The sequence below is a fragment of the Vipera berus genome, assembly GCF_964194415.1.
Source record: "Vipera berus genome assembly, chromosome: 9".
NCBI lineage: Eukaryota > Metazoa > Chordata > Lepidosauria > Squamata > Viperidae > Vipera > Vipera berus.
In genome coordinates this window covers 1,520,632-1,659,680 of record NC_138212.1, presented here as the reverse complement: position 1 = coordinate 1,659,680, position 139,049 = coordinate 1,520,632, and the positions used below count along the sequence as shown (strand labels likewise).

At 50.7% G+C, this 139,049-nt stretch overlaps 7 protein-coding genes and 1 long non-coding RNA gene across 12 annotated transcripts; 2 read left to right on the top strand and 6 right to left on the bottom strand.

Annotated features, from left to right (window-relative positions):
* Positions 1–1,278: 1,278 nt before the first annotated feature.
* PTGIR (prostaglandin I2 receptor) lies at positions 1,279–13,422 on the bottom strand. 2 transcript variants are annotated; one of them, XM_081334936.1, is made up of 2 exons: positions 12,146–13,422; positions 1,279–1,980 (listed from the first exon to the last, which is right to left on the bottom strand). In XM_081334936.1, the coding sequence occupies exons 1-2, from the start codon at positions 12,989–12,991 to the stop codon at positions 1,729–1,731; spliced, it is 1,098 nt and encodes a 365-aa protein (XP_081191062.1). In that variant the 5' UTR covers positions 12,992–13,422; the 3' UTR covers positions 1,279–1,728. The 2 variants fall into 2 exon arrangements, with proteins under 2 accessions (XP_081191062.1, XP_081191063.1); XM_081334937.1 differs by lacking the exon at positions 1,279–1,980 and adding an exon at positions 8,507–8,588.
* Positions 13,423–18,877: 5,455 nt separating this feature from the next.
* On the bottom strand, positions 18,878–19,363 carry GNG8 (G protein subunit gamma 8; the record flags this gene model as incomplete). Its single annotated transcript, XM_081334550.1, has 2 exons — positions 18,878–19,039; positions 19,280–19,363. The coding sequence occupies 2 exons, from the start codon at positions 19,361–19,363 to the stop codon at positions 18,911–18,913; spliced, it is 213 nt and encodes a 70-aa protein (XP_081190676.1). The 3' UTR covers positions 18,878–18,910.
* A 12,079-nt stretch (positions 19,364–31,442) lies between these two features.
* On the bottom strand, positions 31,443–49,754 carry DACT3 (dishevelled binding antagonist of beta catenin 3; the record flags this gene model as incomplete). The annotated part of the gene is made up of 4 exons (XM_081334416.1): positions 31,443–34,072; positions 34,445–34,603; positions 34,775–34,889; positions 49,536–49,754. 4 exons carry the CDS (start codon positions 49,752–49,754, stop codon positions 32,427–32,429), a joined length of 2,139 nt encoding a protein of 712 aa, XP_081190542.1. The 3' UTR covers positions 31,443–32,426.
* Positions 49,755–53,783: 4,029 nt separating this feature from the next.
* PRKD2 (protein kinase D2) lies at positions 53,784–76,649 on the bottom strand. Its single transcript, XM_081334831.1, has 18 exons — positions 76,027–76,649; positions 68,751–68,889; positions 67,603–67,734; positions 66,706–66,860; positions 65,557–65,758; positions 65,255–65,335; positions 64,701–64,851; positions 63,599–63,716; positions 63,090–63,167; positions 62,215–62,473; positions 62,073–62,125; positions 61,897–61,969; positions 60,710–60,816; positions 59,839–60,000; positions 58,932–59,030; positions 57,268–57,535; positions 56,538–56,623; positions 53,784–55,957 (listed from the first exon to the last, which is right to left on the bottom strand). The coding sequence occupies exons 1-18, from the start codon at positions 76,201–76,203 to the stop codon at positions 55,718–55,720; spliced, it is 2,580 nt and encodes an 859-aa protein (XP_081190957.1). The 5' UTR covers positions 76,204–76,649; the 3' UTR covers positions 53,784–55,717.
* A 4,343-nt stretch (positions 76,650–80,992) lies between these two features.
* Positions 80,993–101,232, bottom strand: STRN4 (striatin 4; the record flags this gene model as incomplete). 2 transcript variants are annotated; one of them, XR_014027388.1, is made up of 19 exons in its annotated part: positions 80,993–82,468; positions 83,330–83,910; positions 84,329–84,517; positions 85,450–85,536; positions 86,091–86,189; positions 86,344–86,484; positions 87,652–87,816; positions 88,551–88,672; positions 89,353–89,400; positions 90,393–90,568; positions 90,763–90,878; positions 91,129–91,242; positions 92,255–92,405; positions 93,168–93,324; positions 93,947–94,147; positions 94,940–95,018; positions 95,115–95,191; positions 95,836–95,939; positions 100,960–101,232. XR_014027388.1 is itself a non-coding variant. In XM_081335107.1 (18 exons), 17 exons carry the CDS (start codon positions 101,230–101,232, stop codon positions 84,348–84,350), a joined length of 2,280 nt encoding a protein of 759 aa, XP_081191233.1. In that variant the 3' UTR covers positions 80,993–83,910; positions 84,329–84,347. The 2 variants fall into 2 exon arrangements, 1 of the variants encoding a protein (XP_081191233.1); XM_081335107.1 differs by having other exon boundaries at positions 80,993–83,910.
* A 192-nt stretch (positions 101,233–101,424) lies between these two features.
* Positions 101,425–105,724, top strand: FKRP (fukutin related protein). Of its 2 annotated transcripts, none has more exons than XM_081334428.1 (2): positions 101,425–101,635; positions 102,673–105,724. In XM_081334428.1, the coding sequence occupies exon 2, from the start codon at positions 102,765–102,767 to the stop codon at positions 104,274–104,276; it is 1,512 nt and encodes a 503-aa protein (XP_081190554.1). In that variant the 5' UTR covers positions 101,425–101,635; positions 102,673–102,764; the 3' UTR covers positions 104,277–105,724. The 2 variants fall into 2 exon arrangements, with proteins under 2 accessions (XP_081190554.1, XP_081190555.1); XM_081334429.1 differs by lacking the exon at positions 101,425–101,635 and adding an exon at positions 101,734–102,239.
* Positions 105,725–108,709: 2,985 nt separating this feature from the next.
* LOC308672301 lies at positions 108,710–111,197 on the top strand. The gene is made up of 2 exons (XR_014027389.1): positions 108,710–109,430; positions 109,936–111,197. It is a non-coding gene; the product is annotated as an uncharacterized lncRNA (long non-coding RNA).
* Positions 110,590–133,657, bottom strand: SLC1A5 (solute carrier family 1 member 5). 2 transcript variants are annotated; one of them, XM_081335108.1, is made up of 8 exons: positions 133,086–133,657; positions 127,533–127,575; positions 126,400–126,492; positions 125,442–125,608; positions 123,434–123,667; positions 122,165–122,359; positions 120,392–120,526; positions 110,590–113,313 (listed from the first exon to the last, which is right to left on the bottom strand). In XM_081335108.1, exons 1-8 carry the CDS (start codon positions 133,601–133,603, stop codon positions 113,076–113,078), a joined length of 1,623 nt encoding a protein of 540 aa, XP_081191234.1. In that variant the 5' UTR covers positions 133,604–133,657; the 3' UTR covers positions 110,590–113,075. The 2 variants fall into 2 exon arrangements, with proteins under 2 accessions (XP_081191234.1, XP_081191235.1); XM_081335109.1 differs by lacking the exon at positions 133,086–133,657 and adding an exon at positions 129,649–129,859.
* Between the last annotated feature and the right edge of the window lie 5,392 nt (positions 133,658–139,049).

The following is a 139,049-nucleotide window of genomic DNA, read 5'->3' as shown; positions in this document are numbered from 1 at the left end:
GTCTGCAAGAGAATGACCAACCTTAGAGAGTACCAAGGGCCCCACAGTCCTCCTCCTCCTCCATTCACCCCACACCCTTCTAGCAAGGATGATGTTACCTAATTGGATCATGAAATGTCTGCAAGAAAACAAGCAAGCTCAGAGAGCAACCACAGTCCTCCTTTTCCCTCCTCCTCCTCCTCCTCCTCTCCACATACCCCCCTCCCTTCTAGCACTGATGATCTTACCTGGTTGGGTCATGAAACATCTGCAAGAAAACCACCCAGCTCAGAAAGCATCAAGGACCCCAGAACACAGGTTCTTACGCAGGGAAGACATTTCGGTTGCTGGTTTTGGGAAGGAGAAAAATTCCATGTGAAGTTTTTGAAGGAGGAACTGGCCGAAGAATAGGAAGGCAGGGCAGGCCCTCTTGCTGACCATTTTTACCGTGACACCTTCAGATGGAGCTTTTCACCCCCTTAAGGATTAACAAGGGAACCTCTAAGAAGTCAAAGAAAAGCCGAAAACACGAAAAAGGGAACAACCGGTCATTGTGATCCCGGGCATGATAGGAGGAGAATCCTGTTTGTCTGGTTCTTCTCCAAGAACCAGAAGGAATCTAAGAGCACTTTTCCAACTAACAAAGTTTATTAAAAGGCAGAAGCTTAATAAACTTTTGTTAGGTGGAAAAAAAATGCTACTAAACTTCAGATTTCTGACCGTGGAACGCTTGTCGTAAAGCATAATTAATTCATCTGCTTTTTTCTTCCATTCTAGATTTCCTGGTGATGGGAAATAATTTTAAACAGGGTTAGGGAGAACCATGAGTGAAAGGATATGTGTTAAGACTCCACATGTTTGCCCTAACTAACCCTTGTAAAAAATTAAAACTAAACCATTGTCTGCTTCCAGTAAAACTTTAGGTGTTTTTTTTTTAAGCCAGCCATTTTTGTTTTCGCATTCCCAAAAAACTCACAGTCCTGCTTGAATTGGAAAAAAAGAGGTTGGGCCAAAAACTAAACTAAAAGTAAATGGAAGCAACAAAGATCTGGCCTTTCAGAGAGGTTATGCTCCTTTAGAAGCCAGAATAGAAGCCCTGCGGCCTAGTTAATCATTTCTTCTTTGCAGTTCCCTAGTTGAGTTTATGTTGTGGCGTGGCGGCGTTTCTCGGGGTTTACAAGCCACTGAGCGTCCGAAGATCGCAGGATATTTTTTAAAAATAAAACCTAAGAAATAAAGTTAGATGGAGAGATGGAGGGTTTATTTTCAGTGCTTCCTTTATTTATTCAAGACCTGTCCAGCTTCTCCCGAGCTTTCAGTGCGACCTGCAGCATCCTGCATTAAGTGGTACCCAAATGTGAGTCAGCCTTTGACCAGCATCACTAACTATAAGCAGTCTGAGAAAGGTGCTGAGGCCGAAGAGGTATAAAGTGACCCCCAGGTTGTTCACTTGTGTTTCTTCCAGCCCCTCCCTCCAATTTAGCCCCCTTTGGAGGCAGAGTGGACCTTCCCTTCTCCTGCACCCGAAGCCCTTATCGGATGCCCTTAACGTTTCTCAACCTGGGTTGGACTAGAAGACCTCCACGGTCCCTTCCAACTCCGTTATTCTTCCTCATCAGCTCTTCCAAGGAAATTATTCTTGGGCCCTGGGAGATGGCGGAGTTCCCACACAGCTCCCCAGGCCCTGCCCACTTGCTCCCTTCCCCCTGCCCAGGACCCCCAAATTCCGAGGTTTGAGCGGGGGCCTTCTCAGCAGACAGACTGGGCTTGGCAGGGGAGGCTGTCCTGAGTCCCAAGTGTGGTCGTCCCTTTGGGTGGCCTAAACCAGCAGGGCCAGCTGAGCTGGTAGCAGAAGAAACGCCGGAGGCTGTGGAAGACGGCATGGCGGAAGACAATGAAGAGCCAGGGGTCCACGATGGGGTTGAGGGCGCTCAGGCGGAAGGCAACCATGTCAGCCGCCTCACTGTGGTCTGGATCGATGCCACCGATGTAGGCTCTCATCTAGAAGGCAACGGGAAACAAAGTGTTGGCAGCTAAGCTCAGAGGGCACCAAGGACCCCACGGTTGTCATCGTCCTCCTCCTCCTCCTCACCACAAACCCCACTGCTTCTACCACTGATGATGTTCCCTAGTTGGGTCATGAAACGTCTGCAAGGAAACCAGCAAGCTCACAGAGCACAGTCCTCCTCCTCCTCCTCCTCCTTGCAAACTCCACTCCCTTCATATACTGATGATGTTGCCTAGTTGGGTCATGAAACGTCTGCAAGAAAGCAACCAAGCTCAGAGAGCACCCCCTCATTTCAATTCTGAGCTACAAATATTGAAGCCCACAAGTCTTAAAACGGCCACGACCCCTTCTGACTTGCTAAGGTTTGAAAAGCGTCCCACTCAATCACAGGACCACAACCTCACAACTCGGGGCTTCTCGTTTCCACGGATGTTAGTCTTGAAAGATAAGTGGGGTGAATTCTGTCCTCTATGCAACAGAAACTCTGGAATTTGGAGCTTCTGAAAATCACCTTTGTTTATCTGATTTTTCGCTTGTCGTTTTTCCATTTCATCTTCACCACCATCCTGCTCAATGGATCAGACTGACCCAAGGCCACCCCATTTCAGCTCTGTGGCCAAAGAAGGGTTTCTGAAGGGACTCCTCAGCCTGAGATTAATGTGAAGATACTAATGATGGAGTCCTGGTCTGATGATGGCTTTCCAGCTTGGTTCCTATTTTTGTCCTAATTGCTGTGTTCTCCTCCCAAATGAATAGCAGAATTATTTTTTTCCTTAAGAAATTGGATAGGGATTTTGACCTCTTAACTCTGCTGCTTGCAAGATTCCTGAGAGAAGAGGGTGGGAATCGAGGCAAGCTGGACCCTTCTTTTCTCAAGAGCCAAATTAGGACTAGAGGAAAGAGAAAGTGGAGAGGAGCAGGAATGTGGGGGCCCTGGTGCTCTCCAAGCTTGGTGGTTTTCTTGCAGACATTTCATGATCCAACTAGGTAATATGATAGAAGGGAATGGAGTCTGCAAGGAGGAGGAGGAGGACTGTAGGGTCCTTGGTGCTCCCTAAACTTGGTTATTTTCTTGTAGATGTAAGTAACATCATCAGTGCTAGAAGAGAGTGAAGTTTGTGGAGAGGAGGAGGAGGAGGAGGAGGAGGACTGTGAGGTAACTTGGTACTCTCTGAGCTTGGTGGTTTTCTTGCAGACGTTTCATGACCAAACTAGGTAACAGTGCTAGTTTGAAGTTCCAACAAGACTGGAAAAAGTGATTTACAACCTTTTGACCATCGCAGAATCCCTTTAGTCACCTAATCAAAATTTGGGCTCTTGGCAGCCAGCACATATATTTAGGATGGTTGCAGCATCCCGGGGTGTGCGCACGCGCTCGTGTTTGTGTCACGTGATCCCATTTGCCACCTTCCCCGGTGGCTTCCAACAAGCAAAGTCAATGCGGGGGGGGGGGAGCTGGATTTGCTAAATGATTGCTTGATTTGCTTAACGCCTGCAGTGATTCACTTAATAACCGTGGCGAAAAGGCTGTAAAATTGGTTGCAACTTACTTAACCATTCCTTTGCTGAGCAACGGAAATTTTGGGGCCCACTGTGGTCATAATTTGAGGACTGCACAGGACATCGCAAACGGACAGTAAAGCTACTGACCGACCTCATCTTTAAGACAAAGCATAGAAAAAACTGGATCCCCACGCACGATGTGAAAAAAGTAAGCAAGGCTTTGTAACAGAGGTGGAAATTTACAAGAAGGATGTATTTATAAATGTTGATCTATATTTTTAGCTTGTGTCTGTCAGAATAATAAAAAAATCCTTCCTTTTAAAAAAGACGAACAGTTGTCCTAAAAAAAAACGAGGAATATTTATTTTTGGCAGATGTTTAACTACACAAGAAATTTCTGCAAATGTTGCTCGGCCTCTCAGGTGGGGAACTTTTGATCAGGTAAGAGGAACCCAGAACTAACCAAACAAAGGAAAGAATTAAAGGATTTACACAAAGGTTGGAAAGTTTTGCAATAGTTTTACTGCTTCCCAACTGACTCTAATTCATTAGGAGATTCTCATGCTTGCTTATAATAATAAGGAATTGCATATATCTATACGATTCTATCGCTCTATGCAGATATTCCTTGACTTACAACCACTGAGCCCAAAATATCTGTTGTTAAATGAGACATTTGTTAAGTGAGTTTTGACCCATTTTACGACCTTGCTTGCCGCAGCTGTTAAGCGAATCAGTGCAGTTGTTAAATTAGTCACATGGCTGTTAAGTGAATCTGGCTTCCCCCATTGACTTTGCTTGTCACAAGGTCATAAAAGGGGATTACACGACCCCTGGGACACTGCAACCGTCATAAATGTGAGTCAGTTGCCAAGCCTCCTGATTTTGATCACATGACTCTCGGGATGCTGCAACAGTCTTAAGTGTGAAAAATGGTCCCAAATCACTTTTTTTCAGTGCCGTTGTAACTTTGAATGGTCACAAAATAAACTGTTGTAGGTCAAGGAAAACATTATATATGATATACTATATATTCTCTATATACAGTATACTATCTCTATACTCTCTATCATTCTGCAATCTGGTGATTTTGAACTGAGCCCAGATTAAATTAAATCTGACTTCAGATTAAAATCTTTGTTGGATTAAACGCAATTCCTTAGGAATGCTAGTTTACAAAGCACTTTTAATAGCATTTGCAGTGCCTCAGAAACAAAGAAAAAAAAGTCTTGGTTGTTTTTCAAATACTGCAGCTGTGTTTTTATAAGTGGCTTTTTGTAAGCGCTGGGTTTTTTTTTTGTAAATGTGGTTTTCTTTTTTAAAAAAATACTCATCCAAATTCTCCCTTCCATTAAATATCAATCTGATTCTGGACGGGATAACTTCTGTTAGTCAGTGGTGTTAAGATCCCCCTATTTCAAAAGGGAAGGTGGAGCCTGTTTGTCACTTTGTAAGTAGAACTGCATCTTTGGAAATAGTTCTCCTCACAAGTAACGCCATGCTGCAGCTGCCAAAAAAGCCAACACCGTCCAAGGCTGCATTAACAGAGGGATAGAATCAAGATCACGTGAAGTGTTAATACCACTTTACAATGCCTTAGTAAGGCCACACTTGGAATACTGCATCCAGTTTTGGTCACCACGATGTAAAAAAGATGTCGAGACTCTAGAAAGAGTACAGAGAAGAGCAACAAAGATGATTAGGGGACTGGAGGCTAAAACATACAAGGAACGGTTGGAGGAATTGGGGATGTCTAGTTTAATGAAGAGAAGGACGATGGGGGACATGATAGCAGTGTTCCAGTATCTCAGGGGCTGCCCCAAAGAAGAGGGAGTCAAGCTGTTCTCCAAAGCACCAGAAGGCAGGAGAAGAAGCAACAGATGGAAACTCATCAAGAAGAGAAGCAACCTAGAACTAAGGAGAAACTTCCTGACAGTTAGAACAATTAATCAGTGGAAGTTGTGGGTGTTTCATCAAGAAGAAATTGGACAGCCATTTGACCAGGATGATGTAGGGTTTCCTGCCTGAGCAAGGGGTTGGACCAGAAGGCCTCTTAAGATCCCTTCCAGCTCTGTTATTCTTTGAGAAGTAGCTTAGCAGAGAGAAAGTCTCTCAGGATGCCGGTTAAAAAATGATTGACTTTTGCTCTCCCGGATAGATTTGCAGAAAAGCCTCCAGCCAACAGTAGGATGGGAACTATAGTGCATCAGTTCAGATCAGCCCCTTGGCTTGCAAAACGCTTCTCCCCCATTTCATGAGGTTCCCCCCAAAGGAATAAAAAGAAATATTCTGGGAAGAGAGACCTGACAAGATGGGGATGAGCTGAATCAGAAGCTGGAAGCAGGGGTGGAATCCCATTACAGAAATGCTCAGGAAACGCCCTTTTTTTGATAAGGTTCTCGGTCTGGGACAGTGTTTCTCAACCGTGGCCACTTTAAGATGGGTGGACTTCAACTCCCAGAATTCCCCAGCCGGCTGGGTAAGCATGCTGGCTGGGAAATTCTGGAAGTTGTAGTCCACACAGCTTCGAGTTCAATCGTGTGCTGGCTAGGGAATTCTGGGAGTTGAAGTCCACCCCTGTTAAAGTCACTGAAGTTGAGAAACTCTTCTCCAAAAAAAGAAAGGTGCTAGTAGTAATTGGCCCCCGGGACATGCTGGCTGGGAATTTTGGGAGCTGGAGTCCCAGCACTTCTGGAAGGCGCCAGATTCAAGAGTGCCACTCTAAAAACCTTTGGCCGCTGGCCAACCAGGCTGGGCAGGCCGACCTTGTTTTAAGTCAACGGCTGCATTTTGTCTGGGAGGACAACCTTGGCCAGTGGCCAGCGCAGGACCCAATTAAATCCGATCCCAGCAGGGCGTCCAATAACCTCCCCCTTTTCCAACAAAAGGGACAATTTGCCAGCCGCTCCGCAGTGGCCGGCACAGTTTCCCGAGGGAGATGGGCTCAAGGGGAGAGGATTGGAAAATTGTCCTCCCCTGGTGCTGGCAAGATTCCCTGGCCCATATTCCACAGCTGGGAGCAAGAGACGGTCAGCGGATAGAAGTATTTTCCCACCTCCCCTGAAACCACAAGGCAATGCTCTCCAGAGACCGGTCTGGGGTTTTTCCTGATGGGCAGAGCAATAATTACGGCCTGAATTGCTTTACAGTTTCTGGCTTCCTTTTTCAAATCTCTCTCTGCACAGTATTTGGGATATCTTTTTCCCCAGGGATCGCGAATCCCCCTCCCTTTTTAAGTGCATGGTCGAAAACGCCCCCCCCCATTCTTTTGGCCCTCCCCTTTCAAAACACTACACTGACGCTGAGAGGGCCCAATCTGCCTTCAAAGACTAGTTTACAAAAAGTCCTCAACTTACAACCTTCATCATTTCCGTTGCTAGGAAAAGGGGTTGCTAAGTGATTTTATGACCTTTTTTTTTGGCCAAGGTTTAACGAATCGCTGCAGTCGTTAAGTGAATCATACCATTGTTAAGTGCATCCGGCTTCCCACATTAACTTTGCTCATTGGACACCTTGTAACACACACACACTGAGGGATCCTGCAACCGTCTTAAGTACATGCCAGCTGCCAATTGTGATCACGTAATTGTGAGGACACTGCAACCATCGTAAGTGTGAGGCCTGGGTGTAAGTCACTTTCTTCAGTGGCGTCGTAACTCTGAATGCTCTTTAAATGAATGATTGTAAGCCGAGAACTACCTGTATTTCTTTCTAAGACTTTTTACCCCGCATTCTAAACAGGCCTGCTCTGCTTTTCTGAGCTGAAAACCTGGTGTTAGAAAACCCAAAGGTGCTTTTTCAGAAGGGAACTGGACTTTGTCTTTCTTTGAAGACGTTTCGCTTCTCATCCAAGAAGCTTCATCAGCTCTGATTGGATGGTGGAGAAATGAAAGGATTTATACTCCTTGCAGACTGCTGGTCGTTTGCCTTCTTTTAGAGAGTCGTTGAGGCCACTTGGAGGTTTGTTCTGTGTCCTCAGGGTCACCTGAGTGCTGCAAATGGGTGTGGAGCCTTCTTGGAACTGCTGGAAGGACTGTGTTGCAGACTGGAGATAGACCATGTCCTCAGCAGTTCCAAGAAGGCTCCGCACCCATTTGCACCACTCAGGTGACATCGAGGGCCCAGGCAAACCTCCAAGTGGCCTCAACGACTCCCTAAAAGAATGCAAAGGACCAGCTGTCTCCAAGGAGTACAAACCCTTCCGTTCCCCACCATCCAGTCAGAGCTGAAGAAGCTTCTGGGATGAGAAGCGAAAATTCTTCAAAGGAAAACAAGAAAGTCCAGTTGCCTCCTGAAAAAGCATCTTTGGGACAACCAGGACCTGCGTGACGGAGACTCTCCACAGACATTTGGGGTTAGAAAACCTTTGCCTCCCTCAAGGCAGCCTTTGAATCATGCAGCGACTGCCTGTTGCTCTTTCCCTTTGCAAGGAACCCCCCCCCCAAAAAATCAGATTGCATGGCGAAAAGCCATGCAGCGGAAGAAGGGGGTGGCAAGCTGGCCTCGCGCCCTAGAAGCTCTGCCACTTCCTAGCCCCCAGATGAGGTGATAAGGCTGGGCATGATTGAAGGAGGGCAGAGAAGCTGGGCGCTGGGCACGCACGGAGCCTCAGATGGTACCTCGTAGGCTGGCATCGAGTTACCGAGCGGAACGGAACCAGAAATTCAGTTTGGTTTGGGAGAGATTCTTCTCCCGTCTCCTGGTTTGGGGAACTGGATTGCCGGGACTTCCAGCCCATAACTTGGAGCAAACTTTTCGGGGGGTTTCCCCAAGGAACCCCAGCGAATGAAGCCCTGGGCTCCAGCCTCAGAATCGGGCAGCTTTGACCCCTGGAAAGTCGGTCTCTTGCCCCCTTATCGGTTGTTCTTATTAGGCCTCTCGACGCCCCAGCAATTATTGACAGAGCCTGACCCAAACACCCTTTCGTGCTAAGTTATCGCACCTGCTGGCTTTCTGTTGCCCGAGTAATGTAACAACAGCCTTCAGCCATCCTGTTTGGACCGGATCCTAAGGAGTGGCAGGTTGGAACTGCCTGGCATTGGATGGCGAGGGGGCAGATTCAAGCATTTGAATATGACAGACTTGAACACGGGGCCCTCTATAACAAAATTAAAATTCAACGGTGAAAAAAGTAAGGTTCTACATTTAGGCAAGAAAAATCAAATGCACAGGTATAGTATAGGACAGGTGGTACCTTGCTCACTAGTAGTAGCTGTGAGAGGGATCTCGGAGTCCTAGTGGACAATCACTTCAATATGAGCCAGCAGTGTGCGGCAGCAGCCAAAAAAGCCAACATAGTGCTAGGCTGCATTAACGGAGGGATAGAATCAAGATCACATGAAGTGTTAATACCACTTTATAAGGACTTGGTAAGGCCATACTTCGAATACGGCATCCAGTTTTGGTCGTCACAAGGTAGAAAAGATGTTGAGACTCTGGAAAGAGTGCAGAGAAGAGCAACAAAGATGATTGGGGGACTGGAGGCTAAAACATATAAGGAACAGTTGCTGGAATTGGGTATGTCCAGTTTAATGAACAGAAGGACGAGGGGGGACATGATAGCAGTCTTCCAATATCTCAGGGGCTGCCCCAAAGAAGAGGCAGTCAAGCTATTCTCCAAAGCGCCTGAAGGCAGGACGAGAAGCAATGGATGGAAACTAGTCAAGGAGAGAAGCAACCTAGAACTAAGGAGAAACTTCCTGACAGTGAGGACAATTAACCAGTGGAACAACCTGCCTCCAGAAGCGGTGAATGCTCCAACACTGGAAGTTTTTAAGAAGAGACTGGACAGCCATTTGTCTGAAATGGTCTAGGGTTTCCTGCCTGAGCAGGGGGTTGGACTAGATGACCTCCAAAGTCCCTTCCAGCTCTGTTATTTGAGATCTAAAGCAGCATTGACAACTTGTGGACTTTAAACTCCCAGAATTCCCCAGCCAGGAGAAACCAAAGATTCAGGATTAAAGTCAAAACTTGCCTCACTTCACACCAATAAACCTTCCCCAGTTATCAGGCATTCTATCCCACAGTATATACGGTTTCCTGTTTTGAACTGCCCGTCATCCACAACTCGGAGGATTCTTCTTTAAAAAGGTGTGGGACTCCAATTGCACAATTAGGGCCGCCATTTTGACTTTCTGGCCTCCCTCACATCGTTTCCAACCAGGAGGCCATAATTGCAAATTAAAATCCGCTTTTTGGCTTCATTACTGCGCCTCCTTCATTTCCAGGGAAATGAAAGAAAATAAAAGAGGAAAAAAAGAGATTAAACAAAAGCGGCTACCCCCGCCTTGTTTACAGACTGAGGTGAACATGGCAAGCTGCAGATTGCACAGGATTCCTCCTTAGTTCCAGGTTGCTTCTCTCCTTGATGAGTTTCCATCCGTTGCTTCTTCTCCTGCCTTCTGGGGCTTTGGGGAAGAGCTTGACTCCCCCTTCTTTGGGGCAGCCCCTGAGATATTGGAAGACTGCTATCCTGTCCCCCCTCGTCCTTCTCTTCATTAAACAGGACATACCCAGTTCCAGCAACCGTTCCTTATATGTTTTAGCCTCCAGTCCCCCGATCATCTTTGTTGCTCTTCTCTGCTTACAGGAATTGGGTTTGACCAGTCTGGAGAAAAGAAGGACCAGGGGTGACATGATAACATCTTCCAATATTTGAGGGGCTGTCACAAAGAAGAGGGTGGGGGGGATCAAGCTATTGTCCTCCAGCCTGACTGTTTGATCCCCTCTACAAACACCCCTATTAAGCGCCGTGGTTGGGATTCCTGGCACGTAATGTTCCTCTTGTGCCTCCGTTTGACAACCGTGCCACGTTGCGCAAAGATGCCCGTTTTTGGGTAAGACGTTCGCCTTCCTGCTTGTAGAGCTTCCTCACTGACAGGAGATGAAACAATTTGTGTTCCTTGCACTTCCCCCTTTAATTGCGGCTTTCTGTTCTGTTTTTTTTCTACCCTGTTAATGGAATGGCAAAAGCCATCCTGAACGTTAATTTTAATGGAACAAATGGCAGGAAAGTGGCTTTCAACAAGGGAGAACAAGTCATCAACATTATTGTCACTTCATAAGGCAGCATCTGGGTTTTTCTGTCTCAAAACTGGGGGAAAGATTTTTTTTTAACCAAGGCAATGCCAAACGAGGAGGTACAGGCCTCGACTTACAACTGTTCATTTAGTGACAATTCTGCACATTCCCACTTCCTGGATTTAAAATGTCTCTGCTCTTTATTGCTGGATTTCTGTTTTAATGAACTGGCTCCGCTTTAAGCCTTTAACTGCAAATGATCCTTAGTGAAGGAAACAGGTGGACTGCTTCCCATTTCATCTCGCCCTAAAAGAGGGGGCAGACGGACTTCTTCGTTTATTTACACTGCTTATTCTCCGCCAGAAAGACTGCTCTCCTAAGCAATTGAAGAAGGAAGAATGCAGATTGTCCTGTTCTCCCCTCCCCACCCTGATTCTCGGGGGGGGGGGATTATATACTTCAAAAAAGGAGAGAGAGAGAGAGATAGCATCAAAGGAAAGAAGCAAGGACAGCTTTAAATATTTTTACTCTTGTGATAATGGCTCTTGTGATGGAAGTCAGAGAAGCTCAAATACTATCATGTCATGCGAAAGGAGATGGATCTGCTCCTTGCTGGTAACCATTTTCTGGACTCGCCCCTCCACAGTGCCAGCAGGATGTGATGAGCCCCAATGAGGGATGCGGGTGGAGGGCTGGGCGTTGGGCTTCTGAAGGAGTTCAGGAAGAATTGGAAGGAAGGATGTTGTCACCCCTCCTTAGACTAGACCAGGGGTAGGCCACCTTGGCTCTTTTATGACTCGTGGACTTCAACTCCCAGAATTCCTCAGCCAGCATGGCTCAGCTTGGAAACCTCTCCCTTTCTCCTCAGCATGGCTGGCTCAGGAATTCTGGGAGTTGTTTTTTTTAAAAATCCCATTTATATCCCGCCCTTCTCCGAAGACTCAGGGCGGCTTACAATTTAAAGCACAAATCAATGTGCTTGGCAATAGCCTTCATTCTATGTATATGCCTGCTTATTAGGGCTTTCGCCCCCCCCCCAGCGGCATTTTTACAAAGTCAGCTTATTGCCCCCAACAATCTGGGTCCTCATTTTACCGACCTCGGAAGGATGGAAGGCTGAGTCAACTTTGAGCCTGGTGGGACTCGAACCTGCACTAATTGCAGGCAGCTGGTGTTACTTAAGGAGGCATTAGCCCACTGCGCCACCAAGGCTCTTGAAGTCCACGAGTCATAAAAGAGCCAAGGTTGCCCACCCCTGGACTAGACCAGTGTTTCTCAACCTTGGCCACTGGAAGATAGGTGGACTTCAACTCCCAGAATTCCCCAGCCAGCACGGACAAGTCCCTGCAGTTTTCTTGGCAAGGTTTGTCATAAGTGTGTTGCCTCTGCCACATTCCAAGGGCTGAGAGAAAGTGACTGGCTCAGAGTCACCCAGCTGACTTCACACCTCAAGCAGAACTAGAACTCACAGTCTCCCGTTTTCTATTCACCAGGACACCAATCTGGCTCTTTCCCAGGAATTTTCCAGTGCTTCCAATACAAGCCATGGCGCCAGGGCAGGCCCCTGCCCGCCCTCTCTGTGGCCCCTACCCAAGACCGCCGATTGTGCCCGGAGGGGGGGGTTGTGGCACCTACCGTGAGGGGCAATGAGCAGATGACAAAGATGATGGTCATGAGAGCGAGCAAGATCAGGTAGTCTAGCTCCTCCTCCCCTCGGCTGAACCAGCTCTTCTTCCGGCGCTGGCTGGTGCTGAGGGACCCCCGACGGCGGTGTCTCTGCTTTTGGTACATCTGGCAGAGGCTGAGGATGACCAGCCCATTGCAGAGGAAGACGGCCACAATCAGGAGCGCCATGACAGTGGCGTAGCACAAGGAGAAAGCCACGTCCTTGTAGCCCAGGACCATGTCCTTGTCCATCTGGACGAAGCACCAGGTGCCCGGGCAGTATTGCTTGAACTTGCCCACTTTCAGAAAGGGCAGAGCGCAGAAGAGACCGCTGAAGAGGTAGGTGAGGGGCAGGCAGAGTTTGACCCACCGCCGGATGTGGTGCTGCGAGTAGACGTAGGGGTAGCTGATGGCCAGGCAGCGCTCCACGGCCATAGCGCAGAGGAGGAACATGGCCGCCAGGCTGAAGAACATCATGGAAAAGGCAAAGAAGTCACACAGCCACTCCCGGCCCCCCACCATCCCCACCAGCGTGGAGTTGCAGGAGTAGGCTATGAAGACCACCGGAGAGACCACGCAGGTGCCCGCCAGGTCAGTGATCACCAGGCCAGTCACCAGGATGCAGAAAGAGGAGGTCTTGGCCCGCTGGTCTTTCCGGTGGACCCCGAGGATGGCCAGGGCTGCCAGGTTGCCCACCACCCCCGCCGCAAACATCAAGGAGCTCAGGGTGGGGTTGCTGTCCGTCTGCAGGGTGGTGAGGTTGCTGCACTGGCGGGGCAGGCTGTCTGCGAAGCCAGGGGTCCGAGTCAGGCCCATTGGCACTGGGGAGACCCCGCCAGAAGCCTGGAGGGGAGAGGGGGCTGGCTTCCTTCTCGTCACCCCTGGTGTCCAGAGGACAGCGTTGGGCGATTAAAAGAAGAAGAAGAAAAAGGCAGTGAAAAAGTGGCAAAGAAATTGATAGGTTGCTTGCCTGCCAGAAACACCCCGTCTGAATCCTAGTGGGTGAGAGCCTCACTGAGGTCTAGCAGCTTAGAGCATCCACTGGGAAGGAGAAGGATGGCGCCGGGCGGAATACCTGCACCTCTTCTAGTCAAGGAAGCAGAAGTCGGATCTGGTTGGGTTTCTGGGGCTTTCCTCCGGGGTACTCCTTGAGGGGTGGGGTGGGGTCGTCTCCTCTGTCCCGGACTCTTCCGGGCTGCCGCGAGGGTCGCTGTGCCGGACGGAGGGACGCGCGAGCATCCGAGCCGTCCGGCGCTGCCTGGAGAAGCGACGGGGCTGGGCTGCAGCAACGGGCGGGGACTGGGGCGAGCCCGGCCGCCCCCATCGCGGGGGGGGGCAAGCCAATGGGCGGGCGAGCTTCAGCCTGTCCTCCCCCCCCCCCGCCGGCTCTTTCTGGCTCTGGCTCTTCCTGACCCTCCGGGACCCGCGTGGGGGCCGTTGCGCAACGCCGGGCCGGGGGGGCCGCTCTCGCCGCCTTCGCCAGAAGCCCCCCCCGCCCAAGACAGGACGGGAGCTGCGACGGAGGGGGGTGGGGTGGGGGGCTTGGACAGGCAGCCTCCCCAAGCCTGGAGGGGCGCGAGGGCTGGGCGCGTTCAGGGTGGGCTGCTGGGCTCCCGGAGCAGACCCTCCCCACGCCCAAAGCGGGGGGTCTGGCCGCTCCCGAGGGATCCCTGAGAAGATCGAGCAGGATTTCCCAAGACGGAGGCGGTGGAGGGCGACCCCCGCGCCCCAGCTCGCGGGGCCCCCGTTCCCACGGTTTCTGACATCCGGACGACCCCACCCCAATTAGAGACTGCTAATTATTCCCTCCTGGGGAAGACGAGAGCCAGCCTTTAGGGGACTCAACCCTATCCAAAGACGAGTAATCCCCCTCCAGACGCCCCGAATAGCTGAATCGCTCTTGAGCCCCGCCCGCCCCCCCCCCCCCAGAGGCTGGTGTGGGGTCGCCGCGTAAGGCTGGCCAGGACCCCACCAAAATGGCTCGGCCGGGCGCCGGGCAGGCTCCGGGGAGGAGTGGACGGCCGTCGGGTGAGGCGGGGGTAGGGAGGGCGCCGTCTGGAGAAAGCCCCCAGCTCAGCAGAGAGATGAAACGGTAGACGGAGGGAGCGGGGAGCATAGAAGGAAGAGAAAGGAAGGAGCTGCACCGGTTGAACGTCTGTCTGTCCCCGGGAGTGGAAAGCGCAACGCCGGGATGGCTCGAGGGATCTTGCGCAACTCAAGCGGGAGCCTTGCAAAGCCGGGGAGGAACTTGGCGCCCCCTGCTGGCCCACATGGGGAATGAGGCGGTTGCGTCAAGAATAGAATAGAATAGAATAGAATAGAATAGAATAGAATAGAATAGAATAGAATAGAATAGAATAGACAGATTGGAGAAGAGAAGAGGAGAGGAGAGGAGAGGAGAGGAGAGGAGAGGAGAGGAGAGGAGAGGAGAGGAGAGGAGAGGCTGGAAGGGACCTTGGAAGAGTACAGCCCCCAGCTAGAGCAGGAGAAACTATACCAGGGGTAGGCAACCTCGGCTCTTTTATGACTCATGGACTTCAACTCTAAGAATTCCTCAGCTGACTCAGGAATTCTGGGAGTTGAAGTCCATGAGTCATAAAAGAGCCGAGGTTGCCTACTCCTGACCTATACCATCTTAGACAAGTGACTGTCCAGTATCTTCTTAAAAGTCTCCCGTGTTTGGGAGCACCCACAATTTCTGAAGTGCGCTCTGCATACATTGGTTTGGACCCACAATCCCACCCCCCCAAAAAGAAACTCCTCCCGGGAAGGCTGCTGGTAGGAGAGCAGGCCAGTTGCCAAGCCCCCCAATTTTGATCATGTGACCATGGGGACACAGGCTGCAATGGTTGTTGTGAGAACCAGCCTTAAAGCCACTTTTTTCAGTGCTGTCGAAACTTTAGTCACTAAATGAATCGTCGTAAGTCGAGGACTACCTGTTGTGTGTCTGGGGTGAGGATGACCACGCTGGGAAATAATTTGAAGCCCCTGACTCGGGGTTGTCATAGCTGGCCTGCAAAATTTGAGGTGAAGTTGTGGGGAGGGGTTTTGTGATGCGGACATGTCAGCCGCGCCCTATTTGGCTATAAGAAACGGATTCTCTGCTGCAATCCATCTCTCGTGGTGCAGCTTGCGACGGCTTTATGATTAATTAGCCCTCTTCTGACGGAGGCATCTTCGCACAGCCGGCCAACTCTTAAGTGGCGTTATTTGTTCGCTCCGAGTGTCCATCCGGGCTGGCATGGCGGTTTCCACTGACATATTTAGAAACCTGAGAGCTGGTTTGCGTGGGAAAGCAGACCGGCCATTGTGTAAGAATCAAAGGGGTCCACATCCCGTCATCCTTGTGGGAGAACTTCACACCCAAAACCATCACAAAGAGATAGTTGGGATAGTGGTTAAGGTGTTGGTCTACAAACCAGGAGACAGCAAGTTTTAATCCTGCCTTAGGGATGAAAGCTGGTTGGATTTGTTCCAATCACCAGGAGGCGGTGAGTTCTAGTCCCACCTTAGGGATGAAAGCCGTCTGGGTGACCTTGGGCCAATCACCAGGAGACGGGGAATTCTAGTCCTGTCTTGGTCACAAGAGCCAACTGGGTGCCTTTTGGCCAGCCCCTCCCTCTCAATCCAACCCACCTCACAGGATTGTTGTGGGGAAAATAGAAGTCCCTTTTTTCAGTACTGTCGTAACTTTGAACAGACGCTAAACGAACGATCGTAAGTCAAGGATTACCTATAGTACTTTCCTCTAACCTAAACTGACCTGCGCTGAGCTGAAACGCTCCGGGTCTCTTTGAGGTGAGTTTCGTCACTCGAACTCTTAAGGATTAGGACCCCCAAGATCCTTTTCTTGATAACACACCTCCCCCCCACCCCCGAAAAGTCATCTCATTCCAAGATGGCCATTTCCAACATGCCTTGCCAAAAGGACACACACACACCCTCGGCAGCTGCCAAACAGGTCCTGTGCTGCTGCTCAGTGGACAAAAATAACATTTCCTCCCCCCCCCCCGAATTTTGGCCCATAGGGAGATTTCCGGATGATTTTCTGTGGGGAGGTTCTTCTGCCAAGAAATTACGCCGGGCCGGGCGAGGTGAATCAGAGGGAAGAGCGTGAGAGAGACGGGGGGAGGGGGGGGGCTGTTCCTCTCCTTGCAAGGATGGAGGGGCAGTTGGGGTGGGAGGGGGGACATGAGGAGGAGGCTTGGGACCGAATCCTGAGATAAGGACGATGCCGGGGGCTGCTGCTGCTGAACATCTCCGTGGTGGCCCCAGGAGGGAAGACTTGGAAAGGGGGTTGTGTGTGTTGTCTGGTGCTGAACTAGGGACCCCCCAACTTCCCATTAGCATTTGCACAACACGCGATTCTGTAAGCCTGGCTGTAAGCGTGGCCTGTTGTGGCTCCCTCGTTGTGTCCGAGCACCAGAGCCTGGCCTGGGAGGGAACAGGAGGGGCTGGGGGGGAGCAAGATGCTCCACTCCTCTGGGGCGGGGGGGGGAGGGAAGGAGGGCGTCCCGGTCCAGGGTTGGGACGGCCGAGTATAAGCGGGCAGCCTGACCAGTGGGAAATCTCTGCCCTCCCCCAAGCCTTGTGAGTCACAATCCTTCCCTTTGCCAGAGGGTGCTGAGTCTTCGGATGTGAGGTCAGCCTGGCCAGGAAGAGGTGCCTGGTAGTGTCCCACCTTCAATTTTATATTTTATTTTATTTTATTATTTTATTTTATTTTATTTTATTTTATTTTATTTTATTTTATTATTTTATTTTATTTTATTTTATATTTTATTTTATTTTATTTTATTTTATTTTATTTTATTTTATTTTATTTTATTTATTTTATTTATTTTATTTATTTTATTTTATTTTATTTTATTTTATTATTTTATTTATTTTATTTTATTATTTTATTTTATTTTTTATTATTTTATTTTCTTTTCTTTATTTTCTTTATTTTATTTTATTCTATTTTATTTATTTTGTTTTGTTTTGTTTTATTTTATTTTATTTTATTCTATTCTATTCTATTTTATTATTTTTTATTTTATTTTATTTTATATTTTATTTCATTTCATTTATTTCATTTTATTATGTTATGTGATTTTATTATTTATTTTATTTTGCTTTTGTTTTATTTTACTTTATTTTGTTTATTTTATATTTTATTTTTATTACTTCATTTTCCATTTCTTCAAGTTCTACGGGCGCCCATCTCACCTCAGGGCTCTGCTTTCCACACGGGTACAGGAATCGTGTGATTGTCATTTGTGACCTTCCCAGCTGGGCGATTTGTTTAAGAACAGTGATTTGCATGACGACCGGGGGGGGGGGGGGGCAAAAAAAGGCTCATCAAATTGGGTGCAGCTCCCGTAAAAACCCCCACCTCATTTAGCAACAGAAGTTCCCCCTAATTGTGGTCCTAATTCAAGGACGAGTGATAAGGGACTTTTTTCAGGTCTGTCGTAACTTGGAGTGTTTGCTAACTGAATGGCCATAAGTCAAGAACCTGCAATTACAATATTTTTTTAATGTTTTTAATGCTAAAAAGATGCTTTGCAGAGGCACTAAGTGGAATTCTGCCCCAGATGGCGGCTGCGTTGCCGTCTCCTTCCTCTGTGGTGGTTTATAAATTGGATTTGACTCCGGAAAATTCGTTATATGTTTCTGGCAATTTTCATTTCCAAATCTCTTTGAGTTGAGGCAACGATTTTGTGACGGCAGAAGGTGATTCAGTCATTCCGACACAGCAGAAAGCAGAGCGAAGGCTGAATCAGTAACTCGGAGGCCGGCTATTTCTTGCAGATGCTTCTTAATGAGTTACGGACGAAGATCCGTCGAGGTTTGGGCAAAAAACAAGAGCGAAGAGGTGGAAAGAAGCAACTAAGCTTTTATTAGAGTAAACCAGGACAAAGAAAATTCGTGTGATTGGACAATTGGAGGTTTTCATCTTCCAGACAACTGGATCTCGGTGACGATGAGGACTAGGAGCTTGCTTGCTTTCAGTTAAAGCCAGGCCTGTTCCACTTGTTAAGAGGACGCTGCTTATTCACCTTGGAAGAGACAGTCCAGATATATAAACTGGAGGGAAATAAAAATAAAACCCCCACAAACGTTAGAGAAAGCAGATGAGAAAGGAATGAAACAAAACTCAGAAACTCAGCCTTCCAGGGTTTACATATGAGTATGGGTCGTCCTCAACTTACGACAGTTCATTTAATGACCATTCAAAGTTACGACGTCACTGAAAAAAGGGACTTAGGATCATTTTTCAGATTTACGACCGTTGCAACACCCCCTATAGTCACCAGACTTGCCGTCGCTAAGCAAGACGGTTGTTTAGTGAGTTGCGCCCGCTCTAGGACCTTTTTTTGCCACTGTTGTTAAGCAAAGCACTGCAATTGTTAAGTGAACACTCAGTCATTAAGTGAAACCAGCTTCCCCCATTGACTTTGCTGGTCAGAAGTTCTCAAAAAGGGATTGCATGACCCCGGGACCCTGTGGCCGTTGTAAATCTCGTGACCATGGGGAATGCTGCAACGGTCATAAGTGTGAGGACTGGTCCTCAGTCCCCTTTTTTCCATGATGTCGAATAGTTGCTAAATGAATGAATGGTTAAAAAATTTAGGACTGCCTGGGTGCTCATGCCATCCCCTCCCCATGAAATTCCATTTTTTTCCCTCTGGGGAGGGGCTTCTTACCGAAGGCGGAGGTGAGAGAAATTGGGGAGGGGTGCGTCTTGGCTCACAGCACGATGCAGAAGAGCCGTTTCTCTCGGAAGGGATTCTCGGCCGCTGAGACGGGGGTGACCAGGGGGTCCTCTTTAGCGTGGGCTTCGCAGTATGCCAGGAGATCGGCTGCTGCCTTGGACACCTGCACAGAGAAGGGAGGGGGAAGTGCGACAGGCAGACTTTAGCTGGACTACTGCACCACCTTGCTCCAGGAGCAGCCCTGGGCCTCTGTTCAGTGAGCATGCGATGTTTGGGCCCACTCCTTTGCCTCCCAAAGCCTTTAGCTAGACTACTGCACCACCTTGCTTCAGGAGCTTCAGGTTCACTGAACATCCGATGTTTGGGCCCACTTCCTGGCTCCCAGGGACTAGCACCCCTTTACCTTCATGCGATCGATGTTGACCTCCAGTTTCAGCTGCTCCACCGTCTTGCGAGCCTCTGCAATCTTGGCCATGTTGTTGGACATGTTCTACGCAGGGAGGCACACCTTCGGCCAGCCGGTTGGCACACAGAGACAAGCCGGTTGTGCGTTCGCAGCTACAGCTGGTGGGGAAGCAGTGTCCCACCCCAGATGAGAAGATACTCATGCAAAATACAAATTTTGCATTTACCATCAATGTAGCCCTCGACTTTCAGAATGCACTTATCCACAAGCACACACACAAGCCTGGCCCAGAAAAGTTGCACAGTCCATAATGTGTCTAACTGTCTCACCTGATGACCAGCCTACCCCAATTTTAAAAGCCTCTTTTCAGGAGGAACACAGTTAACTAGACATACCCAGTTCCTGCAAGCATTCTTCCTATATTTTAGTCTCCCATCTCTTAATCATCTCTGTTGCTTTTTTCTGTATTCTTTCTAGGGACGAATTAACCAACGTTTCTTTCCTATGTCCAGCCATCATTCATACCAAAATTAAAGGGAAAATAACAGAACAGAATAACAAAGTTGGAAGGGACCTTGGAGGTCATCTAGTCCAACCCCCTGCTCAGGCAGGTAACCCTATACCATTTCAGACAAATGGTTGTCCGGTCTCTTCTTAAAAACTTCCAGTGTTGGAGCATTCAAAACTTCTGGAGGCAGGTTGTTCCACTGGTTAATTGTTCTCACTGTCAAGAAGTTTCTCCTTAGTTCCAGGTTGCTTCTCTCCTTGATTAGCTTCCATCCGTTGCTTCTTGTCCTGCCTTCGGGTGCTTTGGAGAATAGGTTGACCGCCCCCTTCTTCTTTGTGGGAGCCCCTCAAATATTGGAACACGGCTATCATGTCGCCCCTAATCCTTCTGTTCACTAGACGAGACATACCCATTTTCTGCAACTGTTCTTCATATATTTTCGCCTCCAGCCCCCTAATCATCTTTGTTGACAGTGGGAGACACAAAGCCTGCCCTACTTTCCAAAGGAAAAGGGCAGCAACCCGACCCCCACTGGGCGAAGCCACCATCGGCAGGGGGCAAATGCAGTTAATTAACTCCCCCCCTCTGCTGCCGGTTCTGCTTCTCGAGGTTCAAAGTCACCAGCTAATTGCACAGCCCTCCTGTGTGGGAGACGGGGGGGGGGGGAGGGGGAGCAACTGCAGAAAAAAGCTTAGGACTCAGCCAGAGGTTATTTGGGGATGGGGGACCTGGCACAAGATGTGCCAGGGTAGCAGGGAATCTTGGAATCAGCCCCCCCCCTCTTTTAAAGGCTGCTTTTCTTACAAGATGTGAAGTGTTAATACCGCTTTATAAGGCCTTGGTAAGACCACACTAGGAATATTGCAACCAGTTTTGCTCATCACGATGTAAAAAAAAAAAGATGAGAAGACTCTGAAAAGGGTGCAGAGAAGAGCAACAAGGATGATCAGGGGCCTGGAGGCTAAAACACATGAAGAACGTTTGCAGGTATTGGGGATGTCTAGTCTAACGAAGAGAAGGACGAGGGGGGACATGATAGCCGTGTTCCAATATCTCAGGGGCTGCCCCAAAGAAGAGGGAGTCAAGCTATTCTCCAAAGCACCCGAAGTCAGGACAAGAAGCAACGAATGGGATGGAAACTCATCAAGGAGAGAAGCTACCTAGAACTAAGGAGAAATTTCATAACATTGAGAATAATTAATTAATTAATTAATTAATTAATTAATTAATTAATTGTTAACTAATTAATTCAATGGAACCACCTGCCTCCAGAAGTTTTGGCTGCTCCAACACTGGAGGATTTTAAGAAGAGACTAGACAACTATTTGTCCAGAATGGTTTAGTATCTCCTGCCTGAGCAGGGGGTTGGACTAGATGACCTCCAGGGTGCCTTCCAACTCTGTTATTCTGTTCTATTATTCTGTTAAGAGTTCATTTTGGCCCCAGCAGGCCCCAGTGCCTCTGAGAATATGCAGAGTCCTTTTGAAACCTGCAAGGTGGGTCAAGCCGCTCTCTTCCCCCTCTTCCCAGTTCCTGGGGCCAAACCCCAGATTTGGAATCCAAAATGTTTCTGGCAGTTTGCTCTGTTGTTTTACTCAGTTGCTGGGGGATTCTGGGAAGAGATAGAATTGGGAGTTTGCATCAGGGGTAGGCAAAACCAGCTAGCAGGTGTCCAATGCCAGTTGCCAAGAAAGGAAGACTCTGAGCATATGCAGAGGGCTTTTACTACTTTTGCTGCTTTCCTGGTATCTTTCTGCTGCCCTGCCCTGCCCTGCCAGCTGGGACCCAATCCACTCAGCCTGGCACCTGATGCCAAGGGAGAAGATGGCTCCCTCATCTCTGCTTTGCACAGATAAATATCAGGAAGGGAGCAAGTGATCCCCGGAGATCCTCTCCGTCTGACTTGCTGAAAGAAGGGAGTCAGACCTCAAGAGCAGAGAAATTAGCATTAGAGAGGATACAACTTAGGTTAGAGCGGTTGGCACAAGCAAGAGGCGTTTGATTTAAAACTGAACCATTTTAAAATAACATTTGTAACACTAATATTAATTATTGCAACGTTTTGAGCTTTTATCCTGTTGTTTTTCTTTGTTCTAAGCTACCTAGACATATCTTTAAGCAAGATGGGCAGCACATAATTTCATAATAAATAAAATTATGAGGCAAAGGGCTAAAGAAACTGCGATGATGCAAATGGCTGCATTTTTCCTAATTTTTTCCCCCCTCCTGGGCAGAAATGCAGAAATAAAACCACAAAGGAAGGTCAGACCTGTTTTTCAACAAGGACTAAACTAGGAATGAGTTAAACATTCAAATTTGCTTTCCCCAAAAAGATTTTTATTTTATTTATTTATATATCATATTCGGAGACCGCCCAGCAACTCTGGATAGTGATAAACAAAGGTAAACAAAGCCAGCCGGTTTTAAAAGTTTTAAATTAAATTAATTTTTAATTACAGTGGAAAAGCATCTGGTACTTTACAGTTATTAAGTCCACATTTCCTGTGGGAAGCTGAAGGGCTGCCAATATAATATTTCCTGCAGTACATGAAATTTTGGTGTCCTCTAAGCTGCTGATATTCTGAATATTTCCTTCTTGGCTCGCATTGTTAGCCATAGGTAACTTTCTGTTTACTTTTGACCTCTTACTATCTTTTAGATGAAATTAAGAGAAGAACGTTTCATGAAAACAACGCTGAGTTTCTCGGTGTTATTTCTTCAACTTACAAAAAGCTGCTGGTCTGATTAATATCTCTGTCCTAAAAGAAATCCAGAGGTCACCTTTGTTATCTTTGATGTCTTTTTGGTCACTTCCTTGGTTTGTCTTTTAAGGTGGGATGTCGAAACGGAATAAAGAAACGCTTAAGGAAAAGCATCAGCTTTTTATACCTGTGGATCAAATCTGCTACCCAGAAGAGATGCTACCAGATGCCTTGGGATTTTTGACCCCCCCCAAAACATATCCCTCAAAACCCAGATCCTAAGAAGCAATTAAAACCCTGCCTTTGCTCAAGAGGGGAGAGGGTCCCCGAATCCCCAAACCCCTCCCTCCACCCCACATCCTGGCTTAGAAGGATGCAGCTTTGATGGATGCAGCTGCCTGGTTCATCCATCACTTCTCCAGAATTTGGGGGTACCAAATGCCAGCTCCCCTCGGAGCCCATGCTGTCCAAAGGGGAGGTCTTCTTTCTCCGTTCCCCTCCCCTCCTCTAAATTGAGTGGCCCTGGGTTCAAAGAATAAGAAAGATGAACGCGAGAATCACCCACGGCTCCTACCTGTTGCAGCTTCAGAGAGTGACTGCCTTGGTCTCTGGGTGGTGTGAGCAGCTGGTGAAGGTCCCCGCTGGGGTTTTGCAGACAAAGAAAAGAAGACAGGGACCTGCCGTTGGTGGCTGCCCCCCCCCTCAGTCAGGAGAAGCCGCTTTATACGCAGAGGGGAGGGGGGGCAGAGGATCTAAGGATGGATGCCTGGTTTATGGAAGCATTTAGAGATTTCCAAGTTCAGTGTTTCTCAAGGTTAGCAACTTGAAGATCTGAGGACTTCTACCCCCAGAATTCCCCAGCCAGCATGCTAGTGAACTTTTAAGAGGGGGGAGGATTTCAACTCCCAGAATTCCCCAGCAAGCATGCTAATGAAGTTGAAAAGGGGCGGGGAGAGATTTCAACTCCCAGAATTCCCCAGCCAGTATGGTAGTGAATTTTTAAGATGTGAGGACTTCAACTTCCATGCTAGCTAGGGAATTCTGGAAGGTGAAGTCCGTCCATCTTCAAGTTATTAACTTTGAAACACAAGCATTGGGAGCCAGCAACAGCTAGCGCTAGACTTACAATCATTCATTTAGTGACCATTCAAAATAACAACAGTGCTGAACTAACCGAGTTTAGTAGGAAGTGGGCTTAGGGTCACCAATCGCAAGAGATGGTTTTTATCTTATGCTTTCTTTTTTGTTTTACAAGACAAAGGGCAGGGGATGAAAAGTAGCTCGGGGTATCCCAGGTGGACAAGATTGTTTCAGAATAAAATCCTCGAGAATTTTGTAAAATTCTGCCCGCGATGTTTTTGGGGGGAAATCCTTGGGTGCCGTGCTGAGGTTGGCCACACGGGGGCAGAGCAGGCAAGAAAATCGCCCCGTGCTTCACAGTACTGACAAATATTCTTGGAAATTCCTTCCAGCCCCTGAAATTGGATTCCACTACCAAATTTGGAGAACAGTCAACTTGCTAGACCTGAGTGAGCAAAAGGGAATGTCTAGGGCTCACATGACGTGGTTTGCCTGATTCACATCACCTGGTAATGCAGTGGTTCTCAACTTTGTCAACTTTAAGATATGTGGACTTAATATATATGAAGTCCATATATATATATTTAAAATCATTAGTGTGCCTATTTGGGAATTCTGGGAGTTGAAGTCCATATATGTTAAAGTTCATTAGTGTGCCTACTTGGGAATTCTGGGAGTTGAGGTCCACACATCTTAAAGTTGCTAAAAACGCTCTCTGTTGCACACTGAATCATATTTCTGCACTTACCTAGGTGTGATTTTTTCCTACATTATCAAACCTTCTGTGTTTGAGGTTTTTCCTCATCCAAACTACCCTAGGTCACAGGGTTGTTGTGTTGTTTCCCAAGACCCTGTAAAATCCACAGCAGGTTGCCTGAAATGCCTTGTAAGAAAGCAAAAGATACATGTGACTCATTTTTTTTCCACACGGTCTGATTTTCTCAGACAAAATTCGGTATCAAATGCCAAACAAACTCAATCCTTGCAATGTTTTAACTGTTCGGCACAAATGGTGAAGTGTTGCTCTAGTTCTGATGCCGAATTCGACTTTTCGCATCCTGGATGGGTCTTGAGGTAATTTGTATAGTGACATCACAAAATCCAGGACATAGTCTGACATTCTTCCCCTCATGGTGCAACTGTTGAATGTTAGAATGAATGGACTTCAACTCCCAGAATTCCACACCTCGCATATTTTATGATGTGTGGATTCAACTCCCAGAATTCCCCAGCCAGGATGCTATTGAATATGAGGAGGTGTAGGCTCCAACTTCCAGAATTCTCTGAGCACCGTCTATTGAATTTGAAGATATGAGGACTTCAACTCCTAGAATTCCTTAATCAGCTATCTTTGAACTTGAAAATATCAGGACTTCAACTCCCAGAATTCCTGGGCACCATCTACTGAACTTCTAGGGCAATCATGGCAAACCTATCAGAGACTGAGTGCCCAAACTGCAACCTAAAACCCACTTATGTATCATCGGAAGCCAAATGGGCTTGGCCCACTGGAGGAAAATTCCACTTAGGGTTAGGTCACCATGAACTCATACAGGAAAATGGACATCGCCAACAAACTCGGAGTGCTTGGGTATGGTTAGGAGGGCACTTACCTTTCTAGGCTGCCCTATCTATGTTTCCTGGTAAAATACATGGGAAAATCCCATTGGGGGAAAAATTCCACTTAGGATTAGGATTACCTCACTATGAATTCATAGAGCAAAATGGACATCGCCATTTATTTTTATTTTTTGCACACGTTGGCGGAGGCCGAAAGCGAAAAGATTTTATAAAACCCAGCTGAAGGCCTAGGATTGGGGTGACGACGTGCGTGCCAACAGAGAGGGCTCTGCGTGCCACCTCTGGCACGCGTGCCATAGGTTTGCCACCACGGTTCTAGGGAATAGACTTCAACTCCCAGAATTCCTGGCTGGCGAAGTTGAAGTCCACACAACTTCAAGTTGTTGACATTGCATAATACCAGTTTACAGTATCTTGGAGGTACAAGATTTGACTGCAAGGGAAATGTGTATCGACTCCTGGCAGGAATTGGGCCTCCTCCTTCCCAGACATCCCTTGGATCAGGCCCTCTTGCTCGTTCCCAGTTCTCCTCCACCAAATTCCCAAATATTGAGTCCAACTTACTGTTCTTAAGTGAGACATTTGTTCATTTTGTCCCATTTTACAAACTTGTTTGCCACAATTATTAAGTAAATCCCTGCAGTTGTTAAATTAGCAATCCCGTCGTTAAGCGGATCTGGCTTCTTCCCCCTTGACCTTGCTTGTCAGAAGGTCACAGAAGGGGATCACAGGACACAGGTTCACTGCCACCGTCATAAATGTTCCCAAGTGTCTGAACATAAATCTCCTGACCACGGGGATGATGCAACGGTCGTAAGTGTGAAATGTGGTCCTAAGTCGCTTTTTTCAGCGCCGTTGTAACTTTGAATGGTCACTAAATGATCTTATCCCTGGGTTTTATCTCCGTTTGTCTCTTCCAGACTTTGTGATCTCTCTCCCTCCAACACAGTGGACGGCAGGCAGCAGGTGTCTCTGTGTGTGTCTCCCTGTGTATGTGTGGAGTACTTTTGTAGAGGTGTGCAACTTTTGTGCAAGTTGCATGGGACCCTGATGAGGGTCCAGGTCCTTTGGCCTGCTCTGACGCGTCTGCCTCCAGCTCAGGCCTGCGCCCACCTCTGGCTGCCCTTTCGCCAGCTGCGATAAGGGGGCTGCAGGGGGGCTAAAATTAACTGCAGGGGGGAGAAAATTCCTGGGGCAGCGTCTGGAAGAGATCAGAGCTTTGCCAGACAGCCGGAATGGGGAAGGAGGGCTGTGGAGTCACAAAGGAGAGACCCAAACTCAGCTTTTTGTTGCTGAATAGAAAGAGAGTGATGGCTAAGGGCAGTCTACCTGCAGAATGGGGCCAGTAAGGGAGCCCTACAAGGAAAAGGGGAGCTTAAATCCTTCTCAGCTACCAATCCTGGGGTTTGAGAGTGGGCAAATCCTCAACTTTTTTTTTTTTTAGGAAAAGAGTGCAAAGTTGTGAAAAGTTCATCAAACAGCTGCTGAAAGTGGCTTTGAGAATCCCCACCTTTCAAAGGCGATGCTTGGCTTCACCCAGGAGAAAGGCACTCTGCACATGCTCCCAGCATCCCTGCCATTCCTTCCCAGGGTGGATCGTTCAAAAGCACCCACTGGACGGTTCGGCCTCGTCTTTGCCAGCCCCTTTGAAGCAGGGCTGGGGGTCAGCGCTCAGAAGCCTCCCGCTCCAGAGCACTAGACTGGAGAAAAAAGCCCCCCCCATTCCTCTGGGGTGCCTTCCTTCGGCCCACAAAGTACACCATGAGGACTAGGAACTTAGCCTTCCTTGCTTAAGACTGCTGGCAAGGGGAGGGTGGCTGATTGGCTTCTGCAGCCTTTCCGGAGTGAAGGTTGCTTGACAAGGAAGACCAGGCAGGGGAGAGAAATTAACTCTCCCCCCCAAAAAAATCTGTTCTCCCCATCTTCTTAGCTCTTCGGCTCATCCTCAACTGACTCTCCAGACGATGAAGCTGGTTGGTGCAGTCGCCATAGCAACCCTGCCACCAGCACCTGCCTCCTTCTGCCTGGTGGGTGAGGAAGACAAGCATCTCCTGGCAGGCGGGCGTGGGGGCAGGATATACCAGTCTTCTCTGACCCCCACCCCGCTTCCAAGGCTCAGCTCTTCCAATCCCTCCACTCAGAGCGATGTGACCCAGAGGCGGCATTCTGCATGATGTGAGAACAAGCTGGCAGAAACCGGGATCCGAGGGGTGGGTGGCTTCGTGGCTTACGCAGACTGAGTTTGGGCTCCAGGGTCATTCTGTGCATCCAGAAATGGGTCAGCAGAGTAACCAGGTTAATAGCTTTGTAGGAACGCAGCCTGCATGCAGGCACACAAGAGGCATCACTTCCCACCCACCCATATGAACTTGCCACCGATTTGTTTCTTTGAATGGCCAGTCCTCGGCTTAACGACCACACTGGAGCCCCAAATTTCCATTGCTAAGTGAGACATTTGTTAAGTGAGTTTTGCCCCATTTTGCGACCTTTCTTGTAACCATTGCTAAGGGAATCACCGCAGTAGCATGGTTGTTAAGTGAAACAGGCTTCCCCGTTGACTTAGCAAAAGGTTGCAAAAGGGGATCACATAACCCTGAGACGCTTCAACCGTCATAAGTACGAGTCAGTTGCCAAGCGTCTGAATTTTGATCACATGACCACGGGGATGCTGCAACGGCCTTAAGTGTGAAAAACATTCCTAAGTCACATTTCACGGTGCCGTTGTAACTTCAAACAGTCACTGTATGAACTCTTGTGAGGACCCGCTGCAATTACCAAGAATAAAAAAGACACACACACACACCCCTCAGCTATTGAGCTAAACAGGCTAAATCCATAACAGGCAGACGGTTCTCAAACCTTTGCAAAATTCGAACCGGCGTCCGTCCGTTGGGCGTAACCCAGGTTTGTCCTGAGTGATGTGGGGTAAGTCCTGAGCAAGCTTCCCTGCTGCATCCAGTTTTGCTCCCCATGTTACCAAAAAGATATTAAGACTTTGGGAAAAGTGCAGAGAAGAGCAACTAAGACGATTAAAGGCCTGGAGACAAAAACAGACGAAGAACGGCTGCAACATTTGGGTTTGGCCAGTCTAGAGTAAAAGAAGAAATAGGGGAGACAGGATAGCAGTGTTCCAGTATTTGAGGGCTTGTCACAAAGGGGGTCACGTTATTCTCCAAAGCACCAGAGGGCAGGACGAGAAACAATAGTTGGAAACTGACTAAAGAGAGAAGCAACCTGGAATTAAGGAAAAACTTCCCAACAGCGAGGACAATTAACCAGTGGAACAGCTGGCCACCAGAAGTTCTAGGTGCTTCATCACTGGAGGCTTTTAAGAGAAGACTGGGCAGCCACCTGTCTGAAACGGCATAGGGCCTCCTGCTTGAGCAGGCGGGTGGACTAGAAGACCTCTAAGGTCCCTTCCAGCTCTATTCTGATTGATGGGAGGGTTCAAAGCCAGTCAAGCGTGCTCAGTCCCGTCCAGCAGGCAGGCAGATTCCCCCCCTTGTGAAACTTTTAACAACTCTGTTGTTGCAAAGGAGGGAGGATTTTATGGCTTCGGCTGCGGGCGGGATGGCTTTATATGGCCTTCCCTGCTTCGTGCCTTCTCCTGCCCGCCTCACCCCGCCTTTGCAAGCCCTCCTCATGTTAAGCAGCGGCTGGTTTGGGAGAAGCTGCCTCGGGCCGTAGAGTAAGACAGGAGAAAAGGGGAGGGGGGTCCTTTGTCTCCCATCTGGAAAAGATTAGGAGAGGCCCGTCCGCCTGCCAGGTTCAAGTCAGCAGAGTGGAGAGCCAAAAGCTGGCTGCCGACAAGCCTTCCCGCCCCTCTCCTTTCCTCCAGCTCAGGTTTCCGTCAGTCGCCCCAGCTCGACCTGGGCTGGTGCCGGTTGGGACCCACCAGTCAGGCTGGATGGATGGGGCAAAATCCCGGGAAGAGTGTTCATTGCTGCACCCCCTGCCTGAGTTACTGGTCGGACTTTGGGGTCTTCTTCTTGGTGGCTGGAAAGCAAGGAGGAGAGGATGGAAGAGAAGAGCAGCAGAGGAGGAAGAGGAGGAGGAGGAGGAAAGCAGAATAACTGAAGAGCAGAGCAATAGAGTTGGAAGGGACCTTGGAGGTCTTCTAGTCCAACCCCTGCCCAAGCAATGTCATTCCGGATGAATAGCCGTCCAGTCTCTTCTTAAAAACCTCCGAGGAGGAAGTACCCGTAATTTCTGGAGGCAAGTTGTTCCACTGATCAATTGCTCTTACTGGTTAATTGCAAGGAGGAGGAGGAGGAGGAGGAAGGAGGAGATGATACTGCTAAGCTTGTAAGCCGCCCTGAGTCTTCGGAGAAGGGCGGGATATAAATGGAATTAAAATAAATAAAAAATAAAATAAATAAGACCACCCACCCAAGCCCACCCTTACAATAAATGCAGCAGAACTGCGACTGCTTACAAGGAAAGGGGCAGGAGGAAGAGGCCTCCCAGCCAGCCCCCCCCCCAACTGGAAAGGAGGGGGAGAACATTTGGAGAGCCTGGCTGGCTGCCTTTCCTGGCGCTGGGGCAAACATCTGGGTTCTCATAAGGGCCTCTGTGCCGGCCAGGCTCTTGGAGTTGGAAGCAAAGGGAGCCTGAATGGGATGGGGGGAGGGGAGGGGCTGCGGGCGGGGGGGGGGGAGAGATGGCCCCCAGATAGCCGGATAGAAAGTGCAGCTGAGCCCCTGAGCAGCTCAGGGGGAAAGGATACGAGTTTGTGCCACGACGCACAACTGGGAGCTGAGCGATGGGACAGTTAGGGTGGGTGGGTGGGTGGGAATTGCAACAGGAGACCCAGAGAAATTGGGGCTGGTTTTCTTCCTTTCCAGCTCACCCGCCCAAGGTCGGGGGCGGGGGCAGGGGCTTGACTTAAACAGTTCACTCAGTGGCCATTCAAACTTACAACGGGACTCCCCCCAAAAAGGATTTATGACCGTTTCTCACACTTAACAACCGTTGCGACGTCCCCAAAAGTCCCGTGATCAAAATTCAGACGCTCGGCCCCCGGCTCGTATTTACAACGGTTCCCGGGATGAGGTCATGTGATTCCCCTTGGAGACCTGGTGACCAGCAAGGTCAGTGGGCTTTGAACAACCCTGTTACGCTCACTTAAGAACTGCAGCGATTCACTTAACGATGGTGGCAAGGAAGGTCGTAAAATGGGGTGAAGCTCACTTAAGAAAAGACCCGCTTAGCGACAGAAATTATGGACTCAGTTGTGAGCGTAAGTCGAGGACTACCTGAATTTCACCACCTCCACTGAGTAATCACCCTGGCCACCCACCCCTTTTACTACAGTAGTATTTTCCATTCATCCTTGAGTGGCTTTAGAGTAAACAGATCAAATCCTTTCTTGCTATTTGCTTGAAGGACAGTTGCATTTCTCTCTCTCTCTCTCTCTCTCTCTCTCTCTCTCTCTCTCTCTCTCTCTCTCTCTCTCTCTCTCTCTGTTTAGGCTTTTGGTGCAAAGTCACAAAATCTGCAGCTATCCCAAAAAGTGGTACAGATCAGACACAGAGGAAGCCACTTGTGTTTAGCCAAGTTCAAATTGCCCGGCTAATGGTTGGTAGCCCTTAAATCAGAGCTCTCCAGATTTGGCAACGTTTTAAGACTTGTGGACTTCAACTCCCAGAATTCCTCAGCCCCACAAGTCTTAAAGCGTTGCCAAGTCTGAAGAGCAAATACATCTCAGTGCTTGGGAGCCAAAAAAGAAAAGAAAAAAAAACCCACCCCAAATTGCTTGGACAGTGCAACTGGGTTTCGTGGGACCATTGTTGTAACCCTTGGCCTCCCTTTCGGAGCCCCGCAAATTCCCCAGCTACGAAATCCTCTGGCCGTACAGATCGGATGGAGAAAGCATTGGGGATTCTGCTGTGACTTATAGGTTGATCAGCCAAGCTATGAGTTTAACCCTCGGGCGAGTTCTCTGTTCCTTGGGAGCCTGCATAAACTTTAGCCGTGATTTGCAGCGGGCCCCACCAAGATTTTGTCTGCTGTGGTTTACGGGCTCGAACAGGAAGTTCACGACTCTCCCGCTTGCGGTGGAGATCAATCACCAGAGACCTGAGGGGTCCAAGGTGCCCCCCCTTAGCCTAAACATTTGGGAGGTCAACCTAGAGGTGAGACAGGCTGTACTTCGGTAGGAGAGATGTATCCCGCAAGCTGGTTTTTCTTAAAGTGTAGCCTTTAAAGTCTTGGTTTTTGAAATGTTCCTTTTGGGAACCAGGTGGCCAAACCAAAGGTTTATCTTATCCCAGCAGCTTTTCGACTAAAACACACACAAACCAAACCGTAGATTTTTATTTACACAGAGAGAAGAACTATCTGTATACAAGATTGGCAGGACGGATTCAGTTTTCAGAGTTTTAAAACAAAACGTAGACTTTTGAGAAGTCTGGGAGAAAGAAAGAAAGAAAGAAAGAAAGAAAGAAAGAAAGAAAGAAAGAAAGAAAGAAAGAAAGAAAGAAAGAAAGAAAGAAAGAAAGAAAGAAAGAAAGAAAGAAAGAAAGAAAGAAAGAAAGAAAGAAAGAAAGAAAGAAAGAAAGAAAGACGGAAAGAAGGAGGGAAGGAAGAAAGGAGGGAGGGAGGGAGGGAGGGAGGGAGGGAGGGAAGGAAGGAAAGAAGGAAGGAAGGAAGAAAGGAAGGAAGGAAAGAAAGAAAGAAAGAAAGAAAGAAAGAAAGAAAGAAAGAAAGAAAGAAAGAAAGAAGGAGAGAGGAGGCAGAAGAGGAAGAAAGAGGGAAGAAAGGCAGAAAGGCAGGAAGGAAGGAAAGAAGGATAGAAGGTGGAAGAGAGAACAGGAAGGAAAGAAAAAAGAAAAAGAAATAGAAAGAAGAAAGAAAGAAAGAAAGAAAAAGAAAGCAGAGAGAGAAAGGAGAGAAGGAAAGGAAAGGAAGAAAAGAAAGGAAGGAAGAAGGGAAAGAAGGAAAAGGAAGGAAAAGGAAGGAAGGAAAAGGAAGCCATTATAAATACCTCTCCGTTTAGGATGGATGGAGTTAGCGAGACGGGGAGCCAGGAAGCCACAGACTCAGCAGTTTCCAGGGAAGAGAAAAGGTCCCGAATCTCCCTTCCATCCAAGGCCGCCTCACTTTCCCACCACTGTTTTTCTTTCCAACCCAGACTTGAAGCTGAGCAGCGCCTGGACTGGCACCTCGCTGGCTGCTGAAAGGGAAGATGAGACACATTCAAGGGGAACTTTCTGGGCCCCCCCCACAAAAGTCGGGGAACCAGCAGGACGTTGCGGGAACCGATGGTGCTCCCTTACACCGTCGTCATGACTTTGAGCGAGCCGGATCGGAAGCGCATAATTTTCTTCTTGAGTGCGTGAGAGGCCTTGATCTTGACGAACACTTTGGGCTGCCCGCTGGTAGCCCTTCCTGGGCCGGACGCCGACACCAGCTGCGGAGAGAGCTGCTGTGGCCACACGAGACCCCCACTCTCATCTGTATCGCTGGATGCGCCGCTGCTGTACGGCGGTGGCGAGTCCCCGTCGCTCAGGCTGGAGTCGCTGTCTCCGCCGACAAGGCCCTCCTCCAGGCGGCACACGGGGGCCCTCCTGGCTGGCTCGCCCGAACACTCAGAGTCACTGCCTGGGTAGGTGTACCCTGCAGGGCCTGGGCCCTGTTGGCCCCGTGGCGGCTCCACGGTGCTCCCGGGAGACAGCTCCTCTTGAGAGAGCTCGGCTGTTGAACTCCATTTGCGGCAGCCACTGCCCGTGTTCCTGTGCAACCGACGCTGCCGGGAGGGTTTCTGTGCTGATTCCTCCCGGTCCACAGTCCCGTTTTTCAGCCGGGACCTGTTCAGAAGGCTGTTCTCCGATTGAGACCTAGCCGCCTTCTTGGATTTGGGGGAACTTTTCCTCCCGCCCCCCTTTCTCACAGCCCCGTCGCTCAGCTCTTCTGTAAAGCGGCACTTCTTGGCAGGGGCCACAACCCGCGGCCGTTCCCTCACCAGCAGAGGGACCCGCTCGGGCGACAGTTCCACCGAGCGGCCTTTGGTCAGAGGTGGGGGCTTCTTCCTGCCCGCCCGGTGAGCCTGCTGGGCCCAGGGGGGCTGCTGGGCAGGGATGTACTGGGCTTTGACCATCAGGCAGCCTCCTTCCTCCGACTCGTAGGAGACTGGCTCCTGGACGCTTCCCCGCGAGGACCCTTCCTCCCTGTCCAACAGCGGGGATGAGGGATAGAGGGTGTCGTAGTGGTCTACGGAGGGAGACCTCCCCTGGGCCAACGCCTGCAGCTTGGGGGGTTTCCGGAGACTGGACGGAGGTGGATGAAAGTCCTCCGCCACTGTCTTGGTGGCCAAAGTCCTCTCGGCTGCGGCGTCCCACGAAGACCAGACACGGGTGGTGGTGACAGCAGCGCTGCGCTCGTGGCCGCAGGGCGACGGGGTGCTGCTGCCCCTCTCCACGGCCGGAGGGTGCCTGCGCTCAGCCTGCAGGGACAGCAACTCGGTGGGCCGCTTGCAGAGGCTGCTCTGCCGGACCACGCCACCTTTGGCCGACGGCTCCGAGCTGAGGCTCGTCCGGGGCTTGCTGCCTCTGACCAGCTGGCTGCGGCGGCGGAGGAGACGGGAGATGTAGCTCTCCAGCCGCTGGCCCTGCGAGGCAGCCTCCGTGTAGAGCTGGAAGTCGTTCCCGTAGGCCTCAATGTTGCCATCGGGATCCTCTGGGTAGGACAAGGCCCGGGAAGCGGCCGAGGAGAAGGCGGGGTCCTCGTACAGGGGGCTCTGGAAGAAGGGACTCTGCAGGGCCACTGCATGCAGGGGGCTGGGGTACAAGAAAGGGTCTGGGGTGAAGCAGGTGGGCAGCGGCTCGGCAGACGGATCTTGGGATGAGGCGTAGGGGGCTGAGAAGGAGCGCGGCATGGTGCTCCGCTGGGCTCTCTCCTTGCTGTTGTTGGCTACGTCCCCTGTGGAAGGCAAGAGAGAGAGAGAGAGAGCTGGGCAGGTGGGGGGGGGCTGAACCCCCCTAAAACTCTGAATGCTGAAGCTGTTTCAGGGAATCGTCCACACTGGATCCAAGTCCACCTTTCATGAGTCCTTAGTGCTGTCTGGGCTTGGTGGTTTTCTTGAAGACATTTCATTACTCGGACTAGGTAACACTATCGGCACTGATGAGGTTCCCTAGTTGGGTCATGAAACGTCTGCAAGAAAACCACTAAGCTCAGAGAACACCAAGGAGTCCTCAGTTCAACCCTGAGTTACAAATATTTTCCTTTATTAGGTTGACCTCTCTCCACCCAGGAGTAGCCAGGTGCCAATCAAGCCACCTTCTTACCCACCTACAGATTTGGGGCGCTCGTTGGAATAACCAAGGCGGGATTCTGGATGGCTGATTCGAGAATAGGACCCCGATGCTGATGGCATGCTGGAGGAAGAATCTTCAAATCCAGAAGCTGGTGAATCGGAGGCCACTGCCGACTGTTGACCCTCGTAGAAACCTGGTGAAGAAGTGGCATCGATATTACTAGACTCCTGTGACCCCCAGATTTCCAGCCGAGCAAGGAAGGCCAGATTGCCCGTGATCCCACTTCTGACACCAGCCATAGAAGGAGGGAAAATGCAAGAGGAGACAAGATTAAAACAAATGCCATGTTTTCTTCTCCCCATACCTGAACTAGGCCAGCTGTCTGTCTCAACTGCCTCCCCGCACATCTTCTCGTTGCCGTATAGTCGTAATAAGCCCAGCTGCTGTTCCATTTCCCACATCAGCTCAGGAAGGGCATCCTGAAAAACCCCAGAAAATCATCAGTTGGTCTCATAAGAGGAACGGATATTGCTGCCTCTTTGTTATCTATAGTAGTAGGAGTAGTAGTGTCTATATAGTAGTATCCATAGTAGTATCATAGCAGGTAATAGTAGATATTTATTGAGTAGGCATCATATATTAAGTATATACTCAATGGTATTATTAGTAGGTATATACTCAATGATTCACCAAAGCACCAGAGGGAAGGATGAGAAACAATGGTTGGAAACTGATCAAAGAGAGAAGCAACCCAGGATTAAGGAGAAACTTCCTGACAGTGAGGACAATTAACCAGTGGAACAGCTTGCCACCAGACGTTGTGGGCGCTCTATCACTGGAGGTTTTTAAGAAGAGGCTAGAGTCTAGACAGTCACTTGTCTGAGATGGTATAGGTCAGGGGTAGGCAACCGTGGCTCTTTTATGACTCGTAGACTTCAACTCCCAGAATTCCTGAGCCAGCACGGCTGGCTCAAGAATTCTGGAAGTTGAAGTCCACGAGTCACAAAAGAGCCACGGTTGCCTACCCCTGGTATAGGTTCTCCTGCTTGAGAAGGGGGCTGGACTAGAAGACCTCAAAGGTCCCTTCCAGCTATATTCTGTTCTATTCTACTCAATATATGATAATGAAGTAATACCTACTCAATGCATGATTAGCACATTGAGTAGGTGTCACCTTGCTGTGATACCTATTCAGTGTTCTAACCATTTCTTGCACTCCCCCCCAAAACAGGGAAATCGACACAATTTCCCAGCCCAGAAATCTGGAAGAGAGGTGGACACACAATCACTTCCTTTTCCGTCACTCTCTACTCAGACACACAACTCTCTCAGTAGACTCAACAAAGAGCAGTGTAGCTTCTCCTTGATGTGACCCCCTTTCCTTACAAGCCAAGGTAGTTTCCATATGTCGGACAACACCCACCCACCCCCAGACGTAGATGAGATCAGAGGTCCCCACAGGTTTTATCTTGGTAGCCAGATGGAACAGGGAGCTCCAGAAGAGTGTGTATTTGTGTTTGTGTGTCTGTCTAGGGTGGATGTGTGGATGTGAAAGAGAGAGAGAGACTGGGAAAAGAAGGAACTGGGGGAGGGGGGAGAGCTATGGGGCAGCTTTTGACCTTCAGACAGATGGTGGCCCCAGGGACAAAAACGACTCCTTTGGAAGCATCAGTCAAACTCCGGACAGGAAAACAATGGGCCGAAATTTTCACCCGACCCAAATAAAGTGTGAGTGGGCCTGTAATCACAAAGTAGCGTCTGTTGGCGACCGCAAGCCTCTCCAGGCGTTCCCATCCAGACAATCTGACCAGAGATTGGAAAGATTGGAAGGTAACAACACAAAATCTTGGAGAATGGTTGATGGACGGCAAAGCAAAATAAAGCAAAAAAGCAAAATGCAAACAGCAAAGGCACTCCGACACACAACACGTCTCCACAATATTACTCCAGCTGAATATTTCAGCTGGCTCCTGTTGTAAGCATTCCACGTGTTTTTGGCCCGTATCCCTGGTGCTCTTTGGGAGAGGGAGAGAAAGGCCTGGGCTGGGATTGGAAAGGAACGCACCTGTAGGCAAGCCGGCCACAAGTCCACCCAGGTTGCCACCAGCGAAGGAAGCTAAACCAAGAGAAGATCTCGGGGCAGGGGGAGAAGGCAACCTGTGTGACTTTTTCTCACATTGACAGCTGCGTTGGAACATACAGGCTAGCTCAGGTTTCGGAGCTGAGAAAACATGGTCAGATCGTGGTGGGAGGTTGATGTCAGGCAGTGTTTTTCAACCCTGGCCCCTTTAAGATGTGTGGACTTCAACTCCCAGAATCCCCCAGCCAGCTTTGCTGGGAATTGAAGTCCACACAACTTAAAGCAGCAAAGCTGGCTGGGGGATTCTGGGAGTTGAAGTCCTCCCATTCTTTCAAGCACCCAAGGTTGAGACACACTATGTCAGGTCATTAAGGAAGGAAGCAGACCGGAGAAGAATTTGGAGCATCCTTAAGCCAGTCTGTGGTGACGAGTTCAGCAAATTCCTTCAAGTGAATTCCGGTCTGTTCCTCCCTATCAGCTGTTAGACCCAGCAGGGGTTTTGCTTCCAAATTGTCTGGATGAGGTCATGGAAGAAAACTTTTATCCCGTAGCTGCTTGTTTTGTCTCTGCCTAACCAATGGATTTCTACTGACGGAAAATACATTTTTTTCCCTCCTGATTATTTCTTGCACAACCCTCAGCCTTGCACACAGAATTCTCCGACATGCCACAAAAGCTTTAGCAAAGATATGCCAGTACAGGTAGCCCTCAATTTATGACCATAATTGAGCCCAACATTTTTGGTTGCTGAGTGAGACATGGGTTAATTTTGCCCGGTTTGATCCCCTTTTCTCTTTGGCAGCCCCATAAATATTAGAAGGCTGCGATCATGTCACCCCTGGCCCTTCTCTTCATTAAACTAGACATACCCAATGCCTGCAACCGTTCTTCTTCGTGTATTTTAGCCTCCAGGCCCCTAATCAACTTGGTTGCTCGGCTAAGGCTATGAAACATCCCAGATTTTGCATTTCCACCTTGCAAAACTGCCTGCCTTTGTCTAAGAAGGAAGGGCTCCTCAAATCCTTTCCTTCACCTGTCAAAATTTGCATCTAACCTACTTTTTACCTGGTGCAGTTGAATCGATTCCAGTTACAGGATCTAGGAAGAAATCCCTTAAGGGAAGAGGACCGCAATCTTCAAAGCTTTTAAGAAAATAATCTACACCGGGGTGACTTTATTCCGTCTGCAAGACAGACTCCAAAGAGGAGATATACTCTTTATCTCCTACCTTCCTGGAATCTTTTTTCTCCCTCTGGGGGTCATGTGGGTGTCCAAGAAATCAAAAAAGCGACTCTGGGATGGATAGATTATATTCAGTTGACTCATGACGGTCTCCGTGTCTCCTTTCTGCATTTCTCCGCATTTCCTGCGAGCCACCCAGGGTTCAGATTTAGCTGCGGTTTTAAACCGGCCCTAAGGATCCCCTGTTGCTCACTACTTTAGGAGCTGGATCTACCTTGAAACCACTCCAAAGAGAGGATCAAAAGCCCCAAAGGAAAGATCAAAAAAGGACTCCTCAGCTGCAATCAACACTCCAGATGAGCAGAGATTAACACCAGGATTAACACCAAGACCAACAATCAAGAAGTACACAATGCCCCAATCAAGGAACTACCAACACAGAGGAACAAGCTAATAGTAAACAACAGCATAATCAAGGAAGAATGATAGGGCAGGCCACTAGTATATAGAAATAAGGACAAACCCTACTCCCTTCTAACACGGATGTTCCCTAGTTTGGTAATGAAATGTCTAAAAGAAATGTCTAAAAGAAAACCGTTGAGCTAAGAGAGTACCAAGGACCCCACAATTGTTGTCATTGTTATTGTCCTCCTCCTCCTCCTCCTCCTCCTCCTCCTTCTCCTCCTCCTTTCCACAACCCCCCTCCTTCTAGCACTGATGATGTAACCTAGTTGGGTAATGAAACATCTGCAAGGAAACCACCACACTCAGAGAGTGTTTCATATATACAGTACTGTGGAGGCAGGAATATCTCAGACACAAGTATGGTTCCATTAGCACACTATATTATCCCCCATGCTTACTGTGCAAGCACAAAAACACACACTTTGAAACGGCCAGAGAAATACAGCGGTGAAGGAGATCACCTGTTTGTTTATAACCCAGTTACAGCACAAACAGGTTTATAGTCCTTCATTTGTGCTTATTTGCTCTAGGTATTTTATTTTCAAGCGCCATCCTTGGTGCTTCAACCACGTGCTAGTCAATTTTGCAACCCCAGCTTGTCAATTTCATCATTCTGGACAGCTTTTCCTAAGAGCTCCACTTGCCTTTATTGTAATTCCCATCTTTCCTTGGGCATTTCCCACAATAAAACTCTGATGAAACCAGAGTTATAAAACACATCGTCCTTGGAACTGCAGCTAAGATATAATTACCTGGAAAAGCCCTTGCATAAAACCCATAAAGTCAGAATAACCAGATTGTTTCTTTTAAGTGGGGGGGTGGGGGGGGCGGGAGAAGGAATAATATCAGGATGCTATTAGGAGAGAAACTTTCAAGAATGATTGCAAGAATGTGATGTGGTTTCCTTGCAAGAGAAAAGTCAAGGTGGAAATAGAAACGGAATGGTACGGTATGTGCAACGTACGTTTATTTTTGCTGCATTTGTGGATGCTGCATTTGGAGTGATTTTTAAAGAGGGAGGAATTGAAAATTCCAAGGAAAAAAGCCGCCTATTTATTTTCCAGATATGCTGAGCGGTTTCAGGCAAAATATCTCAAACTGTGTATCACGAATCCCGGGAGAAATTTGGAAAAGCAGACATCATTGAGGGGGCTTGCACAAACCAACCAGGATTGCAACCAGCACTTGCCTCCACTTTGCCTGGACAACCTGACGGCAAAGCCACAATTATCACTACAAAGAGGAAATACAGGCAGTCCTCGACTTACAACAGTTCATTTAGTGGGGAGGCCGGATTCACTTAACAACTGTGTTACTAACTTAACAACTGCAGTCATTGACTTAAGAACTGTGGCAAGAAAAGTTGTAAAATGGGGCCAAACTCACTTAACAAATGTCTCAGTTAGCAACATAAAATGTTGGACTCAATTGTGGTCGGAAGTTGAGGACTGCCTGTATTTATCCTATCTTCGTCCAGAAGGCTAAGGACGTTTTACTCCACAACGATCCTGTCAGGTAGGTTAGGCTGAGAGAGAGGATTACTCTAAAATTATGTAATCAACATACATCTTTCAGTGTAAAGAATAGAATAGAATAGAATAGAATAGAATAGAATAGAATAGAATAGAATTACAAATAAGAATAGAATAGAATAGAATAGAATAGAATAGAATAGAATAGAATAGAATAGAATAGAATAGAATAGAATAGAATAGAATAGAATAGAATTACAAATAAGAATAGAATAGAATTACAAATAAGAATAGAATAGAATAGAATAGAAATAGCAGAGTTGGAAGGGACCTTGGAGGTCTTCTAGTCCAGCCCCCTCCTCAGACAGGAAACCCATTTCAGATTGTACCCAGAATCTCTCAACTGCTATCTCAAGACCCTAACCCAGTGTTTCTCAACCTTGGCGACTTTAAGACATGTGAACCTCAACTCCCAGAATTCCCCACCAAAGCCATTACTACTACTACTACTACTACTACTACTACTACCTATTTAAATTTTATGCTACCCATCTCACTGACATATCAACTCTGGGTGATATATAAATTTAATAAACAAATATCTAAAATTGGAATATTTTATCTGGGGACAGACTGGTACATTGCCACATTATTATTATTATTATTATTATTATTATTATTATTATTATTATTATTAATAATAATAATAATAATAATAATAATAATAATAATAATAATAATAATAATAATAATAATAATAATAATAAAAAGTTTATACCGCCCTTCTCCCGAAGGACTCAGGGCGGTGTACAGGGCAATAAATATCAAAATATAAATACAAAAGTTAAAAAAGAAGTTAAAAAGGATTAAATAATTATGCCCAATATAATACAATAATAAAACTGTGTTAAAACTAAATCCAACCCCAAACCCATCAGACTTATGACCTTGGGAAGCCTTTGCTGTCTCGATTAGGGTGTGCAATGCAATAAAATAACCCACCCCAGCCATTACATGTACAATACGGATGGTAGCATGTAAACTTTATGCATGCATAATGTTACGTGCACAAAAAGGCTTTGAATCCACCATCACCGTGGCCATCTTGACTTTTTTTGACCCCTTCCCAAATCTCCCTGTTATGAAAATGAACGAAACCAGCCCTGAAGGCATTGAACACCTTATCTCCCTGCTTGCAACTGGCTAATATATTTAATTAGCATTCATTAAACCTACTTTGTGGTAAAAACTGAACCACAGATACACCTTGGCTTTGAGATCTGAGCAGCTCTTGCCAAACCAAAGCCTCCTTCCTCACCTGAGGTCCTGCAGGTGTGCTGGGTTCCGACCCCAATGGGGCAGCGCTGGCTGATAACCATGGACTTTGTAGTGAAGCGCAGCTGAGAGGCACCAGCAGAGTTTAGCAAGCCTTGCCTGCTTGCTTTATCGGGGCTTACTTTGATATTTCTTAGTGCAATATTTCCAGTTGTGTATTTCCAGGCTCTGGTTTTGCAATCGACGGACTAGGAGAGGAATGTGCTTTGATGAAAGAAAAAATTGCAAAAGCTCAAAGCTTTTGTTCATAAAAACCCCAATAATGTGGCCAACTTTCAGCTTAGGCAGCCGGAACTATTCCAGCTTCACTTTTTTTTCCTCTGGAAAACAGCTTGAGAAGACTTTGTGGGCTCCCCACAGCCCACAAATCCTTGCAAAGGGAGGAGAGGAGGGGGTCTTCCGAGTAGCCAAGATGTGCCAATTACCTCTTTGGTTAATTAGAAAGCTGCTTCAAACGGGAAGGCGGTGCAGAGAACGGTGAGGATGGCAGAAAAGGTCATTGGCAGTTCTCTCCTTCCCATCCAGGACGTGGCACAGAAGCGTTGCTTGAGCAGGATTGTCTGCAAGATTGTCTGGGACGCTACACGTCCTCTTCACAACCTGTTCTCCTTGTTACCTCCTGGGAGGAGGGGGCTCCGTGGTATCCGAAGCAGAACATCCGGATTCAGCCCGTTTTGTTCCCTACAGTATCAACCTTGTGAACTCTCAACGCTTCCTCCTTCCGTTATGTGTTCAAGAGGGGCAGTGATTAATATTTATATGTTACTTATGTGTAAGGGTGTAGTAGGTCTATATATGTGTTGTACATAGCATGTTTAAATGGGTGCTATGTACGTGTACACTTTGAAAGCCAGCAACTAAATTTCATTTTTAATGTGTGCCATTGTGCTCACAGTAAAAATGACAATAAAGGTTATCTATCTATCTATCTATCTATCTTCTATCAATCATCTATCTATATCTCATCTATCATCATAGTTATCTATCATGTTTATCATCATTATCTATCTATCATCTATCTATCTATCTATCTATCTATCTATCTATCTATCTATCTATCTATCTATCTATCTATCATCTATCTATCTACCTTCTGAACTACACCTGTTCCTAATGGGCTAGACTCCGAGTCCCATCATCCTTTGACTAGGCTCCTAGTGTGTTATGGGAATTGAAGCCCAGCCCATCTGCAAGGGCCTCAGGTGGGGGAAGGCAAGCTTCATCCATTCTCATTTTACCAAGTGGTAAATTCCCTTGAAAGACCCAGCAAAGCCTCTCCATTGTTACCGGATCTTCCCTGCCAGCCTTATCTTATCTCTGCTGCCCTGAGTATATTTAGAAAACCTTCCCCACCCCTTTGCTGAAAGCAGCTTCTGCAAAGCTTCCCACCCCCTCCTCTTTGGCGTTTTGCACTTAATTACGGAGGAAATTTGCATTTTCCCCTTTTGTTCCTCCTCTTCTGTTTTCCTGCTGGAAGCAGTCAAGGATTAGATTTAGGAGGATGGGTTAATATCCTGGAAATCAACTGGGCAATAAGGTGGTTTCTTTTTGCCAAGAGTTATTGCCCAAGAACACACTTGTCTGATGAAGGAGGTGAGCGCAGACACATCCCTTAGATAGAACAGAGAAGAATAAGAGTGGAAGGGACTCTGGAGGCCTTCTAGTCCAACCCCCTGCTCACGGAGGAGACTCCATACCTTGGAGTGTCCAACCTTGGCAACTTTTAAGAGTTGTGGACTTCAACTCCCAGAATTTGCCAGCCATGCGAATGGGGAATTCTGGGAACTGAAGTCCAATAGGTCTTCAAGGTGCCAAGGTTGCACACCCCTGCTTTATCATATTTGTTGCTCTTCTGTGTACATATTCTAAGGTCTGCAGGCACCCAACACCATGTTCACTGGCTGTGTGCCCTCCTATGGGACTACAACTCCAATGGACCAAACTAGCAATAGGCTGAGGATTATGAAAGGTATCAGGACTTTCAGAAAGACCTCTGAGGAGAAGGCTTTGATCCTAGTCCCATCATCCTGATCAGCAAGAAGCTTCTATTAATATTGGCAAAATTCTCTCCCAGCTACAGAGATGCAGCTGACAGTTTATGGAGATTCTCCATCATCCCGCTGACAAATCCAAGATCCAAGAGACTCCTTACCTTTTCTTTTCTTTCTTTCTTTCTTTCTTTCTTTCTTTCTTTCTTTCTTTCTTTCTTTCTTTCTTTCTTTCTTTCTTTCTTTCTTTCTTTCTTCTTTCCTTCCTTCCTTCCTTCCTTCCTTCCTTCCTTCCTTCCTTCCTTCCTTCCTTCCTTCCTCTTTTTCTTCCTCTTTCTTTCTTTCTTTCTTTCTTTCTTTCTTTCTTTCTTTCTTTCTTTCTTTCTTTCTTTCTTCTCTCTCCCTCTCTTTTATTGACTTATTTTTAAGGTTTATTAGCTGCCCAACCTTCAGCCAATTCTCAGGACAACATGCGATAGGTGCCAACAAAAATCCTTGCCAAGTGTAGGAAAGTCACACAACAATTGGTAAAAAGCAGAGACTTGAAAACTTACTTTAAAAAAAATCTCAAGATACCGTGGAGACAGATATACACAGGAATAAAAACATAGCAAGATGCGAAGTCAGCGGGAAATCAAATTCACTTAACAACCATGTTACTAACTTAAGCAATTCACTTACTCGTTGTGGCAAGAAAGGTCATAAAAAGGGGGCAAAACTCAGCCACAACAATTTGGAGCTCAGTTGTGATTGTAAGTCAAAGACCATTCGTACAGCTAAAAACTCCCAATTTTTGTCTTTAGGAAAAAAAACACTATGTACTTTGAAATTTCCTAACTAAAAATGGCTTTTAGGGCAAGGCAGGGAAAACATGAAGCCTCAAGCGAAGTCAAGTGTGTCTTCCTTCTGCTCTGGGTCTCTAGGAGTGAGATGAGGAATTAATGCATTGACAGTTGGGGGCTACATAATTACTGCCAACAGTGCAATTACACACAGAGGAGGTTTGCAAAGCTCGAGGCAGTGTCGCCAATTATCCTGTGTTCGGTTATCTCACTGGTGCATCCAATTCATAGGAACTTGTTTCTGAGCAAAAATATGTTACATTTGAGTGGCGGTTCTTGCAAAACTTCCTGGTGCTCTCTGAGCTGGGTTGTTTCCTTGCAGACGTTTCATGACCCAACTAGGTAACATCATCAGTGTTGAAAGGGAGTGGGGTTTGGGAGGAGGAGGAAGAGGGGAAGACCATGGGGTCCTTGATGCTCTCTGCTTGGTGCTCTCTTCTCGCCCTTCCTTGCAGACGTTTCATGACCCAACCGGGGAACATCATCAGTGCAAACCCATTTTTTTTCTAGCCGTGATGATATTACCTAGCTGGGTCATGAAACATCTGCAAGGAAGGGTAAGAAGACAGTGCCAAGCGCAGAGAGCCCAGAAGACCCCACATTCTCCCCCTCCCTCCTCCTCCCCCACTTCTCTGCAAATCTCTCTTCGACCTAGTTTGGGTCATGAAACATCTGCAAGGAAAGGGAACCACCCAGCCCAGAGAGCACCAAGAAACCCTCATTTCAACCCTGAGCTGCAAATATTCCCTTGTAATGATACTTTCAAGTTTCAGTCAAGAGGCTGGTCTTTGAAGCTGTAATGTAGGAAACTAAAATAAGCTTTTTTCCCCAGTTCCCTCCCCCCCTCTCTCTCTCCCTCCCTCCCTCCCTCCCTCCCTCTCTCTCTCTCTTCTTGCTAATTTCCTGGAAATGATAAGCCATCCACAAAGAACTTTTAAGAACAGACGTTGGGATTGTGAATATCTTCTGGCTGGATTTCACGTCTGCAACGTCCAAATTCAAACAATTTATAAACACACGTTCAAAGCTGAACTTCAAAACATTTCAGCCCACCTAAGTTTATGCTTAGGGAGAGAAAGAGACAGGAGAGGGGGGGGTCTGGACTTTTATTGTTCCTTCTTGAAAGATCTGAATCACTGCACCATCTGTAAGTCCTGACTCAAAGGAGACGAGGAGGCAGACCCCCAAGCAGAGCAGCCCTAGAGGGGGGGAAAGCAGGAAAGAGCTTCTTGCCAAAAGCTCCTTCAACCTCTCCAGAACAGCCGCCAATCCCTGGCATGGCAGAACCAACCGGAGCCTTTTGCATTTTAGATAACCTTAGGGAAGGCTTCACTACGTTAGGAAAACCAAAGCAAGCACGAACATAAATGTCTGCAAGGAGGAAAAGGAGAACCTAGAAGGATGGATGGATGGATGATAGATAGATGAGATAGATAGAAGATAGAGATACCAATAGATGAGAGAGAATAGAGAAAGAGATAAATGATTGACAGACAGACATATAGAGACGATAGATAACAGAGAAAAATGATTGACAGAGATAATAAAGAGATAAATGAGAGAGTGGGGGGGGGAGGAGTCTATACCTGCTAGTTCAGATGGGGTTGTTGAGATAATCAACAATTTCTCCATGAGGAAGGCATTTGGGAGTCCTGGCCCAACCCTCTTCCTCCCCAACCATCATAAATTCCAAGATAAGACGTCAGACAGGAGGGGGACTGGGGGGGGAGGGAAGGGGGGGGAAGGCCAACTCTGCCTCTGCAGATTATCCAGGCTGAGCAAACAGGATGATTTGGAAAAGAGACTCAGGTCAGGAGGAGTGGATTCCCTCCCACCTCCTTTACCTTCCCCCTCTTCTCCAATACGCTCCTCAACAATAGTCCTCGGCTTACCACCACAAGGGGGTTCCAGAATGATGTGACTCACTTAGCATCCGCCCTGCTCAGCAGGGGAAATCCTGATCCCGCTTGTGGTCCTATGTCAAGAGCTACCTAATTGCAGAGGTTTGAACCCATCACAGTCACCACCTTGGAAGTTTCTCACACACACACATACACACACACACACACCAACCTCCTCCAGGCCAAAGTCCAGGTGTCCTTCCAGCTGCAGTTTTTCGGGGGTCCTTAAAGTGAGCACAGCTAATCCAGTACTTTGACTAGTAGTACGTTGACCTTTGCTCTCATTACCTGCCCTGCCCTAAACTGTCCCATGGTCTTTCTCCCCCTGTCCCTTCATGCCTGTTTGTCTCTCTTGGGTCCTCCTCCCCACCCAGGCCCCTTTCCCCCCCCCCCATGCCACTTACGGGCAGTGCTTTCCAAGCTGACCTTACCCCAACCTTCTGCAGATCCTCCACCTCGTCCCATTTCTCCCTCCATCCTAGCAAAGTGCTGCTTGCTTTATGGTGTTGACATGGCTTTCCTGGTGCCTGGTTGACCTGACAGATATATACACACACACACACAAACACACACACACACACAAAGTGGGGGCATTTTCACAGACCCCCTAAATCCAGCCTGTTGGAAGAAATGAACAATAAGCTTGCTTGAGTTTACTCCATAAGCTTCAGCTCGTGGTCTAGGACTCTTCCCTTGGATATGACAGACTTTAAAAGGTGGGCCTTTAAGAACCATCACTGGGGCTGGGGAAGATAGGAGTTGTAGTCCAATGGCTCAGAGGTTGGCTGCTGCAGAGGACTCTCTGAAGCAACTGTGCAAAATGAGGACAGCATGGTGAATGAAGATCAGTTTTGCTTTAGAAAAACCTGACAATAGTCACTGAGTCATGGGGGGGACTGAGGGGGGGTTCAGATTCAGGAAGGTAAACACAGCTCTCTTACCTCCTCCAGGGAAGGGGGTAGGTAGGTAGGTAGGAGATTAAGGAAGGAAGGGAGGGAGGGAAGGAGGGAGGGGGGAGGATATGGGGAAGGAAGAAAGGAGAAAAGTCAATGCAAAGGTGGTTATTTTCTTCTAAAGGTGTAGAAAGGGAAGAATACATGGTATTGGGGGAGGGGTGTGTACCACTATCAACTTCCCCAATTCTCATCTCAGCCCAACATATCTGGAGCTGGCAAAGGGGTGGTTCAAGGCAGTGTTCATCAACCTTGGGCACTTAAAGATGAGTGGACTTCAATTCCCAGAATTCCTCAGCCAGCTTTGCCTCAGAAAACCAGACCAGCCCAAGAGGCAGGAGACCACCCCTCTCCCCCCCCAAACCCACGAGTTCATGGGTTGGCCAAAGAGGTCTAGGCAACTGCATGCAACCAACCACCTCAGAGCTCTGTCTATATGACTCCAGTTAAACTTTTCATTGTAAGGAACTCAAAGTGAAGTCCTTAGCCTACTGATTCCCAGGAGGAGGCCCTGTTGGACTGCAATTCCCATCACCTTCAGCTGTGGGGTAACAAAGATGGTAACACAACACATTTCAAAGCATCTTATGCAGAAAACCAGCCTTGGGAATTTTGCTAGAAAATCCAGAGATCTTTCAATTCTTGCCTGATCCTGCTTTGTGCTAGAATTAGGTGGTTCCAGATATCTCCAGCATGGCTCTTAAGTCCCCAACAAGGGACTTGTCTGTCTCCATCATCTCCAACCACGACAGGAAAGAGCCAGTTCAACCCAGGAGACCATAAATTCAAAGTTGCACGAGTTTGGGGCTCTCTCAAAGGAGGAATTATCTGTTGGAGCAGTCAGTCCTGGTGCTTAACACTATTCAGCAGGCTGAGAATACAAGCTTTCATTGTGCCCGACATAGAATTGCTAGCTAAATACTGCAATATCTGTTCACAAGCCACCATCTGGGCGTTATAGGCTGGGTCACCTGTTAACCCAGCAGTAGCCAAGTTTCCATCTGGCCGCGATGGCCACTGCGTGCCAACCTCACAAAGTGTGCCTGGCTGGTCCCACAATGTTGACCAGCAGCTCAGAGAAGCGCAGAGTTGGAAGGGAACTAAGAGGTCATCAAGTCCAACCCGCTGTACACTGCAGGATTCATGACATCATCCCCTTTGATAACTACCCAGCCTCTGTTTGAAAATCTCCAGGAAAGAGGCAAAAAAATCTGGATGTGATAACCTATTCCAGTGATTGGCAGCTCTGAAAGTTAATGTAATTCTTCCCAATATTTAATTGGCACCTTAAGTTTCATCCCATGAGTTCTAGTCTTGCCTTCTGGAGCACCTGAGAAGAAATTCAACCTCTCTACAATGCAACAGCCCTTAAAAGATTTGACGGCAGCTGTCGTGTCCTCTTTGCCAGCTAAATGTCTCTGGGACAGGGGTAGGCAACCTAGCATGGCTGGCTCAGGAATTCTGGGAGTTGAAGTCCATTTGTCATAAAAGAGCCAAGGTTGCCTACCCCTGCTCTAGGACAGTGTTTCTCAATCTTAGCCAATGTAAGAGATGTAGACTTCAACTCCCAGAATTCCCTGGCCAGCATGCTAGTGAACTTTAAGACTGAGGACTTCAGCTCCCAGAATTCCCTGGCCAGCCATGTCTTGAGAAACCCTCTCCCCGATAAAAGCGCAAGCCCATCCAGTTCCAACCGGTAGGAACTCAGGAACCAGAACTGAAAAAGGGAGGAACCTACTCCGGGATGGTTCAGAGGAAAAAGGATCTACTGGCTCCTTCTTTAAACCTCCAGGGATCATGTCGCCCCGCATTTCAGCAAACACATCTGCTGGGGACACTTTCCCTTTCTGAGGAGCCACCCCCAAATGCCAACTGCCCCCGCTCCGAATGCCACAATCGAGCCTCGCTTTAATCCGGAGTCGTCTCGGTTCCCCTTCGGCTCGCCTTTGCCAGGGAATCGTTTCCCTCTTCAGCAACCGGTATTCCCCGGGCAGGAAAAAGGGAGCTGGCGGACCGTTTTTCCATCCAGCCAAGGGCGGATTCCGCCTTCCCAGTCCCGCTCGACCCCTTCGCCCCAGCTAAGCTCGCTTGGGAAGCATGGGAGGTGTAGTCCTGGAGATCAGGGAGGAACCTGCCTAGGGAGAGGAGGGGGCTTGGGGTCCACAGACGCTCCAGCGGCGGCCCGCCTGCCCAGAAAAGACCCCTGCGAGCAAAGCGGCGTTGCGCTCCCGGAGTTGGCCGCAGCGGCGGATGGATCAGCGAAGCCGGCTGCCGCGGTCCTGGTGCAAGCCGGAGACCCAGCCTGGCGGCGGGCGAGCAAAGGAGGGGAGGGGGCTCTGCTGATTTCTTCCAACGGAGCCCAACCAAGCGCAGAAGGGAGGCGACGGGGCGCAGCTGCCCGCTTCCACCAAGCCTCCCCAGGGCCGGAGGACGCGGGGTGGGAGGGGAGGAAAGGGGGCGGAAAGGGGGAGAGCGCCTCTCTTCCATCCCCATCCCGCGAGCGCGCGCATGCTCCTGCTCCATCCTTGCCGCCCCCAGACCCATTAATCCGACTGCAGAGAAAGGAGCCCGCGCAGGGGACCCGGGATCGTCCGCCTCCACCGTCTCGGCCGGTTCAGGCCGCCGCGGACGTCGGGCAAGGAGCAGCCCACCCACCCACCCAACCGGAGCCCGGGCTCTTCCGACGCCCCTTCCCCGCGGGACAGCCCGACGACCCCCCTCCCCCACCCGGAGCACGTCAAATACCCTTCCCCCAGGCAGAAAAGGAGGGCGGGCTGCGGCGACCCCTCCCCTCGCCTCTCCTGCCGCCCCACCTCCCTCGCCCTCCGGTGGTCCCAATCCGGCGCGCCCCCTCCCCGCCTGGGTGTCCTGCCTCCTGCCCCCCCCCCCTGCTCCTCTCCGGCTCACCAGCTGCTCCTCCGGCGAAGGCTCCCCGCCTCCCCCGGGCTCGCTGCTCCCGGGCTTGGGGGCCGAGGGCTCGGAGGCGATGCGCAGCGCCTGCCGGACGCGCCGCTCCTGTCGCTCCCGCAGCAAGTGCAGCTCGCACAAGCCGGCCAGGGTGCCTTCCAGCCAGGCGCGCAGCCGGCCCCGTTCCGGGCTGGCCGGGAAGGAGAAGGCGCGGATCATGGTGCCGCCAGCCGGCCAGGCAGCTGCAGCCCTCGGCGGGCGGGCGGGCGGGCGGGCGAGCGGCGGCTCCTGCAGCGGCTCCGGCGCCGGGAAAGCGCAGCGGCGGCGCAAGTGCTGCGCTTCGGCGGCGGCTGCAGCTCCGCCGCTGTCACCGCCTCATTTGCATGTCGGCGCCGATTGGCTCGCCCGCCCGACACAGATTGGGAGACTCGGCCTCTGATTAGTCCGCCCGGCCCAGCGCCACGCCTCCCATTCAAACAATTGGGCCCCGGCCGCGCGTCGCTTTGGCCCAATCGAGCCACGCCATTGGCTCCCTCGGCTCCGATTTATTTACAAAGCCCCTTTCGCGGTGGAGATCCGGCATTGGCTCAACTGGGAGGCTCAATTTGCATGGCGTCGCCCTCAAGTCCAGCCATTGGCTCTTCCGCGGGAACTTCACCCGTTGGGACCCGCCCTCGCAGAGAGCTATTGGGCGGTGGCCGATTATATCTGCATACTCCCGCCGCCGAGCCGAGCTGCTGACACGCCTGCCTCATCTGCATAAAACTCCCCTCTCCGAAAGAGCGCCCTTGATTTGCATAATCGAGCCGTTGATTCAAGCCATTGGTTCTTTCCCCTCCCTGCCTCCCAGCCACGCCCTGCGATTCGTCTATTGGTCCGCTCAGCTCAATTTACCTGGCTGGCCACGCCCTGCGATGGGAGCCACCGACGCCCTGGACATTAAATCATTTTAAACCACTAATCAAATTATTAAATCATAACAAATAGTCATAAATTCCCCGCTCCTTGATCTCCCCGACACGCCTGGACGCCAGGAGCATCATTTGCCAGTCATTTGCATGTCTCCGCCTTCTGCTGGCGCAACCCCTCCATCGTCTCATTCATAAAAATATCTGGCCCCGCCCACCGAAGTGAAACAGTTTCTGGCCGCCCATCTGAATGTCTTGTTTTCTGAATGAATGAAGCTTCGGGGATCCCTCGTCCGCCCCTTCAGGGCCCTCGCCTTCCCTCCCAGCATGTCCCCCTAGTTTATTTTGCCCCAAAGTGTGCCGAGGGTGACTTGTTTCAAGCGGACGTCCGGCCAAAGGCAGCTTCGGGGGATCCTCTCGACTTTCCCCTAAATGCCGGGGACTGGGCGGTTTGGGGCCTGGGGTCCCCGAAAGGTTTGGGGGAAGGCACCCGCCGACCGTGCCCCCGCTCCTGGTTACCAGAGACCGACTCGGCTGCTGCCTTGCTGGAAAGGCGGACTTGATCTCCAGGCGAGGCCGAAGAGGGGCTTCTGTTAGGCGGTCAGCAAGCCTGGAAAATGTCCCTCTGCAGTTCAGACAACCGTCGTTCGTGGAGTTATGAATGGGGAGACGACCGGAGAGCCCCAGGTTGGGGAAGGTAGGTTGGCTGACCTGGGGATTCAGACGCGGCTTCGGACAGGGAGCTCCCCCCCCCCCCGCGCTAAACAGGCCTCAGCTCCAAAAAGCAAGGGACCAGGTCAAATCATTGGACGTGGGGATGCCCCCCTCCCCATTCTGTATCTTCCCATCAGTGTAAAAATGTTATTTGAAGGAAGGAAGGAAGGAAGGAAGGAAGGAAGGAAGGAAGGAAGGAAGGAAGGAAGGAAGGAAGGAGAGGGAGGGAACAAAATAGAGAGAGAGAGAGAGAGAGAGAGAGAGAGAGAGAGGAATAAGTCACCCTGGCTGAAGACCAAAACCTGGGTACTTTCTGGAACATGTGGGGGAAGATATTTGCCAGGAGCCTTTTGAAGAGTTCTGCAGATCCTTTTTTGTGATGGGGAGAGAAAGCCTCAAACTGACTAGATTCCTCCTTTCCCAATCCCCAGAAGGGCTTTGGGACTCCAACTCCCATCACCCTCGACAGTGTGGGTATTGGGTGGGGAGGTCTGCCACACCTTGGGAACCCCAGTTGGTGGTGAAGGGGCTTTTTTTTAAGAGTTCCACTACACAGGAACCCACGAGAGGAGACAGCAGCATCCCCCAACTCAAAAGGGGAAACTGGCCCAGGGATGGGTGTAAACACCGGAGGAGGAGGAGGAGGAGGAGGAGGAGGAGGAGGAGGAGGAGAGGCTGGCTCAGCTTCCAGGGAACAGCCATGCGCGATGTTTCGGCCGCCAGGAGGGCTGGCAGCAATGACAGTGACTAGGATGGGTAGCAACAGTGGTTTATAAATGGTGGTGATAATAATAGTGTGAGCAGGTAGCCATGGTGATGGAGAAGTGGGTAGCCATAGCAATGGCAGTGCGGGGTGGGGTGGGGAGGATGCTGGCAGTCTTTGCCAAGGACAGGGAGAAATAGCAATATTGGCGGGGGGGCGGGTAAGGAAGGAAATGGGAAGATCGAGTCTCTTTGAGGCTGCTGGCGAGTTGTGGTGAGAAGCATCTGTGCTCCCTTCTCACCGTCACGCGGGGTTGCTCACGTGCCAAGGAGCCTTGCACGGTGGGTTGATGCATGGGGGGTGCAATCTGAGCCCCAAAGGCTTGGGGACCCAAGACAGGGGACCAGACTTCCGCAGCTGGAAACTCAACATAAAACCTCACAATACCTTTCTCGGAGACCAAAAAGGGGCACCAGCAGAGCAGAACAGCCACTTTTAAGCAGCTGCTGTGACCTCTCTAGCTCTCAGGAGTGCCTCTGAGCCAGTGCAAAGAGCATTACTTCCTCTCCATTGGGAATCCATGTCAATTCCACACCTGGAATGAACGTCAATTCCCCATCTGGAATCCATGTCAACTCCTCACCTGGCATGCGTGCCAATTCCACACTTCCAGGCCTGTCAATGCCACGCCTGGAATACATGTCCATTCCCCATCTAGAGCCCTTGTCAATTCCCCACCTGGAAAACACATCAATTCCCCACCGGAGAGTGTGGCCCCGCTCCGCTAAAGCCGGCCACCACCGAATCTGCTGCAGGCGTTCCAGATTTCCTAAGCATATGCAGAGCGAGGGGGGCCGCGTGCCAAGGCATGTGCGGCAGAGTCGTGTTCTGGAAAAAGTGATGGAAGGAGGAAAAAACTTATTGTCTGTATTCCATTGTTGCTATAGCCACAGCCCGCAATGGAAAGTCCTTCGGCCTCCCTCTACTTCAAAGTAACCTCATCGCCAGGCATGGACGGATTCCAGACTGCAGGAAATCTCTCCAAAGCTCACATTCTTCAAGGCACCGATTCTCAATGGGTCAATTTTAAGACCTGTGGACTTCAACTCCCAGAATTCCCCAGCCAGCTGTGTCTTAAGATTGCCAAGGTTGAGAAACGTTGCTTTAAAGTCCAGTTAAGTTAAACATTTTGCTCCCCCCCCCTGCCCATTTCCTTTGGCCCATGGCATCCGTCAGCCTCTGTCACCGTCCCTCCATCGCTTCCTTCTGGTCTCTGCGAACCCACCTCAGAGCTGAGCTTCCCTTTCAAAGTTTACCACCCTCAACTCATCCCAAAACCTCCAGCTTATTATTATTATTTTTGTTTGCGTGGTCTTCCCCCCACGCGGCACGGTTTCCAAATGCCCACCTTGCATGAAGGACACACAAACCAGCTTGCCAAGCGGGGGCAAATGACCAGGCCAGGCCTGGGGCAAGGCAGCTGAGCATCCCTGGAAAAACGATTGGGGAGGGTCTGCCCAGCAAGTGCCCCCAACAGCAACACCATGCAAGGTGCAAACTTTAAGAGGAGAATCTTTCCAGAGACTGGAAAGTAGAATGAGAACAAGCAAGAAGCCCAGAGTCGTTCGACAGGAGATGGGTGGCATATAAATTTGATAAACAGATCAATAAATAGAAGGATAAATAAGAAAGAAAGAAAAAAGAGAGAGAGAGAGAGAGAGAGAGAGAGAGAGAGAGAGAAAGAAAGAAAAAAGAAAGAAAGAAAGAAAGAAAGAAAGAAAGAAAGAAAGAAAGAAAGAAAGAAAGAAAGAGAAAAAGAAAGAGAGAGCCGGGTGGGCATTCTCCCCAGAGACCTGCTCAGTAGAAAAAGGAACGGAGCTTCTCCTGACTTCTTCAGACAAATCTACATGCAACTCAAAGACGCCCTTTTAAATCTAGGATTTAAATGTATTTTTATATACAGCACAACGTTCAGGTTATTTTAAAAAAAATAGACATTTCAAGGTATAAACAACTGTCCAGGGGAAGCTGCCTCTTCAATGCAAGCCCAGTTGCTACGAAGTGGTCACATCAGAGACTGCCCTATACCAAAACTGACTCTTTTCGATTGACCAATGAATAGTGGTTTATTCCACAAACTCTAATGAGCAAACCAGAAATTTGGGGGTGGTTGTGAATCCAATTAAGTGCCAGGGGGTGGGAATCAGTAAGATTCAGCAGAAGGATGTTGGCTAAATTTAATAGCAGAGAGGAGAGAGGGACCATTAATCTAATAAATGCCAATATGGAGGGGCTGAAATCTTGCTGGGAAGGGGGGAAAATCCCATCTTGGTTTGCGTTATGCAAACAACCTCAAACCCACATCTTTCTCCTTCCCAGATCCAGAGCCCTGCAAACTGCTAGCAAGGTGAGACTACCATTCCCATCAGCCTGGATGGGGACAGAAATATTTCTAGCTGACCATCACGGAAAGCATTAGATGGAGAATTCCTGTCCCGTCAAAAAAAATTGTGGGGTTAATCCTTCACCGGATGTGCAGAATGGGATGTGAATCTTTCAAAGAGAAATACTTAAAAAAAAGAGGGGGGGGGGAGAACCACACAGCATCTCTCCTCCCCCCCTCCCCGGGGGTTTCCTCCTCTCCCTTCCGGCGCATGGATTTTGGCCAGCCCACGTGGTTTGGAGGCAAAGACGTTGGCCCACTCCACGCTGGAAGAGAAGGTGGCTTTGTTTGGCGCACAAGGAGCCAGTCTTTGGTGGCGCTGGCCTGTTTCAAACGGTCCACTTTGGAACGCCGACAGGCCCTTGGGAGGCATAGAGGAAGGAGCAAAGATTTGGGGGGGCATACGAGGGGGGTCGATTCTGTTTCTGCCTCCCCCAAAGTTGAGTCCTACTTTGAAGGCTGCCTGAGTGAGTTTTTGCCTGCTTGACAATTCCCTCTCTGCCAATCCATTAAAAGCAAGGTTTCTAAAGCTTGGCCGCTTTCAGAGGGGTGGACTTCAACTCCCAGAATTCAGCTGGCTGGGGAATTCTGGGAATTGACGTCCATCCCGCTTAAAGCAAACAAGCTTGAGGAAACACCGATTCAGCGATCAAAGAGACCAATTCCCACTCAGATTGATTAGATCAGGGGTCTCCAAACGTGGCCACTTGGTAAGACTCGTGGACTTCAACTCCCAGCATTCCTCAGCCAGCATGTTTCCGCCTGCTGCATGTTTCTGGCTGAGGAATGCTGGGAATTGAAGTCCATGAGTCTTAAAGTGTGCATGTTTGGAGAAGCCCTGGATTAGGCCCCCTCTCCCCCAAAGAAACCTTCATTCAACCAAGAACCTTCGTCAAAGAGTGCGCCACCATCGGTTTTGAGCCTGTTTCCACTGTGAAACAGCCCTGATTCCTCTTCCTCAACCCCCACACCTTCCTCTGCATCCCTGGGTGGGGAGGGGGGGCACAATCTGTAGCCCCCATCGGTCCTAGCTGCAGAAAACTGGCTATTTTTGCATTAACCTTTTTAGCCAATCACTCAAAATGGGCTAATGCAACGTGCAAAGGAAGTCCCCAGCCCACCCCTGAAAACGGGGAGGAGACAACGGCAGCGGGGCTCTGTCCGAGGGCCAGGTGACTCTACCCATTCTGCATGATTGCCTTGCCCGTCGTGGGTCTTCTTAAAAGTGGGTCTTAGTAATTCCGACCTCCGAGCAGCCAAAAGTCTCCTTGCAAAGATCTGACAGGTTCCGTTTCTTGTTTTTCCAACCTCCGGAAAAGAAATTATTGGGGAGACGGCGAGTGCGAATTCAGTGAGAGGCCAGGGTTGCTCCAGTCAAGGTCCTCTTCCAGTTTCGTTGCCCTTTGTCCTGCCTTTAGAGGACGCTGACCCGCTCAGCTAAGCCCTGCACCTCCATCTCCTCTTCTTGCTCTCCGGCCCCCTCTTCCTCTCCCTCCTCCTCCTCCTGGAGCCGGCGAACGCGCAGATGCTCCGGGTACTGCAGGCTATGCTGAGCGGCAAACTGCTCCCAACGGGCGTCGTCGCTCTCGTGGGTTATGTAGCGCTCACCCATCCGACTCTCCAGCTCCCGGAGGTCCAGCCAGCTCTGGTAATCCTACGGGGGGAGGGGCAGATGGAAAGCAGAGGCGGTGGTCTCAGGGAGCAGCTGGTGTCAGGCCCAGAGGACCAAGAACAACACCTGGGTGGCCACACTGAGAGGGCAAGCCCCACTCATTTCTAGCACTGATGATGCTGCCCACTTGGGTCATGAAATGTCTGCAAGAAAACCGCCCAGCTCAGAGAGCACCCAGGACCCCACAGTTCTCTTGCTCCTCCTCCTCCTCCTCCTCCTCCTCCTCCTCCTCTCCTTTCTAGCACTGATAGCTTGGTAATGAAACATCTGCAAGAAAATCTCCAAGCTCAGAGAGCACCCAGGACCCCATAGTCCTCCTGCCCTCTATTTTGAAAACCTTCCTCCCTTCTAGCACTGTTGATGTATGTTGGGTGATGAAACATCTGCAAGAAGACAACCCAGCTCAGAGAGCACCCAGGACCCCACTGTTCTCTTCCTCCTCCTCCTCCTCCTCCTCCTCCTCCTCCTCTAGCACTGATGATATTACCTACTCTGGTAATGAAACGTCTGCCAGAAGCCCACCAAGCTCAGAGAGCACCGAGGAGCCCTCGATTCAACCTACCTGCAGCCAACTGTGGCTGAGAGATTTATCCACACTGTAACGTTTCCTCATCTTCACCTGGAGCAGGTTGTTGATCAGATCGATGGCTGAGAGGGGGCAAAATGAGAACCAAGCTTTAAAACCAGGACTGTTTGTTAATGTACTCATCTATTAAATTTCTGGTGCTGCCCAACTCAACCCAAGTGAGGCTAGCTAGGGATGGGATGGATGGATGGATGGACGGACGGAAGGAAGGAAGGAAGAGAGGAAGGAAGGAAGGAATAGCGAGGAGAGAGAAGAGGAGGCAACAGAGAAGGAAGAGTGAGAAAAGGAATAGAGAGAAAGAAGTAAGGAATAGAGGGAAGGAAGGAAGATAGAAAAGGGAAAAATAGGGAGAGAGGGAAGGAAGGAAGGATCCCCAATTGGTTTTCAACCAATCCATCCTCCAATAATCCAAAAACCAGGATGAAGAAAGACATCAGACATAAGTAAGACACAGCCACACAGGGCTCCATTCACACGAGTCGTTCTATTTGTGAGTCAGAATCTACCCCCACCCCCACCCCAAAGTAGAAACCCAAACGTTGTGGGAGTGGGTGTAGTTCCGCTCTGAGCCAATATTTTTCGACCTCGCCCTATTTAAGACGGGTGGACTTCAACGCCCAGAATTCCCCAGCCGTCTTAAAGCAGCCGAGGTTGAAAATCAGCCTGCCGCTCCTTCCGCCCGCCGCCTCTTTCCAGGGAGAGTCACCTCCGACTGAAATCTGCCGCCAGGGATTGTGCGGGTACATGAAGTCGGCGTTCTGGATCTGGTCATTGATATCCTCGTCCTCGTTGAAAGGGAAGGTGCCGCTCAAGCTGACGTACATGATGACGCCCACCGACCACATGTCCAGAGAGCGGTTGTAGCCCTGGTTGAGCAGCACCTCGGGGGCCAGGTAGGCTGGGGTGCCCACCACCGAGCGGCGGAAGGATTTCTCCCCAATGATGCGGGCGAAGCCAAAGTCGCACAGCTTCACCTGCGGAGCAGAGAGCGGAGGGAGGTTTAGCTGATGGGCGGAGTTGTACAGGTGGTCCTCGACTTACGACAGCCCAGTTAGTGACTGTTCCGAGTTACAAAGGCAGTGGAAAAAAAGAGACGTGGGACCGGTTCTCACAGTTACGACCGTTGCAGCATCCCCGTGGTCATGTGATCCAAATCCAGATGGCTTGGCAACCGGTTCACACGACGGTCGCAGCGTCCCGGGGTCACGTGATCCCCTTTTTGCAACCTTCTGACAAGCTAAGTCAATGGGGGAAGCCGGATGACCAGCACTTATCAACTGCAGTGATTCACTTAACAATGGTGGTCAGAAAGGTTGTAAAATAGGGCCAAACCTACTTCAATGTCTCACTTGACCCCGTACATTTTGGGCTCCCCATTGTTGTCGTTAAGTTGGGCATGTCAAATTCGCAACATCACGTGACATTGCACCACGTATCAAGACTTTTCCCCCATTGCCGGCAATGGGGGTGGGCGCAGTTTCGGCGTGACACATCCGGCCCGTGGGCCAGCAGTTTGACATGCCTATCGTAAATCAAGGACTGCCTGTAAATCAATCAAGTTGAATTTTCACACATAAAGCTCATTTTTCACACCTGACACTGAAAGGCAAGGTGTGACCCTGAGATTTTGGTATACAAAGATAAAAATAAGAATAACAACAACAAACAACAAAACAACAATAATATAGTAATATTAATATGAATTCCAAAGAGCTTCTCCCAAGTAATGCATACTGCCTTAAGATTTTGCTGGAAGCTGCAATTTACAATGACCCCTCCCTAGACAGTTTCCCCCTCCTCCAGATAAAGTTAATCAATCAATTAGAACAGAGCTGAAAGGGACCTTGGAGGTCTTCTAGTCCGACCCCCTGCTCAGGCGGGAAACCCTATCCCATTTCAGACAGGTGATTCTCCAGTCTCTTCTTAAAAACTTCCAGTGTTGGAGAATCCTCAACTTCTGGAGTCAAGTTGTCCACTCCATTGCAACCACATTCCCCACACCTTCCTTTCTCTCCTCCCTTCCTTTCCATCCCCAAGATAAATCCACCTTCTTCTCCTCAGCTAAAGGCAAGCACAAGGACAGGTGTGAAAGAAAAACAGGTGTAAAATAAAAAATCAAGAGCCACACATTCTTTGTCCATGTAATTCTGCCTTTCAACAACATTGCCTCTTCTGATGGTTGGGGTGACCTTTCTCATTCCTGCACTACCTGGTCCAATTGCATAAGTTCCTAGAGGGAAGGCGTTGTGGTTAATGTTTCTTGCCCCACAAACACACTTCCCACGTTGGGGTGAAAGTGAATCAGGGAAGTGCCAAGCTTTGTCCAAGACGGTGTGAGGAGTCGTCCACTTCGGACAAAGAGCAGCTTACCTGTGGAAAGGGCTCGGCTGAGGCCAGGAGGACGTTTTCAGGCTTCAGGTCACAGTGAACAATATTCTTGAAATGCAGATGTCGGAGGGCAACCAGGACCTGAAGAGAGAGGGAACGTCCAGAAGAAAAAAACCTTAACTAATAGAAGAGAATATTTTGTAGCTCAGGGTTGAACTGTGGGCTTCTTGGTGCTTGGGGGTTTCCTTGCAGACGTTTCATGACCCAGCTAGGTAACATCGTCAGTGCTAGAAGAAAGGAGGAGGAGGAGGAGGAGTGTGGGGTCCCTGGTGCTCTCTGAGCTTGGTGGGTTTCTTGCAGACGTTTCGTGACCCAGCTAGATTGCATCTTCAGTGTTGGGTAATGAATGTTGAATTACCTAGTGCCCAGGACCCCATAGTCCTCCTCCTTCTCCTCCTCCACTCTGCAAATTCCACTCCCTTCCAGCATTGATGATGTTACTTACGGAATGGGATAAAATGATCAGAAGCAAAGTACAGAAATTACATTTGATATGCTGATAACTTAGAAAAGGGACCGGAGAAAGTGCTGTCTTTCTTTTGAGATTGCTGGAGTCGTTCTGACTCTAGAACAAACTTGACAGGTTCCAGCTTGATCCCATTTTCCTTCCAGAGAGCCCCAAAGGGGATTTTTGCTCTTTGTTTTAAGGAACCTATAAGATTCCCCAGGGAACAATCTGTAATCTGTCGTCGTTTTGAGATCAAGGTAGAAGCAATATTTTTAGTTAGGACTCTAGAGCCCCCTAGTGACAGATCCCTGCATTACATCCATCAAGATTTGGGTGGCAGGAAGAGGAAGGAAGGAAGGAAGAAGGAAGGAAGGAAGGAAGGAAGGAAGGAAGGAAGGAAGGAAGGAAGGAAGGAAGATAGATTTGGAGAAGCATTTCTACCTGGGTGATCAGGAACTTGGTCAGCCTCTCTGGAAGCCGGCCCTTCTCCGAAGACAGGATCATCTCCAGCATATCCCCATGGAGCTTCTCCATCACCACAAAGACTTTCTCCGGGGTCTCAAACATGCATTCCAGGTTTACAATCCCAGGGTGCCTCAAACTCTAGGACGGGGTCAAAATGAAAAACAGGAGGCTAAACCTTAAGGGAAAGCCCCCCCCCCCAGCCCAGCCTGCAGAGAGAACATGGGCAGACTGGGTGCCACAAGGGAGTCAGTCGGTCATTTTATTTTGGCCTTGACCAGCAGAACAAATATCTGTGCAGCCTGTATCAGGACAGAACGTGAATAGAAGAAAAACCAGCTAAAACCTCCTATACTATAGCAATACGCCTGAAATTGTAAGTTTAAGTTCTTATATAGTTGAGAAACATTAATATAGTTAAGGCATTAAAGGCAATCTGAATAAGACAATCACATCATTTAGAAGGACAGTAAAATTACCAGCCTGAAGTATAGTACTATTATAATACTAAAATCCATGGGGGGGAAAAAGGTGTAGTAATTAATAAAAATATTACGTCTAGAGAAAATGCCATGCTTTGGTGCAATGCTTCTCAATCTTGGTCACATTAAGATCTGTGGACTTCAACTCCCAGAATTCCTTCCTGGCTGAGGCATTCTGGGAGTTGAAGTCCACCCGTCATAAAAAGAGGTCAGGTTTGGAGACCCCTGGTTTAAAACCGAAATCACAGTGTATTCATCTATCTTGCCCACTTACTCTGGCCGCTTAATTATTAAAAACGAAATGAAATAGAAACAAAAAGCGAGAATCCCCTGATAGTGGGGCCGCCAGACTGGATGGGACCGCTCACCTGCAGGATGGCAACCTCGTTGCGCAATTGGCTCTCCTGCTTTGTGGGGAAACGAAGCTTGTCGATGACTTTCACTGCCACATCCCGACCGGTCTTGCGGTGCTTCCCTGGCAGGACGAGAGAGACGTTACGGAGGCAGCTGGTTCCAACCCACCTTCAGACCAGCCCTGAGTCTCCCAAGGGGTGACGCTTCCTCTTCCAGGGCGTGAATCCTTGGGGGAAAGGTTTGGGAGATGCCTTCAAGCCTTCATCTTCCCTACGGTTGCCCTGATTGGGCTCAACCCTTGTTTCGAAGAATTGCCAAGTTTTTGATTGGGATTAAGGGTTGGTTGTCTGGAAATGGAGAGGGAGAGAGGGAAGGAAGGAAGGAAGGAAGGAAGGAAGGAAGGAAGGAAGGAAGGAAGGAAGGAAGGAAGGAAGGAAGGAGAAGCTACTATCAAGGGCAACAGTAGATAAGAGAGGGTTGAACCCTGGCCAAGAAAGTACAGGCAGTCCTCAACTTACAACCATTCATTTAGTGACAATTCAAAGTTACAGGGGCACTAAAAAAGTGACTTCTGGCCATGTTTCACACTTAGGACCATTGCAGCATCCTCGGGGGTCACATGATGCTTGGCAACTGGCATGTATTGGTGACGGTTGCAGTGTCCCAAGGTCCCGCGATCCCCTTTTGTGACCTCCCGATCAGCCCGGTCCGTGGGGAAGCCCGATTCACCTAACAACCGTGTAACTAACTTAACAGTTGCAGGGATTCACTTAACAGCCCTCACGAGAAAGGTCGTAAAATGGGGCAAAACTCACTTAATGACTGTCTGGCTCAGCAATGGAGATTTCGAGGCCTACTTGCCCAGTGAAAGGGGGAACTGCTCGTGGCCCCCCTTCAGTTGCTGAACTTAAGTTCTCAGCACAGCAATGACAGAGACAGCGAAACGTGGAACGTTGCAAGATTTGAGGACCACAATTGGTCCTTTCGGAGATCCGGAGGCCGCTTCCAGGGACATTCCCACAAGCTTCGGGGTGTGATTCACAACATTTCAAGAGTGGCACGGTGCAGGCTTGTGAAATGGAAACAAATCCACCCCCCATCCTCTTTTTGACCTCTGTGGCAGCTGCCATCTCGACTTTTTGACCCCCACTGTTCTATGACAAGATCTGGGAAAAGGAATAAGGGCCACCGGCTGGGTTACCTCCGTAGACCACACCAAACTGCCCGGAGCCCAGGACCTCGTCGGGGAATATCTGGTAGACGGTGGCGATATCCTGCAGTTGGGCAAAGAAGTCACCTGTTGAGGTCACCTTCGGCGGTGATGAGATCGAAGAACGAGAGTCGGAGGAAGAAGAATGGGGCTGGTAGGACACTCACCACGTTCTCCTGGATTTGGCTGTTGGACACAGAGATCCGCAAAGAGGCTTGTCCTAGGAAAGACAAGACGAAAAGATTTAACCTCCTCCCTGTCTTGACTCTCTTCTCTCTGCTTCACCAGGAAGCATCTTTGTCGACTTACGGTGGGGGGGCTGTCCCTGGGCAGCTGGCGCCCCCTGCAGGACGACCGGCATGAGGGCTTGGCGGAGGGCCGTCTCCCAGGCCTTGGCGTGTTCCAGGCTGTCTCCGCCATGCTGTGGGTTGCCGGGGGCGCCGTTCTCGCCCACGTAGTAGGTGGCGTTGGCGGTGATGATTTCAAAGCAGTGAGGATTGGCGCCGGACGGCATGAGGGAAAAGTCCTGAGCCGGCTCCACGGCCAAAATCTCCGACAACGGGATCTCCTGGCGGAGGTGGAAAGGCGGAAAGAAAGGAAAAAGGGAAATAAATCGGCTCTTCTCCAGATAGAGGTAGTCCTCGGTTTACGACAGCTGGCTTAGCAACCGTTCAAAGTTATGACAGAGGGTCCCCCCACAAAGGTGCTTCTGGCCTGGTTCTGAAGTTCTGGCGTCTGTCCAACCCTCCCTGTGGTCAGGTGACCATATTTGGGGGCACTCAGCAACCGGCCCTCATTTATGGCTGTTTGGAGTCTCCAGTGAGATTTACAACATTTGTTTCCCCAAAAACTGCTGTTTCTTTCCAAATTCTGGGCAAAAACACCCATAGCGAACTGTGGGGCAGGGGTTCGAGTGGAGGCTGTGGGAGATACTTCAGTCTGGCTCTGAGCCGGGGATGGAGTAGATGACCTCAAGCCTGCCCCTCCCCACTCTGGAATCCTCTGCTGGTTTGCTTCCTGGGCTGTGAAAGACCGGCCCCTTCCCCTGGTCTTCTGCTCCCTTTTTCTACCAAAAGGTTTCACCCCCACCCGCCCCCAGCGACGGGCAGAGGCTTGCTAGGCCAAGGGGGTCTGGCTCCCCACTTTTCTCCTTGTCCCGGAGACCCCGAGGAGACAAGACTCACCTTGTAGTAGCGGTTGCTACTGTTGTTCTGGAAGAGGGTAAGGCACTTGCTGTCCAGCCGCCAGTAGTGACGTTTCCGCTGCAGGAAAAAGCAAAAAGGGTTGGGGGATTGGGGGGGGGGAAGGGGCTTCTCTGGCGATGAAAGGCCCCTCTTTGCACAGCCTGCTACTGAAATTGAAGGGGGGTGGACTTCGACTCCCAGAATTCCCCAGCCAGCACATGCAACAGAGTTGCCGATCACATGAGCTGGCTGGGGAATTGTGGGAGCTGAAGTCCACAAGTCTTATAGTGGCCAAGCCTGGAGGCCTCCGCTCTGAGTGGGGAATTCTGGGAGCTGAAGTCCACAAGTCTTAAAGACCCCTGCTCCAGGCATCAGGCCATTCAGTCCCGCAAAGAGACCAACCCAGGTAAAGCCCGTGTAGGACTCTCTCTTCCAAGGAATCCTGAATGCAGCGCCAGGGAGTCTCCGCTGATCCCCCTGCAGCCGCGCAGCCCCTTCCCCTCGCTCACCAGGGTGTCCTTGCTGCTGAAATGCACCATCCAGCCTTCCTTCAGGGCCTTGCTGGACTTGCGGGTGGTCTGGCGGACGGACTGCACGACTCGCATCAGGGGGATGTACCCCACGGAGCTGGGGAGGCAGAGGGGGAGGGGCACAGGTCAGAGGGGTTGGGGGGGCTGCGGACCGACGGAAAAGCCCCCCTGTGGGAAAAGGAGACCCCAAAGATGGGGAGGGGTTCACCCGAAGCGCTGAAAAATCAAAATGATCAATGGCTACGAGTCTGGAGCAAGAGGAGGAGGAGGAGGAGTCCTAGTACAGGCCCAGCCCTGACGCAACACCTATGCGGCTAAGGGAGGCAGTCGTTAAGTGAATCTCACCACACTTTATGACCTTCCTCGCCACACTTGTTCAGGGAAGCACTGCAGTGGTGAAGTTAGTTACAGGCAACCCTCAGTTCACAACCGTTCGTTCAGTGACCGTTCAAAGTTACAATGGCACTGGGGAAAAATGACTTAGGACCGTTTTTCAGGCTTAGGATGGTTCCAGCCCCCGCCCCACTGCGGTCACGTGATCAAAATTCAGAGGCCTGGCAAGTGACTCGTATTTACGATGGGTCGCGTGGTCCCCTTTTGCGACCTCCCGACAAGCCAAGTCTGCGGGGAAGCCAGACCCACTTGGCCGCCGTGGGACTCACTGTGCCAAGCAAGGTTGCAAAATGGGGCAAATCTCACTTGGCCCACGTCTCGCTCAGCCGCAGAAACTTTGGGCTCAATTGCGGTCGTAAGTCAGGATGACCTGTAACACGGTCATTAAGTGAACCTGGCTTCCCCATTGACTTGGCTTGTCAGGAGGTGGCCAAAGGGGATCATGTGACCCCGGGGACACTGCAGCCGTCGTAAATCTGAGTTGCTTGCTAAGCGTCTGAATTCCGATCACGTGACCACGGGGGATGCTGCAACGTTCCTAAGTGTGAAAAAACGGTCCTCAGTCACTTTTTTCAGTGCGGTCGTAACTTCAAATGGTCACTAAACGAAGACTAGCTGTACTGCAAAGCCGGACCTGTCCCCTGGCCCCCGGAGCCGAGAGGAAGGAGCACCTGGGTTCCCCCCTCACCTTTGGGACTTCTGGAGGCTGTCCACGTCCTCGTCCATGCGCAGCTCGCTCTCCGAGTGGGATCCCGGGATGATCCCCGAATCGTCAGACTCATCCATGAGCGAGTTTTTATCCGCCTCGCTGAGATCACTCGATTCTTCCACGGAAACATCTGGTGGAGGAAGAGGAGAAGAATCCAGGGATCTGGTCATCCTGATTCCAACCGTGGGTATCTCCCCGGTGGGTGGGATCGACATGGTTTAACGAGGGGCCACACGGGTAGTCCTCGCCTTACGGCCACAAGGGGGCCGGAATTTCCTGGGCTAAGCAAGGCACTTAAATACATTACTCTCAACTTTATGACCTCTCCGCCACGGTCGTTAAGCGAACCGTTGCCGTTGTTAAGCAAATCACGCGGTCCGAAGCTGCTGGAAGGTCAGCTCTGCATTCTTTCACGCCAGTCCAGCACCTGGAGTCCCTCCCGCCCCAGCCAGCATAAAATCCCCTCCACACCCCCTGGCCAGAGTCTCTTCCATCTTGCCCCACCTGCAACGTGAGACTTCTTTGGAACTCACCGCCACCATTAAAGGACGCCTCTCCCAGACAGTCGTTGGGCACTCGGGTCGCGCAACGCTTGTGGCAGTTGAATTTGCAATCTGGGGGGAGTTGGGGGAGGGGGAGGAGAGAAAGAAAGAAAGGGAGGAAGCCGTCCAGGAAAGGCAATGCCATCAGCCGCCAGCAGGGGGAGACCAGAAACAAACCGGGTTCTAGCAGGGCAAGGCCAGCATTGCACCTGCAGCTGTCAGGCTGCAAATATCTGGTAGCAGGGAGTTCCCCCTCCCCCCTCCCATACGTGTCACGGAAAGAGCCCACTCACCTTTGCACTGAAGGCCCTGGCGGAAGAGGCCCTTGAGGAGTTTCTTGCAGTACTGGCAGACGGTGGGGCGGGTGTAGGAGTGGATGAGGAATGTGTGGGGCACCTTCACCTTGGAGAGGAACAGCTTGTCCAGCTCAATGGGGCGGCCGATGTAGGTGGAGGAGGTCAGGCGGCGGGGAAAGAGCTCCGTGGAAGACCGACTCTGGGCGAGGAACGGGGCGGAGAAGAGGACCGGATCAGGGCAAGGACACGGAGAATGGCCAGGGAGGGAGGGAGGGAGGAAAGGAAGGAAGGAAGGAAGGAAGGAAGGAAGGAAGGAAGGAAGGAAGGAAGGAAGGAAGGAAGGAAGGAAGGAAGGAAGGAAAAGTGGGGACTGAGCCCTGGCCAAGAAAGTACATGTAGTCCTCAACTTATAACAGTTCGCTTAGTGGCCATTCGAAGTTACAACCGCACTGAAAAAAGTGACTTACAACTATTTTTCACAGTTACGAAGGTTGCAGCATCCCCCAGGCTCACATGATCAAAATTCAGAGGCTTGGCACCTGGTTCATGCTTATGACGGTTGCAGCGTCCTGGGATCATGTGATCCCCTTTTGCAACCTTCTGACAAGCAAATCAATGGGGAAGCCGGGTTGACTGAACAGCTGCCGTGATTCAGTTAACAAAATATGGCAAGAAAGGTCGTTAAATGGGGCAAAACTCATTTAACAACTGTCTCGCTGAGCAACAGAAATTTTGAGCTCAATCGTGGTCAGAGGTTGAAGGACTACCTGCAACATGACATTGTTTAGCCAAGACATTGTTTAGCATCACTTTCTTAGTCTGATCTGCCACGCTGGCCTGTCCCCATCACAAGATACGCGAAGAGCAACCTCGACCAAGCAAAATACACTTTTTAGTCTTGCGAATGGGTCCGGAGTCTGACTTTAATAAAAAAAACAACAATAGCAACTTAAATCTGATCCGCGGCTCCGAGTGCCACCGAAACTGTTAGAAATTACTGAATCATAAGAGCGACACGCTGATGGAGGAGAATTCATGCTCCGCCCCAGGTGCATCAGGTTTCTAGTCCTCAAGGCTCAGAAGAAACCAAGCAGAGGCCAAGCAGAGCTGCCTCTGGCCCAGTGGGGGGAGGAATGGCTGACTCACCAGTTCGTCCGGGGCGCAGGGCAAGGATTCGGTGATTGACAGCCGCAACGATTGTGAGTTGGCCAGCGAGGTAGACGAAAGACGGCGTTTCCTAGCGCTGCTGCAATTGTTGGGGATGCTGAAGGCACAGCGTTTGTGGTAGTTCAGGCCGCAACCTGTGGGGCAGAAGAGGCCACGGGGTCGGGAGGTTAGAAGGTAATTAAAGGGTAATTAAAGTATTTCTTTAATAATCATTTTAAATCCTTTGCCAGTGAAATTATATTGACTATACTGTTCACTTTGCAGGCTGAGAAGGAATTTACAACAGCTCTGCAGGGTAGGTCAATGGTCCGTTTTACTGTTTCTTGACCTTGGCAACTTTAAGTTGTGTGGACTTCAACTCCCAGAATTCCCCAGCCAGCAAAGAATTCCGGGAGTTGAAGTCCACACTTCTTAAAGTTCATTAGCATGCCAGCTGGGGAATTCTGGGAGTTGAAGTCCACACAACTTTAAATTGCTAAGGTTGACAAACATTACTCCATTTCATGCATATCTCTCAGGCCTCCCTTTCTGATATGCAGACTCTGGACATGTCCAGATGTTTCAAATCATGAAAAGATTTTATTTTTCCCCACAAGGAAAATAAAAATAAAGATTTCTACGAGGAAAGGATTGTTTGTTCTTACTGCTATGGTTTCTTTCCGCCAAGGAAAATAGGAGTTATCAGCTGCTATCTGATGGCCATCACGAAAAGGGGAAAAAAATCCATCTTTTAACAACCCCGATTCTCTACTGTGGCTTTCCCTTCACCCCTTCCCCGAATAAACCCCGTTTTTCAAGCCGGTCCTGAGTTCAAATCTAGAATTCTTAGAAGTAGAAAGCTGCCTTTGGTCTTCTGCAGGTGGGTTTTTTTCTTACCGTCACATTTGAGGCCTTGGCGGACCAAACCGAAAAGCATCTCTCCACAGTGGTCGCAGAACGCAGGGGCCCTGTACGAGTGGACATTGAGGGCGTGCGGACGGATCTGGAAGTCCTCAAAAGTAGCCGAGGCTGCAGAAAGAGAGAGAGAGAGTGAGTGAGAAGCTGGGGAGGAAAATCCACATAATGATTGCTCTTTTCTGCACTTCACATTAATCACTTTGATTCCGGTTTTCATGCAAGTCGCAAAAACTTTGGGTGACCCTCTTAATTTGCTGATCTCCAAACCTCAAAGTCTTTTAAGCTAGCAGGAGATGAGATAAGTAGCTGCCTTAATTTATCTTTTAATGTATCATTGTTTTCCCAACAATGGTTGGAAACTGAACAAAGAGAGAAGCAACCTGGAATTAAGGAGAAACTTCCTGACAGTGAGGACAATTAACCAGTGGAACAACCTGCCTCCAGAAATCGTGGGCGCTCCATCACTGGAGGTTTTTAAGAATAGGCTGGACAGTCACTTTCTGAAATGGGTCTAGGGTCTCCTGCTTAAGCGGGGGGCTGGACTAGAAAACCTCCAAGGTCCCTCCCCACTCTATTCTATTATTATATCTAGCTATCTACTTGTATATATACTGCTCAAAAAAAGGGAACACTTAAACAATGTACTGTATTTAATAGTAGGATGTCTTATCTTGTGTTCCCTTTATTTTTTTGAGCAGTATATATTTAACCCATTGCTTAAATTTAGCTACTCTGGTGCAAATGATCTGATCTAAAACTAAAGGAAGGGGCTGGATGCACACAGCCAGCTAAGACATTTTTTAAAAAAAACAACAAACCCTGTCCCTAATTAAAACTAACCAAGTTTAGCTGCTGCCATCTTTACCCGATTGCCAACCTTTGTTTTCATTTAGGGATATATATATATATATATTTAATTAGGGTGAATTCAACCCTTGGGAGTCTGCTGGGTTTTTGCTTTCTTGCAGATGTTTCACTATCTGACTAGTGCTAGAAGTGGGGAGGAGGAGGAGGAGGAGGAGACTTGTGGAGTCCTCTCTGAGCTTGGTGATTTCCTTGCAGACCTTTCATGACCCAACTAGGTAACATCATCAGGAGTTTGCCGTCCCTAACCGAGGCCCCTTTACCTGAGAGAACCACCTCCACCAGGTCCCCCTCCTGAATGTCAGAGGCGGCTCGGACCAGTTGCAGGATATTGGCTGTTGAGGAGTCATGTTTGAACAGCAGGATCTTATCATAGAGGCCGTAGAATCCGCACTCGGGAAACTGCAAAAGAGAAAGACCAGCATGGATCAGATAAGCAATGGGGGGAAAAGCCTTATAAAAACCAGGATTTTGGTACCAGGGAAAGGCAAGCCCAGGGCTTGAATGCTTCAACGTTTGAGGCGACCCAGCCTTGCACCCTCTGACTGTACAGGTGGTCCTCATTTAACGATCACAATTGGCAACTCAGCCGTTAAGTGAAGCGGTCACCAAGGCAAACGGCGACTGGGCTTACAAACCAACTTCAGATTTCCTTCGCTTTACGGACCTGTGGAGGTGTGTAAATGAGGCTGGGTAGGGAACTTTCGGCTAGGAGCCTTGTTTTGGGGACCCCCGTGAAAATCCCAGATCGTATTGGTTCGGGGGGGCTCCCCAAAGTATTAGCAATTAGAAGCAAATAATCAATCCTTATCAGTAAAGGCCAGTGGTCTGCCTAGATCAGGATTGGATCAGGAATTCTGGGAATTGAAGTCCCCAGGGTTGTGAAGTTGCCATACAGAGAGTCCTCTGCTTACAACTTAGTGTAAGTGACCAAAGTTTATAACAACACTGAAGAAAGTGACTTATGACCAATTTTCACACTTAACGACCATTGCAGCATCCCCACGGTCACGTGATTCACTTAACAATGTAACAACAGTGACAAGGGTGGTGGTAAAACGGAGCAAAAATCACTTAACTCTCTCGCTTAGCAATGGAAATTTTGGGCCCAATTGCGGTCGTAAGCCGAGGACGAGCAGTCGTTGCCCACCCCGGCTCTATAAGGCATCCTGGAAGCTCCTGAGCTGGAAGAGCGCGCTTTATTTTATTTGAAGAACAGGTTTGTTTTTGGGAAAACGCAAGCAGAATTTTTTTTTAAAAAAAACACCTGTCGTCTATGTAGGTGGGGTGGTGGGTTTGGGGGTTTTTTTTTGAACCTCTCTTTTCCCAGTCATCTGGGGCCCACCCTTGGAGACTGTGCCAGGAAGGGTGCCCGGTCAGGCTCCGAACTGCACTGCAGGGGAAGGAAAGAGCTTCTGGCTGGCTGGGGCATCCCAAAGGCAGGGGGGCCTTCCCGGGGGGGGGGGGGCTGCCAAGAAGCAGGTATTTCTCGCAGGAGGCTGTTCAAAAATGCAGACAGGCAACCTTGGGCTGGGGGGGGAGGGGGGGAGGCAGCAGGCAGGCGGAGGCCCAGGGCGGCACAGGAAGCAGGCGGGTGCCAGGCAGGTAGGCGAGGCAGCCACGCAAGGGACGGTTATGCAAATCTCGGCTCTGATTTTGGTCCAGCTGATTGGCGACATTCCTTTGCAGGCCCCCAAGTCTTCCTGTTTTTCTTTTTCTTCCTACTTCCTTCCTTCCTTCCTTCCTTCCTTCCAGCCATCTTTTCTTTTCTTTCTTCTTTTCTTTTCCTCCCTCCCTCCCTCCTTCCTGCCAGCCATCTTGTTTTCTCTTTTCTTTTTTCTTTTTTCTTTTCTCTTTCTTTTCCTCCTTCCTTCCTGCCAGCCATCTTTTCTTTTCTTCTTTTCTCTTTTCTTCTTCTCTTCTCTTTTATTTTCTTTCTTTTCCTCCTTCCTTCCTTCCTTCCTTCCTGCTTTCTTTTCCTTCTCTCCTCCCTCCCTCCCTCCCTCTCACACACAGAGTGTAACTTCCACTGCAGCCTTGCCCTCAGAAAGGCCAACTGAAGGCCCTGGGGGGGATGGAACGTCCCCCCCCAAGCTAGGACAGATAGAGGGAGGGAGGGGGGAAGCCTTTAAGGGAGGGGTGGGTTTCCTTTAAGCAAGGAAACCCACCCCTGCAAAGGCCTGGCTTGGATCTCAGCTGAGCCCTCTCTGGAGGGGCAGGCCGGCCAAAAAGGCCGTTGTCCTGCATGAGCTTACAGGAGAGTAAGTCTTACGGCACTGAATTGCTGTGAGCCACCAAGAATCACTAGATGCGAGATGGGCGACAAATAGCTTTTATAAATAAATTTAAATAAATCAGTTGAATTCTGAAGAGCTTCTCCCGAGTAGGGCCCGAGGATTTTGCTGGAAACTGCAATTTACAAGGAAGTTTCCCCCTCCTCCAGCTGAAGTTCATCAATCAGAATAGAGCCGGAAGGGACCTTGGAGGTCATCTAGTCCAACCCCCTGCTCAGGCAGAAGAATCTATACCATTTCAGACAAGTGGCTGTCCAGTCTCTTCTTCTTCTTCAGTGATGAAGAACTCAGAACTTCTGGTGGCCAGCTGTTCCACTGGTTACCGTAATTGTCCTCAGGAAGATTCTCCTTAGTTCCAGGCTGCTTCTGTCCTTGATTCGTTTCCATCCGTCGCTTCTCGTCCTGCCTTCAGGGGCTTTGGAGAATAGGTGGACCCCCTCTTCTTTGGGGGAGCCTCTCAAATATTGGAATACTGTTATCATGTCCCCCCCTCCTTCTTTTTTCTAGACTAGCCAAACCCAGTTCCTGCAACTGTCCTTCATATGTTTTAGTCTCCAGGCCTTTAACCATCTTAGTTCTTCTTTTTTGCGCTTTTTCCAAAGTCTCAACATCTTTTTTGTAATGTGGTGGTGAGCAAAACTGGATGCCGTATTCCAAGTGTGGCCTTTCTAAGGCTTTATAAAGCGGTGTTAATACTTTGTGTGATTTTGACTGAGTTCCAGGGAAGAGGAAGAAAACTTTGTTTTCACCCGGAGATCAAATTTCTTCTTTCTTTCCGCTGCACACCCAGGACCCTGCAGTGGAAGGGACATTTTCTGCCAGGGCTGGGAGAGTCACCAGCAAGGCACCCTGGGAGTTGAAGTCCCACACATCTGGGCAAGACACCCCATTTGGAGATGGGCCAGCCTCGCCTCTGTCTCCAAGTGCTCCGAAATCCACCCCTCCCCTCCTTGAAAATGCCACAACATCCCAGCTCGGGTGGGCAGGGGGGAGGGACGGCTTCAGAGTCTCCTATCCTACTGCACCAGCCCACCTTCCTCCGCCACTGCCCAGCTGCTCAGCATTCAAACCTGGGTCACAAAAAACAACAACAACCTATAAAAACCGAGAATAAATTTAAGGGCAGCCAAAACCAGGCTGAGTTAAGGAAGGGGGGGGGGGATAAAATGCCAGTGACTCACCCAGCTGGCACCAGTTCGGCTGGACTGCAAGGAGGCGGCGGACTGGAAAAACATCAAGAGGTTGCACAAATGCACAAACCTTGGGGTGGGGGCTGCTCCCTCTGAGCGTGGGATTGCATCAGGGCTGGGGGGGGGAGCCAGACCCCTTGCCTGCTTTTGTCCCCTTCCTACAGGACTATTACGGGCTTCAGAATGGGTATTGAACAAGGGACACACACACACACACCCCAGTTTGTAGTTGGAAGACACCCCATTGGAAAAACAACAACAATGGTGTTTCCTATCCAGTCCAGCGTTTCCAAAGGCAACAGCTGGCAGGCAGATGTGCAGCCAAGAAAACCACCAATAACACAGGCGTTGGTTGGTCCTCTGCATTTAGAATGGGGTATTTCCAAGGTAGACTGCCTCTGGACGTGGAGGATCAACAGCGTTAAACAATGGCTTCACCCCAAGCAAACTTGACAGCTTGACGTTTGCAGGCAGCTGGCAGAGTTTGAATTTTTAGGGATGCGTTTTTCAAATTTGGCCACTTTAAGAGAGGTGGACTTTAACTCTCAGAATTCTGGGAGTAGAAGTGCTCGTCTCTTAACGTGTTTTGGGGCTTTCAGATTACTTGGGCATCCTCAAGCCTAAGAAGGGCCTTGATCAAACTAATCCATTCGCCCCACACACACTTAAGCCTAAAATGAAAAACGGGCACAAGCAGAGAGAAATAAAGTGAATTTGCCCGCTTCACCGACGATCACGAAAACAGAAGCGGGGTTAGCCTTGCGAAGAAGCAAATCCCCAAAGATAAGACCTACGTCTTACGACGCGGGAGGGGGGAGAGGAGGGGGGCTAGGTTGTTTTCAACCCTAGATTAGATTCCAGGCCTTCCCTTCGTGAAGGCACCACCTTCAAAGGAATTTGCTCAATCGCTTAAGTCCGGAAACCCCCCCCCCCCCGTCTCCTGCTCAGCCACAATAAGGACTCGGGGTCCTGTTGAAAATGGAGGCTCGGATGGCCTTTTCTCAGGAGGTCCTCGGCTTATGACCCCAATTGGGACAGCATTTCCATCACTAAGTAAGACGGTCACTTAGTGAGGCGCACCCGATTTTAGGACTTTTGCTGCAGTCATTAAGCAAATTGCTGCCGTCGTTAAGTAAGTTGCCAAGCTTCCGAATTTTGATCACATGACCACAGGGATCACGTGCTGTGACAGTCATAAGTGTGAAAAATGGTCATAAGTCATTTTTTTCAGGTGGCGTTGTAACTTCGGTCACTAAACGGATGGGTTGTAAGCCGAGGACCACCTGCAAATAACAATATTTATTGTACATCACCCAGATTCCCACTGCGAGGGAATAACAGAGCAACAGAATTGGAAGGGACCTTGGAGGTCTTCTAGTCCAGCCTTCTGCTCAAGCAGGAGACCCTTACAGAATCATAAAATAATCGAGTTGGAGGGGACCTTGAAGGTCATCTAGTCCAACCCCCTGCTCAGGCAGGAAACCCTAGACCATTTCAGACAAATGGCTGTCTAGTAGTCTCTTCTTAAAAGCCTCCAGTGTTGGAGCATTCACCACCTCTGGAGGCAGGTTGTTCCACCGGTTGATTGTTCTGACTGTCAGGAAGTTTCCCCTTAGTTCTAGGCTGATCCACTGCTGGGCGCTCTTTAAATACGACCAACGAATAAAGCAAACTTTGGGCTGCCCGGAAGCCAGGCGGGCGGGGGAGACCAAGGACAGACGTGTTGCTCTGAAGAGCCGGGCAGGCCCCACCAGGCCCTGAAGGCCGCTCTCTCCTTGAGCCCCGAGGCGTCCAGGTTTCCTCCTGACCGTTGCAGCAGCCACATCAACGGATGCAAGGAGGGCGGCTTCCATCCGGGAGAAGCCCCAAAGATGATCACCCTCCAAAACGGGGGGGGGGGGGAACGTTTCCCTTTCCTGCCCAGCAAGCAGCCAGGCGGGCAGGTCCCGGCTGCCGTTTCCGCTGCTTTGCCGTCACATAAAAAGCTCGCTCAGCAGCACCAGCCAGGCCCCACATCACTTGTGCAGGGGAGAGGAGACGAGGGGTTGCCGCCAACGAATCCAGCCACGTCTCTCTCTCTGTCTCCCTCCCTCCCTCTCTCTTGGTTCCGAGTTCAGGTTCAGCCTCCATCCGGGTGGTTTCTGCTCTGGCTTCTACCTGCCCTGACAATATGGATCTAACCCCCCACCCACCCCCCCAGAGGACCCTGGATCGGATCGAAAGCACCACCTGCAACATGCAAACTTCAGAGCGCACGTCGAACTCTGCAAGCAGCCTCTCCAACCCAACGTGGCGGCCCTGAACGTTTTTTCTTTTTCTAAGTCAGCGTCACCCTGTTTCCATTCCGGGGGTTTCCCCAGCCCCCGATTTTATTTTCCCTTGTGGTTTCCTGAAGTCTAGGCTGTCTCCTCATTGCCATTCAGGAGGTGGCCTTCGTATAGGCCCTGCCACCCTATAAACTAACATTTTTCAAACTGGGCGACTTGAAGTCCACCCAAGTTTGAAAAACAGCAGCATGAAGAGCTGAATCGGGGATTCACACATTCCTTCGGGCATCTCTGCTTAAAAACTGAAGATTTGTAAGAGGAGACTGGACAGTCATTTGTCTGCAATGGCATGGGGTCTCCTGATTGAGCAGGGGGCTGGACTAGAAGACCTCCAAGGTCCCTTCCAACTCTGTTATTCTGTGTGTGAAATGTAAACCATGGTACACCCAGGAGGAGGACCCTTTGTCCAGCATGACAAACCTTAAGCCCCCTCCTCTTTCTTCTGGCAAGCAGACAGACCTTAAGAAGCGTCTGGAGGATTACGGGTGCTGAAGTTCCACATTTTTTTGAGGATATTTGATACCGAGCGCCAGTTTGGTCCCGTGGTTAAGGCGCCAGGCTAGAAAGTGGGAGGCCTTGAGTTCTAGTCCTGCCTTAGCCATGAAAAACAACGGAGTGACTTTGGACCAATCACCAGGAGACGGGGAGTTCTAGTTCTGCCTTAGCCGTGAAAGCTATCTGGGTGACTTTGGGCCAGTCCCTCTCTCTCTTAGCCCAACCTACCTAGCAGGGTTGTTGCTGTGGGGAAAACAGGAAGAGGAAGGTGTGTTGGATATGTTCACCACCTTCCGTTATTTGTAAAAACAATACAGTTGGGATACAGATAGAGGTTTGCAGAAGGGGCGCTATGGAGGAGCCGGGAAGCAGGAACAGGTGCACCTGGTCACTCACTCCACTCTGCTGCTCTCTCTCCCAATTTCTGCTTTCTTTTGCTTTTCCCTCTCCCCCCCCAGCCGAATCACTGACCCGGAGACCGGCCGACCTCCGCTGCATTCCTGCCCCTTTGATCTGCTCCGCACCTGCTCAGTGGGCTGAGCTGGGCTTGCGGGGACCCAGAACCGGTTTTCCTGCTCAGGGCTGCGCTGCTCTTCTCCATTCTGACCTGTGCAGCCGAGCCAGGGCCGGTTGTGCGTGAGGCTGCTGCAACAGCCACAAAGGTGCTCCTTTTTTCATTTTCATTTTTTTAAAAAAGGCAACTCGGACTTTCTTGGGTTTTTTTTTCCCTTTGAAAAGAAAAAGAGCGAGAAGTGAAACCTTTTCAAAGAAAAAAAACACAGCAAGAAAGTCCATTGGCCTTTTGGAGAAAAAAAGAGAGGCACCTTTGCCACAACCATCACCTGGAAACGCTCCGTAGACTCACCTGCACACCGGCCCCAAACACACCCAGGCCGGGCAAAGGGCAGCGGCTCAGCCCGAGGCTCCCCGGACGGCTCTCCAGCCTCCACCGCCCGGCCCGTCTTAGGCGAAGCGCTCCGGAGCCCGGGCGTCCCGGCCCGGAGGTCGCCGCCTGGAAAAACCTGCCCGCCTGCCGGGCTTCTCCGGGCAGGAGCGCGGCGCTCGCGCGTTCCCGCCGCCCGTCCGCCCGCCGTTGCCCCGCGCGGAGAGACCCCGCCGCGCCCGCGGAGCCAGGGATGCCGCGGGCTCCTGCCGCGCCCCTCTCCTGGTGGTCCCCTTTCCCCTCGGGCTGCGGGCGCCCCTCCCCCCTCGCGCTCCCCGCGCGGCGCCCACCTTCTGATCCACGATGGAGCAGGCCAGCTGCTTGACGTGGGCGAGGTCGCAGGCGGAGGGCAGCAGGACGTACTCGCGGGTCAGCCCGATCTGCAGCTGGAAGGAGACCCCGGCGGGGGGGGCGGCCGGCGGGATGGGCTCGGGGGCGCCCGCGGGGGCGGCGGGCAGGGAGGCCATCCAGGCGCCCGCGGGCACAGCTGCCCTCCCCGCCCTCTCTCCCTCTCCTCTCCTCCCTCTCTCCCTCTCCCTCCGTCCCTCTCTCTCTCTCCCGGTGTCTCCCGGTCTCTCTCCCCCCCCCGGGAGGGTCTGGCCGGGGCCCTCCGGCGCCTCCCCAGCGCCCGGGACGCGTCTCCGAGGCGGCGGCAGCAGCGCCCGGCCCGCCGCACAAACTTTTCTCGCTCCTCCGCCGCTGCCCCCCCCCCGCGCCTTCTTTCCCCCGAGGAGGAAGTGCGCGGAGTGACGGGCGGCGCGGCCAATGGCGAGCCGCGGGGATGAAGTCACGGAGCCCGCCCCGTCTCTCCGGAGGGGAGCCGGAACGCGCCGCGCGCGCCCGCGGGGAGGAAGCGCCGCCCGGGGTCGCCTTTGCACTGGCCGGGGGGGCGGGGGGCGAGGAGAGGCTGACCCCAGCCCCACCCGCTCAGCGGGCTCCGGGACCTGGGCCGGCGGTGCCTGCGAGCGTGTGCAGAGTGCGATTTCTCGCGGCCGAGCCCGTCCCGCACCCGATGAACGGATGGGCTGCGCCGTCGAGGAATTTCAATCTCCTGCTTTCTTTAGCGGGACTGGGCTCGTTTTGGAAACGCACAACACAACACAGCACAACTCACCCGATCTTTTTGTTGCAATTGCTGAAGTCTAACTTGCCCGCGTTGTGCACAGATCGGGTTGCCGGGTTGCGAACTCTCGGCAACGGATTCCCGCGTTCCTGATTGTTTTCGTTTCCTCCCGCCGTGGCGAGAAACTCCGGGTTTTTTTTTAAACTCTTGACATCTGGAGCCAAAATAACACTGGGGGTACTCCACCTTGACTTCGGCGACCCCTCCCCAATTCTTGGCTTCTGAGTCTCCCCTCTTTTTAAAGGGAGGGGGACATTTGGTCCAGGCCAGACCCGGGAAGGGATCCGGTCCAGAATAGCCCTTGTCCACCTCCTGCCAGTTGGCCAAAGATTGCCTGAACACCCCACTTGTCGGGGGAGCAACGGAGAAATGCATGGGGGATGTGGGGGGGCAAGTCCCCTCCCCCACCTCATCTGGATGCACTGGACCCATCAGCCATAGCCCTGTTAGCAAAGGACTATGGGATTTGTAGTAATACGTGACGGAAAATCGTACGACAGTGAGATAGGGTGTGTGTGTATAAATTTAATGAATTGGTTAATTGATCGATCAATTCCTGGCTCTTGTTTAGACACCGAGTGTTGAGACGCAAAAGGGAGGGGTGATAGGAAGTTGCTCTTCTTCCCGGAATGGAAGACTTGAGTCATTGGGACGGGAACAGGTGTGGGAATTCAGGTGTGGCCCTTTAGTAGCGAGGAGAGCCAGCTCCCCCTTTTCAAAAACCCCTTGGGAGACTTGGGAGACCACCCTACTTCAGAGGGTGGAACGTAGGATCCTCGGGCTGGAAGGCACCTCAGAGATCTTCCAGTCCAGCCCCTGCTCAAGATAAGGGATCTTATATCTTCCCTGTCAAATGGTTGTCTGGTCTATTGTTACATTCTATGTTCTACATCAGTTCTGTATAAATGTCTTTCAAGTAGAAGTTTACTGCATTTACAGAACACAGAAAAAAAGGGTTCAAAGGGACCTTGGAGGTCTTCTAGTCCAACCCCCCTGCTCATGGCAGGAAATCCTTGTGCTTGCTCGTTGGGGAAAACAGGGTGGGAGGTGGGGGTGGGGGTGTTAGAGAATGAACAAAAGGTGGGATGAAAATGCAACCCAAGGATCAATGAAATTAATGTCATGTTTCGAACTCGTGACTTCAGAGCGATGGAGAGAGGCTTCTGAAAATCGTTGCTATGTTCTCAGGCCTCCTCTGTCCTCGCAGCCTGGCAGATTTTATAACCACGCAGAAGACTGCTTGCTTTTCATAAGCTGAGATCTAGTTCCTTCTAGCTTGCTTTACTGTAGTCCAGGAGTGTAGTGGGTCAAGCTCAGCGCCTTTAAGATGGCTGGACTGCCGGGAGAGTCCATGCGTCTTAATCTTTCATTTGAATTGGTGGCATCGTCTGTTAAAAAAAAAGTTTGGTCCAAAAATCAAGTCAGTTTCTAGTCCTTAGGGCACCAGGCAAGAAACCAGGAGACAGTGAGTTGTAGTTCCGTATTAGGCGTGAAAGCTGGCTGGTTTACTTCAGGCCAATCACCAGGAGGCTGGGAGTTCTAGTCCCGCCTTAGGCATGAAAGCTGGCTAGGTGACTTTGGGCCAATCACCAGGAGATGGTGAGTTCTAGTCCTGCCTTAGGCACAAAAGCCAGCTGAGTGAGTGACTTTGGGCCAGGCCCTCTCTCTCAACCCAACCTACCTCACAGGGTTGTTGTTGTGGGGAAAAGAGGAGGAGGAAGATATGTTGGATATGTTCGCTGCCTTATTTGTCAAAACAGTAAAAGCGAGATACGACCCAATCGGTTTGGACTGCCTTTCTCGGCAATGGCCCCTCTGTGTGTTTCTTAGCCGCAGACCTTGGCTTTGGGCCTCTTCCGATGCAGCCAGTCCTCTTGAAGGAGCCCGGAGGGCTGCAGCTGCCAGATATCCGAGAGCTGTTCCTGGAAGTTAAGGAGGGGCGGTTTGGCTCCGTCTTCCTGTCTGCCTTGGAAGAAACATCCTGCTGGAGAGGCTGCCCGGATTACGCCCCTCGGCAGGCAGCGCGGTTCCCACAGCCTGGAATGGGGCTTTCCCTGCATGCCAGCCCTGGCTGTAAAGCCTCTTGGCCTCTCCTTCTCTTTTTTGAAACAAAGACCAAAAGCGATCGATAAATAAAAACTGCCTTGACTGCACGCGGCCCCCGACTTACCAAAAATGTCTGTTGCTGAGCAAGACACTCGTTAAGTGAGTCTCGCTCCGTTTTACGACACTCCTAGCCGCAGTTGCTAAGTGAATCACTGCAGTTGTTCAATTAGTCACCCGGTGGTTGAACGAACCCGGCTTCCCTCGTTGACTTCGCTCGTCAGAAAGTCGCAGATGGGGATCGCGTGTTCCCCGGGACCCTGCAGCATCCCCGTGGTCACATGATCAGACTTCACAGGCTTGGCAGCTGACTCGTATTTATGACGGTTGCAGCGTCCCGGAGGGATGCCCTCTTCCCACCCCAATGGTGTTACCCACTCGTGTCATGAGACGTCTGCAAAAAAAACACACCCCTACCTACCAAGCTCAGAGAGCACCAAGGACCCCACAGTCTGGCACGGAGGGGGCTCCTTAATTGGGTAAAACAACCCCCAGCTCAGAGCCCACCGAAGACCCCCCCCCCCGCTTCAGCCCTGGGCCATGGCGACTCCCCTCCTCTCCTGCTGCTGCTAAAAAACAAGGCAGGCAGCCAAGGGAGGATTAAGCAGCCGAAGCAGCAGCTCCGCCTGCCCAAAGACACCCAGAGGCTCTGCCCTGGCAGCCGGAGCAGGTCCGACAGGGTTTCACCTTGAGCCGCCCTCCAGGTGCCACCTGCGGGCACCGCTCGCTGGTTGGATGCCCCAGCCCAGGAAGCCTTCCTGAGCCAGGTGCAGCGCCTGGCAGGCCGTGCCACGCTTCATTTCCTAAAGCCAAAGCTGACCAGCGCTCCGTAGAGCCGGGTCCAGGGCAGGGGGGGGGGAACAGGGGGGGCGGTTGCGCGCCAAGCTGGCTTGGGGGATGCCCTCTCCTGCTTCTCAGGGCCTGAATTCCAGCAAAACTGGAGAACGGAATGGGAAATCCTTTCCCCGAGCATGGCAGGGCGTTTTCTTTTTTTAAAAAATAGGGTTGCTATTTCAACCACAAGAGGAAACAGGTCGCAGGGTGATAACAAACCATGGGCAATTCAGAGTTTGGTCCCTTTTTATCTAAGGCAGGGGGTCTGCAAACTTGGCCTCTTTTCAGACTGGGGAACTTCCACTCCCAAATTCCTCAGCCAGCCAAGCCAGAAGATAGAAAATTAGGATGGTGAATTCTAGTCCTGCCTCTAGGTGACTTTGGGCCAATCACCAGGAGACGGTGAGTTCTAGTCTTACCTTAGGCACGAAAGCCGGCTGGATGACTTTGGGCCAGTCTGTCTCTCAGCCCCACCCACCTCACAGGGTTGTTGTTGGGAAAACAGGAGGAACGTGTGTTGGAATGCTGCCCCCTCCCCCAAAACTGCCCCCTCCTTTTTAAAGGAAGAGAAGTGGATGGAAAAGCACCACCGGGGCTGTGGGGGAGGGGTGCCTGCCCCTCCCCCAGGAGGAAAAAGCAGCCTGGCTCCCACACATCTCCAAAGCACCACCCGTTGTGGTCAGAGGTGGCCTCATTTCAGGAGCCTTTGTAAAACTACAGGTAGTCCTCAACTTAAGACCGTAATTGAGCCCAAAATCTGTTGTTAAATGAGACATTTGTCAAGTGAGTTTTCCCAACTTACAACCTTTCCTGTCACAGTTCTTAAGTAAATCACTGCAACTGTTTAGTTAAGTGAAACTGGTTTCCCCACTGCCTTTGCTTGTCAGGTCGCAAACGGGGATCACATGACACCCCCCCATGCAACCGTCGTAAGTACGAGTCAGTTGCCAAGTGTCTGAATTTTGATCACGTGACCATGGGGATGCTGCAAGGGTTGTTAAGTGTGAAAAACGGTCGTAAATCACTTTTTTCAGTGACCCGTTCAGTTGTAACTTTGAATGGCCACCGAGTTGTTGTAATTCAAGGGACTCCCTGTATGGAAAAATCCAACCCTTGAAACAGCACTTGTGAATGGGTGCGCAACGGGCCCTGGACATTGCAGAAGACCAGGAAAAAAACGACTTGCAAATTCCGGCTCTTATTGCAAAACAATTACATGTTTTTTTTAATTACTTTTATTATTAATATTATTATTACCAAGGCAGTTTTTCCTTTTTTTTGTGCCATACAGTTCAGTTTTCGGATTAAAACAAGGCCCCAAATTATAAAGACAAGAAAGTTCAAATAAATATAGGAGAAAGCTAAATTGGCGTTTTTGTTTTTTTAAAAAAACAAAGCAGGCGTGCTCGGTTCGTATCGACGAGCCCCACGAAGGAAGAAGGGTGAATGGGAGAAAAAGGGGTGCGTGGGGAGGGAGTGGCCGGTAGTGAGTCTCAGGGGAGGGGGGTAGATTGGGGGCGTGTGTGACACGGCTGCTTCTTGCCTTTGAAATCAGCCTTCCCCTCTCTCTCGCACCCCGGGGCCTAGTTCAAATCGGACGTTTTTCCTTTTTTAAAAAAACCCCGGTTGGTGCGTAGAAACTATCACACAGTGATAACGAGGTTGTGGTTATTTCAGGATCAGCCCTTCGGAGTACTGGGGGTGGGGGGGCCATTTTTTCTTTTCAAACCTTATTTTTCTCAACAGTACAGAATATACAAAAACCAACCAGGAAGACCCAAATACCCAACCCGATAAAACGTCTAAAAAGTGAAACCCAAACTGGTGATTTCCCCCCCTTCTAAAACTTACTTCCAACTGCAAGGAGAGGGTGCTTGCAAACAGCTTGGGTGATATTTGTAGGGAGGGAAGGGGGGGGCTTATAAGGTCAAGATGGAGGTCAGAGTTGGGAAATCAAAGCCCATTGATGTGCATAAAAAAGGGACAGGGTTTTGATCTCCTGGTGGTGCTCGCTCCCTTGACTTTGGGGACCCCTCGCTGCAGATATGACCAAAACAGCTGTGCGTCTGCCCTCGCCTTGCGTAGACGTTTGCCAGCGCTTTGAAGAACCGTCTGGGTCTCCTTTCATAGGTTTCCCAGGCCAGGAAAAAGGGCAGAGGCCGCTAGCTGCCCACCCCAGCTTAGTGTGTTTGATTTCGGGCAACGGAGCAGCTCAGATGTGCTGCAGGAGATGGGGGGGCGCCCCTTCCCCATTCTTGAATCTAGAAGCTGCCTTCGTTTCGTTTCAAATCTTGGATTAAACCTGGTTGCCAAACTGACGTATTTGGCGATTGGGTGACAAAATAAACCCATCTCCAACCTGGGGTCTTTCCCGACAGCCCCAGGTTAAGGAAAGTCATCTTAGGGTGCATGTATCAGCCCCCCAAATAATGCCCCCTCTCTAATAAAGTCTCCCATGGGGGAGGGGGGGAAAACGTGCATCTTGCTTTAAATGGTCACCAGGCCTGCCAGTTTCCTTGCTTGGAGCAAAAAACCTCCCCCCCCCCCGAGTTTGGTTCTGGATAGAGGACAGCAGAAGCAAGAATCTGAGAGGGAGGGGGGGCTTTATTGCTAGAAAGGACCCCTCCCAGGCAGGCTGAGCAACTGAAGGGGGCCCCTGGAAGTCAGTGGCTCTGAAAAAAGAGGTAATGGGAAAATTATTAGTGTTTCTCAAGCTTAGCAACTTTTAACACACGTGGACTTGGACTCCCAGAATTCCCCAGTCAGCGATGCTGGATGGGGAATGCTGGGAGTTGAAGTCCACGTGTGTTGAAGTGGCCCAAACTGAGAAGCGCTGTGGATCGCTTGCTTCCAGACGTCAAATCTGGTGGCTCCCCTACCTTCTGCAGGCACGCAAGCCCACCCACCCGCTTAGAAGCAGGAGCCCCTTCCTCTTCGCCCAGGACGAGGCCATCCGGCCACTTTTCCTCCCCTCCCTCCCAATGTTCCTTCCCCAAACTTTTAACCCTCCTCGTCACCCCCTATTCATCACATGTGCGGACCCCCTTTCTCCTTCCCCCAAAGCCCCCCGCCAGCCGGGATGTTTCCTCACTAGCAGGGGGAGACCAGCATGGGCTGGCTGGCTGGTCAGCCCTGCTCCCCTCCTCCTTCTGGCCCCCTTTGCCCTCCCTGGCCCCCTTCAGAACAGGGGTCTCCAAACGTGGCCCCTTTTTAAGACTTGTTGACTTCAACTCCCAGAATTCTTTGGTGGCTGGAGAATTCTGGGAGTTGAAGTCCACCAGTCTAAAAGGGGCCACGTTTGCAGACCTCTGCTTTAGAATAACAGCCAAAGCAGAGCAGACCCCCGCCCAGATCTTCTGCCTCTTTTGCAGGATACCTGCCTGAGAAATGGGGGTGCAGGGGGCTGGAAGAGGATGACACCCCGTCTCCTCTTTTCAAGATGGCTGCCGCTAAGCGAGGCATGCCCCAGGTGTGCCAATCAGAAGGGGCTGAAGAGGTGGCGGAGAGGCAGAACAAGGGGAAAACGTTGGCACCTGATTTCCTTCCGGCTCTTGAGCCCCGAAGCTCCCACCGTGGGGCCGGAGGACGAGTCAACGGCCGGACCTTGGAGATGCCGCATTTTGTCCACCTTCGGGGAAAGTCTGTGTGGCGTCAGAGCAGCCCAAAACCTTTGAAAAAAATGTCCTTGGCCAACTGAGCCGAGAAGGGGAGATTTCAATGCCCCTCCCTTTTCCAAGGAGGCAGAGGTTTTTTTGGGGGGGCGGGGTGTCTCCAGGTGCCCCTCCTCAAGCTCCTGCGGCGGCTCAGTCCAGGATCCCTTCCCCCTCCGAGGGCCATGGGGGGGGGGGAGGGAGGAAATGTTTTTTTTCCACTCCCTGAGCTGGGAAATGAAAACCACAGGGGGCCTTGAAATGAGCGGAAAAAAAGAGGTTGCAGTGCTGGTGAAGGTGAGCTCTGAGTTCGAGGAAGGAGCTGTGGCTGGCCCCTCGTGCTGTCCAGCAGGCATTGGTCCCGAGCTCAGGGGAGGCGGGGAAGGGTCCCGGCAGGTGAGGGACGCGCCGTCGTAGCACCACTGCCGGGCCGGAGAAAGAAGGCAGCGGAAGAGCCAGGGATCCTGGGAAGAGGAGAAAGAGGCCTGTGAAGAAGCCCGCGGGGGTGTGTGGTGTGTGTCCCAACAGCATGAGGGAATACAGGTAGACCTTGACTTACAACGGTTCATTTAGTGACCATTCAAAATTATAACGGCACAAAAAAACGGGACTTATGACTGCTTTTCACACTTACGACCGGTGCAGCATCACGATGGTTATGGGATCAAAATTCGGGCGCTTGGCAACTGACTCGGATTTATGACGGTCGCAGCAAAGTCGTAAGACAGGGCAACATTCACTTAACAACTGGCCCACTTAGCAACAGAAATTTTGGGCTGGGTTGTGGTTGTTAAGTCGAGGACTACCTGTAACTGAGTTGGAAGGGACCTTGGAGGTCCTCTAGTCTGATCCCCCCCACCCCATCCCCCGAGCAGGGCCTACCTGCAGGCCCGCCTCCCCTTCAGATGAAGACCTTGGCCAGGGCGTCGGCGCCCGCACTGGCGATCAGGGCCTTGCTGGGGTGGAAGGCCACGTCGTGAATGGCTTCCTCATGCTTCTTGCGGTGAGCCGTGATCTCCTGCGTGCAGGTCTTGTTATCCAGGTTCCACAGCCGCAGCGAACAGTCGTGGCCTGCGGGAGGAGAGTAGCTGGAAGCACCCACAACCACACCCAGAGATGTGCACCCACGCAACGCAAGACCCTCCTGGGCTGCCACAGCCCTTCAGGCAAAAGCCAAGAGCAGGGCTGGCCCTTTGAAGGCCAAACGGCTTCTTCTCAAGGGAGGACGCGCCCAGGGGTTATCAGCACTTGAATCCAAGACTCGGAACTCGTTCAGCACGGGGGCGGGCAATTAATTTATCCAAGAGGCTAAATGAGAAACTGGGATTGTTTCAGAGGACGGAACCAACAGGGATGTGAAGGTGCGTAGGCACACACACACACACACATACGGGTATCCTTGACTTAGAGCTGTTTATGTAGTGACCATTCCAAGTTACAACAGTGCTGAAAAAAGGGACTGAAAAAGCATTTTTCACGCTTACGACCGTTGCAGCGTCCCTCTGATCACTGGATCAAAATTTCACACGCTTGGCAACTGACTCCTATTTATGACAGTCATGGGATCCCCTTTTGCGACCTTCCGACAAGCTGAGTCAATGAGGGAAGCCAGATTCACTTAACAACCGCGTGACTGACTTAAAAACTGCACCGATTCACTTAACCGCTGTGGCAAGACAGGTCGAAAACAGGGACAAAACCCACTTAATGACTGTCTCGCCTAGCGACAGAAACTCTGGACTCCATTGTGGTTGTAAGTCTAGGACTGCCTGGATATCAGTGGGGAAAAGGAAGGAGCAGAATAAAACCGCCTGCGCCGAGTGCCCTTGTTGACCCCTGGTTTCCAACAGCCCTCAAAAGCCCCGGTCGGCTCCGACAGAAGCCGAGGATCCTCAGAGCTTACACCTCCACCCCCCAGTTTGCTGTGCTGAACAGCGCTTGCGAGGTTGGCCGCAAGGCTCATTTCTCTGCCCGGGAGACCAAGGAAGAGAGCGGGTACCTACTTCCTGACATGAGGAAGACTCCGTTGGGATCCACGGCTAGGCAGGTGACTGCATCCAGGTGGGCCACCATAGAGTGCACGGCTTTTCCTGGGCAGAGAGGGAGGGGAATCGTGATCAGGGCTAGACCGGACCCTGACGGCTTTCTTTTCCAGCCCTGAATGGGGGTCACTGCCCGTTCTTGTGAAGGAGCCGGATAAAGGAGATTATCTGTAGCTCAGGCTTGAAATTCAGCCCATTCCTTACTAGCACTGATGAAGTTGCCCAGTTGGGTCATGAAACGTCTGCAAGGAAACCGCCCAGCTCAGAGAGAACCAAAGAGAACCAAAGTTGTGGCTGTTTTTTCTTCTTCGCCTTCTCCTCCCCCTCCTCTTCTTCTTCTTCTCCTCCCCCTCCTCCCCCCCACTGACGATGTTACCTAGTTGAAGTTACCAAGATGGCTTATGAAACATCTGCAAGCAAACAACCCAGCTCACGGAGCACCAGGGTCCCCACGGTCTTCCTCCCTTACTCCACAATCCCTGCCCCTCCTAGCCCTGATGATGTCTCCTAGTTGGGTCATGAAACGTCTGCAAGGAAACCGCCCAGCTCAGAGAGCACCAAGCAGCCCTTGAAGGAATCGGAGGCCCTAAGTCCCCCCTTACCTGTCCGATTGTCTAGGAAACGGATCCCTCGGTCGTCGTGCGCTGTGATGGTGATGGACTGGGTGGGGTGGCTCACCACCTGGTTGATCTGACTGGCTCCTGGCCAAGGGCAAGAGAAGGGCGTCAGCTCTGCTTCCAGAGGGCTTTCAGAACTAGAGGACGCTTCCTTCATTTTAAGACGCAACCCGCCTACCTGAAATTCACGCACCACCGAAGGCCCTTCCCCCCTCTTCACCCACCTGCCCCAACTCACCAGTGGCAGGCCTGCTCTCGAACGCCAGGACGGGGCAGGCAGCCTCCACGTCGTAGAGCAGCGCCCGGCCCGTCTGGAAGGCCACCACCACCCGCGTGGCATCCGTGCTGGAGAAGGCGACGGAGGTGGGGCTCCCGTTTTCTGCAGAAGAGGACCAACAGGACCGGGGGGGGGGGAGGTAATCTTTTAATTTGTTTTAACGTTTGTATTGACTGTTTTTTAAATGCCCTGTAAACCGCCCTGAGTCCTTCGGGAAAGGGCGGTATATAAATCTAAATAAAATAAAATAAATAAATAAATAATCCCTCGAACGTAGTAATAAAAAAACCCCTCCACTCTGTAGTATTCTGATTTTTAACCTATTGGTAGTCCTTGACTTACAACCCTTTGTTTACTGACCATCTGACATTACAACAGATTTGTAACTTATATTCCAGGATGTTTCAACCTTGTTAACTCTCAAGACTCTTTTTTCTGCAATGTATTCTAAACGGTCTATGATTATTATCTCTCTCTCTCTCTCTCTCTCTCTCTCACTCTCTCTCTCTCTCTCTCTCTCTCTCTCTCTCTCTCTCTCTCTGTGTGTGTGTGTGTGTGTGTGTGTGTGTGTGTGTGTGTGTGTGTGTATTTCACACTTCCATGTCCGTTGCAGCCTCCCCATGGTCACATGATCAAAATTCAGAGGCTTGGCAACTGACTCATATTTATGACGGGTTGCAGCGTCTCAGGGTCGCGTGATCCCCTTTGGCAACCTTCAGGCAGACAAAGTCAATGGGGAAGCTAGACTCACTTAACAACCTGTCACTAACTTAACAACTACAGCGATTCATTTAACAACTGTGGCAAGAAAGAACATAAACTGGGGCAAAAATCACTTAACAAATGTCTTGTTTAGCGACCCGAATTTTGGGTTCGATTGTGATCGTTGAGGACCACTTCTATAGCATATGTATATGGATGCGCATGGATGTGTGTGTGCAGGCATCAGAATTTCATTTTTTAATGTGTCCCAGTGTGTCTTGTCTTGCCCTGTCTTATCTCATCTTACGGAACAGAAAAATAAACTTTACTGTCACTTTAAATGTACACTAATCAGCATACATTAAAATGAAGTTTCGTTGCATTCAGCTCTCAAAAAAATCCCACTGTGCACATACCCACCTACACACACATATATGACACAGAGAAACATCCCAGTCTGGCTCGAATGTATACTTGTGCATGGTGAAATATACACCTCTTATCTTGAAGGATGGAGTTTGCGTCACCCCCTCGTAGTGCCTGCAGAACCCGCCCAGCCCAGCTCACCGCTCTCCGCGCTGTAGGTGCTAAGACAGGAGCCGCTGCACGGGTCCCATATCCTCACGGTGCCGTCCGCCGAGCAGGAGGCCAAGCGGTTCCTCGAGAGACTGAAGGCCAGACTCCAGACGGCATCCGTGTGGCCGCCCAGGACAGCGTGGAGCACACTTGGATCTAGGCCACAAAGAGAGAGACGGAGTCTGCCACTCTTCGCTGGTGCCGAAGCTTCACCGCAAGCGAGGGGGACCAAGGAGAGCGCCGGGCCCCTTGGCTGGGAACACGAATTCAGGAGGAGGGAAAGACGGTTCTACCTGCCAGCTGCTCAGATTTGTTCAGACCGAACTACCAGAAAGGCCTGTCTGGTCTAGTGGTGAAGGCACCAGGCTAGAAACCAGGAAGCGGCGAGTTCTAGTACTGACTGAGGTCTGAAAGCCGGCTGGGTGACTTTGGGCCAATGGCCAGCAGACAACACATTCACTCTTTCTCAGCCCAACCCAGCTCACAGGGTGGTTGTTGTTGCTGTTGTTGTTGCGCGGTAAATAGGAGGAGGAAGGAATATTAGTTCGCTGCCTTATTTATAAAAATAACGACGACGGGATAAAAATAAAGTAAATAAATCTTAGTAATAAACAAACGGCATTGACAGGTTCTCACAGGTTAGACTAAGACAGCTGACCGGCCACTCAAGGACACGTAAAAAGGAACAACCAGCTTTGGAAAACGAGAAGCAGGAGGAGGGCGAGGGTGCGAGCACACAGCCGGGGCCCCAGCAGGCCTTTTAAACAAGGGCTTGGGCAGGGAACGAAGAAGCCAAACGGTTCCCCGTCTCCGAACAATAAACCGGACTCTCCATCCGACGTTGCCTTTCGGGATTCAGCTTTGCAAGCCAGAAGGCGGGAGCTTCCTACCGTAGCCGTCGTAAGGATCCATGCCCAAATCGGGGATCTTCCAACAGCGGATTCTGGCATCCGATCCACCGCTGTAGCAGGACTCGCTGTTGCAACCCATGGCCACAGAGAGCACCGGGCCCCTGGAAGGGCACCAAGGAGAGGCGTCAGGGAAGGAAGGCTCGGAACAGGCGAGAAGGAAGCGCATCTCCAAACGGCCTTTCGAAGCCCGATTCTGAGGAATCTCCAGGTTTCTTGGGAAGGTGGCTTTGTTGCCTTCTGAGGTTCTGTTCTCGTCCCCCCCCCCCCCGGTTAGTCAGGGCAAATCGGCAGAGTGGGGCGGCTGCCGGGGGTCAGAAATAGGCCGCAGATGGCCACATAGCCTTTTATCACTGCACAGGTAATCCTCGATGTACGGCCACAGTTGAGCCCCAAATTTCTGATGCTAAGCAAGGCAGCTTTTAAGTAAATTCTGCCCCATTTTACGACCTTTTTTGCCCCAGTTCTTAAGTCAGTAACACAGTTATTCGGCGTATCTGGCATCCCCATGGGCTTTGCTCGCCAGGTCGCCAAAGGGGATCACGTGACCCCGGGACGCTGCGACCGTCATAAATACGAGTCAGCTGCCAAACGTCCAAACTTGGATCATGTGATGCCGCAAAGGTCGTAAGTGTGAAAAACAGCCCTAGGTCCCTTTTTTCAGTGCCACTGTAACTCTGAGCGGTCACTAAATGAATTGTTGTAAGTCGGGGATACCTGTACTTCCCTGCATCCCAAAAAAGCCCCCCTTCCCCCCCACCCTGCAGCGAGCAAATCTGCGCACCTGTGTCCTCTGAAGGCGTAGACCGGTTCCACATCCAAAGCGGCGTTCCTGTCACCGGAAGAGAGGAGAGAGGACCAAACAATATCAGAGGAGTCATCTCGATTTGGTCTCTTTTCCCCTGGTCGTTCTGTCGGTTTCCAGGGGCTCCCAACCTGGCCTGCAGCAGCCGAACGTCAGCAGAGTGGCATCCAATGGGGCCAATGGGTCGAGGGCTCAGCTAGCCCGTCCTTCCCCAACTCGGTGCCCTCCAGACCTCCTGTGGCTCCTGTCCGGTCCAAAAGCCTCACGGGGTCTAACCAGCCGGCAATCGGCCTATAACACCTCTGGACAGTAGAAATCCTTCAGCAGAAGTCACGGCACCCGCACAGAGGGGCCCGGGGCCCTGCTCCAGATGAAAAGGCAGGGGGAGACACACACCCCTCTGCCTCCACCCTATGGAACACCTTGACCCCACAGGTGATGCAGGCCCCCACCCGCCGGTCTTCGGAAGGGCACTAGAACCTGGCTCTGCCAACCGGCCTGGGGTGCAAAGAAGGCCCTGCGGCCCCTGGGGGTGCTTCCTCTGCCTTTGAACTCTGCCGTTTTTTAAACTCTGTTTTAATCTGGGTTCTAACTGATTTTACACAATTTTACTGATGTAAAACTGCCCAGAGACACAGAAGCGTGGTGGGTGGTACAGAAATTAGATGATAGATAGATAGATAGATAGATAGATAGATAGATAGATAGATAGATAGATAGATAGATAGATAGATAGATAGATAGATAGATAGATAGATAGATACAGATGGATGGATGTAGATAGATATATATGGATGGAAGGATGGAGAGAGAGAGTGAGTGAAAGAGAGGGGATAGATAGTATTTTTATTTTTTTTATTTTATTCATCAAATTTTTATGCTGCCCATCTTCCCAATAAGGGGACTCAGACAGAGAGACTCAGAGACAGAAAGACAGGCAGGATAGATAACAGAGAGAGAGATCTACAGACAGAACAGAAGGACGGAGGGAAGGAAAAAGGGAAAGGGGAAAGGCTCACTTTTTGGCAGCCACGGTCTTCTGAAGGTTCCAGAGCTTCAGGGTGCCGTCCTCCGAGGCCGTGACCAAAGCTGACTCCCGGTGGTGGAAGACTAGGGCTCGAATGCCATCATAGTGACTCCTCAGGGTGAATTTGGGGTTCCACGTCTTCTTAAAAGCGTCTTTGCTGTCCGAGAGCTGGGAAAGGAGGAGAGAAAAGACTCAACACCCGGGGCTTCCCATGCGCAACCTCCTCCCCCCCCAGCCCTGCAGACCCCTCTCTTCTGGCACACCCGACCGACCGCGCACAGTGGCCGAAGTGCAAGAGGACAAGGCAGGCGAAGGGACGACGGAGCAGCGAGAGCAACGGTTGCCCCTCCAAGGCTACTCACATCACAGCTCAGCTCGTTGTCGTTGGTGACGGTCAGGTCGGCGAGGTCGCCCAAGCTGACCTCCCCGCCTCCGATGGTGTCCATGATAAAGACGTCTGACGAGAAGCCCAGCGACCCTGATTTGGGGGAGAGGGAAGGAAAGCGTTCGGACGGGGCAGGGTGGAGGAAGAGATGCCTTGGGCAGAACGACGGAAAAGGGTGCCAAGTGTGGGGTCTTCCAGCTTGGCCACTTCAAGACTTGCGGACTTCCAGAATTCCTCAGCCAGCCCTGGCTGAGGAATTCTGGGAGTTGAAGTCCACAAGTCTTAAAGTGGCCAAGTTGGAAGACCCCTGCCGTAATGCGTGGGGGTCTAGCCAAGCCGTCACCTTCGTGGGATCTGGGCTGGGAAGTCATGGCTGACGGGATGGAAGGCTTCGGAGAGAGTCCGTCGACGTCCCGGAGATCAGCCAGCATCCCTTGCAGCTTCACCCGGCGGGGGCCTGGAAGACAGACAGGGAAGGGAATCTGAGTCAGCCTCCACGGCTGCCAGTCAGGCACTCTTTCGAAATGCAGGGAGCACGAAGGCGTCCCCAGAGACAAGGCAGGGCAGGCCTCGCCTCGTGACAGTTCTGTTGCTAAGCCAAACAAACGATGGCTGAGCTTTGCCTCATTTTACAACCTTCCTTTCTTTCCTGTTAAGTCAGTAACAGGGTCGTTAAGGGAATCTGCCTTCCCCGTTGACTCTGCTTGTCGGGCAATTGCAAAAGGGGATCAGGTGATCCCAGGACCTTCTGACCGTCATAAATATGAGTCAATTGCCAAGCATCCGGATTTTGATCACGTGGCTGGATGCTGCAACGGTTCTAAGTGTGAAAAACAGTCATAGCTCACTTTTTCCAGGGCTTTTGTAACTTTAATAACAAGAAAGTTGGAAGGGACCTTGGAGGTCATCTAGTCCAACCCCCGGCTCAGGCAGGAAACCCTACACCATTTCAGACAAATGGCTGTCCAGTCTTTTCTTAAAAACCTCCAGTGATGGAGCATTCACAGCTTCTGGAGGCAGGTTGTTCCACTGGTTAATTTTCCTAACTGTCAGGAAATTTCTCCTTAGTTCTAGGTTGCTTCTCTCCTTGGTTAGTGTCCATCCGTTGTTTCTTGTCCTGCCTTTGAATGACTCTGACTTAGAACGCTCATTACATGAGCTGTTGCAAGTCAAGGACTGCCTACAGTCTGAATTGATATAGGGTCTCCTGCTTGAGCAGGGGGTTGGACTAGAAGACCTCCAAGGTCCCTTCCGACTCTGTTCTGCTGTTAATTTGGGCCTGGTGTCTCAGGCAGCCTCTCCTGTTCCCGAGCAAGGAGCCATCTTCTGGCTCCCAGCAGCTTCAGTGACGACGCAAACCCCCCCCCAGCCCCCCATTTAACTGCCTTCCCACCTTTCTACTTCCCGACGCCCTCCCTTCGCGGAAAAAGAAGCGAGGAGTCCATTTGCCGGCTCCCCAGAGAACTCACCCAGTTCGTTGCCATCTCCAGCACACCGGCTGTCACCAGACCCTTCCCCGTTTTCCCCGGAGCCCAAGAAGTGAAACTCGCTCAGGGCGTCCTCCGAGTCTTCGTCGTCATCTTCGTCCTCCACTTCGGGCATCAGGGGCTTGCTGGCGAGCTGCGAAGAAAAGCACGGCCAGCAGATCTGGGTTAGAGCTGCTTTCCTAATCCACATCGAGGGGATTCCAGCACAGAACGGAATCACAGAGAAGCAGTTTTGGGGTCTGGCGCACGGTGAAAAGGCTGTAAAATAGGCCTCGTGCCCCAAATAAAACGGAAGGGGGAAATATCCCCAATAAGGCCTCCTAATTCTCAGGATCGCCCTGTTGTGAAGCTGCAGTGCTTCTTCAGCGAACGAGGGCTACCTCAATGGCAACAGGCTGATATTTTGCTTTTTCAGCTTGAAAACTAAAGGAATAAATTAAAACATCGCACAAACAGAAAAAGACGTGACTAATCGTACCCACGCTGTGATTGATATCCCATGTTTTAAAGCAGGAGGGCCCAATCTTGGCAATTTTAAGACTGGTGGACTTCCACTGCCAGTGGGGAATTCTGGGAGTTGAAGTGCACAAATCATAAAGTTGCCCAGGTTGGACACCCCTGTTTTAAAGGAAAAACTCCAATTAATAAACCGAAGTAGGAAGGGCAAAATTTTCACGCCCTTGAAATGCTTCCAAAACGGCTGCTGTGGGTCGCACATTTCACACTCCAGGGGAAGTTTTGCTTTAGAAATTTGATTGCAAGAAGAGCCGAAATCCAGTTTCCATCCTTAAAATGACAAGGTTCTAGTCCTCACCGAAGACTGCGCACCACTCAGCAGCCTAGCCACCTGGTGCCTGTTTAACCCCAGCAACCTGACAAAGAGCGAAGGGGATACCTTTACTCGCTGCTTCTTGTGCTGGCGCTGCGTTTCCAGGGACAGGCCTTCCAAATCCTCCTCTTCGTCGCTGTCATCGTCCTCGCAACCCCTCAAAAAGGGGATCTTCTCCATGACGGTGTTACTGATCCGGTCCGTCGCCTCCTTCCCAGCGTTTCTGTCAGAAGGAAGGGAATATCTGTAGCTTGGTTTGAATGTGGGGTCCTCAGTGCTGTCTGAGCCTGGGGGCTTTCTAGCAGACATTTCAGGACCCAACTAGGTGACCTCATCAGTGCTAGAAGGGTGTGTGTGTGTGTGGTGGTGGTGGAGGAGGAAGACTGTGGGATCATTGGTGCTCTGCGCTTGTTGGTTTTCTTGCAGACATTTCCTGACACAACTAGGTCACATCATCAGTGCTAGGAGAAAGTGGGTTGTGTGGGAAGGAGGAGGACTGTGGGGTCCTGGTGCTCTCTGAGCTTGGTGGCTTTCTTGCAGATGTTTCATGACCCTACTAGGTAACATCATCAGTTCCAAAGGGGGAGTTGTGGAGGAGGAGGACTGTGGGGTCCTTAGTGCTTGCTCAGCTTGGTGGTTTTCCAGCAGACATTTCATTACCAAACTAGGTACAATCATCACGGCTACCGCGAGCTCATTGTCAACATCAAACAGGAAGTACGAAGAAAGACTGCACGTTCTCCACTTCTCCAGGAAATCTAACAGAAGCAGCAGTGATGGGCAGCCACAAAGCAAGGGTCCCAGGGAGGTCATTCTAACCCAGACAGATGCCCCAAGCCGCTCACCTTTTGATCTGCTCCTCGATCTGCTTGACCAGGAGCGATTCGCCTCCGTTCAGGCCGGTGGCCCCCATGGCTGGTCCGGTCCCGGGGCTGCTGGCTTCGGCAGCCCCGTTCAGCTCCATGGAGCAGCGACCCAGTAAGGAGCGAACCCGCTTGGAGCGCATGTCCAGGATGGTGTCCGTGTAGCCCACTTCTTCCAAATACCTGGAGAGACCCCCGGGGTCCGAGGGAAAGGCGGCCCTTAGTCAAACGGGCAGGTTGGCAACCGGTGGCCTCCAGGTCACCGAGGCAGTCCTCATTTTGCAGCCATTCAAAGTTATGACGGGCCTCTCTGGAGGCACTTACGACCTGGTTTCGAACTTCCGACGGCTGCATGCCCCCCAATCAAGCCACCGCACCCTGGGTGCTCGGCAACCAGCCTGCACTTACGTCCATTTGCAGCATCTCAGGGTTACCTGACTGTGTTTGGCCAAAGTTTTGCTGAAAACCTGCATTTACTTCCTCTTTTGGGTGAAGTGGCCTGTAGCAAACCACTGGTTCGCTTAATGACTGCCATGAAAAAGAGGCCGTAAAAATCAGATTGGACACGTGGCCGGCCCGTTTTACGACTATCCCGACTTTTATTTATTTAGAAAGTTTTTATTTAGTTATTTACATGACTTACGACCATGACAGGGCAGGCTCCATTCCAGTCGTGAGTGGAGGATTACCTGCACTGGGCAAAACCTTGGAAAGAGCCCCGTTTTGGCTCAGAGGGGCGTCGCTCAAGCTCAGAAGACACCCAGAAAAGGACTGGGGCCCTTCCAGAAAGGGTGGAACCCGTATCAAATGCACACTTCATCAGGATGAAAAAGAATCTGGCACGCTCCTTGTTGACGCTGACCAAAAAACAGCTGCCAAAGAGGCTGGCAGCCCCAAAAACCCCCAGTGGGGAGGGCCGGTGCATTTCCCCTGCCTTCGGAGACCGACCCGCCCCTTGAAGCCCCCTGTACTCACTGGCGGAGGAGCTGGCGTCCTTCTTTCCAGATGAACGGGCTGTTTTCCAGGGAAAGGAGCTCGGCCGGCCCGTTGGACACTAAACGTGGAGGAGCCCCATCAGTGAGTCCCTTGGCTCCGGGGCCCGCCCACCCAACAGCGGCCCTGGGACCGGAACACCCCCCGGCCCCATTACCTGGTTCAGAGGTGGGCTCCGGTTTCTTTTCTCCCTGGTTCAGCTCAGTGCCAAATTTCAACTTGTGGTATTTTGACCTGGGAGTTAAGGAGGAAAACGTAGGCAAGGATGTGGGATGTCAGCCGTAATTTCTCGCTGTGGCCCTCAAAGGAGGGAAGGCCTTTGAACTGAAGGGCAGACGTCACAGCGAGGCAGTCTGACAGGGAAGGCGCTGGGCTAGAAACCAGGCGACCGGGAGTTCTAGTCCTGCCTTGGGCACGAAACCCAGTGGGTGATTCTGGGCCAATCACCAGGAGACGGTGAGTTCTAATCCCGACTTAGGCTTGAAAACTGAATAGGTGACCTTGAGCCAGTCCCCCTCTCTCAGTCCAACCCACCTCACAGGGCTGTTGTCGTGGGGAAAATAGGTGGAGGAAGTTGCGCTGGATATGTTCACTGCCTTGAGTTACTTACAAAATAATAAAAGCAAGGTTTTAATAAGTACATCCATATACAAGTACAGACAGACTGTGAGGACACTCAGAAAAAGAGAGAACCCCGCAGAGTATCTTTCCCCTTCCAAAATTCGGCCGTTGACTTCCAGCTTAATAAATTAAGGCAGGGGTCCCTTGTGGACTGCAACTTACAGAATTCCCCTGGACTAAGGGGTATCTCCCATCCCGCTTCCGAGTCTCCACTTGGGACACACTGGAGAGGACGCGACGCCTGCAAGGCGGCTCACCTTTCTTGCTTCAGCGCATACTCCAGCATCTTGATTCTCCGCACGAGGTCGGCCTTCACGTTCTCCTGACCCTTCCTTTCCCCCTGCAGGAAAGCCACTTGGGCCTAAGAGAGGCAGGAAACCCCAAGTTAAGGGCAGGCTATTCTGACCAGCTGCGCAAACATCCCACACCACGCAAAAAGAAGGCGTAAGGAGCATAAACCCTGTCTCGGTACGTCCAGTTCTGATCACAGAAAGACAAAAAAATATGCCGAGACCCTAGAAATGGTGCAGAGATGATCAATAAAGAGGACAAAGGGTCCGGAGGCTAAAGCGTACGCTGAATGGTTGAGGGAGCGAGGTATGTCTAGCGCAGGGGTGGGCAACCTCGGCTCTTTTATGACTCGTGGACTTCAACTCCCAGAATTCCTGAGCCACTTCTGGGAGTTGAAGTCGACGAGTCGCAAAAGAGCCAAGGTTGCCTGCCCCTGCGCTAGCTGCGTTGAAGAGAAGGAATCAGGGGACACGATAACTGTCTCCAGTATGTGAGGGGCTGTCACAGAGAAAACGGGATTGTCTTATTCTCCATAGGAGGAGAGGACAAGACGTAATGGGTGAAAGCTGGTTAGAGAGAGATGTCCACCTATGGAGAAATTTTCAGACACTGAGTATACGTAATTAATGGAGCAGCTTGCCTCCAGGAGTGGTGGGTGCTCCAGTGCTGGAGGTTTTCAAAAAAAGACTGGAGAACCATTTGACTGAGGTGGAATAAGGTCTCCCGCCTTGACCAGGAGGTTGGGCTAGATGACCTCTGAGGTTCTTTCCAGCCCTAGGATTCTATGTTCAGTGCAGTGCGAGAGAAACACTTCTGATCTTGGCATCAGCCTGCTTTTCCTGCTTAGGCCTTCCTTCTTACTAACCTAACCGTCCAGCCGTTACACGACTCGGATCATTCATACGGCTTGAAACCAAAAGGGACCCGTCACCTGAACAGGGAGGGAAATCTACGCACTGGGTCTTGAGGGTTTGGGGGATGCTGGGAAATAAGGACAACAGGCCAAGAACAACCTCAGTGGCATTTAGGAAGAAAAACTTAAATTGCAGTTGGTAAGTGGCAGTAAAAAGGCAAACCTTCCTCTCTTGAGTAATCATGAAGAACGCTTCCACTGTTGCTTTGCATACTTTGAATTTTTATAATTTTTTTTCATTTTTTACTGTGACATTTTATCTCTTTAAAATGAAGGCTGAGTGCAAAATTTACATTGCTAAGTGACACATTTGTTAAGTGAATTTTGCCCCATTTTATGACCTTCCTTGCCACAGTTAAGTGAATCACTGCAGTTGTTAAGCTAGTAACACAGTTAAGTGAATGTTTTCCCCCATCGACCACAAGAGGATCACATCTCTGTCTCTCTCTCTTTCACACACACACACACACACACACACACACACACCAGGGCACTGCAACTGTCATAAATATGAATCAGTTGCCAAGTGTCTGAATTTTGATCACCTGGCCTTGGGGTTGCTGCGATGGTCATTAAGTGTGTAAAAGTCACTTTTTTCAGTGCCGTTGTAACTTCGGTCAGTAAGTGAACTGTTGTAAGTCGAGGACAACCTGTACTGTTGCTCTACTGATTGTTGTACGTCAGCCAGAGTTGCTTCTTGGGGGGCCGGCAGTCGTATAAATGGGATTAATGAGTAATGGGTGTCCTTGAGCCTGTTTCCCTTCTAAAGTCTGAGAGGGAATTCCGGGCTTGGCGCTGGCTGCCTCCAGCCTTTCCTTTTTGGGGAAGGTTGTTCAGAGGCCGTGGAAGAAGCCGACCGTTTGGATACCTCCTGCTGGGTTTCAGGCTGAGGAACCGCACCGATCCCATTTGGGGAGGATTTGTGGCAGGACCAGGACTCGGGTCACACGGTCCACCCGTGTCTTCCCTGAACCTCAGTTTTCTACTCCCCATCATGGTCAAGCTGTGGAGGTTGGAAGGCCAGCACTGGGGAAGGTCTCCTTGTTGGAGGGAAGAGGTCCTTCACGGAAAAACCAAGGAAGTCCGGTTGCCTCTTGGAAAAAAAAGCCCCTTTGGGACAACCACCAGCCGGGTGGCTGAGACTCCAGAGATTTCAGTGTACTAAGGACACCCAAGTAGAGCTTTCTACTCTGGGCTGACCGAGGGAGGTCAGAAAGTTTTGTGCCTGGAGTGGACTGGATGGAGAGGAGCAGGTTTTGGCTGGACCCTAACAAGACCAAGACCGCCCAAATCTGGGGGTCTTTCATCATCATTTCTGGATGGGGTGGCCCTTCTTCAGACGCAAAGGGACACACAACCTGAGGGGTCCTTTGCGAGCTGTAGATTTACAATTAAGAAACAAAATCATTGCACAAAGGGAAGGGAACTTGAGAGAAGCATTCCCCCCCCCCCACCAGGCATCTCAGGGCCAACCCACACTGAACACAACCAGCGCTAACTCATCGAGGCAAACAGGCTCAGTGAGTTAATGATTACAGGCCGCACTAAGGAGGCAGTTAAAAGTTTCACCAGGCTTCCCAAAACAAACTCGGGGACGGGACCCAGAGCATCAGGAAGGAAGACAGGCAGCGTTATTTTCTAGAATTAGGGTGGCTTAAAGAGATGATTTTGGCTTTGTTTCACTGGGGCTTTAATCGTGGTCGACCACGCGTGGACGCACCCCTCCCTCCAGGTCTGACAGAGAGAGGGTGTGCAAGGCTTTCTTTAATCCTTTCAAAAAGACTTGTAAAACTTGCTGGACGAGGAATGGCGCCAGGAAAAGCACGCCGGGAGATCCCAGCTTCATAAACCCCGACGGTTGAGTTCACGCCACCAAGACATACAGGTAGTCCTCGACTTACGGCCGCAACTGAGCCCAGGATTTCTGTTCCTAAGCAAGATGGTTGTTAAGTGAGTTCTGCTCCATTTTATATCCTTTCTTGCCGCAGTTGCTGAGTGAATCACTGCAGTTGTTTAAGTCAGTCCCACGACTGTTAAGCAAATCCGGCTTCCCCCATTGACTTTCCTGGTCAGAAAGACACAAAAGGGGATCGTGTGACCCCAGGACACTGCGACCGTCATAAATACACATCAGTTGCCAAGTGTCCGAATTTTAATCACGTGACCACAGGGATATTGCGACGGTTGTAAATGTGAAAAACGGTCCCAAGTCACTTTTTCCAGTGCCATTGTTAACTTCAAACGGTCACTAAACAAATGGTTGTAAGTCAAGGACTACCTGTAGTCAAAACCTTTTGAAAGGACCTCAAATGATGGCCAGCAACTTGCACTTCCAACAGAACAGAGTTGGATGGGACCTTGGAGGTCTTCTAGTCTAACCCTCTGCTCAAGCGGGAGACCCTGGATAAATGGCTGTCCAAGCTTTTCTTGAAAACCTCCAGTAATGGAGTACCGACAACTTCTGGTGGCAAGCTGTTCCACTGTTTGCTCTGTTAGGAAGTTTCTCCTTAGTTCCAGGTTGCTTCTCTCCTTGATGAGTTTCCATCCGTGGCTTCTCGTCTGAGGACCCCCGAGGCCAATTGTGCAGAACCCTTTCTCCAGACAGATCCTTCCTTGCTGAAGTGTGCCTGTGCCAAAGTTGTCTCCAGTCTTCAGTCAATCACACCCACTCCCATATTTGTACACGCTCCGAGATACAGAAGCACCGCACACGCCTTCTATATTCTTCACCGTCACTATGGCAGCCGGGGGATGGTTGCTTCCCAACCGGTTGGGGCGACAAGGATGAGCTTTTCTCCCCAACTCTTGCAGACGCTCCTTTCTTTTAATACTTCCCTGATCTGCCACTGAGTAGGTGGCTGCAACATTTCCCTACTTACCCCACTCCATCACCAGCTTTTGGGGGGAGGGGGGGGCGCTAAAGATGGGGCATTTCATTGTCATTCCAATACCAGATTCCAAGACACAAACAATTTCTTTTTTACAGACCCGATACACCAAATAATCTGAGACTGTGTGAAAGCAAGACTTGCCACCCCGCGCATGGGCTACATGCAGCTTCAAATAAAGTTATCCTTCACAGATGTTAGCAAGCTTTCCTCCTTCCTCTATTTATGGCCTAAATATAAGGCAACCAGGGATTGATTTGTGACCAAGTTCTGGAGACTACGCCAGCATGTCTGGATGTGTGTCTTTAGCCACAGCACGGAAGCTGTTTGCAAACCACCTTCTTGTGGGATGCTGTTCTGACTCCCTAATCCGTTCTCGCCTTTCCTGTATGCCAACATTCATAGGATCCCAGGGCTGAAGGGACCTCAGAGGTCTTCTAGTCCAACCCCGTGACCCAAGACAGGAGTGCTTCCTGGATAAATGGTGGCCCATTTTTTTTGTGGCAACAGCGACAGCATTTAGGCTTATATAGCACCCCACAGCACTTTAGACAGAGCGCTCTCTGGGCAATTTACAATGTCAGGATTATTTGCCTATTGCCCCCAACAATCTGGGCCCTCATTTTACTACCTTGGAAGGATGGAAGAAAACCATTCCCCCTCCCCCATCTTGCCTAGATCTTTTGAGATCAAGGAAGCTGAACAAGATAATAGACCTGAGTGGCATCTATTGGTTTGAGATAGATGATTACTCCAGTCCTAACAAACTTTATTTCAATCGAACCCTTAATTCTAAATTAAGGGGTGGCTTAAGTGCCTCACTTCTGCCCACCTCCTCCCACTGCACCCCAAATTCACAGACACCCCCCAGTCAAGGAGGGTAAGGGTCCATGCCCCCCAAATTTCCACCCCAGCTTTCTACAGGGCAGGAGCGACCAGAAAGGAAGGGGGGGGGGAATTCAGAAATGGCCACCCCAGCACAGCTGCAAAACCAAATTGGGGGGGGGTTCAGACGTGCTGGGCTCGAGGGTCCCTGAAACCGCCCCCCCCAAGCAAACGCCTGGAGGGTTGCAGACCCCCCCCACGGAGGTCTACAACTAAAACTCCCAGCAGCCCCCCCAAGGCGACCCATCCAGAGGGGCGCCCGTGGGAGCCCCCCGCCCAGGCTAAGAATGGTGCTTGGCCGGCCGGCAAGCCTCATCACGGAACGGGGCGCCCCCCGCCCCTCCCCCGCCGGCCCCCAGCAAGAAAGATGGCGGCGGGCAGGGTCGCCCTGGCGCCCCCCCCACCTGCAGCTCGGCCCGCTCGGCCTCCCAGCGGCTCTTCTCGGCCTCGAAGCGCGCCCACTCGTGCTGGATGAAGTGCAGGATGCCCGGCAGGCTCAGCTCGGCCCCGCCGCCGCCCGGCGTGCTGGCGGCGGCCCCGCTGGGCGGCGGCTGGTCTCCCCCCGCGGCCAGGGCCTGAGGCGGCGGCGGGGCCCGGGCCGGCGGGGCCCGCTCGGCCTCCATGGGCGACGACAGCAGCGGCGGGGGCGGCGGCGGCGGGGGCGGCTGCTGCCACATGGCGGGCCCGGCCGGCCGGCGCGGGAGGAGGGCGAGGACGGGGCGGAGGAGCGCGGGCGCGCGGCCGAGGGCTGGCAGGAGGGCCGGGCGCGCGCCGGCGGGGCGCACTTCCGGCCCGAACCGAGCCGCGCCGGAAGTCGGCCTGAGGCGCGCGGCGGGGAGGGGGCGGGACCAGCGGCTGCTATGGCGACCGGGGCATCCAGGCCTGCCTGCCGCGGTCAGCCGGCTAGGGGGCGCTGCCGCGAGAGAAGCCCGCGCAAAGGATCACGGGGAGCGGCCCGTGCTGACGGTTGGTGCGCCGGGGGGGGGGGGGAAAGATCCCCGTCCTGACGTTACGCGGACCCGCGTGTCCCAGAGGCGGGCTTTCTCCCCCGCGAGGAGGCGTTATGGTCCTGGGCGACGCGTGAGTGCCGCCGAACCGGGAGGCCGCCTGGCCTGCGGGGAAGGGGCGGGGCGTGGGGGGAAGGGGGCGGAGCGGGCGTTGCCCCGGCAACGGAGGGCCCCGCGGCGAGCCGCCGCCTCGGCCTGCGAAGGGCGGAGCGAGGGTGCCTCTGAGCATAGGCAGAGGGCGGTCCCGCCCTTCTAGCGCTTTCTCTGCCTTTATTTGGCCCCGAGGGATTTTCGGAGGGACCTTCGGCCAGGAGGGGGTCAAAAAAAGGGGCCTAAGACAATTTATACGTATAAATTATAAACACGTGTAATAGTATAATAATATTAGAGTTTTATCTTCACACGGAGAGATGGATGGGGGGGCAAATCCATCTGACACAGGAGGTCCTCGACTTACAGCCGTTCGTTTAGTGACGGTTCCAAGGTGCCACGACCCTGGAAAAAGTGACTTTCGGACTACTCTCGCCCAAGGCTGGCAGGTTTCACTTCACGGCCGCAGTGCTTCGCTTCTCACAGCTGTGCCCCCAGAAGGTGGTGAACAGCCCTTCCTTTAACAGCTGCCTCGCTTAGCAACAGGAATTCTGCTCTTCCTTGTGGTCGTAATTCGAGGGCTGACTGTACGTCTTCCTCCACCTGTTTTCCCCACCACCACCACCACCACAACCCTGTGAGGTGGGCTGGGCTGATAGAGAGGGATGGGCCCGAAGCCATCTGGCCAGCTTTCATGGCTAAGGCAGAAGTAGAAGTCCCAGCCGCCTGGCGATTGGCCCAGAGTCACCCGGCCTAAGGCAGCACTAGAACTCGCTGCCCCCTGGTTTCTCAGCCGGCACCTCCACCGCAACGCCAGGCTGGTTCTCGTGAAAAGAGTTGTGTCATTTGGGGCAACACTTTAACGCAGGGGTCTTCATACTTGGCCCTTTTATGACTTGTGGACTTCAACTCCCAGAATTCCTCAGCCAGGCACTCTTTAATGTGTCCCGGCCGGCTGCAGTCCGAATCCCTTGATCTTTTCTAACATTTGTCTTTCTTTTTCTTCTCTCTGCCTGCCAGAGGAACCAGCCTTGGATGGACAAGTCTGGAGCTGCAGGACCCTCGGTGGGCCAGAGGCCGGGACCCCTCGGCAGCCGCCCACACCTTGCAAGATGCGTGTCACCTTCTGCCAGGGCGTCTTGGCCGCCGCCATCGCCATTAACCTGCTGATCCTCTACTACATCTCCAGGCTGCAGCAGCACGTCCTTCAGCGGCACAGGGGCCACGCCCAGCCCAGCTCCCCGCAGCACCTCGGCCCCCTCCGCCCCGGCGTGACCATCCTCATCCGAGACTTCGAAGACTTTGAGAACTACGTCCCCAGCGTGGTGCGGTCTTTCCTGAAGCAGCACCCGGAGCTGCCCATCCTGGTGGTGGCCGACAGCTGGCCCTACCCTCCCTTGCTTCTCCCCAAGGTGCCCAACGTCCAGCTGGTCATCCTCAAGCCTTCCCCGGCTCAGCCGGCCTACGTGTCCCGGCCGGAGACCTACGTGAGGACCGAGTACGTGGCCTTGGTCCCTGACGGGGTGAGAGTGGATTCCGCCTCGCAACTGGAGGAGCTGCTGGAGGAACTCAAGGGCAGCCGAGGGAAAGCGGAGATGGTGGCAGCTCCGGTCCAGTCCCTGCTGCCCTTCCGGTGCCTCGACCTCAAGGTCAGCCTGAGGGAATGGACGGCGGAGTACAGTGAGACGCCCTCGGCCTCTAAGCTCTGCACCGCCTTGAAGGGGACGGCCGTGGTCCTCCTCCGCACCAAGAGCCTCTTCAACCTTTCCATGCCTTTGGCCAAGCCCTTGCTGACCTCCCTTTTCATCCAGAGCTCCCTGCGCGGGTGGGCCGTCCGGGTGCTGGACCGCCCCTTCTCTCTGCTCCACCAGCCCTTGCTCACCTCCTCCCACAACCAGTGGAAGGCCGACAACCTGGCCAAGGCCCATCGGCTGCAGCTCTTCCGGGATTTTGGCATCAAGCAGGTGATTCTGGAGGACGGCAAGCAGCAGTGGTTCGGCTGCAGCAAGGAGACGCCACGGTGCTTCGGCACCATTCAGGACGACACGCCGGAATACCTCTACCAGAACCGCTGGACACCGCCCTGCTGCCTCAAAGCCCTGAGGGAAACCGCCAAATACGTGGTCAACGTCTTGGAAGTCTCGGGGGTGCGGTACTGGCTGGAGGGGGGCTCGCTGCTGGGGGCAGCCCGCTACCAGGACATCATCCCTTGGGATTACGACGTGGACCTGGGTATCTACCTGGAGGACATTCCCAACTGCGAATTGCTCCGGAGCGCCGAGTCGGGCTCCATCGTGGACGAGAAGGGCTTTGTTTGGGAAAAGGCCATCGAGGGCGACTTCTACCGGGTGCAGTACAGCGAGCACAACCATTTGCACGTGGACCTGTGGCCCTTCTACCCCAAGGACGGCCTGATGACCAAGGACGCCTGGATGGACCATCGGCAAGACGTGGAGTTCCCCGAGCACTTTTTAAAGCCCTTGGTGCCCATCGAGTTTGCCGGCTTCATTGCTTTGGCGCCCAACAATTACCGCAGCTTCCTGGAGCTCAAGTTTGGGGAAGGGGTGATTGAAAACCCAGAATACCCAAACCCAGCCCTGAAGAGCATGAATGCGGGGAGGTAAGAGGGGGGAAACACCCACCCCGGGCCCAGCTGCAAAGGGAGAGATCCTGAGGTCTCCAGAAGAAGCTAAAATCTTCCCTTTGATGTGAATCGGGAGCTGAACCATGGCTGCACGTGGGGAGGGGGGGGAATGGCCCCGCATCTCTTCTGAACTCAGGGAGATGCTTGCGACACTGAAAGGAGTCAGAGCAGGGCCCAAAGGGCCGTTTGTCCTGCATTTTCTTCCCAGAAACCATCGTCGGACGTGCATTCCTAGGCCGTGATAACCCTAACCTGGCATTCTTCACCTTCAGCAGCTGCCTCCGCACTCAGCTGCAGTTGTTGCATTTGAAAAAAAACGAACACCAGGGAGGGCAGCTGTCTCTTAAAATAGGGGCGTGGGCTGGGTCACCAGCCGAGGAAAGAAGGGGGGAGGACGTTGGCTGTTCATTTGGGCAAGGGGCGTCCGACGGAACAGACACGGCCTGGCTTTCACAAGATGGCCTGAAAGATCAAAGGGGATCCTCGTCCGAGGACTGGAAAAAATACGATACACAGATAGATGAGCACGCACATACACACCCCGATTCCGGAACAACTTGCCCACAGCCAACTTGCCCGTGGCCAACTCATCACGGCCAGCTCACCGCGGGGCAGTTTAACAATTCGGTTTAATTATTTAAAATAAATTTTTAAAAATATTTTAATTTTTGCCCTTCACGCTTCCTTTTTCTTCCTCCTTTGGCATCCTTTCTTTAATGATTGCATTCCAACATGTCTTTGATATTAGCGTAACTCTTGCCCCGCAGTGAGTTGCCCCTTGGCACGTTGGCTGTGGCCAATTGTCATAGACACCCCCTCCCCCCCTGAGCTCCCTGGTGGTCCTGGGGAGGTCAAAGAAGGGACCTGCACCCTCTTTTCCCCGCTTGGTGGCCCCGAGGGCAGGCAGCAGTGTTGCCCCACGGCTCGGAAAACAAGCGGGCGGCTTCGCCGGGAGACTCGGCACCGTTTGCCTGAGCTTTGCAAGGTCCTTTGAAGTTAGGCTTCCGATGAACTAGGCAGAAAGTTTGGCTCTGTCCCCTGGCAGGTCCTTTCAGACAGGCAGACCGAGGAACTCAGCCTCCAGTGGATGGAGGTCCCCCAGACCGTTTGAGGAAGGGCGCCTATGGGTCAAGGGTGCAAGGACATCTTGAATGAATAGGGACAGAGGTGTGCCTCTGGGGCGAACGAGCGTTTTTTTTTTTTAAGGGTAAAAGAACCGAGTTTCCTGTTCTGCTCTCCTTCCAAAGAGCCTCCCCCAAATTGGTTCTTACCGTATTTGGGCTTAGTTCCCCCCACTTATCTCGCTAACAGACAGTAATTGAGAAGCATTAGGAGTCAGGCTTGGCATGGCGGTTGAGTTGGGTGGTTCGTATCCTGGTTTTAAAACAGTAAAAAATAAAAATAACGTGCCCCCATCTTGCATCGTGTCCAAATTCTTCTTTAATGGTATGAGGTGGTGTTTTTTAATTCCTTTTTCTTTGGAAAAGGGCCAGCGAGCAGCTTGTTTAAACCAAGGTCAAAAATGAGCAGGAGAGGCTGGATTAGCTGCTTGCCAAAGGAAAGATTGCAAATGCCAACCGGCTTTTTTAAAAAAAGGAATATAACTGAAACAAGTGCTAAGATGCCATTTGACTTCAGTCCAAATTCCTGTGGGGAAGTGTTAAAATGTCGGATGCGTTTGGGGGCTCAAAGGGGGTCGGGTGATTTCAATCCATTCGAGTCTCATCAGCGCATTTGTGAGTTCAAATCCTGGTGGAGGCGTTTGGTAGCTCTCCCATCCCCCTCCCTTGGCCAATCTGCAAAAAGCGTTGCGTGCCCCCACTTCCACACAGGATCTTTTCGTTCTCAAAGCTCCTGCCACTATTCAAGTAGCGCTTGACCGATGACCATTCGCTTAAGTGACCGTTCAAAGTTACAACGGCACTGGGGGGAAAAACCCGACCAGTTTTTCACATGACTGTTGCAGTGTCCCCACAATCACGTGATCAGAATTCAGAGGCTTGACCGTTGCCGTGTCCCAAGGTCACGTGATCGCCTTTTGCCACCTTCTGACAGGCAAAGTCAACAGGAGAAGCCAGATTCACTTAACTCATCAACTGCAGTGATTCACTTAACAACAAGGTCGTAAAATGGGGCAACACTCACAACAAATATCTTCATTCGCAACATAAATTCTGGGCCCAACTGCTGGCCAGTCCCTGTACTCTAGAGATCTCCAGCTCCTTATCCTTGCCGCCATGGTGGGACCCCCAGAAATTTTGCAACCTGGGTCGGGGGTCTTCATGGAGCGGCTGAAAAATGAGCCGAGGGAATCCAAACTGGGAGAAAAATGCCATTTACTTCCCGAATCCCAGCTTTCTCCCAGCACCGCAGGCAGAGCAAGGATTGTGCAGCCTCTTTGCAATGCCTCGTTCCTGCCAGCAGAGGGCAGCAGCTGCCGAAGAAGAGTGAACCCAGAGGCCCGAAGCTGCTGACCGCTGCAGCGCTTCTCCAGATTTAATTCCAATTTCAAGGCCGGAAGGATCGTTTTTCAATTCTTGCCCGGAAAAATCCACGGGAAATCCTGCCCTGGAACGAGTCACGCCAGGCCAAGAATGCCGAGAATCCTCTTGATGCTTCCCAGTTAAGTCGCTGGCAGGAAAAGCCCCATTTTTGCTTAGTTCCTGGATGCGATTTGGAGACGGGGACAAGCCAGGAGATGAATTTAGCTCACGTGGGCTTCCATGGGTGGCCCCGTGAGAGATGCCAGGCCAGGCTGGAACGACCGAGGGTTTTGCAGTGGGGCATATCCCGAGAAATATCCCGAGAAATGCAGTTGCTCCCTTGGCCGGCTGAATGAAGCCAGCCATCCAGTTAAAATGCCCCGTGCCTTGAGGTTCAGGGTATCAAGTGAGCACATCCTGGAGAATTTGCTTCTGGACAAATTTAATTTAATTTAATTTAATTTAATTTAATTTAATTTAATTTATTGAATTTATATACCGCCCTTTCCCGAAGGACTCAGGGCGGTTTACAGGGTATAATTTTTAAAACATTAATACAAAAATTAAGACCAATTTAAAAAAGATTAAACTAAGTCCCTGCAAGATGTAAAACCCCAGTTAAAACCCAATTAAAACTCAGCCTGAGCCGGAAAGCTCAAAGAGCCAGGTCTTCAGGTCTCGGCGGAATGATCGAAGGTCGGGGGCAGTCCTCAGCTCCACAGGCAGCTGGTTCCAGAGGGCAGGCACCCCCACAGAGAAGGCCCTCCCCCTGGGTGTCATCCGCCGGCAATCTCTTACCAGTGGCACCCTGAGAAGACCCTCCCTGTGGGAGCGCACTGGACGAAGGGAGCTTGATGCCGGCAGCAGGTGTTCCCTCAAATATCCTGGACCCAAGCCATATAGGGCTTTATAGGTCATCATCAGCACCTTGAATCTCACCCGGAGGGCAACTGGAAGCCAATGCAGCTCACGGAGCAGAGGTGTTACATGGGAGTAATGGGAAACTCCCATCACAACTCGCGCTGTCCATCTCACCAAGAAACAACTCTGGGCAGCTTATACAGGTAGTCCTCGACTTACGACAATTTTGAGCCCACAATGTATGTTGCTAAATGAGACTATCAAGAGAATTTTGCCTCATTTTACGACTTTCCTTGCTGCAGTTGTTAAGTGAAGCACTGCAACTGTTAAGTTTAGCAAACATGGTCGGTAAGCAAGCCCATTTTCCTCAGTGGGCATATTTTGCCAGAAAGTGGAAATTAATGCTGGAAACTGGCCAAAAAAAACCCAAACCATCAAAAGTGTGGTCACATGACCACGGGATTCTGTAAATGACCATCAATGTAAGTTTGTTGCCAGGCACCCCAAAGGTCATCAGTGTGTGGGCAGCCATTGGAACCTCAAAAATCAGGTCATGAATAACTCTGAGACGGTCCGTCGTAACTTTGGACAGTTGCTAGGTGACTGGTCGTTAAGCAAGGACTACCCATATTTAGTCTCCCTCGGAGCAAAGTTCCTGTTCTTCGTTCCTCTGGGCTGCTCTTTGTCTGAACCTTAAGAAACGTAGCATCTCAAACTGGCCACAGGACTTGAGATGCAACTCGGATAGCCATAGGATCCGATTTCAAGGATCAGTTGTAAAGGAATCGAGAATGGATCTTGGGGAAGGCAGGAAACAGCCGTAGAGAGACTTGGAGATTGTACCGTTCAGGAATTGCATGAAACATGAGACTCAAATCAACCCTGTCTTGAATTTGTTTCATGTAACAGGAAAAAACTTGCATAGAGTTTCAAGATTCTGTAATTTCCACCCTGCAACGATCAAGCAGCATTCCTCAAATCCCTGTGGGGGCGTCCTTGCCTTGAGCTGGCCTGCCTTGCGAGGGTCCTCGCGATAAATAGACCCAGATTGCTTGGAAACACGAAAATGGTGCCTTACGGGCCTTTGCCAAATCAAGAGACTCCTCCTTCGGAAAAACAAACACTGCTGTTCCCACACAGGGCAAGGTGCCAGGGGCTGTGCCCACATCCCCTACCTGCTGTCAGGACTCCAGGTTCCCTTCCTTGCCACCTAGGCATGCCTCCCCTGCAAGTGTCAGGAGGGGCAAACTAGGACAAGGATGGTTTTCCCTGCACCTCCAAGCTTTGCATTTTGTTGTCAAGAATCTGTCAGTTTCTTATTCTTCCTGACCTTCAGGTGAAACCTCAGCTGCTTGGGAAGGTGGGCAGGTGAAGAGCATTGGTTTTAGATCAGAAAGATCCCTTCAGAATTGCATTCCTGGAAGCCCAAACACCATGTGTGGAAAACTCGGAGCTGAGCAGATGTTTGGGGAAGAAATGGTGAACTGAAAGCAGAGCCAACAAATCATGATGAAATGAAGCAACTGTGAAGACTGGCTCTTTGGGATTCCTCTCTGGACAAGGGAGAGGGTTCAAGATCACCCACGTGTGTTCCAGACAGTTGCTCCTCCCAAGGAGACCACAAGAAAGTCCGTGATGGGTTTAGTGCTCTGGGAGACGAGGGAATAAGCTATCTTACTCAAACCAGGTTTGGTACCTTTGCATACTTCCTTTTCTTATCATTTTTGGGAAATTGCTTAACTGCTTTTCACATATTCGGAACCTTCCAAAGGCAAGTTTAATTGCACCGGGTGTTCTGTACCAGCCTGCTACCGGCCCTGCAGAAAAGGCAACCCCTTTATAAATGCAAGAGGCTGGAATGACGTCTGCCAAATTTATTACTACAAAAAACAAACAAGACACGTACCAAGATACAGGAGCTTTGAAACACTATCTGAGCGGTTGCTTTCAGCAAACCAGCCCTCCCCAAACATTCCCTTTATAAAGAGTTCAGGGCGTGGCCTCTCTCTGCCTCCTTCCGAGAAGCCCCACAGCCTTCCTCTGTTTACTCCTACTTGACTGTCTCCTGCGTCGGCGTCCTTGAACAGGGCCAGCTGTGGGTCATCTTCATCCACACTGTCAGGCTCACACAGCTGGGTCTCCATGGTGACCAAGTGGGAGGGGCCTGCCTGAGGGCTATCATCAGCAAGATCTTCAACCCCCTCAGCAAGGTCTTCAAGACCCCCCTCCTCCTCTGATTCGTCCGACCCAACTGCCGAACCCACAGGCTGACCCTGAATCACAACACCGGGTGAGTTTCCTTCAATCCTTAGCAAAAGGGGCTTTAAGGCAATTATAAGGACTGAACAAACATAAAGCTGGTTTTTTTGAGCAAAGTTTAAAATAGACATGGCATCTCTGGCAACCTTTCATGGACTTTTGCTGGCATCAGGATCGGTTTTTAAGGGTTTGTTTATAGATAAAAGATGAGATTTGGGAAGAAAAGATTTAAGAGGCGATATTAAGTTCCTAAAAGTGTTTATATACTCACGACGAAGGGGGAAGTCCACCCTTTATGTATTTTTCTCTTTTAAGTATCTTGTTAATTTTTCTTTTCTGCCGTTTACCCTTTCTTTTTTTCAACTGGCACGCGTTCTTATCTTTTCAACTGAACCCATTCAATATTACTTTTTCAAAAAAAAAAAGAGGGAAACTCAGCAACGTCCAGTATTTGGGAATGAAAACCAAGGATCGCCAGAAACCTCGGACACCCAAGCTTGAAAAGAATGGGATTCTACAAAAATCTCCGTCTCCAAAAAACACAAGTGTGATCCGACAGGAAATACACAAATTGCAGCTGCCTTGTGTTAAATGACCAGAGTCCTGTGATGAGGGACCCATGTGCTCACGGCCTCAGCCTGGCTCCAGAGAAGCCCTTTTTTTTTTTTGCAAGAAGAGATAAACACTTGGTAAAATCCAAAAAACAGATTTTATTCTGTGCAATGGGGCAGCTGACATCCCTCTGCACAGCAACCGTGCTGGTAAAAACCAGCCAACTGCCCCGTGCAAAGGCATTATTAGTTGACCAGGAAAAAAACCAAACTCGTCTAACCAGTCCCTGTTCTTCAGTTGCACCCGAAGCGTCCACCCATCCTGGGGGGAAAAAAAACATTGCCCAGGGTTGTCCAGCTCCAAAAGGACGCAGACATGCACACAAACATAAGAGTAAGTCACAGATCCTTGGTTAACAAAACTAGACCTGTGTTTGTTTTTCTCCAAAATTCTCGCCAAGCGGGGTACACATCGAGGGTCTGACATAGCAGCCCCTCTGTTTGTGTCTGGTCTTCTTGCAGCACAGTCCAAACCAGACTGAGCACCCCAAAAATTTCAGAGAACGTGTCCTGCAAAACAACCCCTTGCCAAGGCCTGGCAGAGCAGCCATTTGCCCTTGGAGTGCCCTTGCAAGGCTCAGATCACGTCACCCGGAGGCTGCTGTTATGCACACACAAGAGATTTTCTCCAATTATTTATTTACATGGCTTTTTACATTGCCTAGCTCCGAGATTCTAGAGCAGGGAGGAACCTTGGTTCTTTTATGACTCACGGACTTCAACTCCCAGAATTCCTGAGCATGGAAACCTCTCCCTTTCCCCTCAGTATGGCTGGCTCAGGAATTCTGGGAGTTGAAGTCCACGAATCATAAAAGGGCCAAGTTTGAAGACCCCTGATTTATACCCTGTACGCTCCAAGGATCCCATTTTCCCCTGCAAATACAGTGCAGTCCTCGACTTAAAACAACCGTTCATTTAGTGACCATTCAAAGTTAGAATGGCATCGAAAAAAGTGATTTATGACCTTTTTTCACTTTACGACCATTGCAGCATCCCCACGGTCATATGCTCAAACTTCAGACGCTGGGCAACTGACTCTTACTTACGACAAGTCGCAGTGTTCCGGCGGGAGTCAGTGATTCCTCCTCTTGCAACCTTCTGATGAGCAAAGTCAATGGGGGAGCTAGATTCACCTAACAAACCCGCGTTCCTAATTGAAGAACAGCAGTGATTCGCTTAACAGATCTGGCGGGCAAAGTCCTAAAAATGGGGCAAAACTCACTTGGCAACTGTCACGCTTGGCGACGGCAACTGTGGGCTCATTTGTCATAAGTCGAGGACTACCTGTATAGGGGATACACTGCCCCCCCCACGCACAACTACTGGAGGAATAGCAATCTATCTCCCTCCTATTAAATTTGAAAATTTTGTATTTCCTCCCCTTCCTATCTTGCCCCACCTGCATGTATAAAAGCTGGCCACAAAGTCTGGGCACACTGGAGTGTGAGGCTGCCAGCTGCCAACCCCTTACAGCAAAGTTTAAAGTCTTTCAACCTGTTTGGCACAAAAAAACACCCCCCACCCTGGAATATAGATTTCCGAGGAAGCACAAGAGGAGAGAACCTCAGAGTGTTCCGTTAAAATTTCGGAACTTTTTCTTTTCCCATATTCCTGCTGTGAAACCAAAGGCAAACAGTCCCCCTTTCAGAAATAAATTACACCGCAAATCAGCCATTCCAATTCTAAAACAAAAGGACAATCATTAACGGAAGCAAAAAACGTGGGCTAAGGGGAAGACAGTTAAACGAAGCTGGCCACGTCAAAAGGTAGTGAAAGGTTCATCCGTTAGGTCCCAGGGTCTGCACGTGGAGTGTGAGAGGTGGAAATAAAAAATCGCAATCAAAGTCTGGAAGAAAAATCTCTTCCCCTCCAGTTTCTGCGTTTACAGGGCTGTCGGTCGCCTTACAAATAAGTTTCAAGTTTTTGGATTTGGGAAAAAAATAAGCCCCAGGCAGTTAAGATTTAACTCGGTGCGTTTCTTGTCCTCCTGGCTTAACAGGCCAGAGAACGTCAAGTAACAAATGGAAGGAAAACGAACAAGGAAAGGAAAAAAAGATAAGACTAAAGACTCTTTCTGCTGGCTTGGTCCAAAATATAAAAAAAAATGCAGAAAAAAATGCACAGAAAAGAGAAGGAAAAACAAAAGGACGATTGGGTGATCTCGATACGTCGATTCATATGATGATATTTTTTTTCCTTTTGAACTGGATGTCGCCGAAGAGAACTTCGCGCCTTGCACCATGGACGTTCTCTTGCTGCCGAACTTCTACAAGCGTCACCAGAACAATGGAGAAAAATTTGGGATAAATGGAGTGATGATCCTACAGCATTCGTTGGCATTGAAATTTCTAAACGTACGAAATGCATGAAGTTCAAAGAAGGAACAAAGGTGGGGAGAAAAAAAAGGCTGTATTTAAACAGATTCTTGGTAGGGAAAAAAACTCCCGGTCACTAAATCTCCCTCTAGATGGGAAATTCTGATCTTGAAAGACGGAGAAAAATTATGTCTTTCAAAGTTCTTTTTTTTGGAGAAAAGTTCTAAAGTTCAGCTTTGGAGTAGTTCAGTCACATCACGGACTCTTTTTCGCAAGGTTTGCTACCCTCCAAATGGACGGGGCCGTTCTGCTTAATCAGCGGGGACCCCTCCTCTACCCACTCGGGCTTGCTGGCCTCCACGGCCACCGTCTTAACCTCCACCAGGTCGTCATCCTCCGTCTTGCCCAAATTCTTCTCCGAGTACACCTGTAGGAGCCCCGCGCCAAAGGCATCGCCCTCCACGTTCAGGACAGTACACGTCCGGTCTCTGCAGGGGAGGAGGAGGAGGAACCGGGCGTGAGAATGCATGCAAAATAATCCCATGGAGAGAAGCAGGGTGAAAAAAGGGGAGCCCCCCTGCACCCCCCCCATTCAGAGCATCTTCACCTGCAAAACCAGGGTCAAAAGACCCCCCCTGCCCTGGTTAGGAGAGGACAGAAAGATCTGTCATGTGGGGTCCTTGCTGCTCTCTGAGCTGGGTGGTTTTCTTGCAGACGTTTCATGGCCCAACTAGGTAATGTCATCAGTGTGGGAAGGGAGGGAGGTTTGCACTGATGACGTTACCTAGTGTTGTGACTCAGGGCCAGCCTGTGGGTCCGACAGCCGGGTCCGATGTATCGGAGGACTCAGATGTGGGGGAGGAGGGAAACGAACCGGCTGATGATGATTTGGAGGCTTTGCAGAGTCCTCAGCCGGGGACCTCTTCTCAGCTGTGTGAGCCCGAGAGTGCGGAGGATGATGACCCACAGCTGGCCCTGTTCAAGGACGCCCGACGCAGGAGGCAGACGAGCAGGGACAAACAAAGAAAGACTATGGGACTCCTCGGGAGGAGGCACAGGGAGACCACGCCCTGAGCTCTCTATAAAAGAAGTGTTTGGGGAGGGGCTGGTTGCTGAAAGCAACTTTTCCGCTTGAGAAGACAAGCTCTTGTGTTTTTGTTAACTGCGTAATTAAATCTTGGCAGAAGCCTTTTAGCCTTGGACGCTTTCCAGACTCTTCTCTTAATTAGGGGTTGCGAGACGAGGGCTGGTTCAGAACAGTTTGCTTTCAGCCACCCACCCCTTAATACTACGATGGAGCAGCTTCTTGCCGAGAATGCCCAGCTCAACCAGCAACTCACCTTGCTGGCCACTCAGGTGGCACAACTGCAGGCTCAGGTACATGCTGCCCCCCCACCCAGGAGGAAATGTCAGTTAGCTATGCCGGATAAATTTGCTGGTAAACCAGAACTGTTTCCTGCCTTCCTGGGACAATGCCAGCTTTATATCAGCGTGAGAGCAGCTGATTTCCCCACTGACCGAGATAAGGTGGGATTCGTGTTGAGCCTTCTGTCGGGAGATGCAGCTCGTTGGGGCACGCCTCTGTTGGCACAGCCTAGCCCTTTGTTGGATAACTTTGGGGGGTTTTGTGACCATATGCGCCTCATGTACGAGGACCCGATTAAGGCGCAGACCGCCACCCGACGTCTGAAAGCTTTGAGGCAGGGTCAGCGCCCCCTACAGGCCTATATCAGCGATTTCCGGCTGCTTAGCCAGGATTCCGCCTGGAATGAGGCTGCGCTCGTGGATGCCTTTCAGGATGGCTTGTCAGAGGAGATGTTGGATGAGCTGGCCCGCGTGGACATTCCCTCAGATCTGAATGGGCTGATCCATCTTTGTCTGCGGATCGATGCCCGGCTGCAGCAGCGTAAGAGTCGCCGTGCCACCCCACAGACCCCTGCCGCCCCTGTTGTGCGTGAGCCCCCAGTCCAGAGGGAGGAGCCAATGGAGCTGGGTGCCGCCAGGTCCCGTCTATCGGTGTCGGAAATGGACAGACGACGATCGGAGGGGTTGTGTTTTTACTGTGGGGACCCTGGACATTTGGCTGCTTCTTGCCCAAAGAAGCGTCAGCGGGCGTCAGTGACCAAGCCAGCTCCGAGAAAGTCCCCTGCTTTGCTATCGGGAAACGGTCCGAGCCCGATCTAGACGGTGTGAAAGATCGGGCGACCCACAACGATCACGCCGAGCGACGCCGTTCCGACGGTGCCTGTGAACCTCCACGGCATTTGATTTTGGAGGCACGACTGATCCTTCCTGGCAAGCCAGAGGGGATTCCGGTCCATGCCTTAATTGACTCTGGGGCTACCACTAACTTTATGGATTCGGCCTTTGTGGCCAAATGGGCTGTTCCCCAGTGTCCGGTGGATCCGCCCATGCTTGTGGAGACCATCGATGGTCGAGTGCTCCTGTCCGGGCCTATCACGGCCGCCACGCAACCCGTGTGTATGGCCATCAGTACCCATGTGGAGGCCATTCAGTTTTACGTCACTTCGGATCTGCACTTCCCCGTGGTCTTGGGACTGGCGTGGCTCCGGGCGCATGATCCACAGATCTATTGGTCTCAGAACTTGGTCACCTTCCCAAGTTTGCAGTGCGTGGACCACACCCGCCATATCTGTGCCGGCCAGGTGGAGGGTTCCTCAGGGGTTTCCTTGCCTCCCGTACTGTCCGACTTTGCTGACGTGTTCAGCGAGTCAGAGGCGGACCAATTACCCCCGCACAGGCCCTACGACTGCTCCATTGACCTAGTCCCTGATGCGCCTCTCCCAGTGGGGCGTTTGTACTCCATGTCGGAGCCCGAGTTGGCCGCATTGCGGGACTTCCTGACAAAGAACTTGGCTCGTGGATTCATCCGGCCCTCGTCCTCGCCAGTGTCTGCGCCCGTGCTCTTCGTCAAAAAGAAGTCGGGCGAGTTACGGCTTTGCTGTGACTACCGGAAACTCAACGCTATCACGGTGCGTAACCGCTACCCGCTGCCCCTCATCCCCGAGCTCTTGGACCGACTCCGGGAGGCTAAGATCTTCACGAAACTGGACCTGCGTGGAGCTTACAACCTCGTCAGGGTTCGGTCGGGTGATGAGTGGAAGACAGCGTTTGGTACTCGCTATGGACATTTCGAGTACACGGTGATGCCGTTTGGCCTGACCAACGCCCCCGCTGTGTTTCAGCATTTTATGAATGACATCTTTCGGGATCTGTTGGACCAGTTTGTTGTGATTTACCTGGACGACATCCTGATTTACTCCCCGTCGCGTGAAGCGCATCATCAGCATCTCCGTCAGGTCCTGCAGCGCCTCCGGAAACATCGGCTGTTTGCCAAGTTGGAGAAGTGCCAGTTCTACCAGGTGACCATTGATTTCTTGGGCCACCGCATTTCTCCTGAGGGCATCGCCATGGATCCAAGTAAAGTTGAGTCGTTGCAGAGTTGGCAACCCCCGCGTCGCGTGAAGGATGTTCAGCGACTTCTTGGATTTGCCAACTACTATCGGACATTCATCCCTGGCTTTGCTGCCTTGACAGCCCCCCTCACCCGGCTCCTGCAGAAGAAGACTCGGTTCCAGTGGAACGCCCCCGAACAACAGGCGTTCCAAGCTTTGAAGGACGCCTTCATGAAGGAGCCCATCTTGAAGCATCCTGACCCGCAACGGCCGTTTGTCGTGGAGGCGGACGCCTCCGACATTGCCATTGGGGCCGTGTTACTCCAGGCAGCGACGCCCAACAGTACCCTTTTCCCTTGCGCGTATCACTCTCGGAAATTGAATCCCTCGGAGCGCAACTATACCATCTGGGAGAAGGAGCTGCTGGCCATCAAGGCGGCGTTCGAGGCTTGGAGGCATCATCTGGAGGGGGCGCGGCATCAAATCGAGGTCCGGACGGACCACAAGAATCTGGAAAGCCTGCAGACCGCTCGGAATTTGAACCAACGCCAGATCCGGTGGTCCCTCTTCTTTGCGAGGTTTGACTTCCGGGTGCGGTACATACCAAGCGGGCACAACCAGAGAGCGGATGCTCTGTCCAGGAAGCCCGAGTACACCCGAGTGGAAGACAAGCTTCCGCCCAGGACAGTGATCCCCGTCGAGTCTTTTGCTGCGGTACGGGAGCCGGTGGATATACGGGCTCGGATCCGGGAGGCGCAGCAGCAGGAGGCGTGGGTGGCTCAGCGGAAGGAAGAGGTGGGGCCAGATTCGCCTTGGTCGGTCACGGATGGACTCCTGTATTATCGTGACCGGCTCTATGTTCCAGGAGGGCCACTCAGGGGACTCGTCCTCAGCCAATGTCATGATAACCCGGCTGCGGGGCATTTTGGCCTGTTCAAGACTCTGAACCTGGTCTCCCGTACTTTCTGGTGGCCCCGAGTCCGACACGATGTCCAGTCTTATGTCACCTCTTGCGTCCCATGCAGGCAGGCCAAGTCAGCGACAGGGGCCCCGCCTGGTTTACTGCAGCCTTTGCCAACGCCCAAGAGACCCTGGGGGGCTGTGTCCATGGACTTTCTGACGGATCTACCCCCATCCTCCGGCTTCACAACAGTGTTTGTGGTGGTGGACATGTTGACCAAGATGGCGCACTTCATCCCCTGTCGCGGCTTACCGTCAGCTCGCGCCACTAGTCGCATGTTCATCCAACAGGTGTTCCGGCTGCACGGCCTTCCCGATAGGGTCGTCTCCGATAGGGGGGCCCAGTTTACAGCCCGCTTCTGGCAGGAGTTGATGCGGGCGTTGGACATTAAGGTTTGCCTCTCGTCCGCGCATCATCCTCAGACCGACGGGGGTACCGAGAAGGTCATCGGCATCTTAGAGCAGTATCTGCGCTGCTATGTTAACCTGCAGCAGGACAACTGGGTGGACTATTTGGCCATAGCCGAGTTTGCCTTTAATAACTCGCAACACACCTCCACGCAGATGACACCGTTCTTGGCCAACGTGGGTTATCACCCCAGGTTCTTCCCTCTTTCTCCCGTGGACTCACCGGAGCCGGCAGCGAACGAATTCATGGCGGAGTTACAGGCGATCCATCGGTTGGTGCGACGGCAGCTGGAGAAGGCCAAGGCCGACTACAAGAGGTTCGCCGATCGGTCGAGAAGGGATACGCCTCCACTATCGGTGGGGGATCGGGTCTGGCTGTCCACCAGGAACCTACCATCCACTCGGCCGGCGAGGAAGCTGGACCACCGTTACCTTGGACCGTTCCCAGTCGAGGCCGTCATCAACCCGGTCGCCTATCGTTTAACTCTGCCACGTTCCCTGCGCGTGCACCCCGTCTTCCATCGGTCCTTGTTGGTCCCCGAACAACCGGCCTGTCCACTTCGCCAAGCGGAACCTCCCCCATCAGGAACTCGTGATGGAGGCAGCACCCCCGAGTACGAGGTCGCCAGCATCAGGGATTCCCGCTGGCTGAAAGGTCGCTTCCAGTACCTGATCGAGTGGAAAGGGTACGGGCCGGAGGACTTCACATGGGAAGACGCGACCGCCGTTCATGCCCCTGCGTTGGTGACTGCTTTTCACGAACAGTTCCCATCCCGACCGCATCCGGATCGGCAGACCCGAGGGAAGGGCCCTGCGGTGCGGGATAGTGTTGTGACTCAGGGCCAGCCTGTGGGTCCGACAGCCGGGTCCGATGTATCGGAGGACTCAGATGTGGGGGAGGAGGGAAACGAACCGGCTGATGATGATTTGGAGGCTTTGCAGAGTCCTCAGCCGGGGACCTCTTCTCAGCTGTGTGAGCCCGAGAGTGCGGAGGATGATGACCCACAGCTGGCCCTGTTCAAGGACGCCCGACGCAGGAGGCAGACGAGCAGGGACAAACAAAGAAAGACTATGGGACTCCTCGGGAGGAGGCACAGGGAGACCACGCCCTGAGCTCTCTATAAAAGAAGTGTTTGGGGAGGGGCTGGTTGCTGAAAGCAACTTTTCCGCTTGAGAAGACAAGCTCTTGTGTTTTTGTTAACTGCGTAATTAAATCTTGGCAGAAGCCTTTTAGCCTTGGACGCTTTCCAGACTCTTCTCTTAATTAGGGGTTGCGAGACGAGGGCTGGTTCAGAACACCTAGTTGGGCCATGAAACGTCCACAAGACGGCACGGAGAGTACCAAAGACCCCACAGAACTTCCCTTCCTCCTCCGGCTTTCCATCCCTCCCTTCCAGCACTGATGTTACTAGTTTGGGTCACGAAACGTCTGCCAGAAAAAACCCGAAGCTCAGAGAGCACCAAGGATCCCCTCAGTTCAAATATTCTCTTTTATCAGATCTGTCAGGATTGCTGCAACAGACCTTTGTTCTAATCCAGCGCGGGTTTTGTCTTCGGCTGTCTGCAGGCAGCCCTCCCCAACGAAGCCTGTCTGTCATAAAACCCATCCCCCATGCAACTAACCCGATTTTGCAACCGTTTCTGTGGCGGTCATTAAATGATCCCACTGTTTACTTTGGAACAGTTTTATTAAAAACCAGAAGTAAACCAAACATTTTGCCCAAAATGCCAGTTTGGGGCAAAAACGTAAAATGCACTCATCATCGCAAACGGCCGTCCCTGTGGGCTGGTTGCTGGGCACCCAAAATGTGGCAGAACGTCAGGACCAGGTTCGAGTCCTAATGGGGAGTGCTGTCATAAGTTCCAACGGCTACTGTGTGAACCGTCGTAAGTCGAGGACTTACTTGTACAGGTTCCGTGTCCCATGGGAAAAAAAGAACCTCGTGCTGACAGCAGATTCTCAAGGCTGCCTTAACCTTCGCTTCAACCTCCCAAGGACGGCCACCCTCCACTCCACCACCTGCTTCCTCCAGCTACACCAGACAAGCCTGTCGGAGACCCCCTCCCCTTCGTTACACAAGCTGCACACAAACACAACAAGATCCCGGAGGGCAGCTGGAGAAGGAAGAGTCTCAAGTCCTCCTTCCAGATTGCAGAGAACAAGGATTTCTGGAGAGCCCTAAGACCCAAAGTCCAGGTCTTCTCAGGATCTGCCATCCAGAATCTACTCAAAAAGACCCTCCTACAGGGCACTTCCCTTGTAGAAGTCAAGAAGGCGGCTCGGGTAGTCCTCAGACTTACAACCTATTCATTTAGTGATCATTCAGTTACGATGACACTGGAAAGTGGGACTTAGGACCATGTCTCATACTTATGACTGTTACCGCATCCCCGTGGTCACTTGATCGAAATTAAAAGGCTTGGCATTTATGATGGTTGCATAAATGACGGGGGGGAAGGGATCACGTGACCCCCTTTTGCGAGCTTCTGACAACGGGTAAGCCAACAGCCCTGTTGCTAACTTAACAACTATAGTGATTCCCTTAACGACTGTGGTGAGAAAGGTCAAAAAATGGGGCAAAACTGTCCTGCTTAGCAACAGAAATTTTGGGGGGCTCAATTGCGGTCGTACATCAAGTCCTTCGACCAGCCGGCCCACCTGTTTTATGGCTGCCCCAACAAGCTGGTCCACCTACTACTCTATGGTTCCAGCAATATGATTAGGCAATCCTGGTCAGTTCCTGATCATGGGTGGTTTCCCATCTCGCCGGGCCGTACTTACACCAGCCAATCCACCGCCAGGATGAGCGAGATGTCATTGGTGGGCAAGCCGATGGCCTCCAGGATGATGGCCAGGGTAAGGACCCCTCCTGCAGGAATCCCAGCTGCTCCAACGCTGGACGCTGTGGCTGTGATGCTGCGGTTGGAACGGAGAATAGGATAGGATAGGATAGAACAGAATTACAAATAATAGGATGGGATGGGATGGGATGTAGAATAGAATAGAATAGAATATAGAGCAGAACAGAGAAGAGAATACAATAGAATAGGATAGAATAGAATAGGATAGGATAGAATAGAATAGAATATAGAAAAGAACAGAACAGAGAACAGGATAAGATAGAATAGAATATAGAACAGAATACCTCTTCATCCCCCCAGACACTTCTCAAAATTGACCCCCCCCCCCCCCAAAGTAGAGCCTCTGGACCAAAATCTGCTTTTTATTTCGTCGCAGGGGCTTTCCCTCTCGTTCCACGACCAAGAAACTTTTTAGCTAGGCTGGGGCGGGGGGGGGGGATGTTAGGACTGCTGAGGCACCAAGCTAGAATTGCACTTTGTATAATCTCGGTTTAGCAAATGGCGGGAATCCAGCCAAGTGTGCCTGGAGGACTATTTGTGATTGCAGCCAACTGTGTGTCTTCAGCAAGTCCCGGTTAAGCGAACCCGGCTTAGCACAAGGCACGAAAGAGGCTGGAGGCAGCCATTCTGCTCTAGCAGAAAAAGAACCGAGATTTAATTTTTGCTAGGTGCCATTTTTAGTCTAGCTGGGAGACTTTTTTCCACCAAATTTTAGCCTTTGAGGTCCCACCAGGGATCCATCCTGAATTTCTCCAGATCTTGTGATTTCAGTCTCTCTCCTCCTTAAAGGCTGCTATTCTAAAAACTAGTTTATTTGGGGGGGGGATGTTTCTTTCCATTGCCGTGTGTCCCGAAGCAACCTCTAGCTATGAATTTCTCCTTTGTTTCTGGGTGATTCTCATGACTCTGTTTTCACTGACAAAATTACAGCCCATTGAAGCTTTAATGAGACCGGATTCGTCTCGCGGAGAGAAATGAGCAATTGGGGTTTCCGTAAAAGGACAGCTCCAACCTCCTCAAATTAAATCATTTAAAGGGGTTTTAGTATAATGTACAGGTTGCCCATTTCATCATCTGGAGTTTTAGTCTCCTCTTGGTAAACTTTCCAAAATATTACAAAGTTGGGAGAGGTCAAAAGATATTTAATTTATTTATTTATTTAGAAGATAAGATATTGCCGCCTATTTGCACAGGGTGACTCAAGGCCGTTTACACAAGATATGGACAATTTTAAACGGGAGCAGGGAAACATCAGGGCTTGTAATGTAATCATGGTTTGTTCCTAACCGTGGTTCACTGAATATAATCCCCACTGACTGGGTTGTAGTTAAGGCATAAGATTCTTGTGATGACTTAAAGCAATGAATCTCAAGCTAGGCAGCTTTAAGATATGTGGACTTCAACTCCCAGAATTCTGGGAGTTGAAGTCCACATATCTTAAAGCTGCCCAGATCGAGACACACAGTTCTAGACTAAAGGTGACATCTGATCTTAGACAAACATGGCCCAGAAAGCAATAATGTCACGCAAAAACCCCCAAACTCTGATTTTATTCTATGTATCTTTAATTAAAGCTAGCGAATGCATTTCTACTTCTGCTGTGTCTTTAACACTTTGATTGTGGGAAGGGGAAAGCATTCTGGGGGTCCCTTCCAAGCTTCACAGAAGGCCAAAATGTGGGGTGGAGACTTACAGGATCGTGATGACTTGGATGAAGTTGAGCGAGACATTGTTCAGCTGGGCGATGAAGACGGCTGCCACGCACTGGAAGAGGGCCGCCCCGTCCATGTTGACCGTGGCCCCGATGGGGAGGATGAAGCGGCTGATGTGTTTGGAGACTCCGTTGTTCTCCTCCACGCACTTCATCATCAGGGGCAACGTGGCGGAGCTGTGGGGACGAAGCCCCAGAGATAGGATCAGCCATCAAGTCCTCCAGAGATGTTCCTTGCGTCCTCGAAGACCTGCCACCTCGCCCCGCCTTCAAAGCATCCCTCCACGTGGTCCGCTCAGGTCTTGACCACCCAACCAACACCTAGGTCCCCCCCACATTCTTCCATGATATTGAATTCTGTGACCTGCCTTGAGAGAACAGGACATGGGGTGGGGTGTCCGTGGGGTGGTCAAAGAAGGCAAGATGGTGGCCACAATAATGAAGCCACCCACTTTTTTGAGCATCCACGTGGACACATCCACCGAAGTGAGCTAAATCTGGGGGTACTCTTAACATGAACTGTGGAGTCCTTGGTGTTTTCTGAGCCTTGTGGTTTCCTTGCAGATGTTTCGTGACTCAACTAGGTAATATCGGGGCTAGAAAGGAGAAATGTTTCCTCTCTATTTACAAGTGGCTTGGCCTAGAGCAGGGGTAGGCAACCTTGGCTCTTTTATGACTCGTGGACTTCAACTCCCAGAATTCCTGAGTCAGCATGGGAGTTGAAGTCCATGAGTCATAAAAGAGCCAAGGTTGCCTACCCCTGGCCTAGAGAGCAACCCCCCTTCTAGCCCTGATGATGCTGCCTAGATGGGTGGTGAAGTGCCTGCAGGAAACCAAGCTCAGACAGCACCAAGGACCCCACAGTCTTCCTCCTCCTCCTCCTCCACTAAACCCCCCTCCCTTCTAGCACTGATGCTATCTAGTTGGGTAACGAACGGCTGCAAGGACACCAAGCTCAGGAAGGAAACCACGGCCTCCTCCTCTCCACCACAACCCCCCTTCCCTTCTAGTACCGATGGTGTTACACCTAACTGGGTCATGAAACGTCTGCAAGAAAACAAGCAAGCTCAAAGAGCAGCCAGCACCCCACATTCAACCCCGAGCTACAAATATTCTCATCTGTGTGTCTTTAACACGAAGCCTGCATCCCAATTATCCATCTTCCGGTACGGCTCTCCATCAGATAGATCCATCCATCCATCCATCCCATCCCATCCACTCCTGCCCCAGCTGCAAATGGTCTCTGAATACCTGGAGGAGGTCCCAAAAGCAGTGGCCAAGGGGGTGAAGATCCCCCACAGGAAGCGGTAGGGGTTCCGGCGAGTGAAGACGAAGTAGATCCCCGGGAGAACCAGCAGCCCGTGGATGGCGTGGCCCACCAGGCAGCAGCAGATGTATTTGCCCAGGCTGGTGAAGAGAAGAACCACGTCTTCCATCTCCACAATCTTGCCAGCCACCAGAAACATGATGCCCAAGGGGGCGTACCTGGGGAGAGGAAGAGGCCGTCAGCCCGGCTAGAGACCCAGAGCCAAGGTCCGAGTGCTGGGCTGGAGGAAAGCCGGGGGCCCTCAGCGGAACCGTGGAGCCCACCTTGCAATTCTGCCGAGAGGCGGGAAAGCCATTTTGCTTATTTTTTAATTAACAAATCACCTCGTTTTTGTTCATTTGCAATGTTTTGTTTTTGCACTTTTGCTTTTAGGATGTTGGGAGATGCCCGGAATCACTTCACCATGAGATGGGGCGGCAGCATGGACAGGGAATAATTGATTTTTAACCCCAATTTAATTTTTAAGGGTAATGGTAATTTTTATACGTTGTTTTATTTACTGGTTGTATTGTATCAAATAATTACTATTAAATAAAACCGCCTGGAACCCTTTTTCGAGAGAGAGGGGCAGTATGGAATAATAACGAATTAAAAATAAAATAAAAATAAAATAATAGTAAAGTAAAACAAAATAAAAAGTAAAATAATAAAATAAAATGTATAGCAAGAAGCGGAGAAATACAGGCAGTGCTCAACTTACGACCACAATTGAGCCCAAAATTTCTGTTAAGTGAGACATTTGTTAAGCAAATTTTGCCCCATCTTACGACCTTTCCTGCCACAGTTGATAAGTGACTCACAGCGGTTCTTAAGTTAGCAATATGGTTAAATGAATCTGGCTTCCCGCAATGACTTGGTCACAAAAGGGGATCACATGACCCCAGGACACTGCAACCGTCATAAATATGTGCCAGTTGCCTTGTGCCTGAATTTTGATCACGTGCCCAGGGGAGTGCAGCAACAGTTGTGTGGAAAACAGTCCCGAGTCCCTTTTTTCAATGCCGTTGTAACTTTGAACAGTCACTAAATCAACTGTTGTAAGTTGAGGACTGCCTGTACCACGCCAGGAGACAGATTCCTCCCGGCTGCAGCGTTTCCTGGCCTGGCTCTCCCAAAATGCTGAGCCGTGAAGCGGCTTGTTTGGGCTTAGTGTATCATGGGAACACAGACCCAGGGGTAGGCAACCTTGGCTCTTTTATGACTTGCGGACTTCAACTCCCAGAATTCCTGAGCCAGCCATGCTGAGGGGAAAGGGAGAGGTTTCCAAGCTGAGCCAAGCTGGCTCAGGAATTCTGGGAGTTGAAGTCCACCAGTCATAAAAGAGCCAAGGTGGCCTACCTCAGCTCCAGACCGTGGTTATATAGCTTTCAGCATGATTTCCCTACCTGGCTAGAGATTCCTGTCCCTCCGCAGGGGACCAGGTTGGGAAAGGCTGGACTAGGGGGGCTGAGTCAGCCCACTTAATTGCAGGCTAATTAATTAGCAAACAATGGTGAAACAGGCCAATCCAGCCTCTGGATAAACTTGGATTAGGCCCTAATTCTTAGTCGAGCCAGCTTTGCAAGGTTATAGAAAATCAATAAAACAACTAACCCCCCCCCACCCCATGTTTCTAGTCCTTCTGGCTGCAGGCAAAAAGACCAGCTCCATTTCAGAACTCAAAGGGACGAGAGGGGTCAGGGACCCCTTTTCTCCTGCTTCAAAGAATACAGAACCATCATCCACAGGAAGAAGACGTACAGTGAATTTCTGTCTGGAACAAACGCTTCCAGCCTCAAAAGTCAACTTTGGCTAAAGAAAAAGTCAACCGGCCCTGGGATTACCCAGATTTGAGCAGAAAAGGGTCCCAAATGCCAAATTCAGGACCTCAAAAAGGGCTTTTGGCATCAATTTTGTGACCCGAAAGAGGGTCTATGTGAGCAACATCCTTACCACATAATCCAAGAAACCAGGATCATGGTGGCATCGTTGAAGGAGTTGAAGAACTTGATCAGGATCTCCCCTTCGGGCCCCAGTTTCCGCAGGGCGATTCCGAAGACGATGGCGAAGACCACCAGGCCAAGGATGTTCATGCCCTCCACCTCTTCGCCCTTGGGCACCTGGTTGGGGAAGAGAGAAGACCGTCAGCCCACCCGCCAGACCAATTAAATTTAACGGATTTTTAACCTTAATTTTTTTTAAGGGTACTGGTAATTTTTATCCGTTGCTTTATTTATTGGTTATATTATATTGAATAATTATTTAATAATAATAAATAGAACTGCCAAGTACCCTTTGAGAGAGAGGGGCAGTATGGAATAACAATGTACAGCAAGAAGTGGAGAAATACAGGTAGTCCTGGACGTATAACCATAACTGAGCCCCAAATTGAGATATTTGTTGAGTTCTGCCCCATTTAGTGACCTTCCTTGCCACCGTTGTTCAGTGAATCACTGCAGTCGTTAAGTGAATCCGATTAAGTGAATCCGGCTTTTCCATTGACTTTGCTTGACAGAAGGTCGCAAAAACTGATCACATGACCCTGGGACATTGTGACCGTCATGAGTCAGTTGCCAAAGTCTAAATTTTGATCACGTGACTATCAGGATGTGGCAATGGTTGTAAGTGTGAAAAACGGTCACTTTTTTCAATGCTGCTGCAACTTCAGTCACTAAACAAAGTCAAGGACTATCGGTATTTGGAAAAACCACTTATAAAGTCCTTTGGGGCAGACAAGCAGGTAGGAGAGGTAAAGCCTTCATTGCCCAGAGCCCCACCCCCACCCTGAGTGGGACGGATCAATCAAGCAGAAGCTTTCCTGCAGTTGCAGACCTTTATCTCCTCCACCAGGACTAGTAACCTGAAAAAGAATGCTTTATTGTACACTTTTTTGTTTTTATTTTTTTTTTACCAATATTGTCTCATTCATGGATTTGGTTTCATTCAGAAATGCTGTCCCATTGACGAGATCCATGCGGTTCTTCTTTTCATAGATGGTTGCGTACTAGGAAAGAAAACACAACAGATTTTTTTTTTGCTGCGCATTCTCTGGAAAATAGGATTTGGGGATGGGAGAGACGCACCCCGGCAACTATATAATGGATGGGCGGATCTTTCCTGGTGACTTTTGCTGTGCCAACCACATGCCCTCACAAGACCCAAAATGCCCAGGGCAGGAGGCCCACACCACATAATATCTGGATAAAAAGAAGCCAATCCCTTGAGCCAAAGTTGCCTTTGTTGATTCAGGCTTGGAATTTAAACAAAGGGCAGACAAAAGCCTAGCCCGTTTGCCTTAATCCGTGCCAAGAAAAAAACCAATCTCCTCTGCCACTTTGCGTTGGCTTCCGGGATGGAAGGAAGAAAGAGAGATAAATTATTTCTCATTTCTGCCTTTAAAAAGAAGCAAAATCAACTGGCAGATTTACCTCTCAAAAAGCCGGACGATTGCATCACTAAGAAGGCAGGGGCTTGGAAAATGAGAAGTTAATTTCAGGACAAAACTATTAAAGCTCAGCAAAAATAGTCCATCCAGGGTCCAGAAATTGGCCTTTTAATTTAGCGCAGCTATTAAAAATTAAGCTAAACTGGCTGGCTGGCTGACCTGTGTGCCAAAAAGGATGCCAGACTTTTAACTGGTTAGGCAAGAAAAGGGTCCTGAACAAGGGGGTTTGAGGGGGGGGGAGGTACATCATCTCAGCCAGCCACCCACCCATAAATACACAAGTTGTCTGTCAAAGCAGAAACTGCGCTTTTTCCTGTCTTGAATTCTAGACAAGATGACTGACACATATATCAGATAGACAGACAGATAGACAGGCAGAAAGAAAGAAAGAAAGGGAAGGAAAAAAGAAAAAAAAAAGAAAAAAGCAAGGAAGGAAGGAAGGAAGGAAGGGGAAGGGAAGAAGGAAGGGAGGGAGGGAAGGAGGGAGAAGGTGAAAGAAAGAAAGAAAGAAAGAAAGAAAGAAAGAAAGAAAGAAAGAAAGAAAGAAAGAAAGAAAGAAAGAAAGAAAGAAAGGAAGGAAGGAAGGAAGAAAGACTCACCGATCGGAATGCAGCGGACACCAAGTTGGAAGGGAAAATGTTCCTGGATAAGAGAAGAAAAGATAAGTGGGCACTGGTATTCTTAACTATCTGTTTAATTTACATGCTACTCAAGTTTGTGATATGGATAATATATACATTGCTACACACACACACACACACACACTCAGTACAAGCAGCCCTGGCCTTATGACAGGGGAATTCTGGGAGCTGAAGTCCATACAGCTTAACGTTGCCACGGTTGAGGAACACCCTTGTGTAGACACGTTCAGGATTCTCCCCAGTTGGGTGAGAGCCACAAAGAACTCAAATCCAGCCCAAGAAATTCAGAAGGTGACTGCAAACCAGCACTGATCATGTAACCTAGTTTAACTAATGAAACCTCTGCAAGCTTTCAAAGATCACCAAGGACCCCACGATTCAACCCCAAGTTGCAGTTTCTCTCCTATTGGAGGTACAGAAAGTGGGGTGTCCATGCCACCAACTTCTGCTCGAGGCTGAGTCATATCTCTCCCTCTCTCTCTCTCTCTCTCTCTTTCAGCCGTCATAGCTAACAGCTGAGGCTCCTCCACTGTTGGGGTTGTGCAATCTCAGACTGTACTTTTCCTACCTCCACACCTGTTGTCCCATCTACGTCAACCCGGCAGCCAACATACATGCTGGCCTATCAGTAACGGGAGCCTATCTTCACCAAGAATAAATTGCTGGGCTGCCTTAATCCTGCAGAGATCAAATATCATGGAGTTAACTTTTGCCGGCCAAGCTCTAGACTTGGATTGCTGCCAGTCTTATCACACACCCCACACACCCCTACTGCGTCCTCTACTTTCTCCAGTTCTGGATACGACACCACCAGAAGAGAACCTAAGATTAAACCTTAATGCCCCAAAAGCTGAAAATAAGCAGCTGGCTGCTCCCTTTCCGAAAGCAACCTGCTGTGCCCTTGGCACCAGAAGCCACCAAAGGAAGTCCTGGAGAACATCTCCTAGACCAGGGGTCTCCAAACCTGGCAACTTTTAAGACTTGTGGACTGCAAAGCTTACGGATTTCAGCTCTTGGAATTCCATGGCTGGCGGAGGCATTCTGGGAGTTGAAGTCCACAAGTCTTAAAATGGCCAAGTTCGCAGAGCCCTGCTCTAGGAGATGTTCTCCAGAACTTCCTTTGGTGGCTTCTGAGTTGCTGATCCAAACTTCTCAGCCACACAATGCCTGGCAACCTCCAAGCCGGCTTCCACATGTGCAGTGCAAAGCCAGCTAGTTCCTCTTGGATCTGGAGGGTATGTTGACCTCCAGCCACATTTCTCTCTCTCCTCCCCCCAAACTTGTAAAATTCCCAAACAACCTGGTAGTAAAACCATCACAAGGGCTGCTCCTCCGCCTGAATTGCTGGCCATTTGTTTTTATATTCAGTTCTTCCGGATGTGCTTCGGGTAAATAACAGCTTGGCTTATCCTTGTCTGCAAGGATTTAAAGCTTGTTTATCATTAAATCTGTTTGGGTGGCTAGGTCGGATGCTGGTAACTTGCAGATCAAGACCAAGAGTCGTTTCAGGCCTGAAAAACTGACTTATGACCATTTTTCACCTGGCTGTTGCAGGATCCCCTCAGTCACGCGGTCAAACGCTTGGGGCTGTCTCATATTTATGATGGTTTAAAGGGGCCCAGAGTCCGGTGATCTCTCTTTTGTGACCTTCTGACAAGGAAAGCCAGTGGGAAACTAGATTAGCAACTGAATGACTGTGGCAAGAATGGTCATAAAATGGGGCTCAGTGGCGGTCATAAGTCAAGGACCACCTGTGGAGCTGGCTTCTTTTATGCCCCCCACCCCGGCAAACTAGAAAAACAGTGCAAGTGCTTTGAAGAGAGACAATCCCATGGGGGGAAGGGTCTTTGCAAACCCTCCAATTAAATCCAGCGGGGGGGGGGGGAGCTGCTTTTGGGGTGTACCCCAATCAAAAAGGTAGCAAAAATCTAAAGCTCCTCTCAAAAAGTGCAAAAAAAATTAATCATTTTTTTTGCAAGCAATTCAGGCCTGCCTACTTTTCTTCTCTCCCTGAAGTTTTGTCCCCCGCTCCAATAAATGCTATCTGCATTTCCCCCAAAGCCCCCCAGCTTACTCGTGCACTGAACGCAACTCGATGCTCAAAGGCCTTTTCTGTTTGCTGAAAAATGTCTGCAAGTCTGAAACGATTTGCTTTTCGGTCTTGAAATAACCCTGCCATAAATGAGACCTTTTTTTAATGCAGGTTTCGGGAAGAAGGTCTTGAAGAAGAAAAAAAATACCCAGCTGACTTCCCCACTGGCAAAGAAACTCAACAACAGGGAATGTTGCATCAGACTCAGAAACGCAACGCCCCTTTTGCGCACACACGAAAGTCAGAAACGAGGGGGGAAAAAATCTGTTGCAGGTGGACTCACTTCAGGGCATTGATAACTAAATCTTCCCTGCTTCTGATTTTTTTTAAAAGCCTCTTCTCTTCCTGCAGAAGACGTCAACCTGATTTATAAATCACATTTTCCATCACGGGAAATTTGGAAATTCTGAGTTTTGTGGTGTCAGTGTGGAATCCCACGGCAGTGAGCTGTTTAAAGGGAAGGAAGCTGCTTGAGTAGGTGTAAGTCTGCATAATCACCCCTCCTGGATTCTTTTTTTTTTTTAGAAAAAGAAAATATTTGCAACGACCAGATTTGACAGCAAAAGAAAATGGAGAGAAAATTCTGAGTGACGGGAAGCTGTTTAGATCAAGCCATGTATATCACTGCCCATGTGCCACAGTAAAAAAATAAATTGCAAAAGGCACATGTGCCCAAATACTTTTTGCTTTGAACTTCGCAGGTTATCCAGCAAACAGCGAAAACTGAGCACTCTAAATGATGCTCTAAAAAGGAAGCCTTTTTCGCCAAGGTTTAGCCTCACTGGCATTTTGCAAACAGGTGTGTGGACTTAACCATCTGTCTCACTTCCATTCCTCAGAAGCTCTGGAGAAAATTGCAAAGGATGTAAGTCCCAGAATTCTCAGCCTGCTAGGGAATTCTGGGAGTTCGTATCTGCCTATCCTGAGGTCAAAATTGCTCCAGACAGAGCAACTGTAGGATGATTCAAATGAAAGGAGACTTGCAAACTGTGGTTTGGGGGAAACCACAGAACATCGTTGGTTGCTAAATGGGATTTAGAGCAATTTTCCAAGACGCCTAAAGGGAAAACTTGAGCCCGGGACATGCAAATGCCAAGCTGCAAGTCCTGGCATCTCTCAAAATTTAATATTTGCTGGAAGAAGTCTAAGTCATCACCCACACTGGGGTTTTTTTGTGCCTCAAGGGATTGCCAAGCGTCTGTGTTGGCACTGTCTGCTTGGCTACCTCTGTTCACAACACGAGATGAAATCCAGAAAGATGCACAGAGCTCAGAACAGTTTTTCTCAAAATTGGTCACTTGAAGATGGGTGGACTTCAAGTCCCAGAATTCTCCACACAGTTTTGCTGGCTGGGGAATTCTGGGACTTGAAGTCCACCCATCTTCAAGTGGCCAACTTTGAGAAACACTGGCTTAAAAATCTCAATTGTACAAAACTGTATTCCGGTAACTGAATCTGCCAATTACACATAAAATGGTCCTGGAAAAAATAATATTATATCATCTGCCTATTTTTATTTTATATTCTGTATTTCTTAACTGCCCATCGCCATCAGAGATTGACAATATAATCAATAAAAACCAACCTTAAAGTCAGCATCATGCAAGCTTAAGACACATACAATTATAAAAATAACCAAATTTCAAAAGGTGAAAAATTCTTCCTTTATCAAAACAGGTCACCCCTATTCCTAGGACACCCATTCCCCTGAGGCAGGGGAATACACAACCCATGTGCTGCTAAGGAACTTTGAAATAAACCAGGACTCTTGTCAGCCAAGGGGGTGTTTTGCAACCAAAATTCTCTCTTGGCGAACACACACCCCGGCGGGATCTGCAAGCAGCTGTTACAACAGGGCTTCCTAAACTGGGAGTGAATTTCTGCGAATTGGGTAAAAAGTGGGGGGTTTTTTGTCTTTAGGGAAGCAGCAAAGTTCATTGCGACAGGGATGTTCGAAATTGACTTAAAAGGGTTTTTTACCATCCTTGGCACCCAAGCTGGAGGAGGAGGAGGAAACGAATACAAGTTGATTTATAGCCATAATTGGTTGGAATAGACCCCGCCAGTGCCTGCCCACCCCCACCCCAAAAAAGATCTTTCAAATCGACAGAGGGCTCTTGGAGGGGGCCAGGCCTGACTTGAGGTTACAAGCCAAGATCATGAAGCGATCTGTTCCGGATTTCCCTCTTACATCTGTTGGCTCTGCCTCCCGCCCCAGATATTTCGTCAGCTTAAGAAAAAGCATGTGGGGGTGGGCTGACTGCCCTTCAGAGAACACTGTGTACCATGACGGGGTGTGTGTGTGGGGGGGCGCAACAGGCTACAATCCATGACCTTTTAAGGAGAGCCCTGGATACCCCATGAAACAAAGTTCTCCAGGAGAACCAGGAAAGCCGGTCTCTTAATTTTGCATCCTGGAAAACAACAGCATTTTTTTTAAACCCGACGGCATGCAGGGCTGAAGCTGGTGGGGAGGGGGGGGGAAGAAAATGTTAGAAAAGAGGGAGGAGCAGCAGCCCTCCAGGGACCCCGGCTAGTCAACTGGACAACGGAGTTCAGTGGGCAGAGCTCCCTCTGCCCTTTGTGGTTAGTTGAACCCAGCTCCATGCCTGCCTAAGAGAATCTAATTTGATGATGCAATGCCCAGGGTTGTGTGCATTTCTTGGTAAAAGGGACGGATAACTAACCACCCAGCCCGGATCCGGATACAACAGGGGAAGTCCCGCAGTTCTGAAACGCTCATTGTGTGGCTCAGAGCGATTTCCAACGTGGCTGGCTTCTCAGTTCCGCCTTTGCCATACGTTGCAGGGCTCGCTGGCTGAGCTCAGGCCTGAATGCAAAGGGGGACAGAGCTGCATGCTGGATCTACGTTTTATTTTTACTGGCCAAGACACAAAGGGGCATTCACACATGCAGACACGTCCTCAATACACACACCATCCACAGGAGAACTTGTCCACAATCAAACATACAGGATGCGAGGATGCTCCGTGTCAGGGAGCAGCCACCCCACGCACACGTGCAGGAACCAACTCCACCTGGGAATCCTTGAAAATGTCATCTATGGAGATTGTCAAGCGGCCAGGTCACGGTCATCCCCAGGTGCTTTTCTAAAAGGGAATTGGACTTTCTCGGGTTCTTATTTTTGCTCCTTTCGAACATTTCACTCCTCATCCAATTCACAGAAGTGAAGAAGCTTCTTAGATGAGAAGAGAAAAAGAGAAACCAAGAAAGTCCAGTTGTCTTTGGGAAAAGTACCCCGAAGCTGAGGATGCCCAGCTGATCTAAAACCCTTTGGGTTGCACGGGTGAAGAAGCCCGGGTTCCTTCCGTTTCCCTGCGCGGGAAGAAGCCTTTTACGCCGAGGCTTAGCCTCGCCGGCATTTCGCTCCGAGGCTCCCCCGGGCGCCGCGCTCTCACCTGACCAGGTCGAGGAAGGAGTCGACCACATCCTTGGCCGGGGGCACGTCGGCCGGGTCGCCGTACTTGGCGAGGCTGGGGTCGGCGGCGCCGGCGCCGGGCCGGATGGCGAAGGCCAGGGCCACGCCGATGGAGGAGGAGAGCAGCGTGGTCAGCAGGAAGAAGAGCAGCGCCCAGCCGCCCAGCCGGCCCAGGGCGGCGGGGTCCAGGCTGGCCGCGCCGGCCACCAGGCTGCAGACCACCAGCGGCAGGATGATCATCTTCAGCAGGCGCAGCAGCAGCTCCCCCGGGAAGGCCAAGAGCTGCACCTGCGCCGCGCCCAGCCCGCCCGGCCGCCGCACCGCCAGCCCCAGCGCCACGCCGGCCAGCACGCCGCCCACCGTCAGCACCACCAGCAGGTTGGCCCGCAGGCAGCCCCGCACGCGGCAGCGGCGCCCGCCCCGCCCGGGCATCATCGCCGCCGCCGCCGCCGCCGCCGGCCCGACGTCCCCGTTGGACGCGCCCTTGGAGGCCGTCATCGCCGCTGCCGCTCGAGGCTCCCGAGGCTCCCGAGGCTCCGGCTGGGCGAACGTGGCTCTCCCGCCGCCTCCGACCACGCGGCGCGGCGCTGGCTTTTGTAGCCTTGGGGGGCGGGCCCGTCTCGTGCCGGGGGCGGGGCCGGAGGCAGCGGGGGGCTCGGATTCGCTGCCGCGCGCGTCCGCTGGACAGAAGCGGGGCGGGGCGGGGAGCGGTTGCGTCAGCCTTCGGGCTGCTGCTCCGGCGGGGCTGGCGAGGGGGAGGGGGGGAGCGTGGGGAGCAGCAGCTGGGCCCGCCAGGTGTGCTCAGGAACAGGTCCCCTCGGCCCCAGCCGAAGGGCAGCAGGGATGGGCGTCGGAGCGGAGAACACCTGGAGGGCACCAACCTCTGGTCTCCCGGAAGGCGTGGACTACAACGTCCCTCATCCCCTGCCAGGGCATCAGCCTTTGGAGGGCACCAACTGGGGACTCCGGTCCTTCAGGTGTGGACTGCAACATCCCTCATCCCCTGCCAGGGCACTGATATCTGGAGGGCACCAACCTCTAGTTCTCGCTGAAGGTGTGGACTACAACATCCCTCATCCCCTGCCAGGGCATCAGCCTTTTGAAGGCACCAATCTCCGGGCTTCCAGAGGTGTGAACTACAACAACCCTCATCCCCCTCCCTCCCAGACTTCCCCATTCCCTCCTTTCTTCCTGCCTCCACTGGAATCAGCCAGCTCAGTGAAGGGCCAGAAGTTATATTTCAGGCACACCCCAGCTGTCGTCTGCAGAAGTCCAACAGGTAGAGTCCCTTGTTACTGGTGGACTCCTGCCTTATTTTCCCCAATGCTTGTAGAGATGGGATTACAGAGACCTTTAGCCTGGCACCATCTGCCCATCTTAGAGGTTGAGAAACTGGCTTAGATTTCAGGGGTTGTCAGGTTCCGCAGCGATATGTCCCAAAGCATCTAAAATCTCATAAATTTGGGAGATCTGTTGCAATAAATGGCTATTAAACTGTTAGAATACCGAGGGAATTGGAGATTTAAAACCCAAAATTATTGGATTACTATTATCCAGCTGTCCTTAACCAGGCATTAACTGTAGACCGTATTCTAATAGCAAATTAGCATATTAGAAAAAAAAAACCACTTTTACACACCGCAGGTGATAAAGATTGCGTAGTGTGAACAGAAAAATCGAAAGATCTACGTTTATAGTCGGTTACCACGGATTGTTTACAGAGTCAGAAAGGCAGGTCAGCCACAGACTGTCTGCAACCTACATATAGTACAATAAAAAAAATACAATAAAATTTAGACCAATCGTGACCCAACTCGTAGATCGCTATTAAACCGTGTAACCATTTAACACAAATCCGCCCTTAAAAATTCTCTGCATCGTCTGTCTATAACTCAGACGTTACAATAACTCTCTTTGTCCTGGGGGAAAAAATAAACCCAGTAAGGAAATATTTAAATACAAACAAATACAACTTACGATCACAATTGAGCCCAAAATTTTCGTTGCTAAGCAAGACAGCTGTTAAGCGAATTGTGCCCCATTTTACCACCTTCTTGTTGTTAAGTGAATCACTGGAGTTGTTAAGTGAATAACAGGGTTGTTAAGTGAATCTGGCTTCCCCATTGACTTTGCTTGTCGGACGGTCACAAAAGGGGAACACGTGACCCCGGGATGCTGCAACCGTCATAAATATGAGGTTGTTGCCGAGTGTCGGAATTTGGATCATGTGACCCTGGGAATGCTGCAACGGCCGTAAGTCAGAAAAACGGCCATGTCACTTTTTTCAGTGCCGTTGTAACTTGGGTCACTAAATGAAGTGGTATATGTTGAGGACTAGCTGTACTCCGCAAAGCCTGCTAGATTTTCTAGCCATTTTTCTTTCCTCTTTGTTCTCATGACACCAAACAAAATAAGGGAGCCACAATGGGTCGTTTTCTCGTCTCTTTACAAGCCTATATTAAAACCATCTGCTGGCTTACATAAGGGACTCTTTTACGTAATCGGTAATTTTAGACCCCCGGATTCTTGGGTGTCCCCATGAGGTTTGCATAAGTGGACGGAAAAATGTTGCCTGACTGCTACGGCCTCTTTTTCCATTGCCGTCCCAAGCCTCTGGCTTTCTGTCTGCGTTCTTCCCGTTAATTTCCTCCTAGTTCAGAAGAACCGTTGATGCCCTCAAAAAATACCCCATCTGTCTTTGCTGGAAACAAAGGGAGGGGTTAAGCTTTAATTCGGATCCTGCAGGACCATGATTGACACAGCAATTGCCTGCAAGGATGGGTGCTGTCATCCATCACAACATCCCCAGGGCCACTTAGTCAGAATTCAGGGGCTTGGAACCAGCATGTATTTATGACGGTTGCAACATCCCGGGGTCACATGATCGCCATTTGCTGTCCTCCGACAGCCAAGGGGGGAAGTTGGATTCGTTTAACGACCGTGTGATTTATTTAAAGACTGCAGTGATTTGTTTAGCAAAAAAAGGTGGTAAAATCAGGCTGTGACTCATTTAGCGACTGCCTTGCTTAGCGATTGAAATTCTGGTTCCCCCCTTGCAGCCATTAAATCGAGGGTTGATTTAAAAGATGTTCCTGGGATCCTGCCAAGCTGGCAGACTCCAGACTCAGCCCTTCGCCAGGCTGACCTCTGTCTTCCTCTGGGGGGCGGGGGGGGGGCGGTCACGGAGGCTCTGAACTTTTGTGACTCGTCCTGGGAAAGATGAGTCGGCAACTGTGTGCCTCACAAAATCAGCGATGCACAAATAAAACTGTCGGGGAGAATTCTTCACTTCCTGATTGGATCCCAAGGCTGATTTTTGCTTAAAGGTTTAAGGGTTGCTCTCCAACTGGATCACTTCCACCATAGTCCATCCAGAGAAGTTCATCAAGGCTGGCGGTCGGGCAAGTATTCAGAGGCCATCTGAGCAAACTTTGGAATTTACTACCCCAGATTTGATGCTGGCTAGCCTGGCTTCAAACCTGGGTTGGACCAATTGAGAATAACAGTGTCAGAAGGGACCTCGGAGGTCATCTAGTCCAATCCCCTGCTCAAGCAGGAGACCCCATGGCAGGGATGTCCAACTTTGGCAGCTTTTAAGACCTCTGGACTTCAACATGGCTGGCTGCGGAATTCTGGGAGTTGAAGTCTACAAGGTTGGATATCCCTGCCCTATGCCATTCTGGATAAATGGCTGTCCAGTCTCTTCTTGAAAGCCTCCAGTGATGGATCAGCCACAACTTCTTCCGTCTGTTACTTCTTGTCCAGAATAGAATGCAGAATAGCAGAGCTGGAAGGGACCTTGGAGGTCTTCTAGTCCAGCCCCCTACTCAAGCAGGAGACCCTATACCATTCCAGACAAGTGGCTATCCAGTCTCTTCTTGAAAGCCTCCAGTGATGGAGCACCTACAAGGTCTGGAGGCAGGTCATTCCACTGGTTAACTGTTCTCACCGTTAGGAAATTTCTTTTTGATTCCGGATTGCTTCTCTCCTTGATTAATTTTCATCCGTTGCTTCTTGTCCTGCCCTCAGGTCCTTTGGAAAACAGCTTGGCCTCTTCCTCTTCTTTGTGGCAGCCCTTCAAATATTGGAAGACTGGTATCATGTCCCCCATAGACCTTCTTTTTGTTAAACCAGACATACCCAATTCCTGCAACTGTTCTTTGTATAATAAGTTTATTTCTGCTCTCAGCTGCAGTCGTTATGTCGAGGATTACCTGTAGGAGCCGTTTCCCAGGTTGGTGGGAGAACTGTTAAGGCCAAAGGAGAGGAGAGGAGAGGAAATGGGGTAATCTTTCTGGGAGATCTTTTCTGCAGTAGATCTTCTCCAGGTGGGAAAATGCCCAGAACTCCCCCGAAGGCCCTGTGTGTCTCCCCGCCTGCATTCTGACAACAGTTACGCAAACCCTTGTAATTGCTGGCTTTGCCTTCCCTTCGGGGACAATCTTTTCTCCCTCGGCAGGCAAGCCGTGGCAAGGATCCTTTGTGTGTTTTTCATCACAGGCCCCATCACTGCAGGAATGTGGCCGGCCTGCCAAGCCCCCCCCCACCCTCCGGCTTCTCTTGAGCGCCTTTGCCTTCTAGGGGGGGGGCAAAGGGGAGGCGGAATTTCACATTTCAAGCAGGACTTTTGATCCCAGGCGAATCGGGACCCGTTCGCTCCATCGCTGCCTGTCCGTGCGAGTGAAAGAGAGATGCTCGTGGACAAGGGGTGCCGTTTGCAAGGGCGGGGAAGGCATGCCCACCCCCACCCCCGGGGCGGATTAGGCCAGGGAGGGGCTCGGGCCTGCCTGGATGTGGGCGTTCAAAGGATGCAGACCGCCAGCTGCCAGCCTCAAACGGCCAGGCTCTGGGCTGCTCACAACAAGAAGCAAACCTAAAAGAAAAAATAGCAACCAATGGTAATAATAATGCAGGTGATCATAGGATAAAATGTAGGAAGCCTTCTTGACAACTCTCCCTGTGGAAGGAAGGGAGAGTTTTGCAGCATGTGGAAGTGTAACCTCGGAGCATGTGCAAAGTGGCCCCGTTCTTTTTTTTTTGTCTTCTCCCCTCCTCCCCCTCCCCCTCCCCCCTCCTTCCCTCCTCCCCCTCTGCCTCCTTCCCTTCTACTCCTCCTCCTCCCTTCCCTTCCCTTCCTCTTCTCTTCCCCTCCTCCTCTTCCCCTCTCCTCCCCTCCCCTTCCCTCTCCTCCCCTTCCACTCCCCTCCCTTCCTCCCCTTCTCTCCTCCTCCTCCTCCTCTGACCAGAGATGCCCTTTTGACTTTTCACAACCATCAGCTGCCAAGCGTCTGAATGTCAATCACAGGGCAGTGCAGATACCTCACTGGTCCTAATCCTGAAAAACCATCAAAGGTTCCTTTTTTTTGGTGCTGTTGCAACTTTGAACCGTTACTAAACCAACTGTTGTAAGCCAAGGACTCCCTGTATACAATATCTATATAAAAAGAACAGCCCTAAAGGTCTCCATGCAGGCAGAAGGATACTGGCCGCTCTCTCTTGGGGGCCGGCATCTGGCAGTCTCCCCTGGGGGGGCCAGAAGGGACCCCCGCAGCTGGCTGGGCCACCAGAACTGGCGTCAGTAGATGCTGCCTCTGCTCTTCTCTCCCCAAACCAACCGAGAGGACAAAGAAGCAGCTTTGGCTCCCTTCTTAGGTCGAAACACACCCGGGCACCTTTCTCACCTGAGGGCCTCGCTAAAGGTCAGCTCCTGGCCTGCACCTGACCTCCCTCTCCGCTGGGAACAGGTTGGTCGTTCCAGCCAGTGCCTGGCTCCGGGTAAGGGTTGCCGAGTGCCCGGCCGGTAGGTCAACCGGTGTACCAGCCTCTGAGTGCTCCGGACACGCGGTTATCGCTTTGCGCCAGCATTAAATGTTCAGGGTTACCACTGTGTCAACTCACAACTCATGCGGTGACTTATTGCCATTCTTGCTGGGTGTTGGTGGCT

Excerpts from the sequence above, each read along its gene's own strand:
- PTGIR (XM_081334936.1), bottom strand. The coding sequence starts at position 12,991 with ATGGGCCTGACTCGGACCCCTGGCTTCGCAGACAGCCTGCCCCGCCAG. Across the intron at positions 1,981-12,145 it reads TCTGCTCATTGCCCCTCACG|ATGAGAGCCTACATCGGTGG; the intron begins GTAGGTGCCACA and ends GTTGCCTTCTAG.
- PRKD2 (XM_081334831.1), bottom strand. The coding sequence starts at position 76,203 with ATGGCCTCCCTGCCCGCCGCCCCCGCGGGCGCCCCCGAGCCCATCCCG. Across the intron at positions 68,890-76,026 it reads GCTCCATCGTGGATCAGAAG|TTTCCCGAGTGCGGATTCTA; the intron begins GTGGGCGCCGCG and ends TCTCTTTTGCAG. Across the intron at positions 61,970-62,072 it reads GCCAAATCCAGGAGAACGTG|GATATCGCCACCGTCTACCA; the intron begins GTGAGTGTCCTA and ends GCCCAACTGCAG.
- FKRP (XM_081334428.1), top strand. The coding sequence starts at position 102,765 with ATGCGTGTCACCTTCTGCCAGGGCGTCTTGGCCGCCGCCATCGCCATT.
- SLC1A5 (XM_081335108.1), bottom strand. The coding sequence starts at position 133,603 with ATGACGGCCTCCAAGGGCGCGTCCAACGGGGACGTCGGGCCGGCGGCG. Across the intron at positions 123,668-125,441 it reads CTGGTTTCTTGGATTATGTG|GTACGCCCCCTTGGGCATCA; the intron begins GTAAGGATGTTG and ends TCCTCTCCCCAG. Across the intron at positions 122,360-123,433 it reads GCTTTTGGGACCTCCTCCAG|CTCCGCCACGTTGCCCCTGA; the intron begins GTATTCAGAGAC and ends TCGTCCCCACAG.